The sequence below is a fragment of the Talpa europaea genome (genome assembly GCF_964194135.1).
Source record: "Talpa europaea genome assembly, chromosome: 11".
Classification (NCBI taxonomy): domain Eukaryota; kingdom Metazoa; phylum Chordata; class Mammalia; order Eulipotyphla; family Talpidae; genus Talpa; species Talpa europaea.
The window spans coordinates 44,409,852-44,554,030 of record NC_140078.1 but is presented as its reverse complement, the minus strand read 5'-3'; the positions used below and the strand labels follow the sequence as shown (position 1 = coordinate 44,554,030).

Below are 144,179 nucleotides of genomic sequence, written 5' to 3'. Positions count from 1 at the left end.
AGGGCACGTGAGACTCCTGACAGCAGGAGATTAAATGAATGGAAGCTGGGCCGTTATGTGATAAATATCCATTACAAAGCAAGAAATGAGACCTTCAGATATTTTATAGTATGATAAGGCTTATTCCTAAACAACCATCAGTGATCCTCAGTTATTTTTCTTTTTCCAAAAGGTACTATTAGTAAGTTTTTTAAACTCTGAAATTGTCCTTCTCTTGTTGAGAACTAGAGAAGAACTGGAGGTCAATTGTCAACATGGATAGAGTGGGTTCCCAATACCATCACCCTCACCACTACCCCTTAGTAATAACCAGACTCTTGTGGGAGTCTTGAAATAATTCCCTTCCCTTTGCCCACCCCCAATCTGTTCTTTCCCAGTGAGTGGGAAGAGCACATGCTACCTTCAAACCCTTCTGTGGTATCCTTTTTCCTTTGGACAAAGCCTCTGTTGGGTCTAGCCCTGTCTGCCAACATAATGCTGCTCTTGCTGCCCCTACCTGGAGCTCTGCCCTTCCTCTTTTACCATTCCTTCTAAACCCCAGCTGCTTTACTACCCTGGTTGTGTGTGGGGGGTGGGGGGGTGTGGTCCCCAGTGCTAGAACCCAAAATCCCACTCACCTGGTAGACTCCTCCTAGATCAAAACCCTGAGGAACACCCCTCTTCATCTTCATATGACTTCTCAGACTGGAATGCTCTGTTTGTGTGATCATGCTTTAGTGTCTATGACTGTTGTCGGCAGTATGCTGCTGCTGAAGGGGCTAACTTCTTACTCATCTTTCTGTGCCCAGTCTGGTCTGGGCCGGGCTTGGTGCATGCTCCATGAAGATGTGTTGAAGGAAGGAAAGAAACAGAAAGAAACGTAAATGTAAGCTGTTTAGATAAGCCCATGGATGGTCTCATGTGTTTTTATTTATGAATTAACCATCACTAAAAGTAAAGCAAAGCAGTAGTCCTGACAATAACATTGCAAACAGTTAATTACTGAACTTCCTAGTTAAGTCTTGGTTTATACTGACTTAAAACCAATCTAACAAACAGGTATATTTTCAAAGAAATTCCTTTTATTTCTTTATGAAAATGTTTACTTGGAAACTAATTACAAGAAACCAAAACTAGTCACAGATTTCACCTTTCCAGTGTAGGAGCTTTCCTCCTCCTACAAACCCTGCCATCAGATCAAAAGTTTCTTGAAGTGAATTACTCTCTCTGACAAGTCCTCAGCTTAGATATCGATCATGCTTAGTAATTTTTTGAAAATAAATAAATTCTGCAACATTCTGCCTTGTAGCTTTCTCACTTTTCTCCCAACTTCCCTCCATATCTCCTGCTGCACATGACTCCAGTGCTGCTAGGGTTTGAAAGGCAAATTTGTGGATTTCTAGAACCTGTAAATCTGAGTGTCCTTGATACTCTCACATCAAATCAGAGCCCTTTCAGCTTTCTGTTATTTACAAGAACAATATTTTATTATAAATAACACAATAGAAATTTGAACAAGTTGGGGATTAAGAGCACAGTTTTCCTTTCACCGATCAAATATCATAGTATAATTTATAGTCTGCCCTCCACATCTGCAGATTCAAGCAACCAACCTCCAGCATGGATGGTAGAATCCTTAAATATAGATCCATGCATAGAAAAATGTTGCATATGGTACAACAGACCTCTTCTGATTTGCCCGCTGCTCCCCTCAGCAGTGTATTTCAGTCAATCTGCCTGTTCTGTTCCCCACTCTGTCTCTGGTGAATCCTCTCACCCCCTGCACCTCTGGCCTGTACCCCAGTTCTTGTGTGCATAAATAAATAAATCTTAAAAAAAAGAAAAATGTTGCATATAAGTGGACCTTTTCAGTTTAAATCCATATTGTCTAAGGATCAACAATATGCAATTTTCATGTATTTTTATTAAATTTTATTTTAGAGAAAGGTATGAATTTAAAATTTTATCACAGCTTTTCACATAAGTATATTCACATTATTCTGACTCATTATGCAATTTAATTAAATAAATGCATGAGAAATTAACTAGTTATTGTAAATTACTTAAAGCACTATATTGAAAATATGTCACTTGAGTATTCATCTTAAATTAAATGATAGTGTTGAATTATATACGAAAAGGCATAAGGACTGGTTTAGTCTATTTGATATATGCTATTTAAGTTGGCATGCACATATTTCATATTCATTTGCTCATTTGCTCAGACAGATTTGTTTAAATGCCAACTCTGGACAGGTCCCTCTGCTATGTGTCCAGGGCAGAAACAGTTCAACCTTTACCTATTTTGGAGATTTTCATGTAAGTGTCTGAGAGCAAACCAAGAGCCATGAGATTGAATACCCCCTTTGATGTAGATTTTACCTGTTGCTGCCAGGCACACAGTAACTCAGGCCTCACTGTCATCTGCTTCCCACAGGGGACAAGTGCCTGTCAGACATGCCCTATGATGGCAGCACCAGCTATGAGAAGGAGAATGAGCTAATGCAGACCCACGTGATGGATCAAGCCATCAACAATGCCATTAGCTACCTTGGGGCTGAGTCCCTCCGCCCCCTGGTGCAGACACCCCCAGGTAGCTCTGAGGTGGTCCCAGTCATCAGTCCCATGTACCAGCTTCACAAGCCCCACTTGGAGGGGCCCCCACGTGCCAACCACTCCGCCCAGGACAGCGCTGTGGAGAATCTGCTGCTGCTCTCCAAGGCCAAGTCAGTGTCTTCTGAAAGGGAGGCATCCCCCAGCCAAGACTCGACAGACACCGAGAGCAATAATGAAGAGCAGCGGGGTGGCCTCATCTACCTGACCAACCACATCAACCCCCATGCCCGCAATGGCCTGTCCATCAAGGAAGAGCACCCAGCCTATGATGTGCTGCGGGCAGCCTCCGAGAGCTCTCAAGATGCCTTCCGGGTGATAGGCACAAGCGGGGAGCAGATGAAGGTGTACAAGTGCGAACACTGCAGGGTGCTTTTCCTGGACCATGTCATGTATACCATCCACATGGGCTGCCATGGCTTCCGTGATCCTTTTGAGTGCAACATGTGTGGCTACCAGAGTCAGGACAGGTATGAATTCTCATCCCATATCACGCGGGGGGAGCACCGCTTCCATATGAGCTAAATGCCCCAGCTGCACACGCCACCCGAGAAAAGCACAAACCATTACTGCCCCCCTCCTACCAGTGGATGGACTGGATGAGAAGCTTGTGCTTTAATTTCTAGGTGGTTTTTGTTTTGTTTTGTTTTGTTTTGTTTTGTTTTAAGCTAATTGGTTGCCATGTGATTTGCTTTTGAAAACAAAAAGATTTCATTGTTAGATGTGGGTGTACATTCAACACTCCACCCCCAAATTGCTATTACTAGATGTTTCCATAAACTGCTAGCTGAAATCCCCCCACCTATTGCCTCCTAGAATCCCCCTCCTCCAAGCAATGTGTCTCTTTCAGAAAGAAAGTTATAAAAACAGGCCAAAGTTTGGGCACGAATGTGCTGGCTCCTGTGCCAAGCAGAGGACTCCCATACCAGGTATGATTCTTAGGTCCTAGCAGCAGTGGGTCACCACCTGAGCTGACTTTCAGGTGAACAATACAGGTGAGCAGACCTTAAAGATGCCCCCATAGCAGACTTGAACACTGCATCATATTCTTCATAGGAAGCAAATTGTTGGGGCAAAGTTGTAATTATTGGTTCCCTTGCAAAGGGAGACAGGATGCATTGGAAATTCTTTTAGACTCATTCCCAATTTCCACACTGCTATGACATTGCTCGGAAGGCTGCAAGACTTCCCAGGCTTGCTGTCAGTTGCAAGGAACTCAATGTTCCTGTGACCCCATCTGGAAACTACTATTTCTGCTTTTTTATTTCCACAACTTTAATGACCCCAAGTCTATCACTACATTTTTAATACCAGTCCTGAAATTTGGACCATGATTCTTTTTGAATCTTGCAAACAGTGAAATGTCTCTGAAACCAAAGCTTTAGTTCACAGTCCCCACATAGTTCCTTGGGTATGTTTCTTCCCTGGCTGGTTCTACCAGAAGGCTATTTGTCTGCAGAAGTCCCATCCTAGACATCCTTTTAGCCAAGCAGCTGTTTTGTTTGTAAGTATAGGCCTGAATAACTTATTGCCAGTTCCCTATCTGCATATTATTTTTTTAAAATTCATAAAAGAATTCAGAATATCATTAATTTTCAGATCAATGAAATAGAACAGTGAAGTCCAGCCAATGTTACTAACACACAGAAAACCTACTTATTTGAAACCAAACTTTCAAAAAATCTGAAACGTACTCCTCTGAGGACAAAGCAATACCCATGTGCCCACACAACATTAGGACACACCGCCCCATACCATTTTTCACTAGGAAATTGATTCAGGGTAATCATGTCATTCTTACTTCCTGTTTCAGATCTGACAAGAAAAGGACAGGTGGCACTAGAGGTGAGAGTGAGTGTTGGTCTCACTGCAGTGCTTGGGGAAGGGTCTTCCTCAATGTTAATTCTTTTGGCAGGACGGTAATCCCAAACACTTTAGCAAGGAAGAACATACAATTTCAAGGGTTTACAGTACTTTGCTTCTCCCAACTTATCCTAATGTGAACATAAAGATACAAAGGGAAAACTGCACAGGCACCTCCACATTTAACCTAAATCTGGGGTCTTCACCACAAGGATATTTCCTTGTGGGAGATTTTCCCATGCATCCTGAGAGGTTTGGCAACATCCCTGGTAACGACAAACTAGATGACATAAGCACCTCCAATTTGAAACTTACAATCTCTTTAGAAGTTGCCAAATGTTTCCTGGAGGGCAAATTAACCCTGGCAGAGAACCCCTGCTTAAATGAATTCTAAACCAGTTGAAGGTCTGCAAAGTCTTCCAGAGATAAAAGCATTGAAAAAAATCTTTCCAGGTCACAATCTGGAACCTGACTCATGTTCCTTTGGAGTCATTTTAAATTTTATAAATGAATTATTCGCCTTCAATCTTGACAAATACACCTGCTCCCGTGCACCTGAGTTTTGTTGAAAGGATGGAGTTCACAAGAATATTCTAGAGCCTTAGGTTTTCTTTGCTTACCAAGGGTGTGGCATTTTGAAACTGGAAATGGTAATAATTTAGATAGTGGCACAGGGATGCACTGAGTAAAGGAGCAGAGAGGAGCAGGCTGTTGTCAGCCTCAGTTCAACATGCAGTTACAGAAAGAGGGTGACATATTGCTTAGGTTTCCAGTTTACTGGCCAATTTTACCTGCCCTGTTCTCCATCCCATACAGTCATTTGGTTGAAAGGAGTTATTTTTCCTACTGGCTTCAAACAAAGCTTGACTGTAAATAGTGACTAGGAGAGTTCTTTTCTAAAATGCTCCCCCTTCCTCCCCCTGTCTTTTAGAATCAATATAACTGTCTACCACACATCTTTCTGTTGTGGTTTTATAATGTAACCATTTTACTTTGAAATTATTGTATTTAAAGTAGGGTTTCATAGAATATCAACAAGTAAGTAAATTATGTTCAAAAGGCAAACATGTTCTGTACCCAAAGCTGTTCGTGTTTTTCTATCTAGCAGTAAGAGTAGGATTTTGCATGACCTCTCACACTTTTTTGTTCTGTGGTTTGTTCTCTTGTCTGATGGTATGAGTGTGTGTACTGAAATGTGTCTACATTTCATGCACCCTCGTTGTGTTTAAAACAAATACAGAAAAACAAGGATTGTGAGGATCCTTGATCTATTGGCTACGAGAAATCCCTTTTAGTGTCCCTGCCCCAACTCTGCCACCTACTCACTTGACAAAGGAATCTACCTTCCCTACCCAGGTCCCCTCTGAACATGTACCATAGAGTGTGGGATTGTCCTAGTTGAAGAGTCCCTTTAAAAAACTGCATTATCATTTCTTTATCACCCAAGGGTGTCCCAGCACCTATCACTTCAGATATAAGTAGGTTCCATGTCCATTTTGGAAGCAAGCACGTAATGAAATCTTAGAATCTTCACTGAGGAAGAGAGTTACCTCTTGTGGAAATATGTGGTTCTATGTTTCTTTTTTCTGGTTTTGTTTTGATTGACTCTATTGTAGTATCATCTTCTTGCAAAAATAAAAGCAAGATGAAATGGATTTATGTGGACAAGTTATGCAGCAAATGTATTTGTCTATCCTTCACTTCTTGAGTTCCAGCAAAAATGAAGGGTAGCTATATCTAAAATGCAGTTATCTCATTCAGTTCAATGTGTGTTTTTCCACTTTCAAAATGAACCAAAAGCAGTCTTCTTTAAGAAAAACGGGCATCAGAACTTAAAAAGGAGATTCTCTGTTGGTAATAGCACTCACTGTGAATAAGTGTAACAAGATATTAATATGCAATATTGTTTCCAATACTTTCTAATACTTTTTTACAATGTTGTATGTGGTGATTGTTAAGGTCTAATCAGTTGTACCCAATGCAGCTTTAGGTCTTAAGCTGCCACTCTGGCAAGTACATGTACAGGATTGTAAATGCAGTTTTATCTCCAAGCTGCCTCTCTGCTGATGTTAAATTATTTCTGTTTGCTGTGAAGAAGGGGTATGCTCCTCGAGGAAGGATTTCCTCCTTTTGTACACATTTTGAGATGCTTCTTCTGTAATGATAGAGCAAATAAATACAAAAAAAAAAAAAAACAAAAAAACTGTCTGTGTCATCTAGTGTATGAGAAGGGCTCCTTCGCAGGTAGAAATTACAGCCTGAGTTGGCAATCCTATGTGCTGGGGTGCACCCTATGTTACTGGCACAAAGGTTTAGTTTAGCAGGCTGACTGCCTCCTGTCCATAACTGTGCTTGGCTCTTGGCGCCGAATCTCAGTCAAGAAATACACTCCTGGTCTTCCCAGAACACTGCACAATGCCACAAGTCAGACCTGGGCAGGTTGCACAGAGACTGTGACCCACTGCAGTGACAGCCCCTCACACAGTCATCCTGCATAGCTGCCCACTTAGGTCGGGGTAAACAGGCCACAGAACCGAATACTGAAAGCACTCCCTCTGTGGAAATCCTCTGTCCTTTGGAGAAATAGCTGGACATCCTGTGGGTTCAGGCTAGTAAGTAAAGTTAAGTGACCATTTGGTCACAACATTTAATGCAACATTTGTATAACCTTTTATCCAAATGAGGTAAAACTCTAACAGATCATCATCAGCTCACTGTACTGCTTCACACAGGCCTGGCTTGGGCTCCACCGATGTTCCCGCAGTATCAATTTCCAAGGTGGCATCTTTGGAAGTATCCAGAGTCAGATAGATAAATGTGATGATATACACACCCATCTAAAGTTGGGCCACCATGTTACTTCTAAGTGATCATTGGTTAAATGAATCAATGATAGAGGCATGTCTAGAGGGTGATTGGAAAGTGCTGACTAGAAAGGGTCGGGGTTTGAGGGCGAGATAGGAACACTCCTAACTCCTTATGAAACTTAATAAATATGTTGAAGGAATCATGAGAGAAGGAGCTGCTTCCCCTACTCATTCCCAAGCCCTTTGGTTCTTCATGGAGACATTGGAGCCCCAGGACATGGTATCTGGGTGAGTATAAGCTTTCTAAGTCACCAGTTTGATCACAGATCTTCATAAGGAAATAGTGAAGACGAAACAGTTGCATCCACACCTGAGAGAAGGAGTCAGTGAGGTCTCCCTGGTCTACCTTAGAAGGATAGCACAGTATTTCAGGTGGGACTAGAAAGGTGAATGAGTCAGTAGCAGAGACAAAGGATCCAGAAGTTGCATGGAAGTGCCATTCCCAGACACCTGGAGAAGAGCCCCAGGGCAGCCCGGGACATCCACCTCTGATGTTTCCGCAGGAGTGGTCCTGAGCTTTCCTGTCTTGTTTCATCATTCCCAGCTGGAAAAAGTTCTTGTGAGTTTCACAGCGATCCTGGCAAATGCTGTAAATTCAGAAGTTGAGCAAAGTGTTGGTGTGAAATTTGGGAAATCAAAGTCAGGATTGGGAGGAGCACAAAATTTCCTTACCCATTTCCAGTTACTCTTGCATTCTCATTGAAAACATGGTTCTCGGAGCAAAACTCCCTTGATTGTTCCTGAAAGTCATTTGTTTGTCTATGTGTTTGTTTGTTGTTGTTTTAACGGCCTCTCCACTTCAAACAGAACTAGGCACAAGAAATTAAGCAATCAGTGAGAGATTCAGAGGTAATTCTCAGACAACAAATAGAGGCACTCTGTGCCTCCTCCGCGTCCAGGGTATCACTGAACCTCCTAGCCTGTCTCAGTAGCCAGATGCACAGCAGACGGGCCACGGGTAGGAGTGCCGCCCAAGTGTTACTGTTACTCCACTGCATGTGTCTTGCCTGCCTTTGCCCCAAATAACTCACTCTTACTACTGCAAGAGAAACAGTGAGGGGCAGCTTCTGAGCCAGTGGATGGCACTCCAAGCCTCTGGATGGTAAAAGGTGGAGCTTTCCAGACTCTACCCCTTGACTCCCTGAAGGGGCTGCTGGGAACCAGGGGCAGACCAGAGCTACCAGGTTGATCTTAAAAAGACTGAAATAGGCAGCAGCTCTCTTTTTGTCTTCTGCTTGCAGCTGGCTTCTGCTCAGCTGACACTATGTGCTGATAGGACAGACAGCATCCTGCCACGTGCCTGCCAACACATTTTCTTCTCTCTCTTAGTGCTCCCTTTTCTCACTCCCAGTGTAAATCTGCTTTTTGCACTTGTAGTCTTAAGCACCTGGGTGAGAAGTCCCCACCCAGGTTGCCTTGTAGCACTACCTCTACTGAGGAAGCTTTGTCTGGACTCTTAGATGAACAATTGTGTCTCAGCAGGCCTGGCTTCTGACCTTCACTTGGCACTGCCTCCTACTGCCCTCTCCTTCAATAACCCAAATTTCCAATTCCCAGCTCTCCGCTGCTTAGTCTCCCCCAACCCACTCTAGTCTTGTTTGCATGACAGTGTTTCCAGTGACCCCTCATGATGGTAGTTCTCAAACACAGCTTAGAATTACCTGGGTGGTTGCTAAAAATACAGCTTCCAAAGACTCCAGCCTGGTCATTTTGCAACCTGTGATCTGCATGGAGTCCTCCTCTCAGGTAAAGAACAAGCTCCTCCTCCAAGTGAGATTCAGCTGACCCCTGTCCTGCTTCTCCACCAGAGTGTAGACTCTTAACTCTCTCTGACAGTTCAGATCCCTCTTTTATTTTTTTTTATTTTTTAAAGATTTATTTATTTATGCATACAAGAACTGGGGTACAGGCCAGAGGTGTGGGGGTAAGAGGACTCACCAGAGACAGAGTGGGGAACAGAGCAGGCAGGTTGACTGAAATACACTGCCGAGGGGAGCAGTGGGAGAGACAGGAGAGGTCTGCTGCACCATATGGGTCACCTCCCCAGCTAGGAATCGAACTCGTGCTGCAGTGGCTGCAGATAGCTTCATAGTCTGAGACCTATCCCTTTGGGCCACCAGGGAGGCCCCAAATCCCTCTTTTAGAAAGGAAGATCAATTAATAATATTTTACTGTTCTCTCTTATGTCTGAAACAACTCAGATACAGGCAAAAGAATCACAGAGTTGGAAAAAATACTAGTTGTATTACCCATAAAATCTCAATTAAATGACAAAGCTTCACTCTGTGGCCAGAGTGGACCTGCAAAGCCTCATCCTGAGTGAGGCAGACTTGCTCGCCTTGATGCAGACAACTGCTAAAAACAGCTGAGCCCCTGCCTTGCAAGATGAAGGATTATAGAGCCTACACCATGTAAGCAGACCCCCAGGAACAGAAGAAGGGTACTCAGTTCCTGCATCCAGAGGAGTTTGAATAGACACGTAAGCAGGTGAAAGGAGCCACTAATGGCATAAAGAGGCAAGAGGTACCTTGAGAGACTGGTCCTAGCAGAGGGACAAGATTTTATCATGCACAAGGTGCTGACAATGGAGAGAAATGACAATACAAGGAAAGCAGAGGGAAGAGGATTTTAATCTCTTCTACGATATCTTTCCATGAGCAGGAAATTTAATTTTAATTTATAGTAATATCCACATGGCAGAAGAGTACCTAGAACATAGTAGGTACCAGCTATGGTCCTAAAGTCTGTGCCACCTCCATCTAATTCATATATGGTCAATTTGATTCCCAGAATGACGGTATTAGGATGTGGGTTCTCTGGGAGACAGGTCATGAGTGTGGTGCCCTTGCGATGGGATTAGTGCCCTTATAAAGGAGACCCTACAGAGTCCTTCTCATCCTGCACCATCCGTGGATACAAGGAGAAGTCTGTGCCCTGGAAGAGAGCCCTCACCCTACCCTGATCGCAGGCTTTTCAGCTGTCAGACCATGAGAAAAAAAATTCTTCTGTTTCTAAAACAATGGGCCTCTGGTATTCTGTGAGAGCAGCCTGAATGGACTGGGACAGTGCTCAGTAAATGTTACATAATCACCTATTTGAGATGATGATATTAGATTACACGTGACTTGGTGACACGACCCACGTCTCAGACCCTGTATGAACCAGTAATAACAAAAGGGAGTATGGCAGCAGACTGAAGAAGGGAGTGCAGTGTTCCTTCATTTTAAGCAGTTGGATGGGGAGAATAGGTAAACTTTATAGAGAGCTTGTATACTTGAGAGCCGTAGCACATGGGCAATTGTCCCGAAAGCTGTAACTAACGCATGAATCCATCTCAGTGCCTAAGAGATGGAATAGCTGTGGACAGCTGATGAAAGGATAGTCCGTAGTCGGTAGTATAGTGTAACATTATGATTTATAGGAATATGTATTAAGTCATTCAGATGACCAAAATATATGTCTCATACATATTTGGTCTTTACAGTTCCTGTCTCATGGCTCTCAAAAACCTTGGAATTTCCTAAGCGTTGAGAGTGACAAAGGTGTCTTTCGTTATGTGAATGAGGTGACCTTGGAAAGCACCAAGGAGAACCAACCCTGTGATTAGAGGACTGGAACTTCCAGTGCCTCTCCCCACCTCCTGGGACTAGACAGGGGTCAGAGGTTGAGTTCAATTGCTGATGGCCAATGAGTTGATACATCATAACTCAGTCAGGAAGCCTCCATAACTGCCCCAAAGGAGAAACTTCAGAGGGCTTCCTCGTTGGTTAATATGCGGTGATTTGTGCACCTGGACAGGGCATGCAGGCCCCATGCTTTTTTCCTTATCTTGGCCCATGCTTCCTTCCAAATGATTGTTCCTGAATTTTTGTAATAAATATTTTGTAATAAATGCATGATCTGATAAGAAAATGGGTTCCTAAATTCTGTGAACCTTTTTTAACAAATTAACATAACCAAAGGAGGAAATTCAGGTTATATTTATAGTTAGGTAACAACCTGGGCTTGTGATTGGCACCTGAAGTTTTTGAAGTAGTGGGAATCTCTACTGTGTAGCTCATTGGGCAAAATCCCCGATAGCTGGTTGGGATGTCTAGTTGGCATCTCAAGTAGAAAGCAGTCTGTAGGACTGAACTTTACCCTGTGGAAACTCATGCTATCTTTGCATAGAGAGTGTCAGAATTGACTTGAATTTTTGAACTCCTTGTTAGTGTCACCTTGCTGGTATAGGGATGACATTGAAATTATGTCCTAGGATCCTAAATATAAAGCTGCCCAGATCTTTTCTATGTGAAAATAGAGGCCCATATGTAAGCCCAATAAAGCCAATGGAATGAGAAATCATGACTGAGTAGCCAGGACACTCCCAATGATGTGTAGAGAGCAACTCCTTATAAAGTGGTGAGTAGGCGCGAGAGGAATGGAGGACCCAGGTGGGCTGCACAGCCTAGAGAGCAGCTGGCAGAGGAGAAATGGTGAATTCTAGGCATGACAGGCCCCAGTCCTCAGCTTGGACCTTAAGACTTTAAAAATGCCAGGTTCTTGACTATATTTTCCTAGGGAGGAAGGCAAAACTTCACTCTGAAGTGCCCTCACATTTTCGGCTTTGGGGCAAGTCATGGAAAAGCTCTATTTTCTGTGACCATCCCCATCTGGCAGCAGTGGGTGCCCTGGGGAGCCTGCTGCTCACCCCTCCTGTCCAAGAAGCCAGCTCCATGCATGCCCCCCTCCTGAGCAGCAGACCGAGCAGATGGGCTGTGGCTACCCGGTGAGTCGGCACAAAGGGAACTAGATGCACCCGCCACGTCCCTGTGCACAACTGGGAACCAGCCACTTGGGGAGAAAATTTGCATAATAAGGATAATTTGGTACCAAAACTGTCCCCTGTAGTGAACTGCATGGATCTTGGTACAGTTAACAAATTTCACTTCTTCTTTCCCATGTTTTATCACATCAACTAGATGCCATTGATTGGGTGAATCATCCAAAGAGGTCAACCCTGGCCTCTCACTTTGCCATGCTCCTAGGCCTCACACTCACACCCAGGGGTCTGCAGCCTAGCTTGTCCCCAGGCACATGTGACACAGAGCAGTGCCCTTCCTGATGCAGGGCAGCCCTGAAAGCTGGCATTGGGCCCTCCTAGATTCTCCAGGGGCGGGTTACTGATGCCTCTCAGCAGAATCACCTCCCTAGGCACCTGCAGCAGTTTCCTCTTCATGATTATCCCTCCCACTTCCTGTGGGTGAGGGTGGACCCCAGACTCATGGTAAAGAGGGACTGTGGTTCCCCTTTCAGATGCTCCTCCCCTTGGGCACTGCCCTTCATGAAACCCATCTTGACTCCCCTTGGTCCACACCCATGCCCCACCCCTTTAAACATCACTACCTTAAAAATTACTTTCATAGTATCATGGTAAAAATGGTTGTATGTTTATATCTACTGATACAAAAATAAAAGCAGCACATGTATGAGGTCAGGGGGGGTTACCATCATCCCTATGACATAGAGAGGTCAGGAAATCTGGTGTAAAGGTTCAAATCCACACTTTCCAGAAGTCCTTCTGTTAGGGGGAAATGATGTCCTGAGCTAATTCCATACAGGCTTTGTGGACTCCACCCCCACTCCAGACCAAAGCCATCAAGACATTGGGAAAGACAAATCCCATCACCACCAAAGGGAGGGTGGCTGGGACCTGAGGGTGGAGTTAGGCAGCCAGGTTGGGTATAAAAACCAGACACGTGGGCCTTGGGGTCCCTCGCTCTCACTCGCCTCCTGGCTTCACGGCTCCTGGCTTGTGCCCAGCTCTCAGAGTGCCATTTGGGATTCCAGACTGGCGGATCGGGTAGGACGCATTTAAAACTTTGTCTCCCACTTTTCTCCCTGAGTTGTGCATTTCCTCATTTGCCCTTCCCTTGCAAATAAACCTTTTATTACCCTTTCGTGTGTGCCTGAGGTAGAACATTGATAAGTCCTTTTAAGCGTGTGGGTGAGGACCACAGTCAGGCACCCCGTTTTGTATCGGGGCTGCCCTGCAACACTTCCAATGTGCAGGTCATACCTGAGTCCCAAGTCTCCATGCACCACATGCCCCACTGGTCCCGGATTGCATCCCTTTCCCAAGCCTCGCCAACCCTTCAACTAGTTGTTTAACAAAGGTGAACTCAACGTACCTACTTAAATTTTGGCTCTTTCTCAAGAACAGGCCTTTGTGTTCTGGAGTTTCTAGATAAGCCTGTGTTGAGCTCTAATTGTTCTGTGCTCAGTGCATCCTACTTCATGGACTATGAGCACAGAAGTCCTGCCTCATCATCCCCAAACCTTTAAAAACAAGGTCTGAGTTCAGGTGCTCATGGTTCCAGGGATGGCATGAAGGATGCAGGATGGACCTTCCACCTCTACTTTTAGGGCCCCCTGAGATTTATCTTGCCCTTATAAATACTTGGCCCCTTACCCCATGACTCTTTTTTCTGAAACCCCTCCCCCCACCACCACTTCCTCTGGACCAGGGTCACTGTCCCCCAAGAAAGAAGCAGGAGGCAGTGGGATATCAAGGTTCCCAAATCCTTGGGTCTCTCACGGAGGTCCTTTCTCAGGCCTTAGGGGGTTCTCACGCAGAAGACAGGCTCAAAATTCCTACAAGAAGCTTCTCAAGTCTAGGAGAGGGTTGGTAGCTCAGTCAGATGTCAAAGTACATCTCAGTCAAAACTTGAGAGGCAGAGGTAGAAAGGGGAAGAAATGGGATTATGCAAAACAGTTAAAACCGGTGAAGGCAAAAAGAGTGAAAGACCAAAGAAAGAAAAAACACCAACAGAAAATAAGAACAACAGAAAACAGTGACAAATATGACAGATAATAATCAACTATATCAACACTTACTGTAAACATTTTGGTCTAAGTACACCAATTAAAAGAGAAATTATCAGAGTGGATACACAACTAAAACCCAACCATAATTTGCCTATGAGAAACCCACTTTGAAAGCAGAAATAGCATTATTAATTTCAGACAGAGTCAACTTCAGAGCAAGGGTAGTTTGCTGGGATAAAGAAAGAATATTACATAATGACAAAGGAATCTATTTTCTAAGGAGACGTGGCAATTCTTAACAAATTGTACCTAACTACAGAGCATCAAAATACATGAGGCCAGGGGCCTCCCTGGTGGCACAAGCGGTCCACAGCCACTACAGCACGAGTTTGATCCCCAGACAGGGAGCTAGCAACATGGCACAGCAGACCTCTCCTGTCTTGCTGGCTGCTCCCCTCAGCAGAGTATTTCAGTCAGTCTGCCTCTTCTGCTCCCCACTCTCTCTCTGGCGAATCCTCTCACCCCCACACTTCTGACCTATACCCCAGTTCTGTATGCATAAATAAATAAATCTTTTATTTTTTTAAAGATTTATGAGTAAATCTTTAAAAAAAAATACATGATGCCAAAACAGGGGGACTGCAAAAAGAAACAGATGAATTCATTAGTACAGACTTCAACTCTTTCTTAGAAATGGACATATCCAACCTCCAGAAAGTCAATAAGGAGTTACTTGAACTGAATGATTGGAGTCATTTGGGTGAAGGAAGGTGGCAAAACTGGGGCAGAAGGAAGGACATCGTGAGTACAGTGCAGTAGCCAAGGTGGAGTGTTAGAGTCAAGAAAGGTCATGCCACTGAATTAGGCTGCACTCTCCTGGGAGGGTTTTTAGGACTGTGGCTGAGGGAGCTGAGGGACTGGCCAAAGTGGGGGAGGAGCAGTAAGAGGAGGGAGACACCCTTAGCAGGAAGACTCTCTCGGAATCAATGTGAAGCAGAAACATGGGGAAGAAGCAGAAAATGAGCTCCCATCCTGGTTCTGGAGCTGCCACAGAGTGTCAGCCGAGTGGGCTCGTTGGAGGAAGGGTGGAGATGGGTGTGAGCATGAATTTCAGGTAGTGAAACCAAGGCCAGGGAAGCAGAGTGATTTTCAAGGTCACAGAGAGTCATTCTTGAACCACATTTCCTAAAGCCCCAAATGCAAACTATGAAAGGAAGAATGGGGCGAAGTGGCTCATGCACTCCTACCCCTTTATGGTGATTGAGATAACAAAGGAGAGCAGAATCCGGAGCTGGTGGGAAAAAGTGGATGAAAGTTTTATTTAATCAGCTTGACAAGCAATCAACCACAGTTTCCCCACATTTCAGGGAAGGGGCCCCTCATGAGTGATAGGATCTAACCCCTTTTGGATGGTGGCTGTGAGTATTTCACCATCATGGAGGATACGCTACCCAATAACACCGGAAATCACATGTGCTGCCCACCTGTGACAGCCCATAGATGGAGGAGTCATCCAATGTGGTTCCCCATGTTTGGAGAACTCTCCCAATACCCCAGCAAAAGAACCTACTTAAGAACCCTTTTCTTTAGAGAGCAAGCCTAAAATCTCTCAACTGGGGCTGTCTCCCTTGTGCACAAGTTTAATCAAACCTTTTCTGGATATAATCTGTCTTGTCTCTTTCTCAAGTTATTTTACAAGTGGCTAGAACCTCTGAAAGAAACCCCAGGTCAGTAACAGATACACACTGTACATTACAATTTTAAGGGCTCCAAGATGAGTGGAATGCAGATTATTTTATCAAGCTTATCAAGCAGATTATTTCATCAAATAAATTCAACACCCCCCCCCACATTCCCACTATCCCCTTTCTAATATTATCACCATATGTCTCATTCCAGGAAGGGAAACATTTGAAGGCATGGGATGGCATGATAAGTGGCAACTGCCTCTCCAGCTCCAGAGGAAGTCACCATGGTCATTCCCCAGGGCTCAGTCCTGCACTACTGCCCGCAAGGCTATTTCTGCAACCCTAGGCTCTATGCTAGGGTCTAAGCATGTTTCTCACATTGTCCCTTCTCACCCTATTGGGTAGTTACTAGCACCCTAGAATATAGATGAAGACAAGGACTCAGTACAGTGACTTGTTGAATGTCGTAGGTCACTGGAGTGAAGCCAGGATAAGAACACAGACACCTGACCCCAAAGCCTGCCCTCACAACCCCTACAGAAGGATCCTCATTCAAGCTGTGCCCTGACTTCCAGTTCTACTTCCCTTAGAGTAGAGCTGTCTAGAGGCAAATCTCTTTGTTGCCAACAGGAATGTAGCTATGTTACTTCAGAGCTGAGATCTGAGGACATTGAGAGCTCCTAAGGTTCATTCTGTTTATGGCAAGGAAAAACATTCAGAACTGTTCAACCTTGAAATTTAGTCCCTAAATAAGGGACTGGATGATTCAGAATAGATTTAGATCCTAAGGATCTGTGTTGACATATGAAAAGTAGCAGCATAATATTTCCATATTTGTATTCTGGTTCATTCTGGTGAAAAAAATACAATTAGACTAGCTATAAAATGCTGAGAGACTTGAAAATAATTAGCATTTGATGCAAATCAAAACCACAATGATATACCACTTTACTCCCATGCTGAGAGAATGTGGAGAAAAAAGAACCTTCTTTTCCACTGCTTGTGGGAATGTGAACTGGTCCAGTCACTATGGAAAGCTGTGTGGAGGTTTCTTAGAACACTAAAAATAGATTTACCACATAATCCAGTGATTCCACTTTTAGGAATCTACCTAAAAGACACAAAAACACTAATTTGAAAGGAATCCTGCACTCCTATGGTTATTGCAGCACCATTTACAATAACCATAATATGGAAACAAACCAAATGGTCCAACACAGACAAATGAATGAAAAAATTGTGGTATATTTATACATTATTACTCAGTGATCACAAAAGACAAACTCATGCCATTTGCTGCAACATGGATGGAGCTGGATGCCAGCCAAAATAAGCCAGAAGGAAAAAAATATTGGATGGCTTCACATATACATAGAAAATAAAGAAACTGAAAAAAGGGTTAGGAAATAGACAAAGCTAGAAAGCTGACCATGGATCTGAGGCATGCAGCAGGGGATGAAGAGGGACAGGGATCAAAATAGGATAGGGAAGAACACTAGGGAATATGGTGATGATTCACAGGTGATACGGTGGCGGAACTACAAGAATGTAAGAAAACAAAAATAAATAAATAAATAGTTAGCATTTGCTAGGGCAATTTACCAGACATGATGTGAGGAACTCTACGTAAACACTCTCATCTTTCTAACAAGATGCCATTATACCCATTGACAAATATGGACTCTTAAAGGCTAAGGCAAGGTAAGTAATCTCCCCCAAGTCATACAATTTTCATAAACCCTGGGTAGAAGAATGCAATTTGCAATAACAAAATAAAAGCATTATGCCAGTAAAAAGATAACAAAGTATCTTAATAACATAACTCATCTTTGATATAGAGGAAAGGGAAAAATATCAATTAAGCTAATACACTTTTTTTCTAATTACTTCTTAATGATGGAATGCCACTAGGCATTATTCACAGAATTTTTTATTTAGACTCAGTGATTTGGAATTGTTAGCATATATCTGAGGGATACCCAGAGACCCCAAACAAATGGATGTATGCTCTAAAAACGGGCCATCTGCACATAAAGATAAAGGAAGTAGGACCTCCCTGGAGACACAAGGGGTTGAAACACAGCACTATGAAGCTATCCGCAGCCACTGCAGCACGAGTTCGTTCCCTGGCCAGGGAGGTGACCCACATGGTGCAGCAGAGCTCTTCTGACTCACCCACTTCTCCCTTCAGCAGAGTATTTCAGTAGATCTGCCTGTTCTGCTCCCCACTCTGTCTCTGGTGAATGCTCTCACCCCCTGCATCTCTGGCCTATACCCCAGCTCTTGTATGTATAAATAAATAAATCTTTAAAAAAAAAAAAAGGACAAAGGAAGCAGACTGTTAGTGTGATAAATTTTTCACAGAACTAGTGTGTGTGGAGAGGGAAGAGAAGAGACAATATTCCTAATAATAGTTTTCCAATAGAAGACCCTAAATTACCCATCCTATAGTGTGCAAATGCCCCAAACAGAGTCAATCCAAAGCAAGGCCGCTGAGGCCCAAAAGCTTGCCACAGATCTAAGGCATCTATGAGAGGAGAAACACAAGAAAAGGGCAAAAGGGGCCAGGCAAGTTTGGGACAAAAGGAGCAAAATCAAAGTCCAAATCAAGATAATGGCTGCTTTTGTCAGTCTCCCCATGTGGCTCTCACCTTCATTTCTCTTCCAAGTGTCTCTACATGTTTCTCTTACACATCTCCCCCAACTCTCCTACCCAGCTACAGCAGGATATAACGTTGGCAGCAGAAGGAAAAATGAATGGTCTATAGAGGCCCCTCAGCATTGTTCCTAGTTCCCGGTAACTCCCCGGATGCCACACTGAGACTCGTAGTCCAAAGCGGCTGCAAGGATAGGGCAGGAGAAGTGGTGGTGCCCACTGTGCTCTGGTGCATCCCCCCATTTTTGGAGGTGCCCCTGCAATAGAATCATCAGGAAGAATCCTCAAAATGGGTTCACTTGGGAAGTGTCAAGTTGCTCACAATACTGTATGTTGGGAGGTGAGGGGGAGCTGGACAGAATAGCTTTGGGGGAAAACATGATGAAGTCTGAAAATGGACTACTATGGTGTGTCCCCGAGTTCTAGTGATGGACTGAAGGGATGTGTGAAGACTGGCGATTCAGAAGGAAAATCAGAAGTGGTAGAAACCTGGTGGAAAAACCTGCTTGCACGCATGTGAAACACACACACACACACACACACACACACAGGATCAGCCACACTAAATCTGTTAATATTCAATATTTGTTTTCAAAGTCTTAGCCAATTATTACACGGCCAGCACAAGAAGCCAAAATTTCACCTTCTTGGATTAAGCAAGGTTTAAAGAGAATTTTCTTGACCAGCCCTGCTTGATATTATACAAAATTCTTAACCCAATCTTAGAATAAAAATAGATCCTCCCCCGAGAAAAGAGATGAGAGTTAAAAAGAAAAAAAAAAAAAAAGATCATCACTGTTAGTGACACTCCCCATGTCTTTAAAAATCACATTTATAAAGCCATAATCAGCCACACAGCCTTCCAGCATTCTACCAAGCACCCTGTGGGGCATAATGCTTGACTCAGCACCACACGGGGGTGCTCGATAAAACTGAAATCCTCACTTCACTTTCTAATATCAGTTTTTCTGAACTAAACGTTTCTTAATATGAGGAAAAGAAAAATATCAGATGATTTCACTTATAGGAGGTCTATAGGGAAACCAAGCAATGTGGGGGGGAAAAAGACAAAACTAGCAGAAAACTATAAATCTGAGACATACAATAGGGGAGGAAGAGAGAGAAGGATGAAGACAAGGGAGGGAAGAGCACAGGAACTATGGCGATGGTGCACAGGTGACATGGTGGTGGGAACTTTATGGGACTAAACCTAAGAGGAGAAATAAAATATTGTACAAAAATGAACAACGATATAAAATATATACATATATTTAAATAAAATACATATATTTATATATTTAAATAAAAATGAACATTTCTTAATATGAAGAGTAGTTGTAGACCAGCTAGTGTGGGAAACTATCACAGTGGAATTGCCATTTTCCTCCAGCATTTCCAAAACTTATGGAAAAGGCAAGCATTTCTGGATGCCAGGTTGCTGGTCCCAGAAATTAGACAGAACATCCACCACGTGGCTAAACGCAGCATCACCGGCAGGAACACAGATCAGTGCATCATCTTTATTTCTATGGATCAGACATACAGGGAAAAAAAGTACAGCGAGGTGGTGTGTACAGCAATCCTGTGACAGATGTCTTGTCATCCCCACAATGTGAAAGAAGCTCAGTGAGTCACAGCCTCACCTGATTCCCCCACCCCTGACCTCCAGCCACTAGTGGAGCATGCCTCTCACGAAGGCCCTCATCATGGCCTGGGGCCCCCTGGGCAGCTCACGCTCCCAGTGACCTGGCTGGAAGTCATTGCTGTACAGCAGGAACAACCAAAAGGGAAAACAATTTCTTACCTTTAGAATTACAGTAATTTACCCACACTCAGGGTGCATGCACAACCCTAAACTTATCAAGAGATTAAATGCACAGTAGCTGAAACTCATGTCTTACAGGAGCAAAGAGAAATCCCTCTTCTTGACTACTTGGGAAAATAGATCATCTTTCTCCATGCCAGTAGCACACCAGTGGAAATGCTAGAACAAACATCACAAAGAGCTATCTTCCCCAAATAGAAGCTTAGGTGGAACAGTGCTGTCATATATACAATAGTCACTGGCCACACAGGACTGTTTAAATTTAAATTCTTTAAAATTTAATAGAATAGAAACATTAGTTGCTTGGTTGCAATAACCACATTCCTCATGTTCAATAAGCCACTGGCAACCAAACAGCATAAATGTGAAACTTTCGCATCATCATGGGCAGCTCTGTTGGAAAGTACTGATGAGAAAACCATGCTTATCCCCAGTGCCCAGCACAGGCCTGGAACAGGGGATTTCCAGGCAAACACTAATTCCCTTACCAAGTAAACCAAGTGCTCCCAGTAAACCTGCCGTGGGGTACTGAATCCTGAAGCCTGCCTTCCATATTCAAATTATGCAGCAACTTTCACTTCCTCTCTTGGGCCCAGACCTTTCACTCAGCTGGGAGGGTAATTACTTTTGCCTGAGGACCTGTGTTTTTTTTTTTTTTTTTTTTTTTTTTAATAAAGTGGGCCCACTGGGCTCTTCAAGGTGTTGGTTAAGTTAAGGGCTGCTTTTTCTTCAGTACTGGAGCCCCTAGGGTCTCCCAGACTTCCATTCTATTTCCTGGTAAGTCTGAGCCCTAGTTGGGTTCTCCTGTGACCTCCAGTTGTACCCTTCCTTCCCACTCCCTCAAGTAGTGACCTGCAAAACAGAAACTGTGATGAGCAGAGCTGGAGGGTGGGATTTCCAGCAAATAGGGAAGAACTCGCTAAGCCCTGCTGGTAGATTCTGCAGGATCATGCTCCCTCTGGAGAAAAAGAGGAAAAGAAGGCAAATCACTTTCCTCTTGCTTCTGCTTCTCCTAAATAAACTGCTTGCCTAATTTCCTTTGCAGTTAGAGAAATGTTCCTTGTGAAAGCCACTATGTCCACACATTCACACTGTGTGGATTCCGGGGCTCAAGGAGGCATTTGCATGTCAGGATCTTCCCTTTACAAGGTTCCCCATGTCCCTGGAGTTCAAGCTGTTCTTATATCTTGACTTGAAGACAAATGTCAATTCTAATCATCTGGTTTTTCCATTAGTGGAGCCTGTTAGTCTCCTCTGGAACCCAGGACCTTCCCTGAAACACTTCTAGAAACTTCCACCAGAAGACTGGGGAATCTCCAGCAAAGTTGTGACCACAGCCACCTGAGCGCCAGGTTTCTTTATGCCCTGTTGCAAAGCACAGAACTAAGAACATCATGTCTGCCACATACCCACACTCAGGCTACATAGAGAAAGTCAGGAGGGTTCCTAACCCTGTATGTTGGGTGGGAGTTACCTGTATGGTAACAACTGTTAAATAAAGAAACAGACCCAAGTCCCCACCAAGACAATATCTAAGTTAACTGCAGTTTCAGCTTCTCCCCAAAGTAGAAATTAAACTAATTAATCTAGAGTTTCCCCATCAGCGCTAGTGATGCAATCTGCAGGGCAAGACACTATCCCTCTTCTCCCCACCCCACCTTGCCCTAAGGAAAGGTGGTTTTGTCTGAACTAATCTTTTTTTCTGTTATTAATAACCTTCCATCCTCTTTCTGACTATATAAAAACCTTTCAATTTAACTTGTTACAGCAACTTTCTACTTACTAAACAGAATGCTGCCCAATTCATGAAGAAAGCCAATTAGATTTTTTAAATTAACTTGGCAAGATTTTTTTGTTATTTAACATAACTCAATCTTACCTACTTCTATAAAAACAAAGACTGAAAACACTCACTGTAAGAGGAGTGGGAAGAATTCAGTAAGACAATGTATGTAAAGAAGGTTCTGATTACCTAGCAGGGAGTCAGTTCATGCCTAAATGTCATTTTGTGTGTAGTTTGTTTCTGGGCTGAGAACTAGAAATACTCCAGCAGATGACAGAAATGCAAAGAGTAAGTAGACTGTGTCTCCTCCATATATTGCTGTGGTGCTGGTTGACACAGGAAAACACAGATTGCTTAAAAGAGATTCAAGACAATTTTCTTTCAAATATACAAAATCAAGTGTCAATAAACCAATTCCTCTGAAAGTTTTCCTGTAATAAACACAGGCCAGAGTATATTAAAAATTCAATCAAATAATCTTTTTCTATTTCTTTTTTTATTGTATTATTTTTTATTATGGTAACATTGGTGTACTACACTGTACATGATTCAGAGTGGCAGGTTCATATCTCTTCAGCTGTTTATTATCATAGTCCTCCACCATGGTCCTTTAGGTAGACAAAAGTGAAGAAACCCAGAATTGGAGCTTTTTTTTTTTTTTTAACAAATTAGTTGACTAAACATTTTCTAACATCTGAGAGAAATTCCTTAGTATGATAGCAAGATTCAAAGGGATGCGCACATCACCCCCAGGGTCACGAGAGCACTGGGAAGCTGGGAGAAGTTTGCCACCTAGTGGTAAACAGACACACAGACAACGAACCTTTCTCCAAGTGGTCTTCCAGCTTCAAGGAGAGGGAAGCCATTTCTGCATGTTTATCCCAGTCCCCCATGCCGAGAAGGAAAGGCTAAATCCAGGGACAGTGAGGAACTCACTCTGGCACTTAACAAGTTAAAGGCTGAGACAGGTTTGCAACCTGGTTGATATGTACTTTCATGTGTTTTTGATTTCATATTCAAATTACCCTTGAAATTTGAAGTCTCCTGAAATCATTTCTTGCATAAACTCTATTAACATCAATAGTAGGAGTCTAGGGAGACTCCTAGAGGCACCCACCAGAGTTGTAGTGAGGGCTTCTCTCAAGCACGTAACTCCTCCAACCTTGGTGTATGCTCCCATTCTATAGCTACCTATGGTCCCATCTTGAACTTTGTGGAGTTTTCCCCCATCTGAGTAAGGGATAGAGGGAATCCCCCTCATGAAGGAACAAGATCCTTCTCACTCCTGGCCCCTTTCCCTCCACCTCCAGGTTCTGAGACTGTGATCCCTAATGCCTTGGTAAGGAAGGACAATCTTCTACCCTTTCAGGTTCATGGCTAAGTCTGTAAAGTAACCTAACAATAGATCAACCGGAGAAAAGGCATGCAATTATACTTGATGTTGGAAGTTTTATATGACATCAAGGGAGTTCATAGTAAAAAATAGCTAGACTCGGAGGATTTTGTACCACTTGGACAAAAACAGATAAAATTAAAAAGTAACATGACAGAGGAAAGGAATTTTGAGCTTCTAGGGATGAGAAAGTGTGGGCAAACTGATGATAGCTAAGGACAAGTTAGTAAAGTTAGTTTGGGTAGACTCAGCATCATCTCATCTCCAGTGATGGAATCGCTATGCCTTTCTTGGCCTGAGAAGTGGAGAACAACTTCACAAGGAAAATCTTTGTTTTGCTTTTAGGCAGATAGGAGAGGGCAGACAACTTGTTCTGTGTCTGCTTTTTTTTCCCAATTGCCTTTGCTTAAAATAATCTTATACAGGGCCTCCCTGGTGGCGCAAGGGGTTAATCACCACACTATGAAGCAATCTGCAGCCTCTGCAGCACGAGTTTGATTCCCGCCTGGCCAGGGAGAAACCCACATGGCACAGCAGACCTCTCCTGACTCGCCTACTGCTCCCCTCAGCAGTGTACTTCAGTCAATCTGCCTGTTTTGTTACCTGCTCTGTCTCTGGTGAATCTTCTCACCCCCCACATCTCTGGCCTGTACCCCAGCTCTTGTATTTATAAACAAATAAATCTTTATAAAATAAAATAATCTTATACCGGAGTGGTGTTTCTTCTACCTTTATGTTGCTTTACTGTTGCTTACATCTCTGCCCACAGCCAGAAAGACCATGGAGGAAATAAAATGACCACTGGGCACTCTCTGACTGGGGTTCAAATTCCAGACTTAGATGGGACTTGGCAATTTTTTTCACTCTCTGAGAAATTTGCTCCTCTGTGAAGTTGGGGGATCCACACTTTCATAGGCTGTCATGAATATGAATTGGCATAAGAAACACATAGTGCCCTGCACACAGAGGACACTCAGGGCAAGAGAAATCCTTTCCATACCTTTTTTTTTTTTTAATTGTGCAGCCTAGTCTATTTCATACCCTTAAAGCAATGGACATCCTGTCACCCATTTATCAAAATCACCTATTTATCAAGAATTGAGTCAGACTCAGCTTCATGAGCACAATGGTGGTGAGTTGTGGGTCACACAGACAACATTCTGGAATATCTAGATCTGAACTAGGGATCTTTAAGTATGTCCCATATGTCTCTATGAAATAAGGAATTATTTTATGGGAAGCCGCCATTTTCCTGTGATTCCTGTCTTGGTTTTTATTTGCTTGTTTTCAAATTCTATTTGAGGTAAAATGTTTATATCCTGGTATCTGCTTTGGGGAATTATAGGTTAAAACACTACAAATGGGGCCTCCCTGGTGGCGCAAGGGGTTAAGCACTGGACTATGAAGCAGTCCGCAGCCTCTGCAATACGAGTTCAATTCCCAGCCAGGGAACAACCCACATGGCGAGGCAGACCTCTGCTGACTGGACTGCTGCTCCACTCAGCAGTGTATTTCAGTCAGTCTGCCTGTTCTGTTGCCCACTCTGTCTCAGGTGAATCCTCTCACCCCCCCATCTCTGGCTTTATCCGGGTTCATGCATAAATAAATCTTTAAAAAATAAAAATTGGGCCTCCCCTGGTGGTGCAGCGGTTGAACACTGGGCGGCTAAGCTGCCCGCAGATTCTGCAGCACAGGTTCAATCCCCGATCACCGGCAAGGGTCCCACATGGCGCGCAGACCTCTCCTGCAGTGCCTGCTGCTCCCCTCAGCATTGTATTTCATCAGTCTGCCTGTTCTGTTCCCTGCTCTGGCTCTGGTGAATTCTCTCACCCTCCCGCACTTCTGACTGTACCCAGTGCTTGTATAAATAAATAAATCTTTAAAAATAAGTAGATAAATAAATGAAAATTAAGAAAAAAAAAACATTACAAATGTATGTTTTCACACCATGCCTATCACCAGTGCCCATATAATCCTCCCCATGCTTCTTTCTCCACGTCTTACCCACCTCCCTCCCCTTCTGGTAACCACAGTTCTTCAGTCAGATGCCAAGAGTTTATTATGGGTTTGGTTTTCACTAATCCTTTATTATGCTTTTCTGGATCCACATCCAGAACTTGTCTTTCTTCTTCTGACTTATTTCATTTAGCATCTTCTTCTCCAGTGCCATATATGTTGTCCCAAATGATAAGAATTCATCCTTCTTTACAGCTTAGTACTATCCCATTGTATATATTTGCCACATTTTTCTGATCTACTCCTCTGTCCTTAGAAACTTAGGCTGTTTCTGTAACTTAGCTATTATAAATAGGGCTGCAATGAACAAAGGAGTATATATACCCTTTTGAATTAGTATTTCTGTAACCTTATGATAACTAGGAGTGGAATTTTTGGGTCATATGATAAGTCAATTTTTAATACTTGGAAGAACCCCCATACTGCTTTTGACAGGGGTTAAAATAGTCTGCCATCCACCAATTGTGTGCAATGGTTCTCCCCCCACAACCCTCATCCTGGTCAACAATTGTCATTTCTGGTCTTTTTGATGTAGACCAACCTTACAAGTGTGAGATGGTATTTCACTGTAGTTTTGATTTACATTCTCTAACGACAAGTGATGTTGAGTCTGTTTCCATTTGCCCATTGGCCAACTGTATGTGTTCTTTGGAAAGTGTCTGTTTAGTTCTGTCCACTTGATTTTGATTGGATTATTTCTTTTTTTTGAGTAATATGCATAGTTTATATATTTCATATATCAATCTTTTGTCAGATATGTTTTGTGCAAATATTTTCTTCTATTAATAGGGTGTCTTTTTTTTTTTCTGAAAGTTACTTTTGCTGTACAGAAGCTATGTAGTTTGATGTAATACCATTTGTTTATATGTGCTTTTGCTTCTCTTGCAATTGGAGATGAATACCCAAATATGTTTCTAAAACCAATGTTTTGGAGTGTTTATTTTATCTTTAGTGTATTTTATAGTTTTGGGTCTTATATCCATGTCTTTAATCCATTTTGAGTTAAATTTGCACATGGCCGTGTTCCCACATCATTTGTTGAAGAGACTCTCTTTTGTCCAATTTACACTCTTGGCTCATTTGTCATAAATTAAAAGTCTGTAGATGTGTGGGTTGATTTCTGGGTTCTCAATTCTTTCCCATTGGTCTGTGGTCTGTTTTCCTCCCAGTACTATACTGTTTGGATTGCCATAGCTTTGCAGTTTAGTTTGAAATCTGGGAATGATACCACCATTCTTTTATTTTTGGTCTGGATTGTTTTGGCAATTTGGGGTCATTTGTGATTCCATATGAATTCCAATATTGTTTGTTCTATTTTTCTGAAGAATACCATTGGGGCCTTGGTAAGAATACCATTGGGGCCTCAACTGCTTTGAATACAATGACCATTTTAACAATATTTGTTCTTCAAATCCATGAGCAGGGAATAACTTTGCATTTTATTATGTGTTCCATTTCTTTTAACAATGTCGTATAGTTTTCATTGTATAGGTCTTTCACCTCCTTTAAGTTTACTCTAAGCTATTTAATTATTTTTGTTGCACTTATGAAATGAATGGGATTGTTTTCTGGATTTCCCTCTTTTCTATCTTGTTATTTGTATACAAGTTATTTGTTATACTTGTTATTTGTATAACAATGCCATTTTTTTGTGTGTGACTTTGTACCATGTCACCTTACTGAATTGGTTTATTATTTCAATTATTTTTTAGTAGCATCTTAAGATTTTTTCCATGTATATTATCATTTCATCTGCAGATGAGTTTTACTTCTTCTCTCCCAATTTGGATCTTTTTCATTTCTTTATCTTGCTTGCTTTCTCTAAGTAGGACTTCCAATACTGTGTTGACTAGTACTGGTGAAAGTGGATATCATTTTCTTCTACCAGATCTTAGAGGAAGAGGTCAGTTTTTCATGATGTTGATTGTGGGTTTGACATTTATGGACTTTATTATGTTAAGGAATATTCCATATATCTCCAGGTTTTTTGAAGGTTTTATCATAAATGGATGCTGAGACTTACCAAATACTTTCTTTGCATCTAATGACATAATCATATGATTTTTATTTTCCCTTGTGTTGATTTTATGAATTACATTGATTGATTTTTGGATGTTGAATGAAACCTGTGTCCCTAAAATACTCCCATCTGGTCATGATGTGTGGACCCTTTTGATGTATTGTTGGACTTGGTTTGTTAAAATTTTGTAGAGGAAAGTTGCATCTCTGTTCATCAGAGAAATTGGCCTGTTATTCTCTTCTTTGTGATATCTTTTTCAGGTTTTGGTATCACAGTGGTGTTCGCCTGATTAAATGTATTTAGAAGCTTTCCCTCCTCTATTATTTGGAAGTTTGAGTAGGAATAGGTATTAGATCATATTTGAAGTTTTGGTAGAACTCACTAGTAAAGCCATCTGGGCCTGGATTTCCTTCTTTGGGAAACTTTTGATTACTATTTCAATTTCCTTGCTTCCACTTCTTCCTAGTTCAGTCTTGGAGGGTTGTAGATTACTAAGAATTTCTCCATGTCAATTCGTTGATATGTAGGTATCCATAATAATCTTTTATGACCTGTATTTCTGAAATGTCTGTGGCAATTTTTTATCTTTCATTTCTTATTCTATTTAATAGATTTTTACCCCTTTATTTATTAAGAGAGTCTAGCTAGAGGTATATCTATCATGTTGTTAAGAACCACCTTGGTTCTCTCGACCATTTTTTTGAATTCTAGTCCATTTTTTTCTGCTCTAATTTTTATTATTCCCTTCCTTCTGTTGCTGAGGTGTTTGTCCAATTCTTCCCAGGTGCTTAGCCTCAGGGAAGCAACAACTGAAGGATCTTGTCTGTCTGCCATCTTCTCTTCCCTAATCCTCTCTTATATTTTTCAATCGACAACCAAATTGATATACAATATCTAGCATTACATAAATTAATTTAAAATGTGAAAAATGAAATATCTAAATTTTTGCAAGTGATCAGGATGGATTAATAGGGACCAGAATTATTCCCCTGCCTGAAGAAAAGGAAAAAAACAAAACAATATTCAATGGATATGATGCAATAGTTTTCAAGACAAAAGTCTTAAAGCAATGAATGGCAATGATCTCTATAAAAGGACAACAAATGGATGAGCCTACAATTGACTCAAATTTACTGACTTGATGGAATTTCCAGGTAGCAACATGGGAGTTTGGGAGGATGCCCCTAAAAAATTCTAGGTAACTGCTTGAGTTGAGAATGTAGAGCTCAGAGTACAAGGGAAAATGAGGCAACTACAATTCTTAGAACAGAGTACCAAAAGAGAAGGTTATATGCAGCAAGAACTGCTTAGAGATCTATAGATTTTTCTTGAATATTCAGTTGAGTTGAGAATAATTAGCACATGCATGTGAAAAAACAGTGAGAGTGGAAAAAGAAACATCAAAAAGGGATTAGATGGAATAGTACCCCAAAACCACACAGGGCTGGGAATAATGCCTATTTCCGCCAGTCAGAATTCACAGGAAATCTGTCTCAGTATTTAGGAATAATTATCCCTACATGAGCACTGTTCTGTTCTACCTAGAGAATCTCAAAAATAAGACATGAAAGAATGAAACTATTTCCAAGCAAATTAATTGAATCTCTGAACAAAGTTCAACGATATTTATAACTATTCAAAAATACCCAACATAGAATAAAGAAAAATTCACAATGCCTGGCATCCAGTCAAATACTATCACACAGGAAAAGAAGGAAAACATAATCCACAAAGATCAATCAAAACTAGGTCAGAAATGACATAGGTGTTAGAATTATCAGATAATACATTTTATTATGTTATTATAATTGTATTCCAAATGTTGAAAAGTTTAAGAGAGAAATGTAATTAAGATAATGACCCAAATAAGGCTTCTATAGATGAAAACCAGAATGTGTGGGATGACAAAATATTTGGCTGGGATTAATGGCAGATTAAACAATAGAAATGTCTGGAGGAGGATGAGGGGGAAGAGACACAAATTTTGAAAAAAGAAAATAACTGAAATTTTTCCAAATTTGAGGAAACTTATAAATCTACATTCCCAAAAATGTCAACAGGAATCATGGGGAAAAAAAGATGCTAAGACATGGCAGCAGATTTCTCATCAGAAACTGCAAACCAGAAAACAAGGGAACAGTATCTTTAAATGCCTAAAGAAAAATCAATTCTTCCAATTGGAATTCTAACAAATATATCTTTCCAAAACAAAGACAACATGACATGAATGTTTTAAAAATTTATTACTAGTATACCTGCACTAAAAAGAAAAAAATAAAATGTTATAGACTATATCTTTCAATCAGAAGGAAAAATGTCAGATGAAAATTTGAATCCATAGAAAGGCTTGAAAAACTTTGAAATTGACAACTACAAAGGTAAATATATAAGATGTGTCCTTATTACTCAAATTTCTTTATATGATAATTCATTGTTTATATAAAAACAATAAAAACATAGTATGGGCTTTGTAATATATGTAGAAGTAAAATCCATGACAACCAAAGATAGGACTGAAGAAAGCCCTATCTAAGGTTCATTATTTAAGTACAATATTTAAGGTTCTCATACTCTATATGAAATGGCATAATATAATTAGAATAAATGGTGGTAAGTTAAGGTTGTACAGAATAAACCCTAAAACAACCACTAAAATAAGAAAATAAGTAGTTACATTTCAAAAGTCAAGAACAAAGACAAATGGAATTGCTTTCTAAAATCCAAGTAATCCAAAAAGGAATCAGAATTACTTGGATTTACAGGAAAAAGGAATAGGGAGGGAACAAGGAATAGACAGGACAAAAAGAAAAAGAGCAATATGACATTTACTTAACAATTCAACAGTCATACTGAATATAAATGGTTTAATATACCCATTGAATGCAAACATTGTTATTTTGAAAGAAAAGGACAGCATTAAATTATAAGCTTCCTACAAGAAAATGCATCAAAATTAAAGATACAGGGGGCTCCCTGTTGGTGCAAGAGCTTAAGATGCAACCTATGAAGCTATCCGCAGCCACTGCAGCATGAGTTCGATCCCCAGCCAGGGAGCTACCCACATGATGCAGCAGACCTCTCCTGACTCACCCACTGCTCCCCTCAGCAGTGTGTTTTGGTAGATCTGCCTATTCTGCTCCCCTCCCCACTGTGTCTCTGGTGAATCCTCTCACTTCCCCACCACACACACCTCTGGCCTGTACCCCAGTTCTTGTATGCATAAATAAATAATTTTTTAAAAAATAAAAAATAAAGACACAAATAGATTTAAAATTAAAGAAAAAATGTCATTTGCTAATACTCATCAAAAGAAAGCTGGAGTGGCAACATTAGTAGCAAAGTAATTTCAGAGCAAAATACTGATCTGGCATAAAGAGATCATTTCATAAAAACAAAGGGCTCAATTCACCTAGGAGACATAATAATTCTAAATATTTGTTCTTAAAACAGTATAACTTTAAATTACACAAAAGCAAGAACTAATAAAAATGTAATAATAGAAAAATTCTTATAGGATTTCAGTAATTTATAAAACTCATAACTAGTCAAAAACTGAAATTAGTACATCAAAAATCAGTATAGATAAATAATAATATTAGTAGTCAGTTTGACCTTACTTTTATAGAAAGTTCCATCTAGTGAAGCCAAATGGGCATATTTTTCTAAATACTCATGAACATTTACCAAGATAGACCATATTTTATACCATTAAATAAGTTTCAATGAAATGAAACATTTTCAAGTCATACAAAGTATGTGGGTATGTCCTCTGGCTGCAAATGATTAAATCAAGGTCAATAACAGAAAAATCTGTAAAATATTCCTAAATATTAAAAATTTAAAAAAACACTATTAAATAACATGAGATTATTATAAAGAAGAAATCAGAATTGATACTGCAAAGTTTTTAAAACTGAATGAAGGGGCCTCCCTGGTGGCGCAAGTGGTTAAGACACAACCTATGAAGCTATCCACAGCCACTGCAGCATGAGTTCAAACCCTGGCTAGAGAGCTATTGACATGGCGCAGCAGACGTCTCTTGAGTTGCCCACTGCTCCCCTCAGCAGTGTATTTCAGTGTATTTCAGATCTGCCTGTTCTGTTTCCCACTGTCTCTGGTGAGAGGAGACACCTCTGGCCTGTACCCCACACCTCTGGCCTGTACCCCAGTTTTTATATGCATAAATAAATCTTAAAAAAAACTGAACAAAAATGAAAATATAACATCAAGTTGTTTGGATGATGCTAATACAATAAGTGGGGGAATTTGTATCACTAAACCCTAAACTAAAAAAAAAAAAAAAAATCCAGAAAGACATCAAATCAATAATTCAACTTTCTCCTTAAAAAACTGGAAAAAGAGCACTTTAATTCAGAAAAGTTGGCAGCATCTATGTGCCTGTGAGACCTAAACTGGCCTTTGTCATATCAGGATCAGAGGTAGCAATGGTATGAGCCTAAAGATCTGAAAGGTGTTGTAGCTTCTTAGCCTTTGCCAGATCTTCAGTGGCACCTTTGTTAAGCTCAACAAGGCTTCAGTTAACTTGCTGAAGATCGTGGAACCATAGATTGCATGAGGGTCCCCAAACCTGAAGTCAGTAAATGAACTGATCTATAAGCATAGTTATAGAAAAATTTATAAGAAGTGAATTCCCCTAATAGATGACTTTTTGATGGCTCAGTCTCTTGGTAAATACGACATCCTCTGCATGGAGAATCTAATTCATGTGATCTACATTGCTGAAAATGCTTCAGAGAGTAAACAACTTCCTTTGACCCTTCAAATTATCTTCTCCATGAGGTGGAATAAAGAGACCACCTACTTCATAGAAGGTGAAGATGCTGGCAACAGGGAACACCAGACTGACAGACTTATTAGAAAGATGAACCTAGTATCTACCACAGTAGGTGAAGATACCTTAGCATCAACAAGGATTAATTTTATTATCTGGTCAGTTGATAAAAAGTGACTATTTCAAATTGGAAAAAAATCTTAATTTCCAATATTAACAAAGTAGCAAAGAAAAATCATACTATCATCTAATAAATGCAGTAAAAGTTTTTAAAAAATACATCCATTCCTGATATTTTATTATTTTATTTTACATTATTGTTCATTTTTAAACAATATTTGCTTGCCCCCACCCCCTCAGCTGTATTCCCCATAGTTTCCTTTACCAATGCACCCATGCACCATCACATCAGTCCCCTGTGCTCCTCCCTCCATCCCTCTGACCCCCTCCCTCCTCCTCCCCTGCAGTATGTCTCTGATTTATAATTGTCTGTTTCTGCTTTGCTGTGTTTTGTACCATTATTATTTTTTCACACTGATTTTTTTTATCATCATTATTTTTTATTTGGTTTTCCTATATTCTTGCTATAAGTGGAACCACCTGATATTTTTCTTTTTCCTCTGGCTTATTTCACTGAGCATAATTCCTTCTAGCTCCATCCACATTGCTGTGAATGGCATGAGTTTATCTTTTTTGATTGTTGAATAATATTCCATTGTGTCTATATACCACATCTTCTTGATCCAGTCATCTATTTAAAAAAAAAAAAAACTCACAGGGCCTCCCCTGGTGGCACAGGCGGTTGAGCGCAGTGCTGTGAAGCTGTCCACAGCCTCTGCAGTGCCAGTTCCATCCTGGCCAGCTGGCGAGGGTCCCACATGGCACGGCACACCTCTCCTGTCGCGCCCGCTGCTCCCCTTAGCAGTGTATTTCGTCAGTCTGCCTGTTGTGTTCCCTGCTCTGCCTCCAGTGAATCCTCTCACCCTCCCATGAATCTGGCCTGTACCCTGGTTCTTGTATAAATATATCTTTAAAAAAAAAAAAAAAAACCTCACATGAAACTAAAAAGGAAACATCCTTAATCTGTACATCTATGAAAAGCCTACAACTACATCACACTTAATAGTGAAAGACCAAAGGCTGTCCTCCAAAGAATGAGAGCAAGACACCCTTTGGTGCTCTCGCCATGCAGGTGCTCTCACTTCTACTCAAATTGAGTAAATGGTTATAACCAGTGCACTATTACAAGAAAAAAAAAAATGCAACCAGATTGAAAAGGATTATTTGTAGACAACATAGTCATCCATGCAGAGAATCTGACAGAATCTATACATTAGTTACTAGAATAAATGCATAAATATTCACATGTCACACTGCTCGCACAAAGAGGGACACACAAAGGCACATCTGGGTAGTCTGCCTCCACCACCTACCACACCGCCAAGTGCACCTTCCCTCTATGTGAAAGTGGGCAGTATGAAGATGGTCTTTATCTCAGTTTTTCTAGGTGTCAATGGGTAAGGGAGTCAAAATACATTTCTTAAATCAAGTCTTATCTATTGGTGAGCAAAGTTATCTCTGGAAATGACGTATAGCATCATATTCAAAATTGGCTATTTATACTGTTTTAAAATGTTGCTCAACATCATTCAATTACCTAATTTCTTCTGCTTCACGAAGCCAGAGCTTCTCAGTGTGACTTTAAGTCTCCTAAAGATCTTGCTAAAATGCAGGCATTGGCCAGGGATTTGGAGTGGGACCCGGTGGCGCATTAGTCATAGAAAACACTTTACATTTCCCAGTTACCTATTTGGTGAAGAAAATGCATTTCCAGGTCTCTTGCCAAGACCATCAGTCTCATTTCTCGCAAGTCCATACAATTCTCTGCAATTTTCTCAACATGGCAGTTAGAGACATTTGGAACTATTAAGTAAAGCCTGATACCACATTCAGTGGGACAATATGCAGCCCTGAAGAGTTTATAGGACACTGGAGTTCTACTTACAGATTAGTGTTTATTTTTAATGGTAATTGTAAGTGTAGCCTAATTCTAGCTGTTTCTCCTGGAAAGAATGACCTAGAAAGGAATATACCAAATTACATACATTTCACTCTCCCTTCCACATTATATACTTTCCAAATATTTTTTCATGAGCATAAATTTTAATAATTAAATTCACTGTATACATAAAGACATTTTTTACAGTTAAGATTGTGTTAATGGTTGTAATTAGAAGAATCTGAAAGAGGAATGCCAGTCAGGAATTTACCATAGGATCCAAATGGAAAATAACACTAGTCTCAAGGTAAACTGATTGCAAAGGGGATTTCTCTGAGTTTCTGATGTTTCTTTAAAAGCAATATTAAAGCACTATCTTTCTACAAATATTAATCAACAAGCTTCCAATAACACCTGAAAAAAATATAAAGAAAGGAAGAAAAAGTGCAGGGAAGATATTTCAGGGTGTATTGTTTCCCTAACATTAAAAAAAAATATATATATATATGTATACATATGTATATATATGTGTGTGTATATATATATATGTGTATATATATATATATATATATATCCTCCTTATAATGATCTTTCAGACCATCATCCTCATGAAAAATGAAAACTAGGGAACATGAAGGGACAAGTAAAACAAACATTCTTAAATTCTAGTACCTACAATTTTTTTCTTCAAAGTTTTTTACTCAAAAGAACCCATTTTAGTTGTTTTATTTTTGGACCTTGGGCCTATACATACGTTTATGGTTACCTTAGAAAATGCAGTGGATTTTTTCATTATAAACTCAGCTTTGTCTGTTTAATATATTTTTCTCCTGTTTAAAGTTGAAAATTAATCTTAGCTCCTTAGCTCCTGTTCACTTATCTTAAGCTGATAGCATTATATATTGATATAACAGGGAAACTCTTTGCCTTTTAAAAATGTATTTTCTCTAGAACATTATAAAATGTGTATATGTTTTACATAAATTAACATATACTAAACCAATAAAGGACATATTATGTTGAATTTCCCAGTTTTTAGAATACATACTTGAGATACCAAGGGCCCCAGGGCAAAGGCAGGACAGAACTCAAGGACAGAAAAACCAAGTGACTCTAGATCTGTACAATTGCTGCCATACATTTTTTTGTCCCATTGTGTTCATTACTAATTTTCCCACAGTCTGGACATTCCTAAAATATCTCTAAATTGGCTGCTAAGGGGGGCGGGGGGGAAAGGAGTTACAGAAGAAAAGAGTCACAGACCTTGAGATGAGACAGGTTCAAACTGGAGATTTGGGTAGCCTCCAGACAATGTTCTGTTAACCTTGGAGATGGCCAGGAGGCCCGCTTGACCACCATGCTGCCACTGGTATGTGCTCACACAAGTTGCAACAATAAATGGACTTCAGCCAAGTCTACTTTCCTTGCTTTCTCAGCCAATAAAGTTTAATTCCTTTGTTCTCAAACCCCAGTCTTAAAACCTACATAGACTCCTAGCCCCAACACCCAGAGAGGTCTCCCTGGAGCTCTCTTTCTTGCTTTAACTTCATTCCTGTCTTCCCAATGTCTGTGGAGTACTCTTTTCAATCTTGACCAGAATATCTCAAAAGTCTTTTCCTGGTTTGGAAGCAGGATCCCTCACTTATTCCCTCTGATTTCTGATGGGCAGAGCAGCAAATAGTTGACTTGTGTTGGGGCAATGCAGTAGGGACCCCCAGATCATCTCCCATGTCCAGTGACATAACTACAACTTGATTTCTAAACTTGGGTTGTTTCAAGAGAGTCTTAAGTAACAGAAGTTTACTTTAACTTTTGGTTCCCCTTCTTAATTTATCTACTGTGTAGAATGCAAGAAAGACCAGCCTTGATCCTTGCTTAATAACATTGCTCAATTTACCAAGAGTTACCAAGCTAGAAGCTATTACAGTCTTTGGAAGATACTTAGGTTGGACTCATCACCAATTTTTCCCTTTTGTCTGGCAGCAATGCCAGGAGATTCTCTTTGTCATTTCACTACACTATTTTTTTCCTGAATAAAAATACCCTTAGTTTCCAAAGAGAATCATTTGATCAAAAGTGAATTTATGAACTGTATTCAATAATGAGCAACTCGAAACCTAGGTAACTGTGTGACACATAAAAGGTCTATAATAGATTGTGTAGTGGAATTGAAAGAAAAAGAGCTTTTGGAATTAATTGTGCAGTAGGATTAAGTTTTTCCAAGGTACTAAAATGGCTTAGGAAAAACAAAGGTTTTGGATTTTTTTCATTTCTATGTGTACAGTTGCAGATTGGATAGTGTGTGCATTTTCCATTCTAATTTAGATTGCTTGAAAGGAATAAATAATGAAGTGTTGACATATTTATTTTGCATCTAGTAAGCTTATCCATTAAAATAGATTTATCTGCACCATTTCCCTTAAATTGCAATCATGCCCTAGTTTTACAGCAATTTTCTGTATTTTGTGAAATTATGTCTCCAGAAGCTTATCATATATTTGGGGTTGTGGTGTTCCACTGGGTCAGAAACATGTGTGGCCATGCCATTTCTTCCAGATGTGAGAGTTCAACACTATCTATACCTGAAACTCCAATAAAATAGAATTTATCCACTTCCATAGTCACAGATGTAATGTTATGCATATATGTTGCTTGCTCAAAGATTCCTTTGTAAAATGGGCTTCTCAGCATTCAGTTTCTTAACATGCAGATGAAATCTCCATTTGACTCACGGATAGTTTTTAAAGTAATTTTGATAGCTTTGCTCAATTTGGAGTTGGATGAATAACTATTTGCTATGGATTCTGATTCTGATTTACTCTAAATACAATCTTATATATGTGCAAAACATATGAGACTTTCCACTGTTTTTTTAAAGATTTATTTTCTGTCTGGTCATCATCTTTGCAGCTCCATTTTTCATATGAAATGCATATTTTCTAAGAGGAATTTAAAATATTGGTTTTCAAGCCTTACTCTTGTCTCTCCCTTTCTAAAAAACCTAAAGGCTCCTAAAATTTTTTAATAAAAAAAGCCCACTGTTGAATAATTCAAGAAAGGTATGTCCAATAATTTTAAAATACTATTTGAGTTTGATTACAAAAATAGTACATTATTGTTGTAAACAAAACACCTATGTGTGTAAAGTCAAATGTGGACATTCTCTATCCTCTCCCAAATGAACTCTCCCAATTACCCTTATACACGCTTCTAGAGTTTGTTTGCATTCCTTTGCTTCCATATAGGTATGTAGGAATCATTGTGCAGCTTTTTTTATTCCCACTGAATATCAGAGGTTGGCACTCTCTCACCATTAGTGAAACACACATATCTACTTAGTTTTTAAAAACCTAAGTGAAAAACCTTCAGGAAAGTTCTCAGTCTGTTGTTGAGCCTCTAGGTCTTCCCTTAAACTAGTATTTTGTTTTAGTTGTGTTTAGGGTGGAAAGTGAACCAAATCTATTTTGCCCTATTCTGAGTGGAGACCAACTCTTACTATGTATTTTATATATGTGCAAATACACACACACACACACACACACACACAGAAAAACCCTATTCTACATGTCCTGACCCACTCAAGAGATATAAAAGTGGTGAAAATCTGATTGCAGAGGAGAAAAAGTTTGCATGAGCTAGGAGTAGAGACTGTAGGAAGGGTAATGCTTCTTGGTGGGTCTCCTGGCTGTCATTTAGAGGAGGTGCCTTTTACTCCCCATGTTCCTTGGCTGTTCTCTTTACTGAGTTCATCCTGCTGAGGTAGTATGTCAGTTATCATTTTGTTAGAATGCCTTTCTCATTGAGTCCTTGAAACAGCTATGATTGTTCCAAGATTTTTCAGTGACTGAAAACACAGAATAAAGTTTCCTTTCTTAGAGACAAATGGGTACTGAGATAATTTTCCTGACAAAACAATAGGTGTCCTTATTTAATTATAAGCATAGGTTCCAAATTTATAGTATGGCCCAATAGTGGGAGCAGTGGCTAAGTTACTTACTGGATTGAAGCTTTGGTACTGTATTATTTCTAGCTTCTAAATACTCAAAGTTTAGTAATTTAAAACAACCTAACTCTAAACATCTTCCTATATTCTAGATATATTGTTCTAAAATCCTGATTTTTTTTCCTTTTAATACTCTTATCTGAAGAGTAGCATTAGAATTTCCAAGAAATGTGACCCTGTTTTCCTTCCCTCTTGTAAATGCTTAATGGATAAAGGACATGGTTTAAGAAGAGACCCCAAAGATGCCCCACTTTACCTTTCCGTTCCCCTCGGACCTTGGCTGCCCTGTGCTGGAGTCTATTCCACCCTTACCTCCTAGTCCACCATGTCTGTGCCCTGATGTCAGTCACCTGTCATGAGGGCCACCTTTTCACCACAACACTCCCAGTCCTTCTTCCAAACCTAGATATTTTCAACATTTAGATTTAACCAGAAAATACACCGAAGTCTCTCAAGCAAAACACACAATAAAAAAAAAAAAAAGGTGTTTTTTCTTTCCCCTCACCCATTTGTTGAAACCATATGGATTTTAAGTCTTGGATTTTATATATATATATATATAAATATATACACACACACATAAATATATACACATACACACACACATAAATATATATGTGTATATATATGTATATATATATGTATACATATATTTTTTTTAAAGACTTATTTATTTATACAAGAAGCAGGGTACAGGCCAGATGCGTAGGAGGGTGAGAGGATTCACCAGAGACAGAGCGGGGAACAGAACAGGCAGTCTGACGAAATACATTGCTAAGGGGAGCAGCAGGTGAGACAGGAGAGGTCTGCCATGCCATGTGGGACCCTTGCCAGCCAGTCAGGATTGAACCTGCACTGCAAAGGCTGCGGACATATTCACAGTGCTGTGCTCAACCGTCTGCACCACCAGGGAAGGCCCAAGTCTTGGATTATTTTTAATGTAATGATTTTATTTCAGTAAATTTTTAGTTTTATGTTAAACTTTAGTCAGATGGTTTACTGGGTCCTTTATTCACAGATATTAGTTTATATCCTGTGCTTCTTTTTTTTTGGTTGACTTCTCTATCCTGATTCATTTTTCATTTTGCCTAAGTCATCTTTGAGGATCCCCAAGCCCCTTTTCTCATCAGAATATGTGATCACTTTTGGATCTCTTACATATAAATAATGTTGTATTAGCCCCACACTTAACAGTCTATGTCTCTAATTCTAACCTCAAAATATTTGTCCCCAGAACTTTGTGAACAGTCCTATTATTTTCTAGCATTTAGTGTTATCTGCCACTTTAGTGACATTCCTTTAACCCTTTGTAAGTTAACTATTTGATATTTCTTCAGATTCCCAAGCTCTGAAATTTTACTTCATTGAGAGTGATGGTTAATTTCACATGTCATTTGGACATGACTATCAGTAAAACCTTATTGCTGGGTGTGTCTCTGGGGGTGCTTCTAGAAGAAGCATTAGCATTTGAAAAAGGAGACTGAAGATCACTCTTACCAATATGTGGGCATCACCCCATTCCCTGTGGCATGTTCAGAACAAAAACAAAATTGGATAAAGACAAATTCCCTCTCTGCTTGAACTGAAATACCCCTTTTCCTGCTCTTGGACTTCAGCACTACTGGTTCTTCAGCTTCCAGGTACTAGCACTTAGGTCATCCACTTCCTGACTTTCAGGCTCTCAGGCTCAGACTATATGACACCAATGACTTTCCTAGGTCTTCAGCTTGCAGAAGGCAGACGATGGAACTTCCTAGCTTCTATAAACACGTGAGAAAATAATAAGAAATTTCATGTATATCTATATATATCCTATTGGTTCTGTTTCTCCAGAGAAACAGAAAATATTTTTCTGTATTTCTTCCCTATCCTCAATTCTTGCAAATTTGTCCACTCAGTGGCCAAATTTTCTATATGAATTATCTTGTATTTAGCTAAGGAAAATTATCTGCTCTTAAAATGTGACTATTGTCTCCTCTCTCCTTTTATGAATATTAATTTTCTGGATTCTGTCTTTCATACTGTACAAGTCTTTCCCACCTCTTCATATTTCTGCTTAAGTTTCTGAAATAGTTCCACAACTTATTCTTCCATATCACTAGTTTGCTTTCAGTTTTTTTTTCATTCCACAATTTGGTCATTTTAAGGATTTTTATTTTGAAAAAGCTGTTTTGTTTTGTTTTTTGACAGAACAAGAATGCTTAAAAAAAATTAAATTAAAAAAAAAGAAAAAAACAATAGATCAAAAGCAGAAACACAATAGAGAAAATATGAAAGTGCTAAATTGAATAGTCATAGTGATTGCTTCTGGCCATAGCCAAACAACAGGGCACCACAACCTGCTGGTTCCCACTGAATTCCTAAATGTGAATCTTGTGGACCAGAACTACAATAGTTTCCCTCACAGAGAAATTCAAGCTTTGTAGATCACTATCCACAGCAAAAAGGAACAGCAGGAAGAATAGGAAGTTGAGACAACTAAAGCACTGAACAGAGCTTGCTGTGTAGAGCCAGGATAGGGGACAGAGGTGAACAAGATGCTGGTCAATTGAGATGTTGTTTGTAAGCCCCAGACTCCTCTCCTGCCCCGACCTTATACCAAGGTAAACTAAGAAAGGAAACAAATATAACTAAATCTGCAGTGCCCAACAACAAATGAAGTGAGGTAACACAGAGGAGGAAGCAAAGACCATGTGAATACAAGACAGAAAAGCAAAATGAAACAGAAGTTCTGACACAACATATAAAGGATACAGAAATACAGGACCCATAAGACAAAGACTTCAAAACAACAATATTAAAACTGCAAAATGAGCTACTGGAAGGTCGGTCAAAGGCAGATACACAGGTGCAAAATCTTAGAAAGAGTATCAAGAACAGGGCCTCCCTGGTGGCCTAGGGGTTAAGTCTCAGAGCCAACACTGCTATGGCCTGAGTTCCACCCCTGGCCAGGGAGCTGACCCACCTGGTGCAGCAGACCTCTCCTGTCTTGCCTGCTGCTCTCCTCAGCAGGGTATTTCAGTAGATTCACCTGTTCTGCTCCCCACTCTGACTCTGGTGAATCCTCTCACCCCCGCACCCTGGCCTACATCCCAGTTCTTCTGCGCAAAAAAAAAATAAATAAAATGAGTATCACGAACAAAGAGTTCTTCACAAAAGCAACTCAAAATATTAAAAGAATACAAAGAGACTCTGAATGAAACAAAATGAATACAAGCATTTTGAATAAAATTAAAATACTAGAACTTTAGAAATAGAAGACTCAAATGTACATATCACCTAATGAGAAAAAGAATCAAAACACAGGAAAGAAAAGGGGAAACTCATTGAGTCTGGGAAATATCAGGCTCAATTAGAAGATGAAACAGAAGGATAATGGGCATTCTGGATGAAGAGAGAGGGAGCAAAGGCCCTAATCAAAGAAATAATAACTGAGAATTTCCCAAATATAATGAATCAATTACGTATGGGTGTCCATGAAGCAGAAAGAATACCCAAATTGCTAAATTCAAAACAATATACACCAAGACCGTTAAATTATCAAAAATCAAAGACAGGGTCTCCCTTATGGCACAGGGGTTAAAGACAGTGCTATCAAGCTATCGCCAGCCACTACAGCACGAGTTCAATCCCTGGCCGGCCAGGAAGCAACCCACATGGCACAGCAGACCTCTCCTGTCTCGCCTGCTGCTCCCCTCAGCAATGCATTTCAGTACATCTGCCTTTTTGTTCCTCTCTCTCTCTGGTAAATCCTCTTACTCCCCCATCACACCTCTGGTCTGTACCCCAGTTGTTATATGCCAAAATAAATCTTTAAAAAAAAAATCAAAGATAAAGAAAAAATTTTACAAGAAGGGAAAAGGAAATAATTTAGAAGAAAAAAAATTAGGCATTTCTTAGATTTCACCCCAGGCACTCTCAGCCAAGGATAGAAAGGAAGTGTTCACAATCCTGAAAGATAAGAAATGACAGCCAAGAATACTTTATCCTGAAAAATTATCATTCAAGTTTGAAGGTGAAATAAAGGATTTCTCAGACAAACAGAAGTTAATGGAGTTTATCACCACCATACCTGCCCTACAAGAAATGTTAAGTTATTCTCAAGAAAAGAAAAAACTAAACATAAAATCCTGAACTAAAGGACAAATAAGACCAGAAGCAAGAGCAAAAACATAAGTCTACAACAAAACACTGAAGGGGAGAAAGAAATGGACAGAACCTATAGAGTTAAATGTTGGAGAGTGGGGCCTCCCCTGGTGGTGCAGGCAGTTGACTGCAGCGCTCTGCAAGGGTCCCATGTGGCGCAGCAGACCTCTCCTGTCATGCCCGCTGCTCCCCTCAGCAGTGTATTTTGTCAGTCTGCCTGTTCTGCTCCTGACTCTGTCTCTGGTGAATCCTCTCACCCTCCCGCACATCTGGCCTGTACCCCAGTTCTTGTGTAAAATGAATAAATCTTAAAAAAAAATTGGAAAGTGGGCAGTAGTGCATATATACTTAATCAAATCATAATAAGTTAGGTAAAACTCCTTGGTGACCACTAACCAAAAATATAGACTAGAAGCAAACAGGTGAAAGAATAAAGAAATTGATAGAATCATTAGGAAAAGCCATCCAGAAAGAGCAGAAAAAAATATTTGCATATCATATATCTGATAAGGTGGTAATTTCCAAAATACATACATTACTATAAAATCCAACAAAAATAAGACAACCCATTCAAAAAATGGACATATTCAGATGGACTACAGACCTATGAAAAACTATTCAACATCATTTATTATAAGCAAAATGCAAATCAAAACCACATTCTCAGGCCACTCTGATGGCACAGGCAAGTTGAGCACAGTGCTGTGAAGCTGTCTACAATCTCTGCAGCACGGGTTGGATCCCGGATGGCTAGGGAGATTCCCACATGGCCAGGCAAACGTCTCCTATCTCGTCTGCTGCTCCCCTCACAGTGTGTTTCAGTCAGTCTGCCTGTTCTGTTCCCCACTCTATCTCTGGTGAATCCTCTTACCCTCCCATACATTTGGCCTGTACCCTGGTTCTTGTATGCATGAATAAAAAAAACTAAAAAAAAAAAATAAAATAACAATTAAAAAAAAACCACATTCTCACTCTGTGAGAATGGAAACAATAAATGTGGCTGAGGACATGGTTAAAAAGGAACTCTCATTCACTGTTGGTAGGAATGCAAGTTGGTGCAGCCTCTATGGAGAAAAATGGCATGGAGATTTCTTAAGAAAATAAAAACATAAATTCCACGTGATCCAGCAATCCCTCTATTAGGTATTTGTCCCAAAAATAAGAAAACTAATACAAAAAGATGCATGTATCCCACACTGTCCACAGTCACTAAGTCATGGATCGAATCCAAAGTGCCCTTGAACAGATGAACAGATGAAGGGAGAAATTTTGGAATATATACTCAGTGGAATACCACACAACTGAAAAAAGAAGAAATAGCATCTTCTGGGACAAAATGGTAACCTTGAGGTGGCAATATTAAGCGAAAGCAAACAGAAAGTATAAAATGCTGAAAATTATAAATGAATAAAGTAGCTGGATACAAAATCAATATAGCTCCTCTTTCCTCCCCCCTCTTCTATTAACCATTGAATTCTTTAAGTGCAAGATTTATTCCTTCTGTATTTTGCATGTGTATGTTTTTTTGTTATTTATATCCTACAGATCAATGATACCACCTGTGACTCTGTAGGCCTCTCTTTTAGCAAAATTGTCCCTTTCAGGGGCAGCTCTTTCTGCCCACTTGTGTCTCAGCAAGTGTCATTTATTTTTCTCTCCCTTTTTATGATAAACCTGCCCTTCTGGATACTAAAAAAAAATAAAGTGCAGGGCCAGAAGGCTTTACAAGCGATTTTTTCAAACCTTTAACTAGCTGATACCCAATCTGCTCAAAGTATTTCTAAAAATCCAAGGGGAAATTCTCCCTATAAATTTTATGATACCATTACTTTACTACAAAATCAGACAAAGACAGCACAAGAAAACTACAGAGCAATATCCCTGATAAATATTGAAAACCTGGGCCTTCCTGGTGGCGCAGGGGTTAGTCTCAGTGCTATCAAGTTCTCATCAGCCACCACGGGGTAAATTCAATCCCCAGATAGGGAGCTAACCCACATGGCACAGCAGACCTCTTCTGTCTTGCCAACTGCTCCCCTCAGCAGCATATTTCAGTAGGTCTGCCTGTTCTCTCCATTCTGTCTCTGGGGAACCCTCTCATCCCCCACATCTCTGGCCCACACCCCAGTTCTTGTATGCATAAATATATTTAAAAAAAAAATATTGAGGGCCTCCCCAGTGGCACAGTGGTTGAGCACTGGGTTGCAAAGCTGCCCGCAACATCTGCAGCTCCAGTTCGATCCCTGGCCACTGGGTGAGGGTCCCACATGGCGCACAGACCACTCCTGCCGCCTGCTGCTCCCCTCAGCAGTGTACCTTGGTCCCTCTGCCTGCTCTGCTCTCCCCTCTGGCTCTGGTGAATTCTCTCACCCTCCCGCACTTCTGACTGTACCCAGTGCTTGTATAAATAAATAAAAATAAATAAATAAATAAAATATTGAAAACCTTCAACAAGATACTAGCAAATCAAATTCAACAATACATTATAGGAATTATACATCATGATCTACTGGGATTTATCCAAAGGTTGAAAGGATGGTTAGATAAACACAACTAAAACAAAACATTATATCAACAAATGATAAAAATCATTTGATAATATTAACAGATGCAGAGAATGCATTTGATAACAGTCAGCACCCATTCACGATTAAAACTCTTAACATGATGGGAATAGAAAGAAATTGTCCATATATAACAAAAACCATGTATCACTGGTCTACAGCCAATACTTAGTGGTGAAAAACTGAAAGCTTTCCTTTTAAGATCAGGAACAAGAAAAGGATACCCACTGTCATCACTTCTGTTCAACATAGTATTAAAAATTTTAGCTAGCACAATCAGACAACAGGAAATAAAAGGAATCCAGACTGGAAAAGAAGTAAAACTACTACTTATTACAGACAATATGATAATATGTATAGAAAGTCATAAGATGCCACTAAAAAGCTACTAGAAACAGTAAGTGGCAGATTACAAACTTAACACCAAGAATCTGTTGCATTTTATACATAAATAATGAACAAGAAAAAAATGGAAGAAAACAATTCCCAATTGCATAAAAAACAATTAAATACCTGGGGATTAAGTAAGGAGTTAGTAAAATGGTTTATATAGTGAAAACTATAGGACACTATTAAAACTATAAAACAATACATAAAGACACTTAAAGATATTACATGTTCATGGAATAAATATAGTCAAAATGACTATATATAGGTTTAATACAATCTCCATTAAAATTAAGTTTAAATATGTATTTTTAATGAAACCTTCATTAAAATTCCAATGGTATTCTTCAAGGAAACAGAACAAAAAACATTACGATTTATATGAAATGGTAAAAGACCCTGAATAGCTAAAGCAATTCTAAGAAAACCCAAGAAAAATGGAACTATCATGTTAACTGATTTTAAACTACATTATAAAGCAACAATAATTAAATTAACCCATACATATGCCAAAACCTAACTTATGATAAAAGAGCCAAAGTAATATGATCAATGGAGAAGTGTCTCTTTAACAAATGGTACTGAGAAAACAATTGTATGTAAAAAAATGAAGTTGGATCATGCTTTAACTCCATGCACAAAAATAAATTCATAAATGGATTAAAGACTTAGCTATAAGACCTGAAACAATAAAATACATAGAAAAAAATTGATAATAGATTTCATGACATCAATGATAAGAGGGAATTTTGGGGGAATCAAGGGAAATAATACAGCAAGGGAAATAAATGCAAAATTGAACATTTGGGACTACCTCAAATTAAAAACCTTTACAAAGGAAAAGAAAATATTAGGTTAAAAAGACATCCTACTGAATGGTAGAAGTTACTCACACATCACACAACTGACATGGGTTAATAACCAAGCCAACGCATACAAAAAACTCATCCAATTTAACAACCAAAAAACAAACAAGCAATCCATTAGAAAAGTAGGCAGATATACAGAGGATGTACAGCAAGTCAACAGTTAATTAAAAACATGATCATCACCACCACTTTTAGTGAGGGAAATTCAAATCAAAACAACAGTATCACCTCACTCTGATGAGAATAGCATATAATCAAGAAGGCACCCTAAAAGAAGTGCTGGAGAGGATGTGGGAAAGAGGAATACTCATTCATTGTTGATGGGGTAAAGCAGTCCATACGTAGCTTAGAAAACTAAAAATCAAAATATCATGTGATCAAGCAATTCCACTTTGGATTATCTATCTGAAAAACATGAAATCATCAACTTGAACAATTATGTGTTCCACAAAGTTTACTGTAGCATTATTTACAATAACTAAAGTATAGAAGCAACCCAAATACCAGTGACAAAGGACTATATAAAGAAGTGGCATATATACACAATGGACTACAAGTAGCTATAAGGAAAAATGAAATGCTACCATTTACAGTGAAATGTAAGGAACTCAAGGGGATTGTGTGAAACAAAGTCAGAAAGATAAAGACAAATAAGGATGATTTTACATATGTGAGCAATATAAGGAAACAAAGCAGATGAATTAACAAAGCAAAATTAAAAAAAATTAAAAAGTAGCAGAATGATAATGCAACTAAGGCTGCTCATGTTTAGTGGGATGAGTAAGAAAGGGTCAAAGAGGGATAAAGATTAGAGATGAAGAAAGAAAAAGATATGAAAAACCAAGTTAGTGCTCACTTCTCTTAAAGGTTACATTGCAGCACAAACACTTGGGAGGAGAGAATTTAATCCAAGGTGATCACGCAAATCAGGTAATATTCGTAATAAGTATTGTGCATACAAAGAAGAATATCAAGTCTGTTTCAGGAAATTTCCTATTCATCTGCCTCAGAAACATCCTCCAAATAACAAAAGACTAAGAATGTTTCCCTGTGAAACATATAGAAACAAGGGTCTAGTTACTCCCTCACTGAGAGTTTTTTTCTTTCCAGCTTTATAGATTCTCACTGAATATAACAGGAGCCATTTCATCTCTTTTTTTAAAAAATATTTATTTATGCATACAAGAACTAGAGTACAGGCCAGAGGTGCGGGAGGTGATAGGATTCACCAGAGTGGGGAGCAGAACAGGCAGACTGAGGGAAATACACTGCTGAGGGGATCAGCGGGCAAGTCAGGAGAGGTCTGCTGCGCCATGCACCCTGGCGGGCTGGGGATCGAACTCGTGCCACAGTGGCTGCAAACTGCTTCATAGGTTGCGTCTTAACCCCTTGCCATTTCATCTCTTAAGAGAGACATGGGTTCCACTAAATCCAAGATGAGCTGAGTCAACTATATCTTTTTCCTCGACACAATCTGAAATGAGTTCTATAGAGGGAAATAGCTCAGTGGGCAGCAGACACTGGGCCCCAAATCAGAAATGACAGAAGTTGCTACTGAGGAAAACTGATGAAAAATAAGACTGAGTAAAACTCAGTCACTAACACCTACAGGATAATTGCTGATAGTTTAAATAACTATAGAAATTATTAAATCCAAGGGGTGGGGTGATCAATAAAGTAAATTAATAACTATCAGGGGAGAAAAATTACAGACTTCCTTGACACCAATACCTAGGAGACCAAGGTTACAAAGTTTTTATATAGCAATGGAAAAGGACAAAAACAGTAAAGAATACTATGACATGCTTTAAGGTTTTGAAAGATATAAAAACTAAAGGCAAGATGTTTAACACCCAAGTCCTAGTAACAATTAAACATTTCAAAGGGAAAAAGTTATAAAATAAAGGTTTTATAAAATAGAAGGCAGACAAGAATAAAAATAAAAACAATATAAAAACACTCTAAATTGGGGCCTCCCTGGTGGCGCAGGCAGTTGAGCACTGCACTGTGAAGCTGTCCGCAGTCTCTGCAGTGTGGTTTCAATTCCTGGCCTGCTGGGGAGAATCCCACTTGACGTGGCAGATCTCTCCTGTCTCGCCTGCTGCTCCCCTCAGCAGTGTATTTCGGTCATCTGCCTGTTCTGTTCCCCTCTCTGTCTCTGGTGAGTCCTCTCACCCTCCTGCACATCTGGCCTGTACCCCTGTTCTTGTATAAATAAATAAATCTTTAAAAAAAAACCTCTAAATTCACCAATTGAAAGTTTCAAATTCCATTTCTTGCTAATTTGCATTGTTCTCAAGAGTGAACATTAGAATTTGAATGTAACTACTTAATATCAAGGATTTTGCTGTATTGTTCATCACTCTACTTTCAGTTCCTGTATATTGTTTGGTATTCAAAAAATATCAGTTGAATCAAAGACTACAAAAACAATGCTGGCAAAAACTGCAGAATGCCCATGGCTGGCATGGTACAAGAGGAGCTTGTGCAAACATTACTATTCTATTTTTTTTTTTTAAGATTTATATATTTATTTATACAAGCACTGGGTACAGTCAGAAGCGGGGAGGGTGAGAGAATTCACCAGAGCCAGAGCGGGGAACAGAACAGACAGACTGTCAAAGTACACTGCTGAGGGGAGCAGCGGACGCGGCAGGAGAGGTCTGTTGCACCATGTGGGACCCTCGCTGGAGGCCGGGGATCGAGCGGGCGCTGCAGAGGCTTCAGGCAGCTTCACAGCCCAGAGCTCAACCACTGCGCCACCAGGCGAGGCCCAACAGTACTATTCTGAAGGACAATTTAGAACACACACCACAAAACTTTAAAAATGTGCATACTATTTGAATCAAGAATTTTACTCAAGCAACGTACATTTTTTTTTTTAAGATCATTTACAGCATTTAACGTATTTTTGTTTACAAGTAAACCAATGGTTAACAACCTAATGTCCAGCCCTAAATACCCATTAACAGAAGACTGGCTAAATGACAGTTCATTCACACAATGGAATCACAGTTCCACAAGCAAACATGTTGTACAAGTGTGTGTTAACATTGGAAATGATGATGTACTTTAAAGGAAAAAAGCTGGCTACAAAAGGAAATGTACAGTATATAAACACCGGGAAAATGAATCTGTATTACTAAAACAAAAGTCCATTATAAAAATCTGAAAATCTGTATTTTTGAAAGAAACTGTGAAGTAGTGTCAACAATATTAATTTTTTTTTTTTAAAGATTTTTACAGGACAGATGCACAGGAGGGTGACAGGATTCACCAGAGACAGAGTGGGGAACAGGACAGGCAGACTGACTGAAATACACTACTGTGGGGAGCAACGGGAGATACAGGAGAGGTCTGAATCGTGGGATTCTTGCCAGCCAGCTGGGATCGAACCTGCACTGCAGAGGTTGCAGACAGCTTCACAGCGCTGGGCTCAACCGCCTGTGCCACCAGGAAAAACACAACATTCATCACCTTTCATTTCTATGTATACGTCTGTTATTAGATTATACCTTGCTATTTCTGGACATAGTTTTATTAGCTAGACCTGGTAAGGGAAGAAATGTTCTATTCCCAGCCAGCCAGGAAGATACCCACATGGCGCTGCAGACCTCTCCTGTCTTGCCCACTGCTCCCCTCAGCAGTGCTTTTGGTCCTTCTGCCTGTTCTGCTCCCTGCTCTGCCTTTGGTGAATTCTCTCACCCTCCCTCACCTCTGGCCTGTACCCCACTGCTTGTATAAATAAACCAATCTTTAAAAAAAAAATTGTAAGATGTTACAAACCAAAACAAAAAACTGGTACTATTCACTCTAGCTTTTGGTGAGATTTAAATCTATTCAAACAATAAGCAAAGCTGCTTCAAATGTGAACCATTATTCTAACCAATACTATCAATTATATGCTGCTCACAAGAAAGTTTCTTCACTAAAAGATGTATCTAAGGGCCTCCCAAGCGGCGCAGCGGGTTGAGCACAGCGCTGTAAAGCTGTCCGTAGCCTCTAAAGCACGGGTTTACTTCCCAGCCGGCCAGGGAGAAACCCATATGGCCCACTGCTCCCCTCAGCAGTGTATTTCAGTCAGTCTGCCTGTTCTGTTCCCCACTCTGTCTCTGGTGAATTCTCTCACCCTCCCCTGCCTCTGGCCTGTGCCCCAGTTCTTGTGTAAATAAATATTAAAAAAAAAAAAGTATATAAGTCAGATACAGGCTCAGACACAAATGAGATTTTTAAATTTCAATGTGAACTCACCATTCACCAAGTTACATATCGTGAAGACCTAGAAACAACAAAAGTTCATTCACATTTTATATGAATAAGCCTACAAATCAGTTAATAATGGAAGAAAAATCAAGCTTAAATAACATAGGCTAAGTTAATTGTAAAATTTGAGCTTATTATTTTATTTTATTTGAGGTACAGAATTTAGAATATACAAAGTACAATTAATAAGTTCCTATGCTACAAAGTGGAAAAGATTGTACTACAAAAATACCATCTTTTAGTTTCAAGTGTCCTATTTATTTTCCACAACCAAAAGTTTTGTTCCAATTTTCATAAAGCTCTAAATCTTTTAAAGACACACTAGGTCGCACAGTTCTAAAAGCATTTTCAAAGTCAATGTAAGTTATTGGTCGAACTTGATCTGGCATTATAGTGGCAATGTCAGCAGTTTGTAAACTGCGAATGGGACCAAGAGAAGCTTCTCTACACAACTGTGTCATGTCAGCTCCTGAGAACCCATCAGATTGCTGTACAACCAGCTCAATCTCCTCTTCCCCGAGGCAACACTGCTCCTTGGACATCAGATTAATTACTATCTGCTTTCTGGCTGAAGCTTCTGGGAGGGGAATATAAAGCCTTTTCACCAACCTTCTCCTGGCAGCCTCATCAATTTCTTGTGGCCGATTGGTTGCTCCCACTACCAGAATACGATCTTCAGAAGATGTGGTAGCTCCATCTAACTGAATTAAAAATTCAGTTTTTATCCTTCTAGAAGACTCATGCTCACCATCTCCCCTTTGAGATAACAGAGAATCAATTTCATCAATAAATATTACAGCCGGCTGATGACACCTTGCAACAGCAAACAATGCACGGACCATTTTTTCCCCCTCACCTACCCATTTAGAAGTCAAGGAGGAAGCAGAGATGCTAAAGAAGGTTGCCCCAGACTGACTAGCAATGCACTTGCCAATCAGAGTCTTACCAGTCCCAGGAGGACCAAAGAGCAGAATTCCTTTAGGGGGACCTCGTAAACCAGTAAAGATATCTGGCCTCATCATGGGCCACACAACTATTTCCTTTATAGTGGCTTTGGCAAATTCTACTCCTGCGATATCTTCCCAATTTACAGGAGGTCCATGATCCATAATCTCATTCATAATAAGTTCAATCATCTTTGGCTCCAAGTTCTTCAGACGCTCATCAACTGGATGTGCTGGTTCTGTAGGTACTGTGCCATAAGGCCTACACTGCATTCCCCCATTCTTATCTCCCCCATCTTGCTTAGGTATAGGAGGAACAAACTTTGCAAATATTCCTCGGGATCGACTAGCTCCCAGAGACTTTTTCACACCACCATATGAAGACCCTGCTGTACGCTGGGGTTGGTGGTATTTTTTTTGCTGATCTACCCATAACTGTTCTTTTGCAGTTTTGAAAGCAGACAAGCTGTTCTCCTCCCTTTGGCCATTATCTGCTGGTTTACAAAGAGCCTTATTCAGTAGTACAGTGGGAAATGCATCACTGTTGCCAGAACTATACAAAGATTTCCTTTGCTGTGGATTTCCACAATCAGAAGAAAAAACAGACTGATTAGATAAGAACATATTTAGTCCTGCGTTGGCTTTAGGAGAGCTATTATTTTCCTTTTTGACATTTCCAAATAATGGTGTGGTATAGAATTTTGCTGCAGCTGGTTCACCAAAAGGCGCTGAGAATGCAGGACACAACTTAGGAATGTCAGTCGCTACAGGTGCATTCTGAGGGCAAATCAAAAGGCTTTTCTCTGGGAGATTTTGGGTCCTGTCTGCACCATGAGCTGAGTTATTTAATGGGCCACTCTCCCCAGAGCCACTACAAACACCAAATTTAGGAAGATCGAAGACAACATCTTTATGAATCACTACTGAGGCATCAGAAGGTGCCAAAAGAGTGTCTTTGACTATTTTGCCAGTTTGCATCATCTCCTGCACATTCCTCATCTTGAAAACATTATTTATTGACAATCCAGACTGCCACTTGTCACTGTCAGCTTGCTGAGATCTTGCTAAAGCTAAAATGTTTTCTGCATAGTTATTCAGACCAGTTTCAACATTGTCAGAATCAATAACTGCAGAATATTTCTCTGCATATTTCTTGAAGAGTCTGGTAGCACAAGCCTGGGAAATCTCAGAGTTTGTCCATGCATACTGAATTCGTAGGATCTGTGCACGGTAGGCATCTGCCTTCTGTCCTGATGTACACATGCCAGATGTAATTGCAAAGTAATTCTTCTGCCACTCACTGAGATGCACAGACCGAGAGCGAAAGGTCTGCATTTTTGCAGTTCTACAACAATAAAAATGAAAAAGAATCAGTATTAACAAAGGTATAATACTTTAAACAAAACTTTTAAATCTCTGCTCATCTGAATGAGAATATATTGAACTTTTTATTTGTAAGGGAAATTTGTAAGGGAATATCTATTTAACCATAGATTTCAAGTATGGAAGATATAAAAGATTAAAGATGCAACTTCATGCTTTTCTGAGTTAATCATATAAAAATTTTCCCTGTAAACAGAGAAAACATTCATAAAATTTAAATGGGAAGGATTTAAAAATAATCAGCAGAAGAAAAGTAATATGGAAGAGCCACAGAACTACAGACAAACAAAATGAAATACACCTAGCCTGGTGTTTAAATCTGGTGTCTAAAAAAATAGGTGAATGACTTAAGCAAGACTTTTACTAATATTGAGCCATCAGTTTATCTGTAAAGGAAGAAAACTCATTATGAGAATCAAGTCAAATAATGAATATGAAAATATTTGAAAACTGTTGCACAAATGTAGAAACTGAGGCTGGGGCAGTTGAAATTACTTGAGATCAGTTAGCACTAGACTTCACACACAAGCAATTTCACTCAGTGCTGAGCACTTCACTGTGTACAAAATGCTCCTTGATGCTACTTCCACAGAGTACAGCAGCATGGAGCACAAATATGAAGACGTCAAATACTGCATGTTTTTAAGGGCAGTCTAACAAGAGGTCCCCAATAAATGAAAATGAGATATTTTATGATAAATGAAATATGAGAACATGAATAGTCTTCTAGTAGAGCACTTTTATTTTAGACTTCATCAGTTATTGTTATAAGTCCCCTTACATTAAAATTTTTATAATTTTGTTAATATTCTAATAGAATTATAAAGTATTTTGCTGCTAGATGTATATAATTTACCTACCAACCCACAAGAAAACACTTTTAGAAGAGTATTGCAATAAAGTAAAAACCAAGAATTTGTGTATTTTAAAATTTACCTTCAAACTACATGTAAATGTAACTTAATAACCCATAATAGATTCTTTAATGCAAGAATCACGTGATACAACTTTACGGCATGGTACTGGAATAAAAAAACAGACATACAGATCAATGAAACAGAACTGAAAGCCCAAAAATAAACACACATTTACATGGACAGTGAATTTACAATAAAGGGATCAAAAGCAAACAATAGGGAAAAGAAAGTCTCTCGACAAATGCTACTGGAAAAACTGGACAGGCACGTACAAAAGAATAAAACTAGACCACTACTTTACACCAGAGACAAAACAATTCAAACAGATTAATGACTTGAATGTTTGACTACAAAATAATAAGAAAACACAGGTGGTATGATCCTTGACATCAGTCTTACATGTCTTTTACATATGTCAAAGACATAGACATGTATGTCTATGATACTGGATTAAATCCAACATCAAAGGAACAGGACCACATCTGTGGTATATAAAAAGAAACTACCACAAAAACAAAAAGGCAATCTACTAAGTAGGAGAAGATATATGCACATCATGTGACAAGAGGTTAATATCCAAAATATGTAGGGGACAAATACAACTCAAAAACAAAAACAACCCAATCAAAAAATAGGGGAAGAAATGAATAGACACTTTTTCAAAGAATATATACAGATGCCTACAAAGGCACATGAAAAAAATGCTCACCATCACTTTTTAAAAGGGAAATGAAATGCAAATTAAAACCACAATAGATTATCATGACATTCCTGTGAGAATAGCCATTATCAAAAAGACAAGAAAAGAGTGTTGGCAAAGTTGTATAGACAAAGGAATCCTCATACACTGTTGATGGGAAAGTAAACTGGTACAGCCACTATGGAAAACAGTGTGAAGGTCTCTCAAAAAATAAAAAATAGAACTACCACATGATCCAGCAATTCCACTGCTGGTTATTTATCTGAAGAATACGAAAATTCTAATTAAATAATATATATGCAAGCTTATATTCATTGCAGCACTGTTCACGATAGCCAGGATGTGGAAATAAGTGTTCATCCACAGATGACTGGATTAAGATGTGGTATATAAACACAAAAGAATACTACTCAGCTATAAAGAAAAAACAAAGAGGAAATCCTGCCATTTGCAACCTGGATGGGCCTTGAGATGATTATGTTCAATCGAAAGGAAAAGTTAGATATTGTATGATTTTACTCATTTGTGGAAACAAAACATGATAAAAACAAACAACAGAATGGTTGTTACCAGAGAAGAAGGGGGTGGAGGACATAAGTGGTATGTGTATGAAGGTTTGATTACATAGTGGTCATGGCAATTAGACCTTTAATGGTGAGCATGGTATGGTATGAAGCTGTACTTCTGAAATTGTAAGAATTATAAACCAGCACTACAGCTACTAAAAAAGAAATTCCTAAATTACATAAAAGAAAATACAGCTTTTCATCTTCCACCGAAAAACGCCTTACAACTAACTAATCTGTACAGGTAAGTAGGTATTTGTTGGGGATGGGGAGTAGGAGAGGAACTTAAGATCCAGCAAGATTCTAATCTGCTTAAAGCTATAGTCAACGGATCATGCTCAGCGAAATAAGCCAGAAAGAAAAAGAAAAATACCGATGGTCTCGCTCATAGCAGGAATTTAGAAAACCTAAATAAGGGACCAGGAAAAAGAGACTAATTATAAGGTAAAAATCAAAATATCGAAATCAACAAGCAACTATAAACCAGAGGGGGGGGGGGTGAGTAGGAGGGATTACGGTCAAAATAAGGGGGGTGGGAATTGTATGGGGACTATAACCAAGATGAAAATGCATACATTGTGCAAAAATGAAAAATTATGTAAAAAATATATAAAATTAAAAAAAAAAAACTTTCACCGACAACTCCTGAGAGTACATCGTTTTCCACTATACCATTTTAACTCATTTTAATCTCTTAATACTGGAAACAAGAAATTGAAAGAGAGGTGACTTGGAAAACTTGGGTTACATACTTTCACATCACTAGGAACATTCTCTTGCTTTCTATGGCTCCATCTCTCTTCATTTTCCACCTTGGATTCCTCCAAGCTCAGTGTTTCAGTTACTGGTCCTCCCCTCTCCTTCCCATCTGCATTTTCTTCAGTATTCACCTCCCAAGTCTCAATTCTTGCAACTCAATTATTTAGCAAACAAATACGGATATAGAAGCCAAACAACTGTTTAACCAGCACTGATCAACAACAGAAATTTTCGGAGTTACCTTTTTCAAATCACTGTACACCTTTATGGACCTTCCGAGATCTAAAAAATTATGGTTAGTTAGCACTGACATATAAATTGCATTTCAGTCTTCTTTATTTTGTAAGTTTCTTATTTTCATAATGTGGTATTTGTCTTCCTAACTAGATGGTTGGCTTCCACAGGCAGGAAGAGTTCCCTAACACATTATCCTCTCCCATTTATATTAAGGTATCCATTGGATTAAAAATTATAAAAGCCCTTGCCGGATGCCTTTCCTAATCCTCAGGGGCAGACCTGCACAAGATTTGGATTCTGATTCCACTAATGCTGGCCGATTCCTTAATCTCAGGAGCACACAAACCTCACTCAGCAGCCGTCAGTGTTCGTAAACACTCGCTACCATTCCTCACAACCCCTCCTTAACAGACCTTCCTTTTGATGGGGTGGAGGTGGGCTACCCTGAGGTTGGCCCCAGGCGGACAGGGGCTGAGAACCGGGGTGCTCATGCGGGCCGGGGTGCTCATGCGGGCCCAGCTGCCCGGGCGGCGCCTGGACTTCCGCCCGCTCCGCGGGACGCCCCCTTCTCCCAAAAGAAAAGGCACCTAACTCGAAATTCCCGGGAGACTGGCCGCCCCCAACCAGCCCGAGAAGCGCCTCCGGCAGACTACCCGGCGCGGCTCTCCAGGACCAGGCTCGCCCCTCCGCGCCCCACATCACCCTGGCCTCCCACCCGGCCTCCAGCCACCTGGCTCCGACGGTCAGCGGCGTCACAATGCCGGCTCGCCCCCCGGCGGACCTGAGGCCTCCGAAAAGCGCGGGGATCGTTGTGCGCATGCGCGCTGCTGACGCGCTCGCGTTCGCGTCGAGGGGGCGGGCGTCAGAGCGTGTGACGCGTCAGGGGCGCGCGCGGGGCGGGCCGGGCGGCGAGCGCTGAGGTGATCCGCGCGAGGCCGTGGGGCGCGGGTCCTGCTCCGGTCCCTGCCGAGCGCTGCGGGTTCGTTGCAGAAGTCTAGCGAAGGGAACCTTGTGAGTTGTGTGGCCACAGAGGGTTTACGTAAAGTGATGAACTGCCTTCCTTTCGCTGCGCGAGTCCTTCTTTTATAAAGTCCTCCGAAATAAATTTGCGGACGCGCAAATAGTTGGACTAAATTCCTAAGATCCGCGAAGGCCGTGCTTCCCCCGACTCGCCAGGAAGCAGCTGACGCGCGGTCTGGCGGGGGCGGGGCCGGGGATTTGAGGCGCCCGGGGTCAGGTCTACTTGCAGGTGAGGTGCGGGGAGGGGTTAGGTCTGCTCGAAGAAGGGGCGCAGCAGCGAGCCTCCCTCGGGAGCTGCGGGGTGTCAGGACCAGCCCGCCCACCGCCGCGCTGCCCCCCTCCTCTGCGGGCTCTGAGCTGCGCCCTGCCGCTCCGGCACACGGCACGGTGGGAGGGACTGAGAGGACGTACTTGGAGGGGGCAAATCCGAGGCGCCCATTTTAGACAGAATGAGGGCCCTGCAGTATCTGCACTGCCTGAATTCAGCCGCTCATGCCTCCTTCGCAGCCAGCATACATACCCCTTTTCCGGACCCTGCGCTCATACGGGACTGTCGCAGGCACGCCGTTATTACCGTGGACTTTGTTTCGGAGCGAGGCTTCAGAGACCAGTGCCATTGTGGGGCTGTGTTCTTAGAGCAAGGAACAGATTAGCCACTAAGGGTGAGGACCCACAGCCAGGCAACCCGTTTTATATCGGGGTTGCCCTGTAACACTAACAGTGATGTATGTAGAAATTAATGTCATGATGTCATTACAGACTTCAGGTCTCTTTTGCAGGTTCTGACTCCTTGTAAAAGACTTTTAACAAAAAGCCACGACAGATGGCATCCAGATAACATGTATTGAACTTACGCTAAAACACAAGGAAGATCTGCGTTGGAAAGGAGAGAAAAAAGGTTTTCGAGATGGTGCTCCAAGGGGAGTTCTAAGAGGGCATTTAAGGGGTCTGCCTGTCAAGGCTGAGTAGATGAGGCTAGTTCATAAGATGTATTGAGCTGGGCTATCCTAAAATGCAAGTCATCTCAGGTCTCCTAGCATGCTAATGAGAACACCAGCCCCCTCATTCCCCATCAGGGCTCTTATTAACTGCCTGTGGGCCATGGCCACTCCCTCCTTTCATGGTATGGGGACAATTAGTAATAAAGCCAAGACTTTTGTCAAGATGGTCAAGATTTTGTGCCTGGCTGGGGCACTGTATATCAAAATGTAAACATTTGTTAATCTGGCGGGGCATAGCATGGTTGTTAAAACAAAATGGTATACAGTCCATTTGTTTGAAGCTGGACACAGAATAACTCCCTCTTATGCCAGCTGCAGCTTCAAAGCAAAAGAGCTAATAACTGCTCAGGCTGTTAGAACAAATGCAGTTTCCTCCCTGGGTTGTTAAAATAAATGTGAAGCAGCTTCCTGCCAGGCTCGCCACTTAAACAATTTAATCTATTTTAATGTCATATGATGAGAAGTCTGGAGTAGGGCTGCTCTGGGTCTTGTAAAATCAGTTCTCATGACTCCAGATTCTCTGAAGGTGCTTGGGGACTCTAGCTGAGGGTCATCAGCCTGAGCTAAACAATGGCACCCTGCTGTGATGGCTGACCCCAGTGCTGCCAGATTTGGGTTTAAAGGAAAAGAAAAAGAGAAAACATGGCAGTCTTGAAGATGAAGAAGTCGGGTTTGAACCTGGCCAGTACCATTCAGATACAAGATACTGCAGTTTACCTGCCCAGCTCCTATATGACATGGTGCAGGGCAGATTGCATGTGCTGCTGGGATTTTGGTTTTGAATCCTGAATAGGTTTTGAAAACAGATCGAACTATCCAAGGTCCCAGTGTTACCAGTAAGGTTCAAGCTTGTGCCCACCCTAATTAGTTCATGGAAACAACTGGTTTAGAAAATGGGTCAATCAGGTTTAATAGCCAGTTGTGCCCACCCCAATTAGTTCATGGAAACAACTGGTTTAGAAAATGGGTCAATCAGGTTTAATAGCCAGGTACACTGAAGAGGGATATAGCTGAGATTTAGGAGACTCTAGGACATTTGACTTCAGCTTCTGGAGATAGGCCTTGATTTCAGAAATGATGCTGTTGTGATGGGGACCTCAGCAGCGCCACCTGTGACTACCCTGGCTGCCGCAGGTTAGCTGGATCCTGGTCCCTGCTTACCAGCGTGCCACCAGTTTTCAGCTTTCATCAGAGGGACAACACTGTCTTGCATGAACAGAAACTGTGGGAACTATCTGGGCTAGGACAGCCAGCCACTTGTAGCCTTAGGAACTCTTTCTCCTTATCCCAATTTCCCCTTTGTAAATAAACCCTGTTTTTCTTGCACTCCAAGACTGAACCATGTCTATTGTGAGTCTGTTATGTCTAATAGTCTATTATGTCTAACCATGTCTATTATGCACAATTGTGAGTGCATGTGGGAGAACCCACACACCATGATATACACCCGCACCTGCTAACTTTGCTGTCTTTCAGTCTTATGACACCACCTGACAGTGTTCTGAGGAACCGTCTTTCCATCTTTCCATTCTGCCCTCTGCTGCCTGTGGATTTTTCTTTCTGTGCTTGTCATCTTCCTATAACAACATGCCTCCCATCATCCAAGGAATACAGTCTCACACAACAATAATTAAAACAGGAAGAAGTCAAATGGGGGGAAGTCCCTTTTCCCCTGAGTGAAAACACTCTCTTGGGAAAAGAGAGAGTCTCACAGAAAGCCCTAATAACCTCCTGCCTCTCCCTGGGTCATTGGCTCATCTGGTTATTCCTTCCTCAGAAAGTTAATATCTAGGCTAAATGTTAGTGTGTGACCAAGGGGCACCCGAGGGCCCCCAAACTTACACACTCTAAAGAGGACCAGCCATCAGTTCACACAAAGGCAAAGCAGACCTATTTAGTAAAAGACCTTTAATAGAATTCATGTGCATAGAGAAAAGGAGAAAAAGGGATATTCTTAATAAAATGCCCCAAATTACCCATTCCCTCAGGCAAATGCCCAGCCAAATGGGGTGGGGCCACTGAAGATTGAAAGCTTGCCACAAGTCCAAGGCACCTTTTAGTAGGGAATCAAAGGAAAGGAGGTTCTGAAGTAGGTCCCAGAAATCTGGGACAAATGGAGATAACACATGAAAATAACAGCTGCCATTGTCAGCCTCCCCATTTTCTGTAATCCAAGTGCCTCTTTCAAGTGTGTCTACATGTCTCTCCTCCACATGTCTCCTTCCCAGTAGTACTGTAACAGGGTAATCCCCAAGGAAAGGGGAGGTTCTGGGTACCAGGCCCCTTCCTAAATAAGGGTGGAGCTGAGCAGGAAGGTGAAGCTAGAAAAGATTAGAAGAAAGACTGAGGGAAAAAAAAGGAGAGAAAGAAAAAGAGAAGTCTAGGAAGGAGACCTGGAGGAGGCACATGGAGCAGAGAGACATGTGAAGATGCTCTGCTTGCTTCTTGGCTTTAGACTAGTACCAGGGACTTGGGGAACATAGAAGGAAACCCTTGAAAGAGACAGATGTGATGAGAGACTCACGGAGAGGCTGACAATGGCAGCCTTTATCTTCACTTGTATTTTGATTTTGTTCTTTTCCTTCCAGACTTGCCTGGCCCCTTCTGCCCCTTTCCTATGAGTTCCCACCCCTGGGGTGGGTAACTTTGGGTGTTTAAACTAACTTTGGAAACTATTTTAAAGTATATTTTTTCTGTTCTATCACACAATAATTGTATTAAAGTTATTTTTCTATTGACGGTCTTAAGGACCAGAGTATGTTTTGTATTGATGCGGCAGATGGCAGAACCTATTTAGAGCAGGCAGGTTTGGGGGTCCTGGGCTGCCCCTCACCCTGCCAGCTAACAGTACCAGGGTGCAAGTTGGGCCACAGGAACAAGAGCTCTCTTCCCCTCTTCCTTCTTCCTGGAGCCTACCTTCCTTCCATGTGATACAGTAATAGCGTCACCTGGCCTTGCAGTTGCTCTCATCCTTAATTCCGGCAGGCAACATGGTACCTCCCCCTTTTATGGAGATGTCTCTGTAACTGTTAGTTATCCCTTCCTGAGAAAGTGAGTATCTAGCTCAAGGAATGAAGAAAATAATTGCCAAGTAGCAACCAACAGGTTAAGATATTTAAACCCAAGATCTAAAGAAATGTGAGATCAAAACAAATATGAAGACATTTTTAAGAGTTTTAAAAATGGGCAGAAAATAAAAGGGATTAAAAGATACATTTTAAAAACAGGCAAGGATTACATGAAAACAGCAGCTCACAATTTATTTCTTTACTTAGTAGACAGAGACTGCTCTGTTCATAGTAGTTTATTAACTACTATTTTAATTATTCTAATTACCCAAAATATATAGAATGAAAATTTTTAAAAAGTAAACTGTTTGCTCCAGACCAATACAATTGTATGTTTACCAGTTCTTTTACTATTGTGTATTTAGAAATGACCATAAAGGGCCTCCCCTGTGGTGCAGCGGTTGAACACTGGGTTGCGAAGCTGCCCACAGCCTCTGCAGCGCCAGTTCCATCCCCGGCCTCCACGGCAGGGTCCCACATGGCGCGCAGACCTCTCCTGCCGCCCGCTGCTCCCCTCAGCAGTGTACCTTGGTCCCTCTGCCTGCTCTGCTCCCAGCTCTGGCTCTGGTGAATTCTCTCACCCTCCTGCGCTTCTGACTGTACCCAGTGCTTGTATAAATAAATAAATCTTAAAAAAAAAAAAAATAGAAATGACCATAAAAATACTATTTGGGTAATTGCAATTTTTGGTAATTTTTATCACTTACATTTTATTTTTTTTAAAGATTATTTATACAAGCACTGGGTACAGTCAGAAGCATGGGAGGGTGAGAGAATTCACCAGAGCCAGAGCGGGAACAGAACAGGCAGACTGATGAAATACACTGCTGAGGGGCGCAGCAGGCTCAGCAGGAGAGGTCTGAGCACAATGTGGGACCCTCGCCGGTGCCCGGGTTTCGAACTGGCCCTGCAGAGGCTGCAGGCAGCTTTGCAGCCCAGCGCTCAACCGATGAGCCACCAGGGAAAGCCCCACTTACACTTTAATAATGACATTTTAGAGAATTAAAATAAACTTACAGTCCTAAGAAAATTGTTCAAATGCCAAATTATATTTCTGGTTGTCAGAGTACTACCAGTTAAGATTTCTGCCTTTGATTCAGCAGCATTTCCAATTAAGCAGTTTTCATCTTCCTACATAGGTGGTGTGATAATGTGAATTATAAGAAATATGTATTTGGCCATTCAGATGATAAAAATAGTTCTTATATATATTTGGTCTTCATGGGAGCCTAGCTAATGGAAATGATAGCGTTATCTTTTGTTATGTGAATGAAGTGGCTTTGGAAAGCACCAAAGGATGTGGACTAGTTGTTGGGAGAACCAACCTCATGATTAGAGGGTTGGAACTTTCAGTATCAACACCACCATGCCTTGCCTCTGGGAAGGGGAAGAACTGAATTTAAATCAATTGCTAATAGATAGTGATCTAATCAGTCATACCTCAGTAATGAAGTCTCCATAAAAATTCAAGAGGATGAGGTTCAGAGACTTCCCATGTTGGGGAACAGTGGAGTACCAGGTGAATGCCATGTCTGGAGAGAGCATGGAAGCACCACGCATTCCCCATACTTTCCCCATACATCTTTTCCACTTGGTTGTTTGAGAATAATATCCTTTATAATAAATGAGTGAGTCAGTAAACAAGTTTCCTGCTCTTTGTGCCAGTCTAGCAAACTAATTGACCCTTAGGAAGCAGTCATGGTGTCCTCTGATTTGTAGTTGTCAGAAGCACAGGTGACAACCTGAACTTGTGATTGGCAGGAAGTGGAGACAACATTGGGAGACTAAACTCTCTATCTGTGGAATCTGATGCTATCTCTGGGTAGATGCTACCAGAACCAAGTTGAATTCTTGAACATCCTGATGGTATTGGAGAATTGCTTGTTGGGGTAGAGAAGACTCCATACACACTAACATTGCAGCTGGATCTAGGAACCCTTCTTACAGGTGGAAAAAATATAATTCATTTTGTTAGGGAGAAATGATGTCCTGAGCTAATCCCATACAGGCTTTGTGGACTCCACTCGCAGTCCAGACTAAAGCCATCAAGACATTGGGAAAGACAAATCCCATCACCACCAAAGGGAAGGTGGCTGGGACCTGAGGGTGGAGTTAAGCAGCCAGGTTGGGTATAAAAACCAAACACGTGGGCCTTGGGGTGGCTCGCTATCGCTCGCCTCCTAGCTTCACGGCTCCTGGCTTGCAGCCAGCTCTCAGAGTGCCATTTGGGATTCCAGACTGGCAGATCGGGTAGGACTCATTTAAAACTTTGTCTCCCACTTTTCTCCCTGAGCTGTACATTTCCTCATTTCCCCTTCCCTTGTAAATAAACCTTTTATTAACCTTTCGCGTGTGCCTGCAGTAGAGCATTGATAAGTCCTTTTAAGCGCGCGGGTGAGGACCCACAGTCAGGCACCCCGTTTTGTATCGGGGCTGCTCTACAACAGTTTGGCGCCCAGCGTGGTTTCCAAGTTACACCCGCGGTTGACCAGCCCAAAGTAACATTCCTTGCATTGGTCACCATAAGAGCACTAGTTCTTCAGGACTCGCAGTATAATATTTGTCTCAAGTCCTGAAAAGTCTGTTTTTTTCCCTGTGCGTACAGCCCTTGTGGGTGCGTTTTTGACTCAAATATGGCCTCAACCATGAGCCTATACAGTTTCATCCCTAGCTTGAGTTCTTTCAGTTTCCTTCCGGCCTTGAATTTGAGTAGCCTTCTTCCATTAAATATCACCACCAGTTTCATTAATGTAAATAATTTGATGAAGCCTGGTGTATGGCACATGATTTTACTATTGTATACATACATGGGTGGTTTACAAGCCATCCCTTTACAGTCTGTGCTTCTGGGTGTTTTTTTGGTAATATGTATAAGCACCGTTTGCTACATTCTTGTTTCTATGAGAAGTAGATGTTCTACTTCACATACTGAGAATGTGCAACAACACATTCAGGCTCTTAACTTAGCCATGCAACAACAAATTCAGGCTTTTAACGTGGCCATGCAACAACAACATCAGGCCTTTGATTTAACTATTATGTGCATGAGGGATGAGAACCGTAACATCTTTGAGTCAGTTTATAAAAGCATACAAGATCAAGCTTTTAAAAATATGCAGGACCAGAAAAAAAAAAATATGCAGGACCAGATAGAAGTCGCCCTCCATAAATTGGATATGGTGCAGGCTCGGCTTAATGCACACAGAAAGGATAAACCTTCCTCTTTCCATGAGGACTGCCAGCGGGCAGAGTTAGAAGAGGAGGAGCATCATAATTTAAATACTTTAAATACATCAGGACAAAATCCTCTTCCATGTGACAAGGCCCCTCCCGTGCAGACTCCTGAGGCTTCACAGCCTCCACTGCCCTCTGGGGAGGAAACTAAAATGGCCTCTCCTCCCCACACTAGACTCGGCACCCATTTTGGCAGGAAGGATCACCCTGAGAGGCAGGACAGTTTCCCCTTCGCCAGATGCCAATGGGTGGCTTAAATGAACATGGGAGACCTGCTGGATACTTTTGGTCTCTCCATCCTTTCAGTACTGCAGACCTCCTAAATTGGAGGAGCTCTGTTCCCTCGTACCGGCAGGCTCCTAAGAGGAAGGCAAACTTGTTTGCCTCTATCTTCGTCTCCCACCGCCCTAACTGGGCAGATATACAGTCCATGCTGCATACTTTATTAACTCTGGATGAGCAGAGGATGGTATTCAGGAAAGCCAGGGAGGAGGCTGACCGTCTCCACCAACAGGATAGGCAGTCCCCAGAGCCAGAGATTGTTGTCCCAGAGAAAGATCCTGGATGGGACCCTAACAATGGAGGAACGGCAATGTTGGAGCTGTATAAAAAATGTTTATTGGTAGGACTGCAGCAGGGGATCCCCAAACAAAAAAACTTTAACAAAGTATTGCAACTCGAGCAAGGAGCTAATGAGGATCCGTCAGAGTTCCTTGAAAGGATTATTCAAACTTACACTAACCACACAGATATAAACCCAGATGCCCCAGAAAATGCTCATCTGATCACAATGGCTTTCATTACCCATAGTGCCCCAGACATAAAGAAAAAGTTAGCTAAGGTGGACGGTGTCACAGAGATGAGTCCAGCCCGGGTAGTGGACTTGGCATTTAGGGTTTTTAATAATAGAGAGGACAGGAGACCAAAACCTGCGACTGTTTTCTTACAAAGAGAGCTGGCCGTGAGCCAGGAGCTGTGAAGCCAGGAGGCGAGCGATAGCGAGCCACCCCAAGGCCCACGTGTTTGGTTTTTATACCCAACCTGGCTGCTTAACTCCACCCTCAGGTCCCAGCCACCTTCCCTTTGGTGGTGATGGGATTTGTCTTTCCCAATGTCTTGATGGCTTTAGTCTGGACTGCGAGTGGAGTCCACAAAGCCTGTATGGGATTAGCTCAGGACATCATTTCTCCCTAACAATTTCTGTACACTTTCTGAGCTTCTGCCTACTACTTCTGCAAAAAAGGGCAATAAACTTCTCTAATTCAGGAGGCTCTTATGAGGATGGCAATTAATATGAGACATAATTCTAAAATTGGCAAAGCAGTAGCCGGCAAATGGTAGATATTCAGCAGAAGTTGTGATGCTGTATTATATTTTGCTACTTTTAATATTATTGGGATTCAAACTTATGCCCTTTCAAGAGTTTCCCAGCCTTCATAAATGGGATATTTTAAATACTTTCCTAACACATTAACATAATATGGGAGAATCTAGTGCTTGATCTACGCATTCTTTAAACATTCCTTCTTTAAACATTCATTCTTTAAACATTCCTTTAAACATGTAAACCATAGGCTGTGTTCACTTTTTTTTTAATTTATTTATTATTATTTTTATTTTATATATTTTTTACACCATTTTTCATTTTTGCACAATGTATGCATTTTTATCTTGGTTATAGTTCCCATACAATTCTCACCCCCCCCTCGTTTTGATCCTACTCGCTCCTCCCTCCCACCAGATGGCCTCACTCATAGCAGGAATTTAGAAAACCTAAATGAGGGACAAGGAAAAAGACTAATTATAATAAAGCAAAAATCAAAATCAACAAGCAGCTGTGTTCACTTTTGTCTTGGGTAGAATTTTTTAAACCTGCAAGGGAAGTGATTTTCACTGATGGCAGAATGCCAGTTTTTTGTGTGAGGTATTCTGGGAGATGGCTGCTCATTTACACATCATGAATATTATAACCATGGGCTCAAATAAATTCCAGTGTACACTTCAATGATCTCATTTGTTTTGTGCAGAAAGAGAATAGGACCTCAAATAATGTTTATCCCTATCTGCCAGGAGAGAGTTACTTTAAGTTTAAAAGTAATGTGTTTATTGGCGTGTGGGCGTGTAGGGTAAGTAAAAGTATCAGACTTTTCCGCCCTCCCGCCATTAGATTAAATGCATGCCTGATGGCCGGTACCTGGAATAGGGTGTGGACTACACCTGGGCTAAGACTGGGTTTATAAGGGCGGCGTCATAGGGACACCAGCAGAGCTAAAGAGACACTGGAAGAGAACCAGCAGAGAAGCAGAGATCACGAGTGAACGCCAGAGAGCCCAGTAAGAGTGAAGTCTTGCTGGGGGCTGGAAGGCCTGGCAGCCTCCTTTCCACCCCGGCACCCCTGCCTGCCTTGTGCCTGATAAACTGGATAAAAGCCTGAAAAAGCCATGGAGGGCTCCAGGTCTCCTCCTTTACCAGTCTGCTCCAATCATGGAAAACCCGCTCTTGCAGGCCCTGCATGGAAAACCTTCCTGGCACTACAGGGAGAGGTAACAAGTAGCATGGAGTTGGAAGCAAGGATATGGAAGCAGACAGGATAGGAGGCAGAGGTAAACAATAAACTAAATTCAGCCCCTTCTTGGTGTTATTCCTCAGTGTATTGGATTCCGACTGAGTTCCAGCCTTTCAGTTCCCTGACTCAGTGGTAAACAAACATTCCTGCCTTCTGTCACAGGGGTTTGCCGTATGTGGGCATGGGGTGAATTGCATGTTGAAGTCCAGTGTTGGATTTTCATTGGGCACTAAGTGAACCATGAGGAGGATGAAGAGGCTGCACTGGTGTGGCCACCATGCACAGAGCTGGAACTGTCTACTTTGGTTGTTTTCTTCAATAACCTAGCTACCAGCATGAGTTAGCTCTTATAGGTATCTCCAAATTGATAACATCTTTTGTTTTGAAACCACCCAAAAAAGTTATCTTGAATTCCTAACCCCTGGTATCTCTGAATGTGACCTTGGAAATGGACTTTGCAGATGTAATCAAGGCAAGTGAGGCCACTGGGTGGTAGATCTTAGTCCAATAATACTGATATATAAATAAAGAAGAGATGTGCAGAGGTTAGATGGCCATGCAAAGAGGAAGTCGGCGGTTGGAGTCACGCAGCCACAAGCCAAGGCACTACCAGAAGCTGGAACAGGCAAAGAGGGATCCTCTCCTTGAGGCTTTGGAAGGACCATGACCCAGTTGACCTCTTTATTTCAGAATTCTGACCTCCAGAATGTTGAGAAAACAACTTTCTGGTTTTTAAGCAAACAAGTTTGTGGTACTTTGTTCCAGCATCCCTAGGAAACCAATGCAGTATGTTCTTACGACTTAAGGGCAAGGTGGTAGAATGATTAACAGCAGGATCAGTGGAGTCAATTTTTCAGAGTTCTTATCTTGCCTATTTGACTCACCAGCAGTTTTCAGGATTGTTGGGGAATAAACTGAGGTGACATCTGAAGAGCATGTGGACCAGGGTCTGGCCCTGGTGAGAAGAGTCCACATGTTTGATGCTGTCAGTACAGATGGGTGTGCCCTTTGCCCCACAGGAGTTTCATGATTAGTTTTGACTGAAAAACAACCCATCCTGTTGGTGATGTTTGTACTTTTTATGCTTCTCAATCCTTCTACTGTATAATGTTACCAAACTCTTATTTTCAGACCCTTGGAATCCGAGGTATGGGAGCAAGCTTAAGGACTGTCTGTTTTTCAGTTCATGTAGGAATTCCCTTTACCACTTCTTTTTTCTTTTTTTTTTAAAGTTTATTTATTTATTTATTTATTTATTTATTTATTTATACAAGAACCAGGGTACAGGCTAGATGTGCGGGAGGGTGAGAAGATTCACCAGAGACAGAGCGGGGAACAGAACAGGCAGACTGACGAAATACACTGCTGAGGGGAGCAGTGGGTGAGACAGAAGAGGTCTGTCCCGCCATGTGGGTTGCTCCAAGGCCAGCGGGGGTGGAACCAGCACTACAGAGGCTGTGGACAGCTTTACAGAGCTGCGCTTAACCACCTGCGCCACCAGGGGAGGCCCTCCCTTTACCACTTCTCAGTGTTGGGTTCTCCTCACTCCACTAGAACACCCATGATGGTGAAAGATACACTGCCCCATAAGAAAGCACATTCCATTTGCCGCCCGGGTGACTTTTCAGTTCTTGATATTGAAATATAACTGTCTAACTGTGATACTCGGTCATGAAGGTATAACATAATCTCCATAGAAAGTGGCAGTTCCATGTCCCCTGCCCCACATAAGTAAGGGTGGGCTGAGCTGTGAGGGTAGGCTAGAAAGGACTGGGGCGAGGACTTGGGAATAGAAGACTTGGAGGAGCAGAGAAACATGCGAAGAAGAAACTGCATTTGCTTCTCGGTCTTGGTCTTGCACCAGGGACTTGGGGAACATAGGAGACACTCGGAAGAGACAGGGTGAGAGACCTGAGGGGAGGCTGACAATGGCAGCCATTATCTTGACTTGTACTTTGATTTTGCTCCTTTCATCCAAGACTTGTCTCACCCCTTCTATCCCTTTCCTATGGGTTCCATCCAGAAGATGCCTTAGACTTGTGGCAAGTTTTCAGGCCTCAGTAGCTTCACTTTGGGCCAGCCTTCTTTGGCTGGGCATTTACCTGTGAGGGGTGGGTAACTTTGGGTGTTTCATTGAAAACTATCCTCCAGTGTTGGTGGATTCTTCTTTTCAATCTTCACCATAGGGTCTCAAGAACCCTTCCTTGGGCTTGGGAGCTGGGCCCCTCGGCCCCTCCCGCTGGCTCCTGGCAGATAGAACAGTGGACAGTGGCAGGTGTGCTGCTCGCTTACCTGCTTGTTTTGTGGGGGAGGTTGGGATGGGACTGAGGGCCCCAGGTCTGTTGCCTTGTCTAAAGACAATCTGAGCAGTCTCTTTGCAGCAGTCCTGGGGGTCCCAATGGTCCGGTCCACACCTCCATAACATGATGGAAGTTGAGTCTGGTTCATTGATGGGCAGAGAATGAACAACCTGATGAAACATGATGGGTGACTATGTGGCATTTGTTATATTTTCAGATTTCTGAAAAATGGATAATTTACTTACAGTTGCATAAATATCAGAGGTCTTTCCAATTAAATTATACCTATACCAAGAACACTTTCTGAGGGTATTTTTGATAGTTCTGCGGTATCCAAGGGATAAGAACTAATTCTGGTATTAAAAGCAAAAATTTCAAATATAGATTATTTGGGCACATGGTGTATGTTATTGGTATTTATGTTTGTGAGAGCACCTCAGTGGTTTATTAAACATGATACAGATGAACTGAGGAGGCCAAGGCCCATCATACCAGTGGGACTTGCATTCTGGCTATTACTTGGTCCTGAATTTATTTCTTTAAAACTTGAAGTCAGGGCTTCCCTGGTGGCGCAGCAGTTGAGCGCTGGGTTTCAAAGCTCCCCGCAGCCTCTGCAGCGCCAATTCGATACCCAGCTGCTCCCTGGCCACCAGAGGAGGGTCCCACATGGCGTGCAGACCTCTCCTGCCGCCCGCTGCTCCCCTCAGCAGTGTACTTCAGTCCTTCTGCCTGCTCTGCTCCCCGCTCTGGCTCTGGTGGATTCTCTCACCCTCTCGTGCTTCTGACTGTACCCAGTGCTTGTATAAATAAATAAATAAATCTTTTAAAAAAAGTGAAGTCATTGCCAAGTAGCACTTCAGTGTGGTTAATGCATTTAGAATAGTGTCTGACATGTATTAGACAGTTCATAAACATTTGTTGAATAAATAAATGTTATCTAAAAATATTCAAGGATGGGGCCTCCACTCGTGGCACAGCGGTTGAGCACTGGACTACGAAGTTGCCTGCAGGCTCTGCAGTGCCGGTTCAATCCCCGGCCACCGGCAAGGGTCCCACATGGCACGACAGACCTCTCCTGCCGTGCCCGCTGCTCCCCTCAGCAGTGTATTTCTTTACTCTGCCTGTTCTGTTCCCCACTCTGGCTCTGGTGAATTCTCTCACCCTCCCTACTTCTGACTGTACCCAGTGCTTGTATAAATAAATAAATCTTAAAAAAAAGAATAAGTTAATTAAAAAAATAAAGTGCTTAAAAATATTCAAGGATGGGCCTCCCCGGTGGCACAGCGGTTGAGTGCTGGGTTGCAAAGCTGCCCGCAGCCTCTGCAGCGCCGGTTCGATCCCCAGCTGCTCCCCGGCCACTGGAGGAGGGTCCCACATGGCGTGCAGACTTCTCCTGTGCCCGCTGCTCCCCTCAGCAGTGTACTTCGGTCCTTCTGCCTGCTCTGCTCCCCGCTCTGGCTCTGGTGAATTCTCTCACCCTCCTGTGCTTCTGACTGTACCCAGTGCTTGTATAAATAAATAAAAATAAATCTTTAAAAAAAATATTCAAGGATGCCGTATCTCTGGTTATTCTGAATGTCTAAGCCCATTGTACAACAATCATTTTGGTATAATTAGAACAGGAGGCTTATCAGACATAATTATCATTGCACTTCAGATTGTTTATTAAGCATTAAGTCACACTAAACAATCTAAGGGTCATAGGTATAATCTCATAATCACAGATTGCCCTAGGGAATATTTCAATAAGCTTTTCCCATAGCACTCACTGCTTTAAAAGCATGATAAAGTATGATTTTTTTAACCAGCGATAATCACAGCCAAATAATGAATAAAAGCTATATCCACTGGACTAACTTTTTATGTAGCAAATAATATTTCTTCATTGATGAGTGGCTTAATGGATGTAATCACAGCTTCTCGATGACTTTAGAGGAAGAAACATGTGGCCACATACAGGCGGGGTCCATGGAGTCAGGATGACATTAATTTTTCTGTCATTCTCGTTTTCAGATACACTTCTTTTTAACTTTCAATCTCTACAAGGGACAAAAAATAACATGAACATATGGGTGTATTAAAAAAATTAACTATCAGAATTTTCAAATACTTTTTGCAATATTGTGATTTATAAGAAATATATAATCATATGTCCTTGAGACATAGCTCCTGACTCATAACTCCTAAAATCCTTGTGTACAAGGAACAGTGAGCAGCAATGTCAGAGTCAGTGGGAGGTGCTCAAAGCCAAGTCCATGTAGAAGGTGGAGCCCTCCAAACTCCACCCCCTGAGAGGGGGCTGATGAGAGATGGGACAAGCTGAGGTGATTGTTTTGTGTGTGTGGTATTTTTCTTTTCTGATGTGTGTGTGTGTGTGTTTCGTAGTAAACTGCCGGGGCTTTGACAGTTAAGCAGTTGAGGCTATTGGTAGTTAAGTGGATAGTGGGGGGTGTCTGTGAAGAAGCTTCCAGTCTATCACATAGGGCTTCTAGATTTCTGCTCAGCTGACATCATCTGGGATAGGTCAGACTGCATCTGGCCATGGAACTGCCCGTAATTTCTCTCTTATTTTCTCTCTCAGCTCTCCCTTTTCTCCTTGTGTAAATAAATCCTGTTATTGTTTCCCTTCATTGTCTGCTTTTGGGTCCTGTCCTGCATTTTTAAGCAGGTGGTTGAAGATGCACCAACCAGATCAAACCCAGGAATTTGCTGAGTATAACAAATGTGTCTACCATTATGTCAATGAGGTGACATGTAGATCAACTGAGATGGGGCTTGTTGTGAGGGGAACCAACAAGGCAATTAGAGAATTACAACTTTCAGTTCCATTCCCTGGCTTGGGGTGCAGGGGGCATGTAAGGGTTATTGAAAAGCCAGTGAGTTAATCATGCCTATGACATAAAGTCTCCGTAACATCCAAAGGGACAAGTTCAGAGTTTCCAGGTTACTGAACATGCAGAGGTTTGGGAGAGAATGGCACACCTGGGGAGGGCATGGAACCTACTTAACTTTGCCCCATGCTTTATACATTTGGTTGTTTCTGAATTACTTGCTTTTATTAAAATAACCAGTTAACTAGTGATTAAAATGTTTCTCTGAGTTCTATGAACCTCTAGCAAATTAGCTGACCCCAGCGAGAGAGTTGTGGGATCTCCAAGTCTCTAGCCAATTGGTCAGAAGCACAGATGACAATCTGAACCTGTGATTGGTGTAAAACAGGGCCCTTAACCTGTGGGGTCTGACGCTACCCTTCAGGCAGAAATGTTAAGACTGAATTGAATTGTAGGAGAGCCAACTGGTGTCCTGAGCATTATTTGTAGGTGTGAACATTGGACATTTGGTCTTAGAACTCCAAAACACTTCTTATTTGAATACAACGAAGGAATATAGTTTTCATTTGGTGAGATGGAGACAACGTGCAAGGTGAAAGGGTTTGAGCTGTAAGAAACTTCTTTGTAATGCTTCTCTAAATTCTCTCATGATACATTTTATTTTATTTTTATAGTTATTTATCACAATTTATTATTAGTAATAAATAATAAGATCCACACAGGTAGATCTTGCTAGTATTTTGACAGTATCGGATTTAATTTTATCAAGAAGCATAGTGTCCTACTTTCTGGAAAATAGGAATAGTTCCTTCTTTCTCCTAGAGCTATGACCACATGGATTTGACATGATAACCTCATATACACAGAAGTAAAAACCAAGGTATTAAGATTTTCATTGCTCTAATTTATCTAGCCAAAACAATATACATTCATTATGATTTCTATTATACCTTTTATATTTAAAAAAATGTTTAATCACGTTCTTGCCTTTTGAATTAATAATAAGCATAATGGGGCCTCCCTGGTGGCGCAGTGGTTGAGCCCTGGGCTACAAAGATGCCTGCAGCCTCTGCAGCGCCGGCTCAATCCCCGGCCACCAGCAAGGGTCCCACATGGCGTGCAGATTTCTCCTGTGCCCGCTGCTCCCCTCAGCAGTGTATTTCAGTCGGTCTGCCTGTTCTGTTCCCTGCTCTGGCTCTGGTGGATTCTCTCACCCTCCTGCACTTCTGACTGTACCCAGTGCTTGTATAAATAAATAAATAAATCTTAAAAAAAATAATAAGCATAATGATGCTACAGTTACTGTGACTTATTTCAGACTCATGCCCTCCTTTCTGATAAATTTTTTAAAGATTTATTTATTTATGCGTACAAGAACTGAGGTACAGGCCAAAGGTGTGGGGGTAAGAGGATTCACCATAAACAGTGGGGAGCAGAACAGGCGGATCTGCTGAAATACACTGCTGAGGGGAGTAGCAGGTGAGACAGGAGCGATCTGTTGTGCCGTGTGGGTCATCTCCCTGACTGGGGATCGAGCTTGTGCTGCAGTGGCTGCGGATAGCTTCATAGTGCTGCGACTTAGCCCCTTGTGCCACCAGGTAGTCCCTCTGATAATGTTTCAAAGCTACTCTGTTACTGTGGAGCACTATAGTAATTCAGGTATTTACAGTTAAAATTCAGAGTAGAAAAGATAAAACTGTATGCAATCAGTAAAATTAATTACATAAAAAACTTAGGGTCTAGATCTCCCAACAGGTTTTGCTAAGTGGGCAAAGGGTGTGAAAAAGAGGTTGGAAAGTTCATAGAGCCTCTTCTACCACCTATCTCCCCCAACATGGGGCAAAAAGACAGAAATAGAGTGGAAGAAAGTTGACAAACTCCAATGGGGATGGCATTCTTATGATAATCTAATAAAGAGGATTTTAAGATCATCATGGCTCCTCTAGATGTCATTTTAAAGACCCTCCCAGTTGCCAATCCTGCATTGTTCCCATGTGTTTCTTATAAGTTAATACTGATGGCTTCAAGGTTTCCATAACCTACAGGATAAATCTTCACACATGTGAAGTCCAAACATTTCCTTCTACTGCACAGGAAAAGGTTCAGTCTTCCTCTTTTTGGAGGCCATGAGTCCTGCAGTCTTGAGGCACAGGAGATAGCACTTACCTGTGGTGGCTCACTTTTGCTCCTGTTCTGCCAGAAGCAGGTCTGTTGCCAGCTCTCTGATGTGTTCCCAGGCAAGCTGCACGTGGGTAGTCTCCACGGTGCGGGAGCAGATGGCAAAACGCAGCACAAATTTGTCTCTGAGGTGACAGGGGACCAAGTGGATTTTTTTGGCACTATTTATTTTTTCCAGAAGAGCTTCATTCAGTTTGTTGGAACCCTGAAGGCATTCAGAGGATACACGGTCAGATTACTGAAGATTCCCAATTCCACTCATCACAAACTAAGACTTGAGTTTGGCAACTCTGCAACATACCAAAAAAAGAAGCTAGATTGCCACTTGTCTTTCATTTACAGAGGTGAACAGTTCACCTAGATACTACGATGTGGCTCAAGAGACTGCGGTTCTCCCGAGAAGATAATTTCTTTATGTTCTACCATGCAGTCAGAGGACACTTCTATGGTCTAGGTATTTTTTTGTATAGAATGAAGATTCCTAGGTATGTTATCTATAAGTTGATGAACTTAAACAGAACTGGAGTTTCTAATGTACTTGTGAAGCGTCTCTGAGTCCTCACTGAAACATAGAGAAGAAAGTCTCAACAACATAGCAAAGCAGGGCCTCCCTGGTGGCGCAAGGGGTTAAGCAACACACTTTGAAACAATCTGTAGCCTCTGCAGCACAAGTTCGATCCCTCCTTGGCCAGGGAGCTACCTACATGGCACAGCAGACCTCTCCTGTCTTGCCCACTGCTAGATCTAGATCTCCCAACAGGTTTCGCTAAGTGGGCGAAACCCAGCAGTGTATTTCAGTCAGTCTGCCTGTTCTGTTCCCCACTCTGCCTCTGATGAATCCTCTCACCCCCCTGAATCTCTGGCCTGTACCCTAGCTCCTGTATGCATAAATAAATAAATCTTTAAAAAAAAAAAAACATAGCAAAGCATATCACTAGAGTCTGGAAAAACTGCCATGAGCTGTAGCACCAAGGGGTCACTGGTGGACTTCCCCTTCCTCCCTGCAGCCTGGGGTAGGAGCAAAGAGATGAAAGACATGTTTGTGTCAGACAGAAAATGGAAAGCCATTCCTTTCCTGCCTGGGTGCTGCTTCCCTAGACAGTCCATTCTCCCATTTCTTTCCTCTCTATCATTTTTTTTTTTTTTTTGGTTGCCATGCAGTGCCTCCATCCTCTGTGAGGTACATAGTCAAAAGTAGAAGTGGGCTGGAAGTGTGGCCTTGCATCTTTGCTCACACAACATTCACAAGACTGGACTATTCATTGTTCTCACTCTGTCTTGAGAGATAAGAGGCAGGAAGGAAGGGGGGAGGGGAGTCCAGTTCTGCATGACGCTGGTACTGGACCTTAGACCTGTGCCGACCACTCAGCCCTCTTCTGGAACACTGGGTGGGGTTCCCATTGGTGGGTGGGGTTCCCATTGCTGCTAGCATAGGGCCAAAGGCAGTTGAGAAACTGCTGATATAAGTCAGGACTAGATAAAGCTCATCCTATTCTGGCAGAATGCTAGAGGAGGCAGAAATTATGATATGAAGGGTATTGAACTATAGCAGAAAGGCTCAGCTTAAGAGCAAAGTGAGCTACAGGAGACATCACAGGACTGGCTGAGATGAGCGTGAAGTGAAAGGGAATTAAATATGCAACACCAACAGTATAACTGCTTTATGTTAAATAGAATTCATGTTGAAGTGACCAATGACAGAGAGGACTCCAGACTCCCAGACCAAAAGCAGTGGGACAGAGACCCACAATGACAAGATGGTTGTTATGGAGGCAGGAAAGTGATCAGTGCTGTCTGAGTAACATGCCTTCTTCATGTACTGGAAGCCACATTGTTCCACAAAGGAACACTTGCGTTAGCCGAAGAGAAACTTGGACTTAAGAATATGACACACCATCTCACACGGGAGTGGACAGAGACTACATACATGTGGGTTTGGCGTCATCATAAATTACAAGAAGAAAATAAAAGTTTCACCTTGACATGCTTAACAAAAGAAGCCTGTCGCAAAAAGCAACACAGTTATGAGCCCATTTATAACATGGCCCAGAAGAAACAAAGACCAAAAACAGACAGTGGGGGACTGAAATGGGCAAAAGGTTTCTTTTGTAGTAGACAAAGATGCTCTAAAATTCAATTTACAGTCTATGCAAGCTCAAGCCCATGGATAGACAGGTATACTAAAATGTACACTTTAAACAGACAAAGTATGTGTTAGGGAAACAGTATCTCAATTTAACTGTTAAAATTTTAAATGGAAGTCCTACAGACTTTCATTTCAGTAGTAAAAGCCCTGGTAGTAAAAACAAAAGCAAAACAACTGCTTGAGGGCAAACATGGCTAAGCAGGATGTCAAATAATGCTGAGAGAATGACTACATTGGGTGGTGCCATGGCACAGGCATTGGGACAACAGGATTTGAGGCTACTTCCCGTGCCTGCCCAGAGCACCCCTTTTCTGTGCCTCTCCACACATCCCTCAGTTCTCCCTTCTTTATGCTGAGAGAGCTGGTACACCCCCACCCCTACCATACTGCCAGTAGATGTATGAATTCTACTCTCTCTGTGTATTGCTTCTAGGCTTTTCTGTAACTGGTTGTCATCACCTAAAGGCTCTGAGAATCATGAGGGCAGGGCATGGTAAGAGGAGCCAAATTTCTATTGGCAACACCTTGACCGTGCACCTGAGTCATTGCCACCTTTCCCCATGCCCTTCTTGGATTTAAACAGGGGCCGTGTAGAAAAGGGAGATTCTGTGAAAGCAAAGTTGACTAGAATGAAGTCATGGCAAAAGGCTGTAGTCCAGCCTCATTTACACAAGGTAATTTGTAAATGACACATGTGCTGCACGGCCTGAGGCCCTTTTAATAAACTCAGTCAAGGATCCCACAAAGTTGGCCCTCAGCCCTCCTGACTCCTCTCACAGAGCGATCACACCAGTCATGAGGCAGCCATGGAGCAGCCTCCTCAACCACCTGGAAGGGGGCTGTTCAGGTACAGACAGTGTTTCTGGGCTGGGGCCTGAGATCGGCATTTCTTAATCTCTCCCAAATGATGCTGATTCTGGTCCATAGGGTTGATACTCAGGCCAGAGGACACAGGCCAGGGTATTCCAGTGCAGAGATGTATGGATGAAGGAAATGAGGATCAAGGAACTACATGAACAAGAAGTTTAAGAGGACACCCAGGGAACAGTGAAGAGGACACAGAGAAAGTGAATGTTTGCAGGACATAGTTAGGAGTTGAGTGGGGTCAAGACCAGGAAGCTTGGAGAACATACTGGAAATGCAAACCAGGTGGTTTGTCTCTGGGTGGGGGGGGGGCTGTAGGGTAAATGCTTTTTTAGGCTTTTCTGCCCTCCCACCATTAGGATTGCCCTGCCTGATGGGTACCTACAGTTGTTACATTGTTGTGTTGTTTACTTCTATGGGCCATGGGAGGAGTATTGAGACAGTCACTGAGAGAAGGAGAAGCAGGAGAGAGGCAGGATAGAGATAGGAAGAAAGAAAGCCAGAAGAGAGGGAGTGGCTTCCTGGCCCCCCAGCATCCCTGCTTGCAGTATACCTGTTTGCCACACTACATGTAAAGCTCAATGAAAGCCTGAGAAAGCCGTTGAGGGCTCCAAGACTCTCCTTTACCCATCAGCCGGATCATAGATAAACTGCCCTGTGGCCATCCTGCCACTACAGGGGCGGATGCATGATTTGAACACAGAGGTCATGAAGGATAATTACTACTTTATTAGAAAGAAAATGAAGACGAGTGGAATCGACTCAACCCTACCTTTAGCCGAAAGCAGACCAGCCCCAGCGTGACTTCTGCACAGATTTCAAAGCGGGGATCCTGCTGCACCAAAGACTCAAACTCGTGAGACAGCTGGACATGCTTGAGGGGAAAGAAGAAAATCCATCTGAGTGTCTCATCTCCACTTAATTCTCAACTTAACCATCTAGAAAACCTTATTAGGCTGCATATCTATAATTCATTTATATGCTTTTAGCTATTTCCAAATGTTTATGTCACCACTTACCAGCTGTTACCACACAGGTTGAAAAAAAACTCATTACCATGGGGAAAGGCCATGTTCTTCAGGAAAACACCAAGTACCATTTTCTTTTGTTTAGGGAACTGTTTTTATTGCTCCGAAACCATCTATTCTAATTTTAGAATAAGCAATGTGAAGATGTATTTGAACATTCTGGAAAAGACAAAAGCTAACATTTGTGAAGGAGCCCACAGTGACATCTGTGGAGTGCTGGCTGAGGACTGAGGACTCTGCCATCATGTCATCCTCACAACCGTCTACACCGTTACACCCATTTTGCAGGTAAGGAAACCGAGGCTGTGAGTCTACTGTGTTGGCCTAACTCCCATCTTCAGCTCTAAAGTTTCTATAATTATTATTCTACATTTTGTCACCTTATGGAAATGAAATGTCATACTAGAAAACTGCCTTCTCTCAGGGAATAAGCTAACATATTTGATTTCTAAATGTTCACGGAGCTCAAAAGCTGATTCTTACAGGTTGTGATCTGAGAACAAGCTCTCCCTAGTCCAGGCACATGTATTGCTAATTTTAAGCCCAGGAATCCTGCATGTACTGTCACTTGTAAGGTACTCACGGAGTGTCTGAGCAGAAGTTCCATTGCTAGAAGCCTTGCCGGGACTGAACCCTCCTTTTTAAGCAGTTTCATTCACATTAACAAACCCGCTGCCACTAGAGGGAGCCAAAGCCTTTGTTTGGCCTATGATTCCCCAGCCAGGTTGGGGCCGCAGCACTTGCCCAGGGAGACACACAGCCGCAGAAGGATAGGCTTTGATCATCCAGCACCCACACAGGAGTGCAACCCCACTCAGAGTGAGGCATGGAGTATTTTTAACATAAAACAGCTCAATCACAACCAGTTGTCCCTGAACTTAAAGCTGAAATCACTATGCAGAGATAAACCACTAGTTTTTCTTTTTTCTGCAAAGAAGCTTAATCCTCCCTCATGACAATGTTCTCCAGTAGGAAAAGGAGGATCTTTTATCCATAAATCCATACACACACTTCTTTTCTAGTTCTATTCCCAAATAGACTCTCACAGTGCTTTACAATCCCACATTTATCACAACAGTCTTGGAAGGCAGGCACCGGCCAGCTGTGGCATCTGGAGTGGCTGAGTCAACGCTTGCAGATTGATGCCTTGCCCCCTGCTCTGTCACAGAGAAGGGTCCTGAGGACATTTTTCCCTGCCCACAGCTGCACAGCTTCAGTACTAGGACAGAAAATGAAGGGCTAGATAAGTTACTGTTACTGGAGTTAGAAATCAAGTCATGCCCTGTTCCTGTGAAACTTGAGGACCTCTGGCCACCGAGATGTGCCACAGCTGAGGAAGAATGAGAATGGGAGCTATCACTGGAAATCAGGGGTCTTTGCAGATAAATCGGTGGTCCTGGGCAAGTTCCAGTCCATATTTAGGCCACAGTTTCTTCAACTCAGGAAAAATACAAAAAACAAACAAACAAAAAAAACCCAGCAGGTGATCGGGCCTGGAATAGATTGGCAGTTCTAAAATTTTTCTTTCTTTTTTTTTAATGTGTAGAAGAACTGGGGTGTAGGCCAGAGGTGCAGGAGTTGAGAGGATTCAGCAGAGACAGAGTGGGGAGAAGAACAGGCAGATCTACTGAAATACATTGGGAAGAGGAGCAGTGGGCAAGACAGGAGGGGTCTGCTGTGCCATATGTGGCATATGTGGCATAGCTCTCTGGCCAGGGATCAAACTCAGGCCATAGTGTAGCACTGAGACTAACCCCTAGGCCACCGGGGAGGCCCCCCCAGTTCTCAAATGTTAATGTTCATCACAGCTAGCACATTCACAGAGACTGCTGGGACCCTTAGGAGACCAGCAATATACACACTCAAAGTTGGGGGCTTGTTTGAAAACCACAGAGCTACAGGACACCCACTGCCACACAACACAAAGACTCTCCTTTGCTGGAGAAAAGCGTGTTGTGTGCCCACTATTGTCGCTGTTGCCTGGTCCTTGCTACTGTGAGGTGTGGGTCAAGACCAGTTCTGCAATGTTAATGCTGTCTCCATCTCCCAGAGATCATGACCTGCACTCTCCATGGAAGCATCTAAAGGTTTCACAGCTGGGCACTGACCACGTCTCTCCAAATAGTCCAAGCCAACCTTTACCACTATTGTTTATCAAAACATCTTAATTCTCTTCTAGATGCCCCCAAGAAGCCTCTGGTATTCCCCAGATAAACAACAAAAGCAAGTCACCTTGCGGATATAGGCCTGCAGGCCCTTGACTCCATACATCCGGAAAACAAACCACATCTTCAAAGAACGGAATCTTCGACCCAGCGGTAACTGCCAGTGCTGAAATAAAATGCAGAGGAGGCCTGAGTGAGGAATGTTAGAGCAGGTTTCCTTTTCAACTTTTGTTTCTCTTGGAGGCAGCCTAAGTTTCCTGACGGTCACCCCCTCCAGCTGCCATGACTGGGTAGGTGGCAAAGCCAACAGCGCCGTGGTTTTCTTTGCAAAGCTCAGGAACAGATGGGGACATGGGAGCACTGGTGTTCCCTGTGTTCACCCAGGGAGGCTTGTAGAGCCACGGCGGGACTCATGACGCATGGTGACAGACGGGGAGGGCATGGCCCTGCTCCTGGGGCCCTTACAGCCCAGCCGAAGTGGGAAAGGCCTTTCAGTGGCTTCTCTGCCTCCAGGGAAGAAGGAAGAAGGAACAGAAACCCACATCCTGTACTGCACATTTCCTGTGATGTCTTGGCACCAAATTTTAGAGCACTTTTCTCTCCTGCCCCATTGATGTCCATGGAACCTGCCCACCCTCTCACCAGACAAGACATCAGACAATAGGTTGGTTCTCAAGTAAGCTTTCCCATATTTTTCTGTATTTGTCTACTGAGCTTCTCCATCTCTTGCCTTTCCCATGGTCATAAATGTACTGATGCAGGCAAAGGATGACCCATGGGAAGGACACTGGGACCATTTTGGGCCAAAAAAAAAAAATCAAGTGCTATTATGATTTTTTTTAAATATTCATATTCTTGTTTGTTTGTTTGTTTGTGGGACCCTCCTCGCAGGTGGTGGGGGAACGGACCGGCGCTGCAGAGGCTGCGGGCAGCCTCGCAGCCCAGTGCTCAACCGCTGCGCCACCAGAGGAGGCCCTTAAATATTCACATTCTTTCAGAGCTTGTAAAGGAGATGCAGAGGGTGACTCTCTCTTTCTCTCCTATTCCTGGTCCCTCTCCACAGAGCAGGGCTGAGACACAGGCTTCCTTTGGGAAGCAGAGCCCTCACCCAGGACTGTCTGTGCAGGGTGTGCATGGGGTAATAACATGCTGGGGGTTGGGCTCCACCAAAAGCATGCCACTTCTGAACTGCAGTTAAAGCACCAGGGTTCCACACTGGAGGCATCAGCACAGGTGCCTCTGTTTACCCCAGGCACTGCACTAGGTGGAGTTGCCACTTTTGGTGACAACTCTGTGAAGCAAGGTTCATTTTACTGAAGAGAAAATGGACAGGGAGAGGTTGTGGGACTCATCCAGTGCCACAGAGCCCAAATGCGGTAGAGTCCAAATGGCACCCACTGGCACAGAGCTACCTTTTATTTAGCAGAAATTTATTTGTTGTCTTTGAATGTGCAAGTTGTTAGGAGATCTTCAGTAAAATTAAGCTAACTTCCATTTTTGGAAATTCAAAAAGAGGAATCTATAATCGCCACACTAACTCACTAAACAGGTAACTAACTAATTAAGCAAGGCTCTCTAGCATTGCTCAGTACAGATGCCACATTAAGTGCTTTAGACCAAAGTTCTTGGTTGTGTCTTTTAATTAGGTTCAGCAAATTCCTTAGATTCTGCAAACCTCTGTTTCCACATCTATAATGATTCCCACTTTACCCAAGAACAGGTAAATTGCTGGCAAATGGCATTAAGTTTCTGTCTTCAGTCTACTGTTCACAAACATAAACAATGCAAAGCTCCTTTGCCAAAGCTGGTGTCCCACCTTTCTGCTTGGCGCTACGACTGTCCTTATGCCTGCATCCGCTAACGGGCATCAGTCCTGGTGGACCTGCAGTTTCTTTCAGCCCACACTCCCTGCCCCAAATCTGGGGGTCTCTTCCCTAGTCTGAAACAGTGATTGGTTTCCAACCTTAGATAAAATGATGTCCAACCTTATGTTCAACTTTGGACAAAACGATGTCTATGTAATCTTTCTTCCCCACACCGAATGTAGTGTTTCTTCCCAAGGGAAGAGCCTGCGCTGAAAGACAGCTACCCAACATTCACTGTGTAGGTGGAAACCACAAAAGAGCTCCAGAGGTGCATAAAAGCACATCAGAAAGGGCACAATGTTACTACCTCCTAACTAAAACAGCAGTAAATCTGCCTGCAGTCTGGTCAGTGGCAGAGGGATGGGGCTGTGGGAGGCAGGTGACACTTGTGTCTATGAGAAGGGGAGGGAGGGAACAACATTCATAACACCAGACTTGTGTCCCAGACCCTGTGCACACCCAAGACTCAAAGCTAGGTTCCTCCATGCCTGTGTCATTCCTGTTGGTGATTCACTGTGACCTCTCCTACTTTGTGGCAATGATATTCTGAGGACTAACATATTTACATTTGTTTTGTAGGAGACCCGATGCTTCCAAATAATCTCACCAATTTCTTCATTCAGTCCTTCATAAAATATGTCCATTTGTTCTTGGATGAACCCTGAAATATTTGCTGAGATATACTGTGCTGCCCCTGTGTTCTTTCTAGGGGTGCAGCAGAATAGTGTAATTATCCAAGAAGACCTCACAAACCAGGTGGATGTCAAGGGGGCAGCTGCTACATTCTCCCAGACAGCAACAGATGGGCCAGAGGACAGCTGTCCATATCTCACGTATATCTTATACACTGCCTGTGTATAATGCTGGGACTTCCTATCACAAGGAATGAGAAATGGCATAAGGAAGAAGCTGGAACAGCAGACGACTAGCAGAGGAGTTGGAGCTTCCCTTAGGACAAAAACAGTCATCGGAGTGAAGGAGATGTCTCAGGTCTTTTGGGAATGGCAGTTCCTTTGAACGTCCAGTTAGATTGGGCCTGTCATCTCAGAACTTCTTATGTCCTGACTCTTGATTCTCCCACTCCACTCAGGGTGCCAGCTCCCCACACACAGTCACATCTCAGACAGAAGGCCAGCACCTTTACTCCCTGAGGAGTCAGAGTACACAAGTTCCTGCCCCATCTTGAGGACTGTAGACCACTTTTTTTCCTTATACTGCAGTTGAAAGGCCCAACAGAGTTGCCCCTGCCCTGTCTCATGTGCTAGTTATAACTCGCTAGAAGGTGTCTTCCAGCATGACAGCTGGAACAGCTCCCAGCTCTGCATCTGCATTTTGGATTACCACAGACTTGGGATTCCTCCAGACAAATCTCCCACTTACCCTGTAGTCAGTGATCAGTCCTGGAAGAAAGAGAAATAAAACAGAAACCATTAGACATCTGTACTGACACGTAAACCTCATCTTCTTGCATCCTACCCATCATCTCCTGAGCCACACATTAAACCACTGAGGGCAGGGGCTGGGAGCTCCTCCCCAAGTGGCAGATTCCAGTGTAGACCCAGAGAGCAGGGTGCCCAGAACACAAATGAGAGGTGCTGGATTATGAAAGAATATTATTCATTTCACTTCCCACAGTTTATATAAGCATGAAAACCTGAGATTGCACCTAGTATCCAGTAAATTGGCATTCAGAACATGTAAAGCCTTCATCATTCACTCGTGCATATGAAAGTGATTTTGCGACATAAAGAGTTTTTAGAATGTATATATATATATACACACACATAATATTACAAACTCCTGATGAGAGTGCATCATCATATTCTTGGATCTTAGCACAGAGAGACACTGGTGAGTATCATTTGAATCAATTTAATAATCCTGGACTCAGAGCTTCACAGAAGTTATGAAAATTGCTCACTTGCATTTAGTCTCCCCTTGTGCCCAGAACAGTGAATCTCATATCATATGGGGAAAGAACACTGAGCCAAGAGTTCATAGCTGGGAGTTTCTATGTGGTTTTCCTGGGCAAGGAATCAGGTGGAATTATAAACATGAACTGTAGTCATTTTTTGGACTTCTGATCCTCTAATATAGTCCATACAAGACACTTTGTGAGTCATAAGCACCCCCACTTCTTGGGTCATAGCAGGTGTGGCATGGCCATAGTAGTTCTTCACCATGGGCCAATGCACCTTCCACCTTTGATTCACTGTGCAGATTGGTCTTTTTTTTTTTTTTTCAAGAAAATTGAAAATCCTGTTATAATTCCTTGACTGCCATCTGGCTGGTAGATACCAGGTCTTCTCTCAAATAGGATCATAAAAAGGCTAAGATGGAAGAACATGCAGTTTCTACCTCTTGATTTCATGAGTGACCTTAGATGGAAGTTCAAGGTTCCACAGCCTGTGTCACTTCCCAACCAGTGTTTTCTTCCTTATACTATATGGGACTGAATTGGTAAACAAACACCAACAGCAGAGTCCTTAGAATAACCTGATAGGGACTCTTAGACATGAACATAAAAACAATAGCATCCAAAAGCATACTTGGCACAAAATAGACCCTCAGGGAGAATTTTTTAAAAACCCAGGAGATGTTGTGACTGAAGATAAATGCATGGCCCTCCTTTTTAGCTTACTCCACTTTTCCATCTACTATGATAGCCACTACTACACGTGGTTATTTCAATTTAATTAAAATTAGACATTTATTTTTCAATCATACTAACCACACTTCAAGTGTTCAGTAACCACTTGCAGCTTAGCGCCTGCCATGTAGGACAGCACAGAACTTCAGTGTAGGAAATTCTGGTGGATGGTACAACTAGAAGTTTAGGTAAAAGATATTTGACACAGTAGTACCTACAGCCAAACCACCTAATTACTGAAAGAAGGATTCCACCCCTCAGTGAACCTGCTTCCTGAAAAACTGGATGAAAAACTGGTTCAATTAGAAGCATTCTAGCACAGTTCTGTCAACACAGAGAACCCCAGAGTTCTCTTAGTCAGCAATTTCCTATGATGAAGGTTTTACTTACACTGTGGACTACTCAACACGTCTTATGTGCCTAGAAGGTCTTTACAGCTATGAAATATATATTATATGTGGAGAGAGCAGCTTCCTAATTTGTAAATAGCGTACAGTAAAAAAAATAAACACAAACAATGTGTAAGCAAAGACTGGCAAGAAATACAACCACCTATTAACAACATCTTCATTTGGATGGTGGATTATGGGAACTTTCTATTTGCTATTTATTTTTTAAATGTGCAGTTTTTATATGAAAGAATATAAAGTTTATCGGGTGTGGCCACTTTTCCATCACCTACATTGTGAAAGAAATTTGTTATAATTTTTTTTCTCCTTTATTTTGGGTTCTAGTTCAACATCTACCATGGGTCAGTTATTTATATTGGCAGGAGTTCAATGAAACAATATATTCAAAGTGTAAATCAAGCATAGGGATGTGTTAGAACCCCAATCACTGCCACTGTTGTTGTTCCTGATGTTGCTACCACAGTCATCACTCCCTCTGTCCACATTGTGCCAGCAGGGGTAGCAGGACCCCAGTCTACCCTAGGGGCCAGAGGTTCTAATGGGAGAGAAGGACACGTACAAGCAACCGATGAGCAACCTGGCTGTATGCTAGACTTGCTGCTGTGAGGAACAATTGAGGTACAAGTGAGAGGCCACTGCTTACAAGGGGTGGGCTGGGAAGACAGGCTCCCCATGGAGAGAGGAAGGCATCTTACGACTCTTGGGGGCAAAGTGGCCTGTGACCTGGTAATCTGGAGGTATGTGGTATGAGGCAGGGTAGGCCACCAGGGTGGCATGGACAGTTGTGGGAGGTTTTATTTTAGTAGTTAAATAATGAAGAGATTTTATTGAATAAAATGGGTCTTAAAAAAACTCTCAGCATATTTTCATTTCACAATGAAGAAGATTTAATAGCACTAGAATGAAATCCATCCAGACAAAATATATACTTATGTACCCAGTGGATAACTATTAAAATGTAAAGTTGCTATAAACATAGGTGTGCAGGTACCCTTTTGAATTAATGATTCTGTGTCCTTTGGGTAAATACTGAGGAATGGAATTGCACAATTCAGGACACAAAATACAAATTTCTTGAGAAAGCCTACTTTAATTGCTCTAGATACTATTACCTTCTCACATATTTAAAAATATATGGGGCCTCCCCGGTGGCGCAGCGGTTGAGCGCTGGGTTGCGAAGCTGCCCATGGCCTCTGCGACGCCTGTTCAATCCCCAGCTGCTCCCCGGCCACTGGAGGAGGGTCCCACATGGTGCGCAGACCTCTCCTGCCATCCGCTCTCCCCTCAGCAGTGTACTTCGGTCCTTCTGCCTGCTCTGCTCCCCGCTCTGGCCCTGGTGAATTCTCTCACCCTCCCGCACTTCTGACTGTACTCAGTGCTTATATAAATAAAATAAATAAATCTTTAAAAAAATTTAAATAAAATAAAAATACATGTGGAATTTTTCCACCAGGAATATAGTGTAAGTCTGCTGGGCAGGGTGATTTTACTAATAATGCCACCAACTATCATATTCAAAGCATCCGTTCCTTGCTTGAGTACTTTCATCTAGTTGAAAACATGGTTTGTTTTTTTTTTGTTGTTACATAAAGATTTGCTTTTAATGCATATCTGCCAGCAGTCAATCTTTTTCTGACAAATTTAAGGAATTCATGGTCATAATTTGGCAGACACTCTGGAATTATATTTCCCATCTGTCAATTCTATCCAACATAAAAAAAAAACGCTAATGAAATATAAACAACTCTTTCAAGGCAGCTCTGTCATAAAATATAAAATCTTTTCATTAATAAGCATAATAATTTCTATTCTATAACTTTAATATATTATTTAAAATTTTCATTTTTAAAAATGTGCACCTTCATAATAATGCTTATTTCTAGTATGTTCAGTTTTTAAGAAACTTTTTTTACTATGAAACAGTCTACATAGTTCATTATTAATATATGATGTCCTTGATCAAAATTTTGCTTCCATTCTCTGAACCTGAAACTTTCCAATAAAATATTTTTAATGTCAAAAAAAATAAAATGTTAAGTTAATTTTTGGTGATCTGCTTAGAAAAAACAAAATGGGTCATTGCTTGTGTTGATTAATAGAATTTTTAGGGAAAATGCAAAAGCAGATTTTTTTTTTTTGGCCTCAAATAGCCATAGCAAATATTTTGATAGGAAACAGCTTTTCTATAAAAGTGGGATAAAATAAAAGAAATACTGTGTGGGGATTTTTGTTTGTTTTTTTTTAATTCTGAGCCCAATAAAGTTTAATCAGATGTCCTTGGCTTAAATCCATTCCGAGAATTCCTTCATTGTTCTTGAACAACATTTTGCTTTTTTGCTATTTTTTCTGTTTAAGATAATTTGATTTGATTTAAATACCATTTTTTCCCTTTTTGACAGGAAATCAGAAACCTCAAAGTCACTCTTAACTTCTTTTCTTTCACCAATCCTTCCCCCAAGAAAATCACCTGTAGATTTTCCCCTAATTATTCCTTGAATCCTTGTTTAAAAAATTTTTTTTTGAAGTAGTAACATTGGACTATAACACATATAGGTTTCAGAAGTACATCATTATAACAAAAACTGTATGTAGTACATGATTTTCACCATTAAGTCTATGAATCCCTCTTATCTCTAATTCAGGTACCACCATCCCAAGTCAGTCTTTGCAAGAGACATCTAATGTTTTGTCTGTTTTGTCCCTTTTGTGTAGGAACTGCCTCTTGTCCAATTCTATTCACATGGTTCCTGCTGGAGATTACACATTCATATTTAACTTTGCCTATCTATTTATGGTTGATTGGTGTAAGGGCAGTCATTTGTACCAAACTGGGCCAACAAGTTCTTCCTACCATTTTGCTTTTAGGACCAAGAGAGTAAGGTTAATCTTTCTTTAGTGACAATAGATATTTAATGTAAAATATCTAATATAAAATACTGTTAGCTATATTATCTGCCATGTGGATCAGAGCAAGAAAAGACAACCAATTCAAAAACTAGAGAGCAATAAGGAGATAAAGGGAAGAATTGCACTATTCCAGCTTCTTCCAAAACTTGTTTGTTGAATTCTTATTCACTTTGTATAATTTGTTTTATTTTTAAAGATTTATTTATTAATGCATGCAAGAACTGGGATGTAAGCCAGAGGTGAGGGGGATGAGAGGATTTAGCAGAGAGACCAGGGAGCATTAACAGGCAGATGTACTGAAATACACTGCTGAGGGGAGCATTGTGCCAGACAGGAGAGATCTGCTGCGCATTGTGTGTTGCTCCCTGGCTGGCTCAGGATCAAATTCCTGTTGCAGGGCCTCCCTGGTGGCTCCTCTGTCTTCCTGTTCCACCATCTAAGGAGATGTGAGACAAGGCAGTGGCCATACCTTCTGGAGAGTCTACTTTCCTATCAAGAGGAGAAGGAAAGGACAAAGAGATAAGGAAGCAGTTGAAAATTAGCAAAGCAGGAAACTTCTACAACCCCTAGGGCAGGCATAGAATCAGAAGAGAAGGTGGTGTTGACAGAGGTGGTGTTGAATTGGAGCCATCAGTGAGAACTGAAACTGCAGGGGAAGGACTGCCCTATGGGAGCTAAAATAGTGGGGCCTCCCAGGTGGCACAAGGGGTTAAGCACAGAAGCTATCATGCCTTTGCAGCATGAGTTCCTTCCCAGGCCAGAGAGAAACCCACATGGCGCAGCAGACCTCTCCTGTCTCGCCTGCTGCTCCCCTCAGCAATGTCTTCAGTCAGTCTGCCTGTTCTTTTCCTCACTCTGTCTCTGGTGAATCCTCTCACTCCCCACACCTCTGGCCTGTACCCCAGTTCTTGTATGCATAAATAAATAGATCTTAAAATAAAATAAAATAAAATAGCGCCTCCCTGGTGGCTCAAAGGGTTAAACACCACTCTGAAACTATCCGCAGCCACTGAAGCACAAGTTCGATCTGCAGTCGGCTAGGGAGAAACCCACATGGCACAGCAGACCTCTCCTGTCTCACCCGCTGCTCCCCTCAGCAGTGTACTTCGGTCAATCTGCCTGGTCTGTTCCCCATTCTGTTTCTGGTGAATCCTCTCACCGCCACCCCCTACCCCCCACCGCATCTCTGGCCTGTGCCCCAGCTCTTGTATGCATAAATAAATAAATAAATCTTAAAAAAAATATAAAAATAAAATAAAATAGGGGGAAGTGACTGTATAAAACCTAGAACCACAGAAAACACACAGCCTATGTTGGAGATGATGCCTTAGAGATATTCTAAATCCCTCCCAATAAGTCAAAGTAACCAGGTTAAGGAAATTTAGACATATAATTTGCATAAATCAATCTTCTGCAAGTTAGAGCAAATGCATTTGAGACGAGCACAATGAATAATGGTTTTAGTTCATAAAGAGATCTCCAAGTCTATTCGGATTTTAAAAAAAGTTCACCTCAAAATTATAAAACTTTGGGCCTCCCTGGTGGTGCAAGGGGTTAAGACGCAACCTATGAAGTTATCTGCAGCCACTGCAGCATGAGTTAGATCCCCAGCCAGGGAGCTATCCACATGGCGCAGCAGACCTCTCCTAACTCACCCGCTGCTCTCCTCAGCAGTGTATTTCAGTCAGTCTGCCTGTTCTGTTCCCCACTTTGTTTCTGGTGAATCCTCTCATCTCCCACACCTCTGGCCTATACCCCACTTCTTCTACACATAAAAAATAAATCTTTTAAAAAAATTATAAAACTTTAACAAACTGAAGTGCCTGGTTAAATGGATTTTCTTATCTGCCATTGATTAATACAACATAGGCCACATATTTTATTTGCTTCATCTCTGGACCCTAGCTCCCCCTCCCACTCCACCCCTCCACCCCCATTAAAAAAAAAGATTAATTAATGAATCAATAACTTTCTAGCACAAGTTCAATGGGATTTTTGGAAAGGTACGTTGTCAAAACATGTTCTGTTCAATATATCAAACAAAGCATCTTCACTTAATTTTGTCAAAACCAGTGCTAGTAGATAAATGGTCAGAAGGGACATTTTGGTTTTAAACTGCCATGATGATAACTGAGATTGTAATTATTCAAACATGAAATGTATTTTGAAAAATATGAGAACTTTGACAGTTTTGGTTCATAATTTTGCATTATTTTATGCCATTTCCATATTTTTTAGACTAGACTTATTTGCCAAGGCAGTTTTAGGTTCTGATCAGAATAGAATCTTGTTTCTATGTTTACATTGTGTCTGGTTGTGAGGAGACAGTGGCTGCGCTTCTACTTTAGTCGATGCCGCTTCCATTTCTGCCATCGTCTTCAAAATGACATTATTTTCCACAGGGGTCAAAATGACATTATTTTCCACATTATTTTCCACAGGATTCCTCATCAATAAATTAGGAGGGTGGGTCAAATATTCTCCATTCATGGGTCTCCCTGGTGGCGCAGTGGTTGAGCGCTGGGTTGCAAAGCTGCCGGCAGCCTCTGCGGCGCCAGTTCGATCCCTGGCTGCTCCCCGGCCACCGGAGGAGGGTCCCGCATGGCGCGCAGACCCCTCCTGCCGCCCGCTGCTCCCCTCAGCAGTGTACTTCGGTCCTTCTGCCTGCTCTGCTCCCCGCTCCGGCTCTGGTGAATTCTCTCACCCTCCCGCGCTTCTGACTGTACCCAGTGCTTGTGTGGATGAAGAAATAAATGGATAAATAAAAAATAAATGAATAAATAAATAAATCTTTAAAAAAAAATATTCTCCATTCCATGGCCCCCCAGGATCCCCAAGTATCCATTGTATCTAAGAAAACAAAGTGAAGATGACAGAACTTTCACAACTCAGCCTGCCTTTCCCTCCAGGGGCTGCGCTGTGCCCCAGTGAGCCAAGTGGGCACAGTTCTGGCGGCAGAGAGCTTGCGAATGATTCAGGTATAGGTTCTCAGGAGCTCCTTGTGGGAGGAGCTGCCTAGCAAATGGATGAAAGTAAGCCAATCACTGTGGCGGTGGAAAGCTTCCTTGTCGTCATGGTGGTATCACTGCTAAATTTTATTTTTTCTCACATTAAATTTATTATATATATATATACATTATATATATATTTATTACATCATTGTTCATTTTTGTACAAGGTTTGCTTATTCCTCCCAGGTGTAGTCCCCGTAAAATTCCCATCACCAATTCACCCATGCACCATCACCATAGCCCTTCTCCCCGCTACCCTGCCACCATTTTTATCCCTCTCCCATCCCCTCCCCTGCAGAATGTCTCTGATTTATACTTGCCTGCTAAATTTGTTTTTTTATTATTATAATTATTTTTTTCCTGCTCTCTTATTTGGCTCCTTTATATTCCTCATATAAGTGAAACCATCTGATATTTTTCTTTTTCCTTCTGGCTTATTTCACTGAGCGTGATACCTTCTAGCTCCATCCATGTTGCTAGGAATGGCATGGGTTTATCTTTTTTGATTGCTGAGTAATATTCCACTGTGTTTATGTACCACGCCTTCTTGATCCAGTCATCTGTTTTGGGGCATTTGGATTGTTTCCATATCTTAGCTATTGTAAATTGTGCTGCAATAAACATAGGGATTCACTGCTAAATTTTAAAATTAACCCCTGACTCCTTGCCCAGAAAGCAAATTTGGGAGGCTTGAATGCATAAAGGGAGTGGACAGGACTGCCATGGGAACTGGGCTTTTAAACTGATGGTTTATTTTGCTAATTCAGATCAGTAGTCAGGACACACCCAAAGCCAGTCACCTTAACCAATCAGCAATACCTGGAGTGTAAATAAAGCCTGGGGTTCCTCTCTGTCTGTGATGATAGCCCTTTTTGTCTTGCCCCCTTCTCCTCTCAGCAAAGCATTTCAATAAATCCCCCTTTTCTATTCTCCATGCTGTCTTTTTTCACCCCTGCGCCTCCAACCTACACACCGATTCTTCCCCCCAAACATTTGTGGGCTGCCCCTATGCGTTTTATTTCATCAGGACCACATGTATTTTTTCTTAATAGCCTTTTTTTTTTTTTTAAGGAATCTGTACTATTTTAACAGGGAGGAAGTAGGCACTGGGGAATCTCACAGGAAAAGACAGCCTTAGATGCACTAGTTTGCGTTTTGGAGGAACTGAGATGCATGAAGAAGTCCTGAGTAACCTCTGGAGAAATGTCTCTGGAGATGTTTGTAGCTGCTCTCAGGCTACCTGCCCATTGCTTCCCCACCAGACTTTGCAGGTGTCCATATTGAAGCCTCATTCTATTACCCTTCACTTTTTATACTCTTCATCTTGCAACTCAACAATCTTCCCCTGCCACCATCACCTCCCCACCTCCCCTGGCCCCACTGGAATTGATAATAAGTGGAAGTAAGCTCTTTCAGAGAGATACCAGGCAGTCATGATCTTACGTTTCTCTGTTGGAGGTGTCCATCAGGATTGATAGCCATGTGTGCTGCCAGTCATCTCCCCTTGCTGCTCCTGTGCTGAGCAATTCTGGAGTGGGGGTGCCAACAAGTCCAAAGCCTCACCCCTGCCCCCTCAGGGAGATCTCTGTGAACAGGATTCCTTTCTGGCTCCCTGGCACTTTGGTATAGCTCTGATGACAACAAAACTGGACAGAGACAATAGAAAAGAAGGTCAGGGCTTACCTGAATCCTGGTGACTGTGCTTCAGGTAGAGAGGGTCCAGTTTGAAAGCTCCAGTTAGGTCTGTTCTCTTTTTCACCCTGGTTTTAGAGAAGAGAGAATGGCACTCAATAAGGATGTGCCTGGGATGGACATCGACAGCTTTGCTCCTCCTATGCCCTCTTCATCCTTGCTCAGTTCAGCACACTAGCTTGGGGACTCCTCTGCAGGCCCCAGTCTGCACAAATTCATCGCCCCACCTCACTGTAGCACAGCAGTCACCAGCAGACCTTCAAGTACTGGTGGGAGTATAATAAAGACAAATATTTGGTATTTGTCTCAGCTTACTGGCATATGTCTCTTAAGCCCTTGGGTGCCATGATACATATCTCTCATATATTTATGACATAACAAGTGCTGGCCCTGAAACCATTAAGAGGGAGTTGACATCAGGAAAATCCAGTCGTAGAGGGGTGGAAATTTGCTTTTTTTTTAATTAATTTATTTTTTATTAAACATTTTTATCTTCATTCATCGTTATTCTTTTTTTGATTTTTCCCCTCAGGTGTAGTTCCCATAAGTCTTCCACCACTACACCCCCTGTCAACAGTTACCATGGTCCCTTGTGCTCTTCTCCCCCATTTTGATCCCTCTCCCTCCCTCTCCCCTGCTGTATGCCTCAGATCTACAGTTTGCCTGCAAGTTTTGTCTCTTTTTTTTTTTTGACCCTTTCTTTGGTTTCCCTATATTCCTCCTATAAGCAAAACCATCCAGTATTTTTTTTTTCTTCTGAGCGTAATCAGAGGGGTGGGAATTTGCCTCCCCCCATCCCCAATCTCTGCGAAAGTGAGATAGTTGGAGATTGAATTAATTACCAATGACCAATGAGTTAATAAATTATACCTATGGAATTAAAACTGCCATAACCCCCTTAAATTGTAGAGTTCAGAGAGGCTTCTGTGCTGGACACATCATGATGCACCCCAAAAGGACAGGGGAGCTCTGTGCCCCCCCCACCAAGTTCCACACATTGCCCTATGCATCTCTGCCATTTGCACCCTTTATTACAAACAAGTAAATGTGAGTGAAGTGCTTCCTGAGTTCTGTGAGTTGTTCTAGTGAATTATCAAACCTGAAAGAGCAGGGGTTGTGGGAATGACTGTATTTGTCGTCAAGTTGGACAGAAGTTTGGGTAATCTGGGATGCACTATTTTTGATTGGTTTCTGACCTGCAGTCAGTCTGTGGGACTGAGGCCTTTAAACTTCTGAGGTCTGTGCTGACTCTGGGGAGTGTCAGAATTGAACTGAGTTATGGGATGCCCAGTGGTATCTAGAGCTATTGCGTTGATGTTGGAGGAGACAACTAGTAGGGTAGTGTTTACCCGCCTATCCTTCCAGGACTACAAGGTGCCTGGCTGTGGCAGGAAACACTAGTGAAAATTGAGAGGATGCACTGAGGAGCTGTGCCTGGTGCTGGGCATGCTGTCCTCAGAGCCCAGGTCTTTCCCACCTACTTGTCCCACAGAACACGAAGGGTGTTACTGCCAGCTAAGCTCCAAATTCTCCTTTGGACTGGGACTTGAAGGTCTAGCACTTGCTTCTCTGCCTCAACTGGCAGCATAGACATCATCTCAACATAATTTGTACCAAATAGAGTGTTCTTGGGGCAAACTAGAGAAGAAAGGTCAATGTGATTGTAGCTTAGGTTTGAAATCAAATATAATATGAGAGTCCTTGCAGATCAATACCAGCAAGCATAAAATAAGGAGGTCAATATGTGTCTTACAAATGAGGAGAGAGAGATAAAGTGTTATTTTTTTTTTATGCAAGGCAATTGTTATTTCTTCAAAGGGTTAAAAGACAGACCATGTCAGTGAGTGGCAGTAAGCAGTCTAATGGGTGCTACTTATGACTTGTGGTTCTTCCACTTCTTAGTGGGTGCCATTGATTGTGTGAATGTACAGTCATTTTGGTGCATTTTGATGTATCATTGGTATTATATGAGGAACCAATGGAGGAATTTCCTTGGGGTTCTCCGTACTGGGAGAGCTTTGAGCCTAACTTTAAAGAGAGGGGGAACAAAAAGAATGGGGTAAAAAACTGGCTTTTGTAAATGAAATTCACATTTCTCTTCCCATAGACTACTAGCAATGACTAGCAGCAATTTTTTTTTTGAAATCAAAAAACATGTGGTGGTAAAACCATGTTACCATTGGACTGATACATACCTTGCAAGTTTGATAGAACTTACTATTAGGAGTATTGGATATTTCTGTTGTATGAATTTAACTACTGGCACGTCATCTTTAACAGCTACAAGATCTTTCAGTTTTTCTATTTATCCTTGAGTCAGTTTTGGTAATATACTTTGTAGTTATTGAATATGTGTTGAACATGTAGAATATTGAATATGAATTATAGGGGCAAATGTTATTAATCCCAATTTGGGGCAAAATGTTATTCATAGTATTCCCCTACTTACTATTTAAAAAAATGTCTGCATCTGTGATTAAGTCCTTCAATTTCCAATAAAATCCATCTGTGTCTCTTCTATTTTTGATCCATTTTCCCACTGATCATCTATGTTTTCAGGTGGGTCAGGGACCAACATGTGACTTCATTGCTTTACTCTACCCTTATTTTCTATTTCTTCTTAATATTTTTAAATCTTTATTATTTCCCCTTCTAGTTCTTGACAGTTAATCTGCTGCTGTTTTCTAGCTTAATTTGGGCTGTTAGCTCATTATTTTCTTGAGTTGCACTTTTCTATTATGTCTCCAAGTGTAACTGTAAGCATAAGTCTTGCTGCAGTTTACATTCAGTGAATGCTTTGTATTTGCAATTTCTTATTGTACTTTATTCATTGTCTGTGTGTCCTGTGGGTCTATGATGTGGTGGTCTGCTCCTCAATATTTAGGTCCTGTCTTTGCTTTTTTGGGTAAATTTTAATGTTATTATAAATTATAATTTAAACAAGCAAGCAGATAGTTGCAATATGTGCAGGTGCACCTGCATACACACACAAACACACACACAGAGAAACATCTTTTGTAGGCATCAGGAGCTCTTTCATGGAATGGGACCCAAGGTGAGGAAGGTCTCTCCTTGTCACCAGACACATTACTGAGGATGACTTTAAGGGAAGAGAGGAAGAAGAATTCTATGTTATATTGAAAGTACAGCTTCTTAAGTTTGTCTTTAAAATCTACAACACTGCATCTGGCCAACTGCATGAGGGCCAGACCACTTCATGGTAATAGCAACAGCTGGAACAAATTCCAACTGCTAAAGGGCATGGGGGCAAAGGGCAAAGAAACCAAAATGATACACAAAATTTGTATCCTCTTCTGTTTGCTTCAGTAGCACAGACATTAACATTGGAACAATAAAGAGAAGATTAGCAGGGCCCCTGCACAAGGATGACACACAAATTTGCTTTACTTATAGGAGGAACATGGGAAACCAAACAAAGTCAGAAAAAAACAAAACAAAACTAGCAGGCAAACTATAAATCGGAGACATACAGCAGGAGAGGGGAGGGAGACAGATCAAAACAGGGGAGGGCAGAGCACAAGAGACTAGGTGATTTTGATTTTTACTTTATTGTAATTAGTCTTTTTCCTGGTCCCTTATTTGGGTTTTCTAAATTCCTGCTATGAGTGAGGCCATCTGGTATTTTTCTTTTTCTTTCTGGCTTATTTCACTGAGCATGATCCCTTCCAGTTCCATCCGTGTTACTGAAAATTGCGTGTAAAAATCAAAATCAACAAGAAACTATAAACCAGAGACACACTATGGGGGCGGGAGGAGGGAGTAGGATGAAAACAAGGGGGGTGGGAATTGTATGGGGACTATAACCAAGATGAAAATACATATATTGTGCAAAAATGAAAAATGATGTATAAAATTAAAAAAATAATAATAAAAAATAAAAAAAGAGACTAGGTGAGAGTTCTTGGGTGAAATAGTAATGGAAATTTTATGGGAATTACATCTGAGAGGCGGTATCAAACATTGTACAAAAATGAACAATGATGTAAAATATATACACATATAGATATAAAATAAATAAAAAATTGTGCACTCTAGGTTCTAAAACAAGTTCTAGACTCAAATCTTACCATAACTAGAGTTATTAAAAATCTTCCAAATTAACCAAAGCAAACAACCCAGTCATAAAATGGGTAGAAGAACTAAAAAGACACTTCACTAAAGAAGAAATGCAAATGACCAAAATGCATATGAAAAAATGTTCAATATCACTAATTGCCAGGGAACTGCAAATCAAAACCACAATGAGATACCCCCTTACTCCAATAAGAATGTGCCACATTAAAAAACCTGAAACAAATGCTGATGAGTGTGTGGAGAAAAAGAAAACCCTCTTACACTGCTGGTAGGAATGTAAATTTGTCCAGTCACTATGAAAAGTTGTGTGAAGTTTACTCAGAACACTAAAAATGGAACTACCATATGATCCAGTGATTCCACTTCTAGGAATCTACCCCAAGGACACAAAAACACTAATTCAATAGGAAATCTGCCCTCCTGTGGTATTGCAGCACTATTTACAACTATTTACAATAGCCAAGACATGGAAACAACCCAAATGCCCCCAAATAGATGAAATGACCAAAACTTGTGGTATATTTAAACAATGGAGTATTATTCAGTGATTAAAAAAGACAAACTCGGGCCTCCCTGGTGGCGCAGGGGTTAAGACGCAACCTATGAAGCAGTCCGCAGCCACTGCAGCACAAGTTTGATTCCCGGCTGGCCAGGGAGAAACCCACATGGAAGGACAGACCGCTCCTGTCTTGCCCGCTGCTCTCCTCAGCAGTGTACTTCGGTCCATCTGCCTGTTCTGTTCCCTGCTCTGTCTCTGGTGAATCCTCTCACCGCCCCCATCTCTGGCCTGTACCCCAATTCTTGTATAAAATAAATAAATCTTTAAAAATATACCAAGTTTAAAAAAAAAAGACAAACTCATGCCATTTGTGGCAATACGGATGGAGCTGGAAGGGATTATGCTAGCAGAAATAAATAAGAAAGAAAAAGATAAAAACTGATGGTCTCACTTATATGTGGAATCTAGAGAAATCAAACAAAAGATCAAGAAAAAGTCAAAACTAGCACGACCATAGAACTGAGGCATACAGCAAAGTGGGTAGAAGTCAAAACAGGATAGGAAAGAACACAAAGGAATATGGTGAATGTTAATGGGTGTTATGGTGGAGGAGAACTATGAGGACTACAATGATGTAAGAAAAACAATTTAATAAATAAAAAAAGGAAATTTAGAAAAAAAATCTTTCAAAGAAATCGAATTTTTAAAAATCCCCAGTGTAATAGAGATGCACAAAAGCTATAAGACCATTGTGAGGACATTCTATTTTCTTAAATCAAACTTCTTTTTTTGCAATATAGATAAAATATGATCTTAGTGTGTGGAATTTGAAGCTCTCTTTGGAAAATATTTGATAGCAAAGAGACATTCAGATCTGAGCAGAATGATACTTATTTTTATATAACAGACTCAAAAAACCCAAATGAATAATAAATGACTTATGAACAGAATAATGAAATCATTATGAAATGTATTTACTATGCTTATGATGATTGCAAGTTTTAGAAACTTCAATTATCTTGTCCATTTTGATATTTGGAGAATATAACCAATGTGTTTACTTTAAATTATGAACTAACCATTGGTAAAATTTCATTAAACAAAAGAGAGAGCCTTCTTATTTTAAGGAATACAAAAATGTCCATGAGACTTCTTTGTTGTATTATCAAAATCTTTAAACATATCTATAAAATATTCATCACTTAAGATTATTTGTTTGCTTGTTTTCAAATCTTAAGAGTAGAGGGATGATTATCCATTTCTAAAACTGGTTCTTATACCAGTCCTTTTATTTGTATGCAATTGTGTTGGGATTGTTCATATTACTGCAATAATCTCATAGCAAAATATATACTTTGGATTCTACAAATACACAGGACAGGGCTAAACAACCTCTAAGTAGATTCCCCACTTTCTCCCACTCCCTGTCACCATGTTACAAAGCTCTTCCTGTCTTGCATCCTCCGCAGACACACTGACTGTCCATGCTGGACCACAGGTGCATAGCACACCCATAGCAGGGAGCAGCTGCCTTGCAAACAGGAGGGATGATGCAGTCCAGCTATTCATCTTTGGCTTTTTAGGCTGTACTTACATGGTTAAAAATCCAGGAGTATTCTTAGCAGTTAGAGAAAAAGTGTAATCAGTGACAGCTTGAATGAAAGTGGAAATAGGATCTGTACCTGAATTTGCTTCATTCAGACCAAAAAACAGCATAATGCTCCATTTTCTTTTTGCATCCAACTGGAACAATTCCCACATGTTCTCTATGTGTCCTTTTATTTGTGTGTGTGTTTGTAAAATGAGTATTGCTTTAGATATATGTGTATACATTCTCCACCTGCATCCGGTGAGATAGGAAATTTTCTGTTTTTTCTCACTTCTAGTTATTAATATGTTACCCCTATTGCTGTTAAATGCTGCATCTGCAAGCCCTGGCCTGGGTAGTGAGACTGTAAGCAAATCTACAACACATCTTGGGTTTCCAGTTGCCTGTTGCATTCCAGTTGAGTTGCCCCATTTTAACAACAATTCAAACAAATTAACAAAAAATCAAATTAGTTATAAACTGGTATTCTCCTCCTAGTCATCATTATTTTTTAAACATCAATGTGATGTAATATCATCCACTTCAATTATTAAGTTCTTTTTCTTGCTCTAAGTAGAACTAACATGATTATGGCACTACTATTAATATTTTCCCAGGTAACTTCTTAGGAAATAGGATGACTTTTATTTTTTGTTAGCAAATGTTTTTAAGCATTTGAGTGAGATTCATTATGCATCCAAGAATAAAAACACAGAAGTAACTGAATTAGAAATATGTGATGAAATTTCCTTGCACTTGATTTGTGTTATTCTACATAAATCAAATGAAATTTTTCTTTATTGGCTTCCTCTTTTCCTGTAACACTATGTTGCAGTAATGTATTCTAGATAACAGTACAAAACCAGGGTAAGACTTAGCGAAAATTCCATCCATAGTTCAGAAGTGGAAGTAAGCAGTGAGTGAGAGGTGCATGTGCTCCTATGGCACTGGTACCTTCATCCGTGGAATTTCTTTCACTGAAGTCATTATTCAAAGATTGGTGAATATAGAGTAGATGGTGAAAGGGAAACTTACCACATGGCAGAGCAGTCAAAATTCACCAAAAGCCATTTGTGGGGGTTAAAGTTAAATGAATCTGCAAACTGCCAAGGAATAATAACAACAAAATAAAATAGTTGTTAGTGTGTGGTTATAACACAAGATCCCATCCACAATAAAGAACAGTGTGCTTTCTCACATGCAACACGAGTCCTTAAGAAGATGTGGGTCAATCTGCTCAAAAGGGTCACATAAACTTTTCTCAATAGGCCCAGAACAGACCTCTTATAAACTTGGAATGAAAATTAGAGGTCAACCAAGGTCCTGTAAACCTTAGCAGTTTTATTACCATTACTTAAAAAAATGCAGATTGTTTTGCTTGAGAAAAGTGAGGGCCCGAAAGGAGGGTAGGAAAATTTTCTGTTCTTGCCTAATTACCCTTTTCTAACTGCAGAAGAGATCTATATGTCCTTAACTAGCACCCCTTCCCCAATCAAAGAAGCAATCATTACTCTATCTTTTATGACCCAGGAAAATAAAGTTTGCGGACCTCAACAAGTTTGAAATTTATCATTAAACATATTCTGTCTACCTAAGAATCTCACTTTTACTCTCAGAGTAAGAATCAGATCATCCCCTTCTTGTCTGTCATGTAAAGTCTCCACCCTCTCTATCCTTGATGCGCCAAGCCCCCAAACACAATATTCTTGGCCCCCGTTATCAATTAAAATTTACAACAATGAGGATTCCTCATATGCATATTATTAAATTGTTTATTTTTCCCTTTGTTAACCCATCTTATGTCTGATGCTATTTTGATTCCTCGCTCTGCTTGAGAAGGACTCAGAGGTATACAGGATGATTTTTGTTTTGTGCTCTGACAAAGGAAAGGGAATAACAGGTGTAGGACTTGGGGATGATGCTGACTGAGGCCATTTGAGAAGGTCTGGATCCTGGAACTCACTAGGACAGCCCCTGACCTGTCTGAGCCTTTTTGTATTCATTTAAAAATGGGAATAACAATGCCTCATCCCATATGAAACATGAAGCTGGAGCACAAAGGGAGAGAGCGAGCTCAGATAATTAGGGTTTGCAATTTGTCAACTGCTTACTCCTTGAAGACAAGAATGGGGAGATACGCTTTGTGGAGAAGTCATGAATTTACAGTCATGAATCCCCAGCTCTTGAATGAAGCAACTCCTCAGTACAAACACAGCAACTATTGATGATTTGTGGTTGCTAAGTCAGTCAGGAGGTGGCCTTGTGGAACGTAGGGATGAGATTACAGTACTGTCTTCCTACTCCAGTGTGAGTGGGGTGGTTTGATAAGACCTATTATAATACGACATGGACAGAAGCTTCAGGTGGCCCTAAACTAGGCTCCCTGCAGGAAGTGAAAGGCTTGCTGAGTTGGGCTGATATGTGCCAGGTGTCCTGCAGAGGGGCATCCTCTGGGACAAGGCTTAGGGTCCACTGGCTATGAAGACCATCGGTACAATTTCTAATGTTCCGGGTTCACTGTGCTCAGGATGCAGTGCCAGGCACCCAGAGATGTCCAGAGAGTGTTTTGGGGAGAAGAGTAATGAAGAATCTCATTCTTTATGTGATGGAAAGACCAGGGGATTTGGAGTAAGAGTCCCTGACTGTGGCCTCAGTTCTTCACGCTCTATTTGAGGGCCATTGGTACAGTGATTCTACAGGGATTTATAAATGAAGGGTTGGCAATGACAGATGAGTAGATTAAGAATATGTGGTAAATATGCACAGTATAATCAGGTCTAGAAAAAGATGAGCTTTTGCCATACACAACAAGATGGAACTGGATGGAACTGAGGGGATTATACTAAGCAAAATAAGTCAGAGGGAGAAAGATGATTTTCACTCAGGTAAAATATAGATGAACAAAACAAAGGGACAGAAAAAAAGCAAAACAAACTCTAGAAATCTGACTCTAGATTTGAGGCTACCAGAGAGGAAGAGTGAAGGGTGATAAGAAAGGGCAGAGGGGGTCCAATTAACTATGGCGGAGGATTATGGACATTTTGGTGTTGGGTGTGGTGTGGTAACTGTGAAGGTATTTGTGAAATTTTCTGGGGCACCAAAACTAACACATTACCCCCACCTGCATCTCCTATCTAGCAAGCAAGAGAGCAGTTATCTTCTCAGAACAGGACAGACTGAGGGAATCAATCTTCTGCTTGAACTTTGTAAAATCAGTCTTTTCACACCCACCAAAACCAAGGAGTCAGATGAAGATTTAATCCTGAGTACCCATCTCTCCTGTTAGGGTACCATTTAATAATATTTAAAACTAAGACCCCACTTCTTGCCCAGCAGGCAGGTTTGGGAGGCTTGAATAGATCAGGGAATTGGAGATGAGGACCAACCATGGAGATGATAGACCAACCACCATGACCAGAAAAACCAGCCCGGCTCCAGGAATGCAGAAGCAGAGGCCAGGACACATTGTCAAAGGTCAGCATTTGAGATCAGATATCCCAGCAGATAAATGGTGCAAACTCGCATCCCAGGTAAGAAAGCCCTCAAAACAGAACTTCAAATTCTCCTTTGTGTGCACCCTTTGCTCTCTTACAGGGTATTTGAGTAAGTCAGCCTTTTCTGTTCTCCATTGTCTTTGGTGAATTCTTTCAACCCTGTGCCTCCAGTCTCAACTCTCCACCCCTCCTACCCCAGTCCACCCCATGTTTCTCCCCACTACATCTGCAGTACATTCTTCTGGAAGGAAGAGATTAAATCCTGATTTGCCTACTTCTAGATCAGCATATCTTTAGGTTGGGACACATTTAGAACTAGAAATCCTACCAAGAATACATTCTTAACATCACCAACTGACTGTTCCTACTTACATAAACTAAATTCAAACTTGTGTTTATTAAAGCAGCTCTCACAGAGCAAAATCTGTCAGACTGTTTCCTGGGTTAGAATATTCACTTTGATTATCTAATAAACTCTATGTCTAAGTATCATTAAGATTTTTTTCCCAATTAACACACCATGCATCTAAAATGTGAAACTATACCCCACAATCATATACTGTGCTATAAATCCATGCTACCTCAATGAAAAATAGAAGTATATATAAATGAGGGGTTAGAACAAGATAATAATACCCAGAGCCGTCCAATTAACACTTACTGTTATTTTGGTGTGAACCTTATTTGGTGTAGCGCTTACCACAATTGAATCAAGGGCTGCACCTTGAAGACATTTGATAAAATCAAAATATGCAGAAACTCAAAGTATAACAAAGAGAGACTGAAGAAGGACATAGGGAGTTATTTCTGTGTTAATCCATGAGGTGATATTGACTCCTTGGTGGCAACATAAGCCGCTTCACAGTTCCATGGACTCTCCCGCTTTGAAATTGTGTCTCAATTCATTTTTATTTTGGAAAATTAATAGCTCTACTTTTCCTCGTAAAATGAGATATTAAAATTTGTGTCTATATTTTAATATCTGTTAAAAGATATTAAAGATATTCTAGTTCTGCAAAGACTAAAGTCACATGAAATGTATCCACATTCTCTTTCAAACTACTATTTGAATATTAGTAATAATGGGAATTTTAGTTCATATATACCACATCAGGAAATTGTACTGATTTAGCCTATGAAATAGTTTATGCCTATCATGGTTTCTTCAACTTCATGAACTAGCAAAGTTCTCAGAATACATGCATCTTTATAAATGATAGCAAAGTGAAAATTTCATAATTAATCTACAGTAATCAGAAATAACCCATTTTTCATTTGATTACCAACATCGATGTAAAAGATCAACAATTCTTCCTGTTATCTGAATATTTTAAAGACGATCTTCATTATATTTCTAACATATTGTTGGAAGCCAATGGATAACAAATGTAAACAACTGGCTCCAACTTCACACATCAATTCTTGGTGCCACCCTATTTTCCAGCAGAAAATAAAAGATTTCATTTCAACTAACAAAAGTGGCCAAGGAGGGCACCTTGCATTTTCACTGAGCTATCAGAGTGGTGCATTCTTCGGATTTAGAAATCTTAGGATTTCCAAACATGTGCCTGGTTTATCTTGACTGCTGGACAGGACCTGAGTTCCCTGAAGACCCCAGCACTAAATCCACAATTGAAGCAGAAATAAAGATAGGGCCCCAGTCTGGTTGAATCTAAAGGAAGCCTTGATATCATCCTAAGACCTGTGACTCCTCTATTTACTCTGGCTTTAGATTTGAGGTCTGAGGAGGAAAGGAGGGGCCTGGGCCAGATGAATGACAGTGTGACGATGGGGGCAGGAGACAGCATTTGGTCAGCTGATGCTACCTCATGTCAACCCACTTGGGGGCTGAAGATTCATTTCCTTACCTTTTTTAATAAAAGTAATTTTGAGAAGCAGACAGGAAATTACAATGAGAATGGACTTTATTTGTTGATAAAAGAGAACAAAAGGTTAAAGAAGCACTTTGTTTGCTAGGAATTTTATTAGTTCCCTCCTAGGGGGCTGGCTGATCTGTTTAAATTTCTTTCATTACCCAACTGTGATATTTTCCTCCTGCAGACAGAGAGAAAGCTTCTTTATCTCTAGGGTAAGGCTACAACAGGATATTGCAGTTCTCTTATCTGACCAATTGAGTAGCAAGGCAAGGAGAGAATCTGTAATAATAGAGGGGAAATGGGAATGACTCACTGTTGGGCATGAAATCCTGACTGCAGCTGACAGAATCTCCTGCAATGCCTGCCTAGGAGGACTGAGGGTGAGGCCTCTCTCTCCACCCCCATGAAAGATGAAACCTCGGTATGTCATGTCATGTGAAAGGGAGGGGAAGTGGTAATAGGAAAAGACCCTGAAATTCTGAACCTGATAGAGTTGGAATGGGTATCTTGTCTCTCTTCCCTGGAGTCTTCAGGGAAAGACATTTCCAGCAATGTGTACATCTCCATAACAGAAAGTATATGGTGTGTGGGCTTCACCTCCCCAAAAGGATCAGATAGACTTTTCTCTGTAGGCGAGAGTTGCTCTCTTGACCCCTTGGTATGGGACCTGGAGGTCAATCCAGGCCTTGTGAGCCTCAGGAGTTTTATTACCATTGCTTAAGGTACACAGATTGCTGTGCCTTGAGAGCAGTGAGGGCTCTGAAGCCTAGGAAAAGCTTCTATTCTTGCCTATATCCTCCCCTAAGAGGGCTAAGGGATGTTCAAGGTGATTTCTTTTGTTCTCAGACAATGGTATGGAGATTTATTATTCATTCTTCACACCAAACACTTCACAACTAACCACCAGATCTAGAGATTGGATGCTAGCACTCAATTTTCAGGACTTCTCCCTACCATACCTGTCTCCCCAATATTTATTGAAGCCTCCTGAAGCACCATTTACCTGGAGATTGATCTATTCAGAGCACCAGAGTAATTATTGAATGAAAAAGTGAGTAAGTGAATGAATTCAATGGAGATATAAACCAGAAAGCTCTTTATACATTAGTAAAACTAGATTATTCTGTTCAAAGAAAGATGGAAATATTTGCATTCTATCCCGCTGATGCCCACTTTCCTGGTATTGTGGAATTATGAGAATTCAAACTGGTAATTAGAAAGCTGATTGGCAAGCGTGACATGATATCAGAGAGAGATTCTGGGAGACAGTTTCTCCAGGACATGGTGAAAAATTAATAATAGCACGTAATGTATGCACAGTGCATGCTGTGTGGGAGATATTATTTTTTTAAGGCTTTTAAATATTATTAACTTCTTTGATTCTTTCAACAGTCCCTCAAAGGAGGAACCATTACTAGATTTCATTTGTGAGGTGTAGAGAGGAAACTTAACCTCCCCAGTGGGATAGAACCAGTCCTAGGGTAAAATTGGGTTTCAAACAGGCAGTCAAATGCCATAGCCATGCTTTCACTCCCCACCCGCATATGAGAGGGGTCTCAGGAGACCTCTGCCTCTGAGCAGACAACCCAGAGTCACAGCTTCACTGACTTACTGTCTCCTTCTCACTGCCCAAGTCTGCCTCTCCAATCCTTTATTGCATTTACATCTGAATTTCTGGCAAATAGGAACTCCTGCCCCTTGAGCTGCTCCAACAAAACCATGCTGGAGTCCAAAATGGCCCATCAGAGCACATTCCTCAGGACATGGCTGTGTTAAGTCTATGCTAGACTTAACTTAGGCAGACAGAGCATTGGTCAATAGTTTTCATTGCTCTCTCTCAAAGAAGGAAGTGTTTTAGTTGGCATTGCAGGCCATATTTAACAAATTCTGGACATGACATAGGACATTAAAATGCATTGGTAGCTGCTCGTTTAATATCGATAGCAGTGAATATCAAGTTTGCTTACATGGTCAAAACATGATTATCATATTGAGCCCGGCTAGATAGAATTGCAAGTCAGAATTTTAAGTTAGGGCCTCCGCAGTGGCTCAGCGGTTGCGCACTGGGTTGCAAAGCTGCCCGCAGCCTCTGCAGCGCCGGTTCCATCCCCGGCTGCCGGGCGAGGGTCCCACATAGCGCGCAGACCTCTCCTACTGCCCGCTGCTCCCCTCAGCAGTGTACTTCGGTCCTACCTGTTCTGCTCCCTGCCCTGGCTCTGATGAATTCTCTCACCCTCCCGCGCTTCTGACTGTACCCAGTGCTTGTATAAATAAATAAATAAATCTTTAAAAAAAGAAAAGGAATTTTAAGTTACCCTTGATCTGAAATGCATTAAGATCTTATCTTATTCCTACTTATGTTCCTACAGTTTCATATGCTAAAATATACCATATCCAGCTATACCTAAGATTTGAATACATTAAAAATAGTTGTAGGCACACTATTTATAATAGGTAAGACTTGGAATCAATCCAAATGCCCAAAAATAGACAACTGGATCACCAAGATGTGGTATCTATACACAATGGAATACTATTCAGCAATCAAAAAAGATAAACTAATGCCATTTGTAGCAACATGGATGGAGCTTGAAAGGATTATGATCAGTGAAATAAGTCAGAGAGAAAAAGAAAAATACTGGATGGTTTCACTTACAGTAGGAATATAGGGGATCAAGGGAAAAATAATAACAAAAAAAAAACCTGCAACAAAATAAAACAAAAATAAACAGTCAACTATAAATCAGAGACATTCTGCAGGGGAAGAGGAGGGAAAGGGATCAAAATTAGGGCAGGAAGAGCACAAGGGACTTTGGTGATGGTGCACAGGTGAGATGATGGTGGAAATTCTATGGGGACTACAGCTGAGAAAAGAAAGCAAACATTGTAAGAAAAAATAAATAAATAGATTTATAAAATAGATTAATTAAATTAAATAAAAAAATAGTTGCAAGTATCAAGAAGACAGGCTGTATGACCAGGGAAGGCTCTCAACATGTTACAAGAAATGCAAGTTCCAATCATCACTGGGACTGGTTTGAAAATAACTTCTGAAACAAACACAACAGTGAATTTAATGTCACATCTTTATAAGAAGTCACTGATAACATGACACTTTAAAAAAAAAAGATTGTATAAAAGAGCAAAGAGCGGGCCTCCCTGGTGGCACAAGGAGCTAAGTACATCCCTGTGAAGCTATCTGCAGCCTCTGCAGCATGAGTTATCCACATGGTGCATCAGACCTCTCCTGCCTCACCTGCTGCTCCCCTCAGCAGTGTATTTCAGTCAATCTGCCTGTTCTGTTCCCCACTCTGTCTGTGGTGAATCCTCTCACCCCCTGCACCTCTTGCCTGTACCCCAGTTCTTGTATGCATAAATAAATAAATCTTTAAACAACAACAACAAAAAAAAAACAAAGAACACACCCACCTCCACTCCATTTAGAAGATGCCGGAACTCAGGGCAGATGAAGGCACTGCCCGCATAGGCAGCATCGATGTGCAGCCACAGGTTCTCTTGGTTACCTAGAGTTCAGATGAAACTTGTGAGTTCTCAAACAGATGCCTTCATCATTTGGGGGTAACAGTTGGGCTCATCCAATTCCAGAGTCCTTGCACATAGTCCATCAATAGCATTTGTTGACCCGTGTTCTGGATTCCTAGTAGGGCTCCTTTCCTCTGAAGGCCACAAAACTGAGGACAGAGGTTGTGTGCTGTGTCCCCACAGTGTGTGGTACACACTAGACATTCAACATGTACATGGAAAGTGAGGGGAAATGGAAACAGTTGTGCCCTTGACTTTTAAGTCTCCTGCTCCTGCTCAGCCTGACTCCAATGGACTAACACACTCAACCCACCAGGCTACCCCCATCCGCTTCTAGTTAACTTACCTGCACATGTGCTCCCCCACCTGGAATTTCCTCTTGATTCTCTTGACTCACTCATATGAAGTCTTTCCCATGAGAAACACTGGAGGAAGGTTGTGTAGACACTCCACAACACCTTGATCTGACTCACTCCAGCCCTGTGTGACCTAAATCCTTTATTTTATACTCTCAGAATTTCAGAGATTATCCTCAGCTCCTTTGTGGATACAGTGTTTTCTTTTCTTTTTTTTTAAGATTTATTTATTTATTTATACCAGAACCAGGGTACAGGCCAGATGTACAAGAGGGTGAGAGGATTCACCAGAGACAGAGTGGGAACAGAACAGGCAGACCAACGAAATACACTGCTGAGGGGAGCAGCAGGCACGACAGGAGAGGTCTACACCACCATGTGAGACCCTCACTGGCCAGCCAGAATCGAACCAGCGCTGCAGAGGCTGTGGACAGCTTCACAGCATGGGGCTCAACTGCCTGGGCCACCAGGGGAGGCCCCTGGATACAGTGTTTTCTTCCCAACCATGCTGGTAGAGACTTGCAGGAAGAGACCATGTCTTATTTGGGAGGTAAAATGGTCCCTTTTTTTTTTTAAGGATTCATTTTATTTTTATACAAGAACTGGGGTATAGGCCAGAGGCATTGGAGGGTGAGAGAATTCACCAGAGACAGAGCAGGGAGCAGAACAGGCAGATGAACCAAAAACATTGCTAAGGGGAGCAGCGGGCAAGACAGGAGAGGTCTGCCGTGCCATGTGGGTATCTCCCTGGACAGCTGGAACTCGAACCCACGCTGCAGAGGCTACAGACAGCTTCACAGTTCTGCACTCAACCCACCAAGCCATCCGGGAGGTCCAAAATGGTCCCTTCTTTAAATGTACTTTCTCAGTTTGGACATATTTGGTTCAATTCCTGCCACCCACAATCAGCAGTCATGTGGCCTTACCTACTGACTCCAAGCTCCTTCTCATGAGTAAATGGAGAAAAAAGTAGCACCAGCAACTTAAGGGGTAAAATGAGGGAACCTATTGCGCCTGATACAAATTAGCACAGAGTTAGTGAGGAATCTGTGTGATCATCTCCATCTCAACCCTGGGTAGTTAACTGATCATATACTACATAAGCATGGAGGTTACAGGATTTCAGAGTCTTTCCTTCTAGATAAGGACACTGCTCTTGGAACCACTGAGTCAGGGAATACTTGTAGGAGTTAGTCACCACCTGCTCAGTACATCCACACCTGCTGAAAAATTCACGGTTTGTTTTTTTCATGGTCACACATGAAATGTGTATTACTCATACATGACACACACTACTCTTACACAATGAGTACTAATCATACATGATTCCTACATGGCACCCATACATGATGTGTTGCCCATAGACGATACAAGTGTTACCCATATATAATGAATGTTAATCATACATGATTAATTTTGCACATTATACTTGTTACTCACACATGATGTTACTCACACATGATGCTTACTGTCCACACATGGTGTGTGCTACCAATATATGATGAGCAACTCTCAGCTCTGCTGACAAAATACCTAAGAGGCATTTTGAAACCTTGATTCAGTTTGATTTTCAGGATTGAAGGGATTAAAGCCCTCATTTGATCAAGATCCAATGTATTCCACAGACTGGAGTTATGGCCACATAGTGTCCACTGTCCTGTGTGAGATCTGGCAACTAGAACCCAGTTTTATACCTGGTGAAGAGTGCCTGCTTCATCACCTCATGAGAACTGGTCTCACTGGTGCCTGCAGAATCCCATATGATGGGGCAGCAAGCCAGGGAAAAGAGGCTTATCCTAGGAAAAAATGGACAACCCCTGTTGCTTAGATATGCTGTGGTCAGATAGAAATTCTACATTGAGGGCCTCCCTGGTGGCGCAAGGGGTTAAGATGGAACCTTTGAAGCTATCTGCAGCCACTGCAGTATGAATTTGATCCCCTGCTAGGGAGCTATCCAAATGGCGCAGCAGACCTCTCTTGTCTCGCCCGCTGCTCCCCTCTGTAGTGATTTCAGTAGATCTACCTGTTCTGCTCCCCACTCTGTCTCTGGTGAATCCTCTCACACCCCTCCCACACCTCTGGCCTGTACACAAGTTCTTGTATGCATACATAAATACATCTTAAAAAAAAAAAAGAAACTCTACATTCACTTATAAAAAGACATAATATCACAAAACAAGTTTGAACTTTCAATACATTTGTTTGGGGTGCTTCCAGAATGCTAGTAAGGGAGCTTCATTTCCTATTAGGGTTTCTTTTTAGTTCGACAGACACCAGTGTCTGAGTTTGGTTCCAGATAACAGGCAGGGGGTTGGGTGAACAGATGGGCAGGCCAGAGCATGGAGCTGCATGCCACAGGATGAGATCCACCCTGCACTGCGGTCAGCCCCATCAAGGGAGAAGGGGTCACCTCCTGCTACCAGTGCCATTTCCTATGCAGGTCCCACGGGTGGTAGCAGCCAGGCCCCATGCCCTCTCATGTTGCAGCCCCTCACCCACACTGCCATCCTAGAAGCAACAGGGGTCCTGCCTGTGTGCTTCACCTTCCACACTCCCAGAACCCCCTTCCTCTACTTCCCACTTTCACACCCCCTTCCTGTCTCTTTCAACTATCTGCTTTCTGTGTCTCTTTGTCTTCTTAATAAAACCCACCAAGAAATTCCATTGCTCCATCCAAGGGACAGATGAATTAAGCAGCCTCTCAGATGAATTAAGCTAGAAGAAACTAACCAAACAGAAAATGCCTTTCCTAAAGCAGCAGTTTGGAAAAAATCATCTTCTAATGTGCACTCTTTGGTAAATAGCATCTCTGAATTATTTTAATGGCTTATTCTAGTACCATATTCTTACACTTTATAACAGTCAGCTAAGATCTCAGAACACACTTGTTTGGAGTTGAGGAATGCTAACTCTCGGTGACAGTCAAGTGAATGGAGTTAGAGAAGGGAGAGTGGTCACAGGCACTCACTTAACCGTGGAGGCATTGCTGGTTAGTAACAGCGTCAGCAGTAACCACTATAATTGTCAAAATTAAGTTCACATGTATAAACATTGGCAGCAAATGGAAGGTTTTTGGCATTCACACATGTCTGCTCCCTCAGCCAACCCCAAACAACTCCCATGTTTGGCACTAAAGTCATCACAAATTTAGCTCTTCCCACAGCTCCCAGACCTGGGGCTGAGGGAGCTACAGGACAGCAGGATAGCCTGAGCTGGGTCCCTGGCTGCAAATGCCAAGTGCCACGCACTGGCTGTCACCGCCTTGGTCTGGTAGGCAGCCAGCCCTGGCACTCAGGGAACAGCAGGGCCTCGTGGTCCATGCCCTGCAGAAAACCTCAGCCTTTAAATCCAATAGCCGGGAATTACATCAGCCGGTTGCTGCCCAGGACAGCCAGTTCCCAGCCTGACATCTGAGTCAGAGAGGACACAAGCTGCTGGCCCTCACCAACAGGGGATTGCAGCTAGCGCTTGCAGCTAGCGAGGTCAATGTGATGGCTGTCCTGAGCCAGCTAGTCTGTGCCTTCTCCTCAGCCCTGGGCCATACATGACTACCTTTATTTTTATTTATTTATTTTTTTATAGAGGCATGCTTTATTTATTTGTTTGCTGGTTTGTTTGTTTGTTTGGTTTATACATGCACTGGGTACAGTCAGAAGCGCGGGAGGGTGAGAGAATTCACCAGAGCCAGAGCGGGGAGCAGAGCAGGCAGAAGGACCGAAGTACACTGCTGAGGGGAGCAGCGGGCGGCAGGAGAGGTCTGCACGCCATGTGGGACCCTCCTCCGGTGGCCGGGGAGCAGCCGGGGATCGAACCGGTGCCACAGAGGCCGCGGGCAGCTTCGCAACCCAGCGCTCAACCGCTGCGCCACCGGGGAGGCCCACATGACTACCTTTAACCAGCTGTTCTTACAGGTTCCTGCACAGGTCATAGATAGGGGAGCAAAACCTATGTGAACGGGCAATTTTGCACCTATAGCCACTCATCACAGCCTGTCACTGTCACCTCCTTCCTCCAGCACAAGCGAAATACTGTACCTTTTATCTTGCATTTTCTGTACCATAATTCACCCTTTCAGGAATACAGGGAGGGAACTACCATCATTTCACAGTTAAAACTGCTGTTCTCGTCTCCCCTCTACAGATGGGAAATGAAGCTCAGATTGAAGGCACACAGTTTTATATGCTGAGCCCTGGCTGCACCATGGCTGTTCTGTGGCCCTAGCTGAGCCCAGGTACTACATCACCCCATCTCCCAAGAGCTCACAGCAGGGAAGAGGGTCCAATCACCAGAGGATGGGCCACAGGTGGACTGCTGTTAGATGAGGTGATACACATGCTGGGAACAGGTAGATGGGAAATGAGCCAAGGCCAAGTGCTTGGCCTGACATTTAGCACAAGCTACAAATCCATGATCTGAGGGTCTGACTGGCAGTAGGTCCATGGGACTAGAGGCTCCCAAGGCAGGGGAAGGGGAGTTTCCAGAACCCATGGTTCTATGAGGAAAGGTCTCTGGCCATAGAGTCCCTCCAAGGCCTGTTGCACTCTCAGGACCATAATGAAAGGTGGATGCTTAGAAACAGAACTGCTTCTTCTACTTCACCTTTTTCATTCTCCAGCGTCTCAGAAAAATTAAATGTCCTAAGTGAGAGCAGAAGGTGCGAAAACACAGCAGTGTTCTTTGGAGAAGTCTTTTTTTTTTTTTTTCAATATTGATTTGTTTCATCAGGTTAAGTAATTTACTATCTGCATTCAGTAATTCCAAAAAGGCTTAAAAAGAGATCCTAGAGACTTACTTCTGCATGACCCATGTGTGAGGGGCTGTGTCTAAAAGGTGAAATTGTTCTCTATGGGCCAATATCCTTCAGTTTCGTATTACTGGTTCATTGCTAGAAACGTATCTTTTTCTTATAATGTGTGCTGGTTAAAAGTAAGCTCAGCTCTCATCCAGTTAGCACAAATTCTGAGCTTGAGAAATTCAAGCAACTTAGGCTTATATTATTGCAAATAAAGAAGAGTTTGCCAAGCTATAATATTAAGTTCTTATGCTAACATTATACTTCATTAGGATATAGTTATGTTACAGATAAGTATATTCTATTAGATAATGCAAATATTATGGAGGAGAGCCCAAAGAGGAAGTTCTACCAAATACCCGACATATTGAGAATATTTTCCAGAAGAAAATTTAATTAGATACTTACAGATAGGACCCACTTCTAAGAGGTTGTCAAAAGAGCAGCAGGATGTGGTCCCCAATGTAGCCACCACCTGAAGAACGAAAAGCAGAGCTCTTTTCAGCCTCCATGTCTTAGTGGCCATCATTCCCTCCATACACACAACCACCCTCTAAGTCCAGCCCAGATCCTTGAACATGGAGCGCAATGAGTATATGCTAAAAGGAGATGCGAAGCTATAAATGTGCACTTAATCTTTGATGAAAGCATCATGAAGATTGAGAGAAACATATTCACTGACAGCAAATGAGACTGTGAGGCTAGACCTGGGCATGTGCATGATTCCCCCAAGAGCTGTGAGCATCACTGAAGCTGCACCATATAGCTGGCATTTCCTGTGCTTGTTTCCTTGTGTTCATAGTGACTGTAAGGATAGATTTCCTTCTGTGAGGCAGGAAATCTAATTTTCTGTCCTGGTTTGGTGTGTGAGGAAAGCAGAGCAAGCAGGCTGGCAAGGACCACATGACAGTGGGCTGGTGCTCTCAGGATGTGGTGAAATCTCCTTTTAGAACAGCCTTCAAGGGCAGTTCAGAGCCATGAAGAATTTGATCAAGAGTACCCTTCACTGACTTGACCTTTTCTCTGAATGAAAGTATGCCCAGCATTAACTTCATCCCTCAAAAGAAGATTTGTTCTAAAGAGATTCATGGGAAAACCCTACTGACATTGAACATAATTTCTGAAGGGGCATTTCAAGGCAGTGTTGTGCACTGCTGGTGACACCACTGAGAAATGTGGACCAAGTCCTGGACCTGCTCTTGCTCTCCCAGCCCTTTGTGATCCAAAGACATGGATCAATCCCACACACAGGGCTGTCTCCCCTGTAAACAAACCAATGGAGCCCTTGAAACTGGTGTCCATATCTTATTTCTGTACATTGCCAGAAATGTACACCTTGCTGGACATGGAATAACTACCAAAACACAAAATCAAAATCAAAATCAAAACACAAAACACAAAACACAAAAACACAAAATTTTAGTGCCAAAGCACTAAAATCAAACTCTCTTAAAATGATCAAAAATCATATTATGTTTACAAAAAGAAAGAGCCTGATAGATTTGCAATACCATGTACTATCTGGATAATGAGGTTTCACTTAGATAGAAGTATGGAATATCATTCAATCTATGTAGTCTTTATGAGCCCCCATTAGGATCCCAGAAATACCACATGCCCTGAGAATAGAGACGAAGAGTTCAGAAATGTAAAATCTAACAAGCTTGAGAACCAGATCAGAGGCTTTCTGGTTACGTTTCGCCTATACTGACTTAAAAACCAAGTACACCCCTCAAAGTGCTTTTTTGCAAGAAGGCATCATGCCTGCCCTGTGTGAGGCTCAGCTGGCATCCCAGCCCTCTGTGTGCACAGTTGCTGGGGCTGGAGAACAGATCTGTCCAGGGACCAGAGTTGTCCTGTGCCCAAGGGCAGAAGGTGATGGCTCCATCTATGTTTTTAAAAGAATAGTAAAAATTATGTAGTTAAAAAAAATATGGTGAGTCAATCATCTTAATATTACTTGCGTATTTATTTTCTCATGTTTAAGAGCTTCTTGGGAATTACATATTTGTAGTTCAGCAATTCCTTCCATTTCACCTCATTTTCCACTGATAAATTCTAATTGAATTAAGGGCAATAGCTTATTTTGTTTTTTGAAAATTTTTAATGGACTTTTTTTTAATGAAGTCAACATGGGTTTGCAACACTGTATATGATTTAGAGGTATAGGATCACACTCATTAAGAGTGTATTATCATTCCATACGCACACCAGAGTCCTCCACCAGAGTCCATGGTGCCCCATCTCCACTCTGCTCTCTTTCATCCACTCCCCCTCTTGTATCCTCAGTTCTGCAGTCAGCTGTCTATGGTTTTTCATTGGTTAAGTTTTACCTGACCCTTTGATTTATTTATTTATATTCCACATTTAAATGACACCATCTGGCATTTGTCTTAATCCTCTTGATTTATTTTGCTGAGGTTAATCCCCTCTACTTCCATCCATGTTGTTGCAAATGGCAAGAATGTCTTTTTTTACAGCTCAGTAGAATTTCATTGTGCATATGTAACACATTTTCTTAACCTACTCATCTGTCTTTGTTTCCATAGGTTGGCTATTTATTGTAAATAGTGTAGCAAGGAACATAAGTGTGCAGAGATCCCTTTGGATTTGTGTTTTTGCGTTTTTGCATTTTTCAGGTAGATACTCAGGATGGAATTGCTGGATTTTGGTTTATAGCCACCCTTATTTTGATATTTTAAATGTAATTATTGATGTTTTTGTTCTGAGCCTGGAGTATTTCTGTAAAAACAAAAAAATCTTGCTTGGTCGTAGAAATGACTCTATTGAGAGTAACAGAGCCTGTTCTCTGAGTACTCAACTCTTTGCAGATTTGGAACTTTGCAGAAATGTTTTATTCAGTAACCTTTGAGTTGGATACTTTTATGACCCTTACTTTATAGTTGATCGAAGTACAACTCTCAGAGTGGATTAAAGTCTCTCAGAAAGGCAAAAACAGACCAGAAGTAAGCCCAACCAGAGTAGATAACTGACTGTTGCACTAGTTAAAGTGCCCAGCACCCTGGGCCATGTCAGAGGCCCTTCCAACAATCCAAGCCCTTTGCTGCAGCTCAGGATGGAGACTGTGGGCACACAGTAGGGTCCAGCAAGAAAGCGTCAAGCCAGCAAGGCAGCAGGGCACAGTGATGACAAATCGGCTTGTCTTAATTCTCAGAAGCCACTTCAAAGTCAGCACCTGCTCTGCCCCAGGCTCTGATTACCTCGGCTCAGCTCAGTGACACTAACCTGATTTCAGCAGCTCTGCAGAGGCGTAATCACATTTGTGCATAGGGAGGGAGGGAGGAGATGTGCAAGCACCCCTATCTCAGAGAGCCCTTGTTGCTCCTGCTGTGCAGAGCCTCCTCCCCCACCTGCCTTGCCCATCAACAGACAACCATTTTGCTGGAATACATGTCCTGCAGGCACTACATCTGCCTTTGGCCTGACCTTATCAAATTAGTTCTGGGGAAGGCAAATCATCACCAGGAAGAAAGAGAACCTTTATTTAAGGCCCAACAAGGTCATTCTGGGCCAAATATTCAGTCCTCCCAGTTCAAATCTATAAAACATGCCCTTTACTCTCAGCAGTTGTTCTTGAAATTTGAGGGGTCTGGAACCTATCTGTGAATATAAAGAAGGCTATTAGTCTGCATCTCAGAATTATTCATATAGATATTAAGCACTTGCAGAATGTTTCAACGGGAACAGCTTCATAGTAAATCGACACTAAAGTCACTGCACTTGCTAGCCTGGGCTAGTGTCTGTCTCCAGCTTCAAGTCTCTTGACTGCCCACATAAGGTATAAATCCAGCTGCATTTCCTAGAATATCCTGTGATGGTTCACATCTCTAACTTCACAGTACTCTTTATTCAATACCAAAAAATAATTTCTGCCTACAGTTCTCTAGGGCATGGATATGCATTGTGTTATCTTTTAACAGAAGCTTCATTGACCTTCTCACCAATAACTTAATTCTACCCTCCACCCTTTGTCCAGTGCATTTCTCATCAAATAGGGCAAAGACCCCCCCCCTCCAATCAAGAACCATTCCATGAGAGAAACCACCATGATGTTCACAAATCCCGCGGGACAGGTACATGGGGTGATCTGATGGAAGTAAGCCCTGGATGAATGCAGGAAGGCAAGCATGGGTGAGCTTGGAGATGTCTCTTTTCACCCAAATATAGGATTGGTCCTTCTCTGTTGCTTCTGTTAGCAGAATATCACAAATGCCTCAAGTATTTCCTGAAATTTTGGTATTCAAAGCAAAATCCTGTAAGTTTATTCTTTGGTATGTCATCTTCCTGAAGAAAGATAAAACTTAAGTTTTATTCCTCTCAAAACAGTATAACCTTCTTTTCAATTCTTGTTTCTCTCCTCACTTGTTCCCTTCACTTGAGCGTATAAATATAAATCACATTAGCTGCCAGAAGAAGATCAAAAGGAGCTCCAGAAGAAGACCGATACAAGTAAGACTCCAATTACAGTAATACAAAGTCAAAGTAGAAATAGTCTACCTTCCTTGTTCATTAAAGAACATAGAATTGAATGCCTAGTGGCAAACTTAAGGAAATTTCCTTTCAAGATATTCATAAAATTGGTCAAACCTTTCATCATTTGAAAAAAATGTTGCTAGAAGCAAAAATGGTTCTATGGGAGTTCCTGGCAGGACCCAGATGCATTAGACAGACTTGGCAACACCTGTGACACACTCAGACTGCCTAGGGAATTTAGAAAGATGGAAAGGAAAGAGAGAAAATCATCAGAACCCTGCTCCCCATCCACAAAGCCGCCACAACATCTAGAAGTAGGAGGAAAAGTTTGAAGACAAGAAACCAGGAGAATTCTGAAACATCAAAGGGATCCAGTCAACAAAAGGTGGGCAAGCAGGCCTTCCCACAGATATACAGCTCCAGGAGAGGGCCTCTTTAATGCTGCACCTCCCTTCCCCCTCTTGGAGACCAGAAAACTTTTAACTGGTCAGTTGTACTTATGTGGGAAGGATCAGCAGGAGCCTATCAGGGCTCATCACTACATTGGGGGCCTCTTGGTACCCCAAGCCCTTAGAGGAGGGAGGCCGCAGTAGCCCCAACACCCACCCAACTACCTCATGGACGCAGAAGTTGTGTCCATGCTCCCACACCACAGCTGCAGCTATTTTGGGCCCATCTGAGCTTGTTTTCTTTCTCTTCCTATATATATCTACCCTCCTTGGGAAGACCACCCAACTCAGCCCCACGGTAGTCCCCTGTGTACCAGATTAAAACAGCAACATCTAATTTACTGGAAAACGTCAGAGCCCTGAGGGCAATTCTCCGCCCATCTGTTTGTGTGTTTGTTTATTTAGTGGTCAGTTTGCTGTCTGTTATATTTCCCTCTCTATTATTTCTGTTTTCTGATTCTTCTATCGTTCTTCTTTCTCCCTTTCAACATCACCATCACCATTTTCTCTTCTCCTTCTGCTACATCCCCACTTCCTCCCCCTCCCCTTTCCTCATCCCCATATCAGGCCCCTTCCTTCTCTCACCTTTGTCCCTTCTACATTTCCCTATCATCCTCTTCTTTCTCCTCATTTCTTTTTTCTCTTATTCTCTTTTGATCCTGGTATTCTTCTGAGATACCTAGAAGGACCTAGCAGTTCAACATAGAAATACATCCCACCCAGACTGCAGACACCTCCCACAGGACTTGACCTCATCATGGGTCTGGAGGCACAATAATCCACAACAGACTATCAACTACCACAGGCAGAGACATTGGATCTCATCCTACAAACTGGGGGCTGGAAAAGCAGGGGCTCCTACTGCAAAGCACTGCTCAGAACAACACCTACAATAATAGAGGAGTGTCCAGACACCTGAGCCATGGCAGCTCAGAACCTAGGCAGACACATCCACTCCTGAGCAAGAGAAATCCGAAGTCATGCCCACCAGCACCAGCAGTACAGGGCACTACGAAGAGAGTAAAGCTGAAGGCAAACAATGGGAAAAAAGAACATTACAAATGATCAAGCAGGCCCTTCTGGGAACAATACACCACAGAAAAAAGTCAACCTCCAGAAACCAATAACATGGACACGGAAGAATATCTCCGCCTAACAGACAAAGAATTCAAAAAGGCCATCATGAAAACAATGAAAGAGTTAAGAGAAAACGCAGAGAGAGATAAGGATATAATCAATAAACTGAGGAAGAAAGTGAAGAAACTGGAGGATATCCAGAGATTAGGAGAGGAACACAATAATTCAGGGAAAAGCCATGAAAATAGAATGGAAGAAATGCAGGAATGGATCAGTACTCTTGAAGATACAGACATAAAAAGAACCAAAAAAGAAAAGGAAAGAGAAATACAAATAAAAAAGAATAAAGAAGCACTTTGAGAACTATCTGACACCATGTGGAAAGGAAATATAAGAGTCGTAGGAATCCCAGAAGGTGAGGAGACAAAGGAACTGAGAAGCTATTCAAGGAGATAATTGAAGTGTCCAAGCATGAAGATGGAAATGAAAATAGACATACAGGAAGGTAGAAGAACACCAAATAACCACAACAAAAGGAAAACTATGGCAAGACACATAATAGTAAAGTTCCCAAAGGTCCAAGACAAGGAAAAAATAATGAAACTAATGAGGGCAAACAAACAGATAAACTATAAAGGAAAATCAACTAAGCTGATATCAGACTTCTCTGAAGACATACTACAGGCAAGAAGAGGATGGAGTGACATATTTAATAAACTCCAAGTCAACAAATTCCAACCAAGAATACTCTCCCCCACAAAGCTGTCCTCTTTCTATGAAGGAAAAAGAAAAGCCTTCTGAGATAAACAAAATCTCCAGAAATTAATTACTACTAAACCCCAACTCCAAAATATATTACAAGAAACCCTAAAGTCAAAACCAACAAAGGAATGAATAGGAAGAACAGAATAAGGTAAGGGGACCTCCCCAGTGGCGCAGTGGTTGAGCGCTGGGTTGCGAAGCTGCCTGCAGCCTCTGCAGCGCCGGTTCGATCCCCGGCTGCTCCCCGGCCACCGGAGGAGGGTCCCACATGGTGCGCAGACCTCTCCTGCCGCCCGCTGCTCCCCTCAGCAGTGTACTTTAGTCCTTCTGCCTGCTCTGCTCCCCGCTCTGGCTCTGGTGAATTCTCTCACCTTCCCGCGCTTTTGACTGTACCCAGTGCTTGTATAAATAAATAAATAAATAAATAAATAAATAAATAAATAAATAAATAAATCTTTAAAAAAAAAAAGAACAGACAGAAAGGTAAGGAATAGATTCACAAAAAGGCAAACAAAATGGCTAATACCGATGCTAGTGTATCAATATTAACTCAATGTAAATGGACTAAACTCATCAATAAAAAGAAAGAGTAGCAGGCTGGATTAAAAAGCAGAACCCAACCTTCTGCTGTCTACAGGAAACACATTTAACTACAAAAAATAAACTTAGATTGAAAGTAAAAGGTAGGAAAACAATTCTACAAGCAAATGGACCAAAAAAGAAGGCAGGACAGCTATACTTATGTCAGATAAAATAGCCTTTAAACTAAAAAAAGTAAAAAGAAACATAGATGGTCATTACATTATGATTAAGGGGACAATACATCAGGATGACATAACATTCATCAACATATACTCACCAAATGAAGGAAAAAATACGTATGTAGTAGGAGACTTCAACACACCACTCTCACCAATGGACAGATCAATGAGACAAAAAAATAAGTACACTAGAGCGCTAAATAAGGACCTAGACCTCATGGGCTTAACAGACATCTACAGGACACTGTACCCAAAAAATCTGAGGACATATTTTTCTCGTGCACATGCATCATTCTCCAGGATGGATCATATACTAGGACACAAAACAAACATCAACAGATATACTAAGATCAAACTCATACCAACTATCTTCTTTGACCACAAAGACATCAAGATTGAAACCCACACTACTGGAAGACCATTGGTTCGATGAGGATATCAAAGAAGAAATTAAAAAATATCTTGAGATGAATGATAATGAGGACAACTCTCCAGCATGTATGAGATACAGCAAAAACAGTTGTAAGAGGAAAACATATAGCAATACAAGCTCACATCAAGAAACAAGAAACTACTCAAGGGCCTTCCTGATGGCACAAGGGGTAAAGTCACAACCTATGAAACTATCCACAGCCACTGCAGCATGAGTTTGATCCCCAGCCAGGGACCTACCCACATGGTGCAGCAGACCTCTCCTGACTCACCTGCTACTTCCCTCAGCAGTGTATTTCAGTTAATCTGCCTATTCTGTTCCCCACTCTGTATCTGCTGAATCCTCTCACTCCCTGCACGTCTGGCCTGTACCCTAGTTCTTATATGCATAAATAAATCTTAAAAAAAAAAAGAAACAAGGGAGTACTCAAAGAAACACCCTAATGCCCACCTTAAAGAACTGGGGAAAAATGGGCCTCCCTGGTGGTGCAGGTGGTTGAGCACAGCGCTGTGAGGCTGTCCGTAGCCTCTGCAGTGCCTGTTCGATCCCTGCCAGCCTCAGACAACCCACATGGTGGGCAGACCTCTCCTGTCTTGCCAGCTGCTCCCCTCAGCAGAGTGTATTGTTGGTCTGCCTGTTCTGTTCCCCACTCTGTCTCTGGTGAATCCTCTCACCCTCCCACGCATCTGGACTGTACCCCAGCTCTTGTATAAATAAAATAAATCTTAAAAAAAGAAAGAGGGCCTCCCCTGGTGGCGCAGTGGTTGAGAGCTGGGCTGTGAAGCTGCTGGCAGCCTCAGCAACACTGGTTTGATCCCCAGCCGCTGGCAAGGTTTCCACATGGTGCAACAGACCTCTCCTGCCACGCCCACTGCTCCCCTCAGCAGTGTATTTCGTTGGTCTGCATGTTCTGTTCCCCACTCTGGCTCTGGTGAATTTTCTCACCCTCCCACGCTTTTGACTGGATCCAGTGCTTGTAGAAGTAAAAATAAATAAATCTTAAAAAAAAAAAAAAAGAACTGGCGAAAGAACAACAAAAAATCCAAAAGCCCAGTATACAAATCAAAGCAGAATTAAATGAAACATAAGTTAAAAAAAAAATCCAAAAGATCAATGAAACCAAAAGTTGGTTCTTTGAAAAAATGAACAAAATAGACAAACCTCTAGCCAGGTTCATGAAGAAAAAACAGGAGAAAGCACAAATAAATAGGATCATAAATGAAAGAGGAGAAATTACAGTAGACACAGCAGAAATCAAAAGAAAAATCAGAGATTACTATGAACAGTTACAAGTAAACAAGTTCAACTATCTAGAAGAGATGAACTAATTCCTATAACAATATAATCATCCAAAGCTAGATAAAGAAGAAATAGAACATCTAAATAGACCAATTACAAGCATTGAAATTGAAACAGTAATCAAAACCCTCCTTCAAAACAAAAGCCCAGGACCAGATGGCTTCACAAACGAATTCTACCAAACATTCAGAAATGAACTAGTACCTGTCCTACACAAACTTTTTCAAAAACTTGAGGATGGAATACTTCCAAATATGTTTTATAAAACCAACATTACACTAATACCAAAACTGAACAAGGACATCACAAAAAATGAAAACTACAGGCCAATCTCTAATGAACACTGACACAAAAATAGACGACTGGATCAAGAAGATGTGGTATATATACACAGTGGAATACTATTCAGCAATCAAAAAAGATAAACTTATGCCATTCACAGCAACATGTTTGGTGCTAGAAGGAATTATGCTCAGTGTATAAGTCGGAAGGAAAAAGAAAAATATCAGATGGTTTCATTTAAAGGAGGAATATAGCGGAACCAAATAAGACATCAAGGAAAAAAATAATAACAATACAAAACACAGCACAACAAAACAAAAACAAACAGTTATAAATCAGAGACATCCTGCAGGGGAAGAGGAGGGAGAATGTGCAGAGGGAGGGAGGGAGGGGCACAGGGAACTGTGGTAACTGTGCAAGGGTGTATTGGTGAAGGAAATTCTATGGAGACTGCACCTGAAGGGGGGGAAGAAAATGTTTAAAAATGAACAATGATGTAAAAAATATATAAAAATATATTTAAAAAATCCTCAATAAAATCCTAGCCAACAGAATCCAACAATGCATCAAAAAGATAATTCACCATGACGAAGTGGAATTTATCCCAGGGACACAAGGATGGTTCTACACCCAAAAACCAATTAATGTAATCCAACACATCAACATAAAGAAAAATAAAAATCATATCAATAGATGCTGATATGATTAGCATTCGACAAAGTTCAACATTCATTTATGATGAAGGCCCTCAAAATTTCTGGAATAGAGGGAACATATCTTAGCATAATAAAGGCCATATACAACAAACTCATAGCCGATATCTTTCTCAATTGTGAAAAGCTGAAAGTTTGGTAGGTCAGGAGTCTTCCTGGGCTAAAAATAAGGTCAACACCTTGGAGGCTCAGATGAGAAGTTCTTTGCCTTTCTAGTTTCTAGAGGCTTCCCAACTTCCTGAAACATGACCCCTTTCTTCCTCCAATTAACCCAGTGATGATAAATATATAAATAAAAATATATAGTTAATAAAATATTTCTGCATATAATCTCAGTATATTTGAAAGAATTCCCTAACTTCCTATTTATCATATTCTGTCTAGGGAAAAATACAATTTACCACCATCTTTTCATATTTGACAAAAGAGGGACTTCCTGGTGACATAGGTGGTTGAGCACTACAACCTGTGATGCTGTCTGCAGCCTCTGAAGCACAGGTTCGATCCTGGCTGGCCGGCAAGGGTCCCACATGGCGAAGCAGACCTCTCCTTCCTTGCCCACTGCTCCCCTCAGCAGTGTATTTCTTCAGCCTGCCAGTTCTTTCCCCGCTCTGTCTCTGGTGAATCCTCTCTACCCTCCCACACAACTGGCCTATACCCCAGTTCTTGTATAAAAATAAAAAAACATTTAAAAAATTAAAATAAAATAAAATAAAATTTGACAAGAGATATAGAAGAAGACACAAAGAAATGGAAAGACATCACTTGCTTATGGATTAGAAGAATTAACATTATCAAAATGGCCATCTTCCCAAAAGCAATCTACAGATTCAATGCTATTCCAATAAAAATTTCAATGTCATTTTTCAAAGAAATAGAACACATATTGATGAAATTCATATGGGAATGGAGGGAATGGAGGGAATGGAGGCATCACTCTCCCAGATATCAAACTATACTACAAAGCCATAATAATCAAAACTGCATGGTATTGGAACAAGAACAGACACACAGACCATATTTATCATCATTGTGTAATCCCCATAAAATCCCCACCATCAATTCACCTGTGAAACTTCACCCCTTGTGCTCTTCTCTCCCCTGTTTTGATCCCTTGCCCCACCCCTTGCAAAATGTCTCGTTTATGGTTGTCTGCTGATTTTGTTGTTTTTTTACTATTATTATTGCTATTTTTTCCTGATCCTGTATTTGGTTCCCCTATATTCCTCCTTTAAGTGAAACCATTCAATATTTTTCTTTTTCCTTCTGGCATATTTCACCGAGCATGATCCCTTCTAGCTCCATCCATGTTGCTGCAAATGGCATGGGTTTATCTTTTTGATTGCTCAATAGTATTCCATTGTGTATATATACACCATTATACACAATTATTCTATAAAAAGTAGAGGTTGCAACTAAAATAGGACCCCTAGAATTGATAAAGCCAAAATTATTCTGACAAGGGAGTCCCCAGACCCTGCAGTGTTCTCAATCCTCAACACATATGGGAGTCTTGAAATTTCTGGGAAGCATCCAATGCCTGGCTCTTTCCCTTGAGATTCTGGTAAAATTCACAGACCAGGGCTCAGGCATCAGTATTTTTTGCAAGCTCTCCAGGTAAGTCCAACATGCAGTTATGTGAACAGGGAACTGGGGTCATGACCACATTTCAATTGCCATCACACATGATGTAGCTGTACCAAGCATCCATGGCCACATCAGAATGACAATTCCCAGGCTCTAGTTGCAACTATTTCTTCCACACTGGAAAATGCTTACCTGCACACAAGTGCTATTTGGCTATTTAGATATGTCGCTGCATGTGCACAGCACATCTCTCACAAAGGGCTCACCTTAGTATCCACTGAGGATTTTGTATTTTTAACTCTTTCATGTCTCTTTATGACAGAGCATATGGCACAGAATGTTGCCCAAGTAACACTGAACCATGTCACTTTTAATGGGAACCAGAAACAAGACTTAAAGGTTTAGCAGAGTCTCCCAAGCAGAGTTATCTGCTTTTTCTTTCTGAGATTAACACCAGCAGAAAAAAAATAAAGAAAGCCTTCCTCCAATAATCCTGAGAGAGAACCAGGCTGACACATCAGTACCACAGGATACCTGAAAGTGGTTGGGGTACCCAGACCCTAACCAGCCAGCAAAGCACAAATATTTCCCAGTGTCTCCTGCAGGGAAGGCTGTGGAACTTACAAAGAAAGGAATCAGGCCTGCTGCCTTATCTCTCTCCAGGGCCTCTTGCAAGGCAGATGCACGCAAGGCAAAATTGCCATCTGAAGGAATGGCTTTTAGTTTCACTCCACCAATTAATCCAGCTCTTTCCACTGAGGAGTGTGCCTGGAAAGAATGAGCAAAGTTAGATTGGCATGGCTGTTCCACACAGTTGTTCGGAGAGATACTCCCATTGCTTCAAGCTCAGTAAATAGGTGCTCAGAAAATTCTGTCTGAAAGAAAGAAGCCAACAACATGGCACCATCATTGGGTAGCAGATCTGTCCTCTTTCAGGGAGTCAACTCCTTGAAGTGCCACCCTCTGTCCTTCAGTCTCGACCATCACCGTCTATTGCTTTATCTTAGCCTGGGGTCTGGCCCTTGTCCTAATGGTCTACTTTGAGGCCAGGAGGGCCCAGCAGGAACTGCAGGCATGGAGGCCTGTGGGTCTAGGCAGACTGCTTGCTCCAAACCTTTCCTATGACCCTGGCAGTGAACCCCTGTGGTTTCATGTGAACAATGAAAAAACAGCAAATGCCTACTTCGGAACAGAGTTGTGAAAACGATTAATAATGCCATAGCACCCAAGTATGGTGCCTGGCATAGAAGGCACTTAATAACTCACTATCCTCACTCTTTTCATTTGAGGTTCTAAAATCACCTGTGAAACTTATGACAACTCTAGAAAGTTGTTCTTTCCATGATCTGTGTGTGCGGTCTTCTAACTTCAGATGAGAAGGGAAATGATAGGGTTAAAATGTTTGGTTATTTATGTAACTAACACTCTGGTCTATATTTCATGGGTTAATGTGGTCTAAAATGTAGATCTGACTCAGCATGGAGCAGCTGGAGGTGAGGAGTCTAAAGGAGAATGACTAGGTATGATTGGATAGGAGTCCCGGAGAGCAGTGACAATAGAGCTCCACGAAAACCACCAGTTTTAGGTGGTCCATGAGAGATGACAGCCTGCATGCACCCTGACCCCGAAGTAGAGACTATTGGTGTCCTTCCCTGGTCTTCTTGTTGCGTCCACCCCAAGATGCAGTGGATGCTGGCTGGTCATAGCACCTGGTTACTCCCTTCTCAGGAGAGCTGCTCTCTTCTTCCAGAGCTGTTCTGCCTCCCCCACAAGACACCTGTGCAGGTATAGGAAAGGCTAGTGCCAGTCTCAAGGTGGGCTTCATGCACCAGGTAGCCCCTCCTAGCTGCAGCTGTCTACTTTCCCAGAGACCACAGCTTTGATTTCTCTTCTCCTGTCCTGTTCTGCTCCACTAACTCTGGCAGGGGTCCTTCAAGAGCATCTCCTCAATAAGCAGTCAATATCTACCACTATGCATCAGCTCTGCACCCCAGAATCTGACTATAGAGACACAGGGGAATTATACTCTAGAACCCATACCCATCACTGAATGTAATGAAGTCACCTAACTCCTGTGTACCTAGGAGGGTACTAGTGCACCATCCACGGTGCACTGAGAAAACAACACAAATCATTTTCTGCATGGCTACATTCCCTCACAGAAACCCCTTTGGGAAAGGCTATGCCTTAGCATTCACAGCAACTTATTCTCAACATGTATTTATTGAGCGCATGGGTACATTTAAAAAAGTTTCTTCATGTTCTTCTAGAAAATAAAGGCAATGTGAACACAAATAATTTTCTTCATGTGAATGTGAATGCATGTAGCACATAGAGTTAGGCAACAGCAGACATATCTTTCTGATTAAGCACTGAAATATGGGTATTATATTTATTGGCTGTATATATTTATGAACTAGAACAAAATTGTCACAGTTGAAATGTCTGGCTTAAGAAATTCATTACAGTTAAATATGTTGGGCCTCCCTGGTGGAATAAGGGGTTAAGCACAGCACTATGAAGCTACCTGCAGCCTCTGCAGCATGAGTTCAGTCCCTGGCTGGCCAGGGAGCTACCCATATGGCGCAGCAGACCTCTCCTGACTCACCGGCTATGCCCCTCAGCATGTATTTCAGTCACTCTGCCTGCTCTGTTCCCCACTCTGTCTCCAGTGAATCCTCTCACCCCCCGTACCTCTCGCCTGTATCCCAGTTCTTGTATGCATAAATAAATAAATCTTAAAAACAGTTAAATATATTAGAAATGTTAAGTCAGCTATTCTTTGCAAAATTCATATATTTTGAGTGTAGTATAGTTTGTGATTGCTTTCTGCCCTCATGGAATTACTTCCCTTATGCTGCTCAATTCTCTTTCCTTCTCACACAATTCTGACAGTTTTTTTTTTTTAAGATTTATTTATTTATTTGTTTGTTTGTTTATTTATATAAGAACTGGGGTACAGGACAGATGCACGGGAGGGTGAGAGAATTCACCAGAGAAAGAGCAGGGAACAGAACAGGCAGACTGATGAAATACACTGCTGCGGGGAGCAGCGGGCGTAACAGGAGAGGTCTGCTGTGCCATGTGGGACCCTCACCAGAGGCTGGGATCGAACCGGTGTTGTAGACACTGTGGACAGCTTCACAGTGCCGCGCTCAACTGCCTGCGCCACCAGGGGAGGCCCAATTCTGACAGTTTTTGTTAAAGTTTTCTTAAGTGGACTGGCCAATGAACTCATAATCAGTGCTCCTCATATGCAGACTCCTTCAACCCTACAAAGCACCTTCATGCCCTTTACCTATGTCCTGCCACTACCTGGCTAAGCAGCAACATTCAGGGGCGGGGGCTTTTCCCCCAATGAGTATGAAAGAAAGAATTAATGTGATTTGACTGAGATCACAATACTTAAAGTAGGAGATCTGAGACTTGAGCCCAGGTGGCTGACCCCTAGTCTGACATCCCACAATGCAACTCTTAAGGTGCCAGAGGATTTCAGTGTAAGCCAGTACAGGGGCATAGCCACAGAACCCATCCTGGTGGTCTCCCAACACAGCTATTTTCCTTTCAACTTCACCTAAATTTCCCCAAGAACCCACATCTTCTCTTAATATAGCTCTCTATCTCAGTGATACCTGAGCAAATGTCCTTGCATTTGACATGATTCAGCACAACTTTGTTTTGATTTGATTTGACATAAAACAAAGCATTTAGATCTTGAGGTTTGGTGGGACTTTAGACCAGATCCACAGATAGCTCACTCACTTGGTCTGATGCATAGGCCACCAGCTTCTCCATTACGGCAGCTTGTGTCAGTCCTGGGGACATGGTCTGCAGGTGGCGCGTCACTTTGGTTCGAGCTGCCAGCAGGGCCATCAGGGTGGCTTCACTGGCACTTCCCTAAATCAAAGAAAAGTTTGAAATGAGATTCAAATGCTGCAAAGTAATCAGTGTCTAAACTGATTGTGTGTCCATTTTTTTTTTAAAGATGGATTTGAAACTGCAAAGTCCATTTTATGTTGCACAGAAAACATCTGAACACCTGTGATGCCACTTTAGCTCTTATTAGAATTTCAACATTTCTTGATTAATTTTACATAACAAAGTGTTAGCGTGTACCAAGTTCATAGTGCTACCCTTTTAGCAGGCATTTCCCATTCCTTAGGTGGTGTTATACCATGTCTACCCAGGGAACAAGTAGCCAAGTTCAGGTCGTATGTCCTCAGATAGAAAAAACTTGTTTTGCTTCTAAAATGTAGTGCATTTTTCTTGAGACTCAGAAATTGCCTTGAAGGATCTCTCTCTACCGCTAATATTACAGATTCCCCAAACTCACACAGTGAAGTCCTCACCCCCTCTACCTTAGAATGTGACCACTTTGGAGATAAGAACTTTAAAGAGATCACCAAATTAAAGTAAGCTTACAAGAGTAGGCCCTAATGCAATCTGACACATAAACTTATAAGAAAAGGAAATTTAGACACAGGTATGTACACGCACACAGAGGAAGGCCATGTGAGGACATAGGGAGAGAGTGACAGTCTACAAGCCGAGGAGAGAGTACTCAGTGGAAATCAATATTGCCCATATCTTGATCTTGTACTTTCAGCCTCCAGAACTGAGAAAATAAATTTCTGTTTTGTAAGTCCCTCAACTCTGCAGTATTTTGCTACACCAGCAAATTAATACAACTAGTGTGAAAAATGTATTTTGGCAAAATAGTAAAGGATGGTGCAAAACTCATTTTTCTGACTTTGGGAGTGGGCAAATGATTCAGCAGCCATTGAAACTGGGGCTTGGTGGCACAAGCCACGGGGCTTGACTGGCTTTGCCATGGGTCCCGTCATCTGTGGTGTTTCCAGGAGGCTGAGTGGCAGTGGTGGTTTCTTGCCCTGCTGCCCAAGTGTGTACAGATGGCAGCCAGAGAGCACTGCTCTGAAAGTGGCAGTAGGAGATGGGATTTCCTGCCTAACCCCACAGCGTGCTGCTTGTGGGCAGCCCCTCCCCTGCTGCAAACTAGTCCCCAAGGGATCCTAGGCCTCCCTGTAGCAGGAAGCTGGGGGACAGCTACCTGGAAGTTTGAAGGTTAGCCTGGTGATAACTGGGTTTGAGCAAAAGAGCTGCCCCTCCCCCACCAAGGTTCCAGCGCTTGTCCCCAGAAGCATGCTGTGTGCAGGCCGGTGGCAGGCAATGGGCGTTTAACCACTCACCACCAGTGGTTCCACTGGGGCACAGGCTGCTGGCAGAGGCCAACAGTAATACCAGGTGGCAGTGGTTCCCTTGTGGTTCCCCCCTGGGGCTGCTGTGGTAAGGTTGTCCTATGCTGGAGCAAGCTCTTGTAAAGGAGGTAACAGCTCACCCTGCAGCCCCTGGTTCAGGGCTCTGGGAGAAGCATAAAGCTCCAGTGGGCCAGCTCCAGTGCTATGGCTCCCTGGAGCTGCAGGCAGTAGAGAGACCCAGAGAGTCCTGGCTCAACGTGACAGGATCCCAGTACAGCCCACCCAAGTTGCTGCTGCATTCACTACCCTCCCACCCACACCCCCAGCACCAGCACCAGGTGCAGAGTGCCTCCAGCCCCACTGAGGCTGGCTCTGTCTGTGGCTTCTCAGACCCACCAGTCTATGAGCCTGCCCTAAGGTCAGGGCGAGTTGGGTTTGTGCTGCCACCAAGTTTTCCTTTTTATATTTGGTACCAAATCATAGAATGGACCAATCAGGTTCAAGCCCAGCTCATTAGTTAATTATTCAGATCAAAAAATAAGAATGAGCTGACTGATGCAAAATGGTCCCATCGGTCACTTAGGATTGAAAACAGTCCAATCAGGCTTGCAGGCTGGGGGACACTGAAAGAGGATATAAGGTAGGGCAGGAACCAGCTTAGGAATTTGTTCTTGGCCTCCAAAGAAACAAAAAGTATTAGCAGCAGTACTCTGTAGAAAGAAGAGCGGCTGAAGATTTTTATAAAGACCTACCTGCTACATCTGCCTCCAGTCCTTCCCTGACATCACCTGAAAGGAGCACCATAAGCCTTGGTCTGGTATCTCCAAGAGCTGTTTGTTGTTGGTGTAGGCCAACAACTCACAAAGACCTGTTAGCACTAATAGCTCTGACACCACCTGCTGATGACTGGAGATGACTGGCACTACTGGCCAGTGTTGTCCAACACTGATGACAGCTGACGGGCGCTCTGTGTTGGGGTCACCTTTGAGAGCTGTCCACCACTTCAGATAATCTGGCACCACCTCCCAGGGCTGTTGCCTCCATTGCTATGTGGTCCAGCTGCAGTGTTATCTCAGTGGACACACCTGTGATCACCTTCAGTTGCCACCATGAGTTGGATCTAAGCCCATTGCTTACTGGTGTGCCTTGAGCTCCAGGCCCTCATTGACAGGACAGCACCACCTTGCATGTTCTGTAGCTCTATTGCATCAATTCAAATATACATATATACTATCTTCTTAATTCAGCCTTAAATTGAGTTTTACATTTTCATCAAATTTTATTTTCATTAATAAAGATTTTACATATGGTTAGGGGACATGACTAGCAGAGTTAAGTCAGCCATTTCATGGATCCAAGTTCCATGTCAGCAAATATGGGCCTTCCTCTCTATGTGCCCCCAAATTTTGTGAGTTATGAATCTACCCATGGCCTCATTCACTTCTCACTGGAAATGGAACAGGAAAAGCTTCTGAAAAGATGCAGCTCTTGATGGCGAGAGTCCTCCTTCTCATCTAACACTCAACATTGGATTGCAACCCCCTTTCAAAATGTACCCACTGTCTTGAGGCATTGGTGCTCACATCACCCCCAAAATGTTCATTATCCTCTGATTCACATTCTAATGAAAGGCTTTGAATCACCATGCCAGTTAAGTTTGGGTTTTCCTTTGGAATCTAGCCAGAAGCTATGAAAAAAACTCCCCTACTTTAAGGGAGCAAAAAGTGATTAAAAAAAAAAAAATGAAAGAAATTGTCTTTGAAGCATCCAGAACTTTGTGCAAGCTTGTCTTAAGGCAACCTGCAGTTTGACTGAGTGGACCATGAAGACTAGAGGATTTTATGACCTTTTGGAAGTGTATCTGTGACTGGGATTGGTTGGATGTGTGGGTTCCTGAGCTGAGAGCAATAATGACACCTTTACTTTATTGTGCAGACAAAAGTTACCATGGTGAGCCTGCTAAAAGGCAGAAGGAAACATGGCAAGACTGATGCTGTGAGCAGAATTGTCCTTTTACCTTCTGTGTTTTCAAGTGTCACCCCCCACACAGTGAGAAACTGATTTTTTTTTTCCCATGAGAGATTTCAGACCCAATTAAGAGACCATTTTTGCAGCCCTGTTTGTCCAGCTCAAAGGAGACTTGACTCAGATGTCCATCAATCATAGGCTGACAACTGGCAGCTGTGAGTATGGCTTTGAGGGACTTGGTGTCCCTTAGTACTTTGGCCCCTTGACCATCACTAAGCTCATGTGCTCTCTGAGACCTTGAAAATTATAGTGGCCTTGATCCTGGGAAGACGAGGCTTCCTGCTGTGAATACAGACATGCTGCCTACGTTTCAATCAAGTGAGTTTGATTCCAAGGGAGATTGTGTGGAAGCAGGACTGAAAGAATACTGCCAGGATTATTCCCAACAATATGTTGGGATTTCCATTGTCTCTGGCAGATGGGATTGTCTTAAAGGAAAAGATCATTGAAAGATGTAACACATGACTTGTGCACACCTCTGGCTGCTCCAACCCCAGCCAGAGATCAGGGCTGTGAACAACCCACAGGCCCAGTTCTTAGTTGTCCCAGCTTGGTCTCTAATTAACTGTTGTTCTTGGGCATGATTAAAGACCTTTCTGGACTTTTCTGGATAATAAAGATTATCTTTATGCAATTTGAACCTTATAAATACCTGGAGGTTGAAAAATGATGACATAAAACACAAGAAATAAGCTAACATATAGTGTAGTTCAGAGTAGCTCTTCCATAATAAAAAAGTAGGCCTTTTATAATAAAAAAGTAGGTCTTTTATAATAAAAGTACACCTTAGATTATATGGGGTGTCTGTAAGAATTTTGAGAAGGATCAAATTAGAGAAATAATTTTGGGCTGCTGAAAAGAAGTGAATGTGAAATTGATTCAGTTATAAGATCCAAAGACTCATAAATATGTATTTCTGTTTTATTTTGATCTTTGGTGAGTAAATGAATGATGAATATGGGAGATCCATAGAGAGAAGTTGAAAATGTTAGAAGATTATTTCATGTCATCCCAAAGGGTGTCCTCTGAAATATTATGAGAGTGAATTTTTTTAAATTAATTAATTTATTTATACAAGAACTGGGGTACAGGCTGGATGTGCAGGAGGGTGAGAGAATTCACCAGAGACAGAGTGGGGAACAGAACAGGCAGACTGACGAAATACACTGCTGAGAGGAGCAGCGGGAGAGACAGGAGAAATCTGCCGTGCCATGTGGGACCCACGCCGGCTGGGATCGAAGCTGCACTGCAGAGGCTGCGGACAGCTTCACAGCGCGGTGCTCAACCACCTGTGCCACCAGGGGAGGCCCGAGAGTGAAAAATTTTATACCACATAAATATCTCACATAACATTTATCTGAATTGTAACACATTATAGAAAATCATGGAATATAGTCTCAAAAAAGATCAAAACAATGGGAAATGTTAACAATTAAAATCATAAGCAAAATTCCATATAGAGAATTGTATTACATTATCCTAATTTTGTTTGCATACACACACAACACAGGTATGAAGTAACACTGAGAGGAAGCATTCCAAAAAAGCTTCCAATATTTTTGTAACTGATGTCCAGTTTTCCATGAAAAGGGGAGAAAGCTTTTTTTAAGCTGAACCAAATTAACATTGAGGGCAATAAATTATCAATGTGAAAAATGAAAACAGTAATGTGCAGAAAATCATGAGAAATTCACGACAAATACAGAGGAGAAAGTGGGCCAAAAGGAAAATAAAGAGAGAAATTTAGAAATGATGGAAAAGGTAAACAACTTGTGAAAAAAATGAAAGCAGATAATAAGTGGTCCACAAACAATTACTAAAGTAAAATAGAGGGGGAAATGTCCCTGGTGAAGAAAGAGCTATTCTTGGATTAATAGCCTTCCAAGTTTTAGAGGAGGGGGGTCAAAATGAAAGGAACAAATGAGTAAACCTCATCCTGGCAAATGTGTGGAATTCTAGAAAAAACATAGGCCTGGGTCCTCCCTGGTGGTGCAAGGGGTTAACTTATGAAGCTGTCCGCAGCCATAGTGGCACGAGTTCAAACCCCCGGCCAGATTGCTACCCACATGGTGCAGCAGACATCTCCAGCCTTGCCTGCTGCACCCCTCAGCAGTGTACTTCAGTCAATCTGCCTGTTCTGTTCTCCACTCTGTCTCTGGTGAATCCTCTTACCCCCCATACTTCTGGCCTGTACTCCAACTCTTGTATACATAAATAAATAAATCTTAAAAAAAAAAAAAAAGAAAGAAAACATAGGCCTGAAGCAAGCATCCAGATTGTGTGTAGAGTTAAATTATGCCCAGGCCTGAAATTGAGTCCAACTGAATTAAAAACCAGAGTCACCTCCTTGAACCTCCACTCTCCCTGTTCCTTACAGATTCCGTTTTCTTTTTTGTCAATGTCTTGTCCTGCTTTTTATTAGAGAAGGAGAGCAATGGCATCCCTGGAGAATCTGGACTAATGTGCCACTAGACAACAGGAGAAAATGACCCCCTCTGAGATGAAATGCAACTGACGGGGCAGACTGGGGCCCCAATGCACAGATCCCTTCCCCAAGTAAGCGGGCTTGTGACATCCTATCTCTGAGTGTGGTCTTTGCCAAGGAGGTTGTTTGGGCTGCACAACCTCTGAGAAGAAGAAAACTGTTTAGGAAAACTGAAATACTTCACATTTCCATGAAAATTGTTGCTATTACTATGCCACAGTACGGTAGATAGCATCATCCTGAAGCTTTTCATATCCTAGATAATGTTTCCTTGTCCTCAGTTCCTTACTCAGAATCACTGACATTGGATAGAAAGTACACTAATCTAAAGACTGTGAGGAGAGAGGGCGGAGTGAATGCTTCCAGGGCTGGCCACATTGGCCTGTTGGTTTCAAAGAAGTCAGTCATGAGTCACAGAGCATGGCTTGTTTATCAAGTAGATCAGGATCCCTGCGTCAGAATGATCTGAGATACATAACAGAAGGCAATTTCTTCAATCCCAAGACCAATGGGATTGAATTTCTAAGAAGAGAGTCATCAGTGCTCTGGTGCATGCTGGATGTAGTCAGCACAACAAGGGAACTTGCTGCTGTGACTGCTGTAACTAAGAACCTTGATACAGGGAAACTGTCCTGGATTATCTGAGTAGCCCCATCTATTCACATGGGACTTTGAAAGTAGAGAATCTTTCTTATCTCTGTTCAGAGGGAGATGTGACAGTAAAGGAAGGATCACAAAAATGGAATTACTGTTGGTTTTGAAGATGGAGGAAGAAAAGGGTCATGTTTCAGGAAGTTGGGAAGCCTCTAGAAACTAGAAAGGCAAAGAACTTCTCATCTGAGCCTCCAAGGTGTTGACCTTATTTTTAGCCCAGGAAGACTCCTGACCTACCAAACTGAAATAAAATATTTGCATTATTGTAAGTCACTAAAAATGTTATTAAGGTGATCATTTGTTACAACAACAGAAAACGAATGCACAGGAATTTAAAAACCTTCGTCTGGGCGGCAATCCTACATTTGGAAATTAGAGCTGGCTTCCTACATTATAGTTTGATCACAACAGTCAGGCAATGTCAGACAAAGGCAGCTGGGATTTGGTGTTCTCACCAGCAAAAGGGCAGGTTAATAGACAACTTAACTAGCTCTTAGAGCCTTCAGGATGACAACAGCTGAGAAAGGAAATCCCCCTTTCTCCCTGAAGTTAACCAGGTTTTCCCAGTACTACTATCATAAATTTGACTTGAGAAAAATGATGCCAGGAAGGGTGATGGGTTTGGTAAAGTCCATCTTCTGTGCTAGGAAATCTTTAAAAAGCACAGACTCCAGGCCTCCCATGGTGGCACAGGGGGTTGAGTGCAGTGCTGTGAGGCTGTCTACAGCCTCTGCAGTGCTGGTTCGATCCCAGCCGGCCGGCGAGGGTCCCACATGGCACGCAGACCTCTGCTGCCAGTCCTGCTGCTCCCCTCAGCAGTGTATTTTGTCAGTCTGCCTGTTCTGTTCCATGCTCTGTCTCTGGTGAATCCTCTCACCCTCCCGCGAATCTGGCCTGTACCCTGGTTCTTGTATAAATAAATAAAAATAAATATTAAAAAAAAAAACCCACAGACTCCAAGTCTTCCTAGTTATATTTGTTCTGCAGACCCTGGTGGACAGATATTCCACTGTGACTGTCATTTGCAGCCAGTGGCTACTCTCAAGGGCACATGTCAAATGAACAGAATGAATTAAGTTGTAAAGAAAAGGCATCAACCTTAGGTAAACGCCTGTTGCCCAGGATGTAGTGTCACCCTGGGGTCAGCACTGATCAATGGTGAAGATAAGGATCTGCACAGACTGGGTCAGGCTTGACTGGAGAACTTCCCAGCTGGGAACCAATGGGCAAGTCATCTTACTGCTCTGTGCCTTGGTTTCCTCATCTATAAAAAAGGGGTGTTAAAGTGGCCCCCAGTTCATAGTGTTGTTGTAATAACTAAATTAGTTAATGCCCGGAAAGTGCACAGGCATGGTTAAAGGCAACAGAGACACACAAATGTCAGTTGTGTTATTATTATTTTCTGGAAAGTAAAGGCAGGAGTCTATCATGAGTAGGGATCTGGGGGAAATTAGTAGGAGAGAGTACTGTGCTCCTAAACCAGATCCTACTGATTCCAAGAGCAGTTTTTCTAACTTTTTTATTTGCCAGAAGAAATATGAGGTCTCTATCCACCTGCTACTGTGGAAGCCACCCATCCCAGAAAGCCTGGCACCACCCCTCCCTGGCCTTACCTGGATCACTCCGCCCCCCTCTCCTGATTCCCCAGCCAAGAACACCTCTGGCAGCTGCAGCATCTTCCCGAGCCAGTCCATCATCACTGTTTCCAGCTCTGTGCAGGCTGGGCTCGCAGCCTATGGAGGGAGAGAGGACAAGAATCAAACACAGGCCTGCTGCCCGCAGCTTCCTGTGCACATGTGATAAAGGCATGTGACAAAGAGGAAAACTATTACTTCTGTCATGCAGATTTTATCAATTTAACTAAAGGTGTTAAACATTTGCAAGTGGTGGGAATGAATGTGATGACACACTTCCTCATGGCAGAGACCCAGAGACTGCCAAGGGGCCTCTCAAGGTGGACATGATGCTGTGTGCTTGACATACATGAGACCCCTCTTCCTTCTCACACTCAGAAAATGGAGGGAGTCACACAACCTGGATGGCTGATATGTACAGAAGTGATATTCTACTGTACGTGAGGGTTTGCACATTCCTAATGGTGATCTCACATCCTCCACCTCAGACTTGGGTCCATGGAAATACCGCTCTCTGCCCCCCACACTACATCTTAATTCTCTAGAGTCTGGCATGGAAAAAGAGGCCAGGTCTTGCAGAACTTCAGGAGCAGGGTAGGGTTAAACTTTCTATTCAGTCTCAGATTAAAATTGCCCAATTTCAAATGTTATTCAATGCCCAAAACATGTACTCCTTGACGCATCAGAGAAAATGGTGGGAAGAAATGCATGGATCAGCATATTAAATGCATGGATCAGAAATGCATGTCCCATTGTGCCATAGCACTAGCACCATGTGCTTGTACGTTCGGCCATTTATTTGCAGATTTAGAAAGCTCACTGGTGAACCTTCTTCCATAATGGATTGGAATGAAATGGACTGAGTAGAGAAGAGGGGCTTCTGGGGTCCTGGAAAAGTTACTGACCTTTCCTTTTATGCCCTCAGAATGGTGCTGTATGGATTCTCCACTCTGGAGATGCATGGGAAGAGCTGGCTGGTCATGGGTTTCCGTTAATGGTGGATTGATCTCCCCCATTCCATGTGGTCTCACTGTGGTGCTCGGAGGAGCTCTCTGCCTCCCTGCACACACCAGCCCATGGTACACTGCTAGTAAGAATAAGCCAGGCTTTCTCTCTTCTAGGCATTTCAGGCAAAGGGTCTTACCCCATTTGTGTTAAGCCCACTCCAAACAAAACAATGGCATTTGCCATTAGGAAGTACAGGTCTTGGCTGATACAGCCTTGGGGATAGCGAGGCACCCCAAGTGAAATCAGATTGTCCTCAGAAAGAACAGACACAGTAGGATAAATGTCAATTCACCATGAAGATAGGATAGCTCTGAATGAGCAAAGCTGAATGAGATCTGCTGTAATATCTAATGAAAGAAAATGTCCTTCAGCAGGAGGTTCAGTCAGCAGAAACAAAGGAAGGTCACCAAGGCTATACTGGCCATGCCAATGCTGCTGTCCCTTTGGGGAGGGAGGCTTGGGCCACCAGACAGAGAAGTAGTTCAGCAACTGTGACAGGAGCTAGGGATGACCCCTGAATCCTTCTTGGGGCTGTGGACCTACAGTTCCTCAGCAACTCCTGGTACCCCAGTCTAAAGAGTAAGCAAGGCTGGATGCAGTGATCAGCTGTGCATTCATAAATGGCAGCCCTCTGATGGACCTCAGGCCCCTCTTCAGCATGAGTCATTACCCACAAATCCACTCAGCTGCAAGACACAAGCAAGCCAGTGGCCACTCTAAACCTGAAAGGTCGAGGGCAAATCTGGCCTTTGAAGAAGTCCCCACAGTGTGACTGTCTTGAAGTTCTTAACAAAGTGGGCAGACAGCTTGACTTCTGAGCACCCTGCATTTGGAGTGACAGAAATCTTTCCTGTGCTGTGCTTAGAGCCACATAGAAGAGCCAGTCCTGACTGCCCTTTTGAGCACACACTTTTCTAGGCATTTTATCTGCAAATAAGGTGGGGCTGGGACTGGAATCATGGAGGCAGGAGCTGGCCCCATTTCTAATGAGGCTTCTCCCAAAACAGTCTCTGCCTAGAGACTGGCATAGGCATTTCTCAAAGTGTTGGTTGTATAGAAATGCTCTGTCTGCTTGTAGAAATGCAGATTCCCAAGTTTGAGCAGAAACTCCAGGGTACTTCTAATAAAACTCTGTTATGCAGAGTTAGCTTTTGGTTTTTGTCATATTTCGAGGAAGGACACTGTATTTCCCTGTATTTCAAATATGTATTCCCCAATGAGGTACCCTCTTCAGGGATGAATCCTACTTCACTCCAACAAGTTGGCACTGCCACCTGTTTATGTCCTTGAGAACTGGTGCCATGTCCTCATCAACCCCCCAGGATTGCCCAATGCTCACCCAGGAGAAGCCAATGCAGCCGATGGCCCCACACAGCATGTCTGCAAGCATAGCTGGGTACGAGCTGGCTGTGGGGAAGTAGGCGAAGAAGTAGGGGCTATGCCAGTGTGTCACCTGTGCAGAGATGGACAGTTACTAGAGGTGCGAGGGAAGCCAGCACCATGGGCAGAGGATCCAGCTACCCCTGTTCATAGCAAATGATGTCTTGAAAAAGAAGCTCGTTTGTGAAATTCTTCTTACGTGTGCTAGCTAGTGAAGGAGCTGCACCTGAAGACAACCTCTATGCTAGAAGACTGCCTTTCCTAAAACTGCTCCACATATGTAAAGTCTATATTAGAAATAAAGAAAAATATCTGATTCTGAGATTTCCCCAGCTGGTCTTACAGCTGCCTCCTCACTCCCTTAAACAATTCATTCCTCCCACCTTGTGTGTGCTATCGTTCCCCAGAGAAATCAAGGATGTGTGCTCCAATTTTTGCTTCTTTAACTTTTTCTTGCCACTGACATACCATCATCTAAGAAAAGAATAATGCCCTAAAAATACTCCTTCCCCCTCAGTGGAGAAGAGCATTTCCAGGGATTGTCACTCAGTCTCCATTCCGGGTTGTAACCACAGTACCAAACCCCCGGAGACATGAGCAACTCTCTGTATCTCCTACCTCTGCATAATTCCCTCCTGCCCATAACTTGTTGGATGTTGGAAGTATCCGTGTTAAGCAATGTAGCCCCTGGGATTCCTGGGTTGCCTCAGGCAATTGATCGCATCTCTTTGTGCTCTAGCCTCTGTCAGGTGGAACTAAAACAAGTATGTTGGTGTTTCTTATAGCTCTAAGGTACTTCAGGCCTGTTTCAGAAATCTCCAGGCCTGTGAGGTAGCTGGCTGAATTAAATTGTGAGCACATAGGGTAAGAATCACCCAATATCCTGTTTGAACAGGTGGACGAAATTGTGAACTGGAAGGTCCTGCCTAACATCTTGTTTAAACAGCTAGGCCCATCTGACTAACCAAAGGCACCATGCTAGAAAAAAGGTGCTATATCCTGACTGATAATTGTTTTACAATGTCCTGTAGGTCTCCTATGTGCAGTTAGTAAAACTCCTGACCTAGGGTTACTGGGTCTCATTAGCATGTTTTATTGAATACCCGTGTGGAGACTTCAGATGCTAATGAGATGGGCAACCTGTGAAGCATATAGCTCTTCTGCCCATGTCCCAATATAGCCTGACCCATAACTTGCTATGACGTTGTTCACCTCTACCCTGCCCTGGTGGGCTGACCCCTTAACACCCTTTACCAGATTGCCTCAGAAAGTGAGACTAGAAATTTCCTCTTCCAGTGCTGTGTCCCTTGAGCACAAGATTAATAAAATCTTGTCTGGATGTAATCTGTCCTGTCTCTTCATTAAATTATTTTATAAAGGGCTAGAACCTCTGAAAGAAAGCCCAGGTTGGTAACAGCTGTGGAGATGTTCTGTCAATGTTAGTCACTTTCACAGAAACACAAACATTTCTTCCTTGATAATACAAGTTATTAACAGTCCATGCTATGTCTCTTAAGACATAGCATGGGAGACCCCCAGATTATGAAATTGACCAACCAGAAGTCCATTCAACAGGATCTACCTGGTTATGGGGACTTAAGACCTGGTCCCACTGTCACCATGACCAGCCCACTCTTTGGGCTGAGGGCAGGTAAGACCCTTGGAAGGATGGGAAGTCAGTAGGGATGTTAGTGGTGGCCTGGGGTCGAGGGGTACACAAATATTAGGGGCCCAGGGAGGATAAAGCAATTCAATTTGGGTGCAAGAGGTGTGGCCAAGGGCAGGGAAGGAGAGAGGCATCTCAGTGGAGGGACAGGGCAGGGAGACAGGCAAAACTTGGAGGGCTCAGACAGAGAGGTTGGTCGGGATCATGAACCTGTGAGGAACAGTAAGTGTGTGCCCATGGGCCATAGTACTTTTAAGAACTCAAAAAAATGTTTTAAATTAGAAAAAAAAGTAAGCTTTCAGGTTAAAGAAAAATAATTAAAATATTAATATATTTATCTTTATGCCAATGCATTCATAAAGCATAATTTTCCATATACCTATGGAGGGTGTGAAAATGTGGTCTTCTCAGGGCCTCCCGGGTGGCGCAGGAGGTTAAGACGCAAACTTTGAAGCTGTCCACAGTCACTGCAGCACAAGTTCAATCCCTGGCCAGGGAGCTACCCACACAGCGCAGCAGACCTCTCCTGACTTGCCCACCGCTCCCCTCAGCAATGTATTTCAGTCAATTGGCCTGTTCTGTTCCCCCATCTGTCTCAGGCGAATCCTCTCACATCCCACACCTCTGGCCTGTACCCCAGTTCTTGTATGCATAAATAAAAAAAAATCTTTAAAAAATGTGGTCTTCTCCTTCAGGCACCAGGAGCTCCTCATTGTCCCTCTCCCCACTCATATTGACACCTAGGAAGAGACAGAAGAATTCCTGACTAGGGATACGTATGTTTTGTTATTTTTTTTTTCATTCTCAACTAGCACACAACATTGAGGTAAAAGACCCTGCATTCACTCCATAGACAACCCAAGAGCTTATCTATGTTCCCTGAGATCACAATTCCCACCCTAAGGTGCTCCCTCAACCGGTGCACTGCCCTGTGCCGCTCTGGGTCTAACCTCTAACCCAGCAGACTTCAAGTTTTGCCCTGGAGTATATGCTTTGTGTCCCTTCCTTTCCCCCCCACCCCAATTCAAGTGTACCCCCAGAGTGGTGGTATTTGGAGGTGGACCTTTGGGAAGTGACTAGAGTTAGCTGAGAGCATGAGGGTGGGGTCTGCAGGTAGGGAAGAGTGCGCAGGAGTACACGGCAAGAAGTCAGCTCAAGAATTCTACCGGAGAACTCAGTCTGGAGCACCTGATCTTCGACTTTCAGCCTCTAAGTGTGAGAAGTAAATGTGTGTTTTCTAGGCCACCCGCCTGTGGTATTTTGCATGGCAGCCAGAGCAGACTGGACACTCCATTGGCCTGACATTTACCACACCTCTGCCCGGAAGGGTTTAGTGCTGAGACGTTTAGTGTGTTTGCACAAACTCTAAGAGTACTGGAAACTTCACTGCTTCCCTCACAGCATAAATGTCAAGGGGAACTCCAGGGAAAATGGAATGTGGGCACTGAGCTTCAGAGAGGCCTTTGATGTTGGTACCCGACCAGTGGGGCACAGAGCCCCAGAGTCAGTGCTGTGTGACCTGGGTCACAGGTCGTAAGGTCACAGGGACTTGGCATCCTGTCTGAAAATGAGGACATAAGATTTAAGGACCCAAGATCCTTTCCACTTTTAGGTGCTACTTCCTTGGCAGGGAAAAATACTACTGTGGAAACAAAGTTGTGACAAATTCCCTTTACATGTGAACTCTCTGCTCCCCTGAGTGAAGTGCAGAGACAACTGTCCTGGATCCTTTTTGCTCCTGTCTTTGTCCCTCAGTACCACACATGCTAGCTGTCACTCACTGTCCACTTTGTGTTGAGCCTCTGGGCAGCAGCCATAGCACATTGCCCACCCTCAAAGTAAATAAAGCATCGATTTATTTCATACATACTAATTTACCCTTTGCTCAACCCAAGAATAGCAGGCGTGGGCATTATTTTGAGCATCTAGCTTGAAATCATAGCTCAGGGTCATCTCATTTCCTTCAATGTCAGGTGTCACATGCCCACTCACTCTGTACCCCATTCTCAGACAGAGACTTGACCTGAGGGCTGTGGGGGAATAGCACACTCACTGCCCTTGGAGCCGTACCATCTAGGATGCCAACCTGGCTCCATCGTTTATGAGCCGTGTGACCTCAGCTGATCAGCTAATCTTTCTGGGCCTTAGTTGCCCTCAGCTATAAAATAGAAATGACATGAGTTTCTCTCCATTGTTATAATTGTAAGGATTAAGTGAAATAATATAAGTGAATTGCCCATGCCCAGTGGGTGCTACTTCCATATCAGCCCTCTGTCCTCTAGTCTTAGGTACAGACTTACCCCTGGCATGATAATCTTCTCCACATCATTAATGATATCCTCAAATGTGTCAGGCTCCTGGGGGGCAGCAGAGGGTATTAGGGGGCGCAGATAGCCAGGCTCCACATCAGGGTACACTTGTCGTCCCTCAATCCCTTCCATGTAGTCAGCCACATAATCCACCATCTCTTTCCCTCTCCTTCGGAATTCACTGGCATTCATGGTGAGTGGGCTTCTTCAGAGAACTGTTCAGAGAGAGAGGAAAAAAAAAAAATCAAGTGGCAAACATGACAATCTCTAAACTAGTGGGGCAATCCCAACAAGTTGTTAATGTTACCGTGGCAGTGACTCAAATACCTGGTGACAGTCAGATCCCAAGTAAGGAGCACTTTCTTCCACATGTGGATAGCATGGAAATGGCTCTGGATTTGGAGACTGTGAGAAAAGCTTATATTACTATTATCCAGCTATTCAACTAAAGACAACACAATATCTCAATTTTTTCATTGTCTATGTCAGAAAGATAGGCTCAAACAAACATTTAATTTCATGTTCCATTCCAATTTTCATAACAAATGTTAGTCTAAGTCCTCCTTTCCCTTTACTAGCATGGAAGACAGACAAGGAGTTTTAATTCTTTGAGCATCTCTCCTCATGAGAATTGAAGATACTAATCCTGAAGGTATAATCATAGATGTATTAAAGACCTGAGCCCAGAGCCCAGGGGCGAGGGGGAAGCAGCATAACCCCCAT

The 144,179-nt window shown here is 42.0% G+C and overlaps 3 protein-coding genes across 27 annotated transcripts in view; 1 reads left to right on the top strand and 2 right to left on the bottom strand.

The window, feature by feature from the left end:
* IKZF1 (IKAROS family zinc finger 1) overlaps window positions 1–3,117 on the top strand; it is a gene marked incomplete at both ends in the record, with an annotated part of 96,754 nt that extends 93,637 nt beyond the window's left edge. For all 25 annotated transcript variants that reach the window (XM_084246522.1, XM_084246511.1, XM_084246505.1 and 22 more), the window contains one exon: window positions 2,417–3,117. In XM_084246522.1, the coding sequence (XP_084102648.1) occupies window positions 2,417–3,117 (701 nt within the window). The remainder of the gene's footprint in view (window positions 1–2,416) is intronic.
* A 47,673-nt stretch (window positions 3,118–50,790) lies between these two features.
* Window positions 50,791–52,812, bottom strand: FIGNL1 (fidgetin like 1; the record flags this gene model as incomplete). The annotated part of the gene is made up of 1 exon (XM_084247887.1): window positions 50,791–52,812. One exon carries the CDS (start codon window positions 52,810–52,812, stop codon window positions 50,791–50,793), a length of 2,022 nt encoding a protein of 673 aa, XP_084104013.1.
* Window positions 52,813–74,235: 21,423 nt separating this feature from the next.
* DDC (dopa decarboxylase) lies at window positions 74,236–143,654 on the bottom strand (the record flags this gene model as incomplete). The annotated part of the gene is made up of 13 exons (XM_084247731.1): window positions 143,448–143,654; window positions 139,441–139,554; window positions 137,073–137,192; window positions 128,839–128,973; window positions 125,701–125,844; window positions 113,628–113,694; window positions 107,958–108,052; window positions 100,193–100,260; window positions 92,967–93,043; window positions 83,686–83,705; window positions 80,508–80,606; window positions 78,020–78,121; window positions 74,236–74,442 (listed from the first exon to the last, which is right to left on the bottom strand). The coding sequence occupies exons 1-13, from the start codon at window positions 143,646–143,648 to the stop codon at window positions 74,236–74,238; spliced, it is 1,449 nt and encodes a 482-aa protein (XP_084103857.1). The 5' UTR covers window positions 143,649–143,654.
* Between the last annotated feature and the right edge of the window lie 525 nt (window positions 143,655–144,179).